Source organism: Alosa pseudoharengus, unplaced genomic scaffold (assembly GCF_046254945.1).
Source record: "Alosa pseudoharengus isolate Yale_2024_CS ecotype anadromous, Long Island Sound unplaced genomic scaffold, YU_APseudo_1.1 YU_APseudo_1.1_scf_14, whole genome shotgun sequence".
NCBI lineage: Eukaryota > Metazoa > Chordata > Actinopteri > Clupeiformes > Clupeidae > Alosa > Alosa pseudoharengus.
In genome coordinates, this window is record NW_027468609.1 from 8,576,597 (window position 1) to 8,719,092 (window position 142,496).

At 42.1% G+C, this 142,496-nt stretch overlaps 11 protein-coding genes and 1 pseudogene across 18 annotated transcripts in view; 9 read left to right on the plus strand and 3 right to left on the minus strand.

Annotated features, from left to right (window-relative positions):
• The window catches only part of tek (TEK tyrosine kinase, endothelial), a 19,930-nt gene extending 14,288 nt beyond the window's left edge, over positions 1-5,642 (minus strand). The window contains exon 1 of the mRNA XM_076283718.1: positions 5,406-5,642. Coding sequence (XP_076139833.1) covers positions 5,406-5,517 — 112 coding nt within the window. The 5' untranslated portion in view covers positions 5,518-5,642. The remainder of the gene's footprint in view (positions 1-5,405) is intronic.
• A 4,927-nt stretch (positions 5,643-10,569) lies between these two features.
• ift74 (intraflagellar transport 74) lies at positions 10,570-29,035 on the minus strand. 2 transcript variants are annotated; one of them, XM_076283179.1, is made up of 20 exons: positions 28,935-29,035; positions 28,228-28,373; positions 27,917-28,052; positions 27,749-27,797; positions 27,541-27,639; positions 27,259-27,319; positions 27,065-27,124; positions 26,889-26,950; positions 22,175-22,313; positions 21,810-21,872; positions 21,313-21,456; positions 20,543-20,583; positions 20,330-20,409; positions 19,284-19,337; positions 19,082-19,179; positions 18,410-18,536; positions 14,138-14,301; positions 12,261-12,386; positions 11,265-11,325; positions 10,570-11,021 (listed from the first exon to the last, which is right to left on the minus strand). In XM_076283179.1, exons 2-20 carry the CDS (start codon positions 28,345-28,347, stop codon positions 10,906-10,908), a joined length of 1,800 nt encoding a protein of 599 aa, XP_076139294.1. In that variant the 5' UTR covers positions 28,348-28,373; positions 28,935-29,035; the 3' UTR covers positions 10,570-10,905. The 2 variants fall into 2 exon arrangements, with proteins under 2 accessions (XP_076139294.1, XP_076139295.1); XM_076283180.1 differs by having other exon boundaries at positions 28,228-28,349; positions 28,935-29,031.
• Positions 23,859-26,153, plus strand: LOC143123480 (leucine-rich repeat-containing protein 19-like). The gene is made up of 4 exons (XM_076284935.1): positions 23,859-23,930; positions 24,708-25,221; positions 25,458-25,619; positions 25,774-26,153. The coding sequence occupies exons 1-4, from the start codon at positions 23,859-23,861 to the stop codon at positions 26,151-26,153; spliced, it is 1,128 nt and encodes a 375-aa protein (XP_076141050.1).
• A 651-nt stretch (positions 29,036-29,686) lies between the features above and the next one.
• fsd1l (fibronectin type III and SPRY domain containing 1-like) lies at positions 29,687-54,431 on the plus strand. Of its 2 annotated transcripts, XM_076283720.1 has the most exons (14): positions 29,687-29,772; positions 36,561-36,656; positions 37,366-37,497; positions 39,542-39,643; positions 41,203-41,225; positions 41,902-42,023; positions 46,385-46,594; positions 46,763-46,861; positions 47,221-47,350; positions 48,026-48,058; positions 49,921-50,018; positions 50,181-50,432; positions 52,560-52,648; positions 53,277-54,431. In XM_076283720.1, exons 1-14 carry the CDS (start codon positions 29,758-29,760, stop codon positions 53,397-53,399), a joined length of 1,524 nt encoding a protein of 507 aa, XP_076139835.1. In that variant the 5' UTR covers positions 29,687-29,757; the 3' UTR covers positions 53,400-54,431. The 2 variants fall into 2 exon arrangements, with proteins under 2 accessions (XP_076139835.1, XP_076139836.1); XM_076283721.1 differs by lacking the exon at positions 48,026-48,058.
• A 748-nt stretch (positions 54,432-55,179) lies between these two features.
• fktn (fukutin) lies at positions 55,180-61,273 on the plus strand. 4 transcript variants are annotated; one of them, XM_076283724.1, is made up of 10 exons: positions 55,180-55,219; positions 55,699-55,870; positions 55,997-56,053; positions 56,249-56,449; positions 57,500-57,777; positions 57,908-58,040; positions 58,669-58,798; positions 58,996-59,129; positions 59,249-59,373; positions 60,018-61,273. In XM_076283724.1, the coding sequence occupies exons 2-10, from the start codon at positions 55,769-55,771 to the stop codon at positions 60,229-60,231; spliced, it is 1,374 nt and encodes a 457-aa protein (XP_076139839.1). In that variant the 5' UTR covers positions 55,180-55,219; positions 55,699-55,768; the 3' UTR covers positions 60,232-61,273. The 4 variants fall into 4 exon arrangements, with proteins under 4 accessions (XP_076139839.1, XP_076139840.1, XP_076139841.1 ...); XM_076283725.1 differs by having other exon boundaries at positions 55,207-55,224; XM_076283726.1 differs by having other exon boundaries at positions 55,219-55,347.
• A 1,943-nt stretch (positions 61,274-63,216) lies between these two features.
• On the plus strand, positions 63,217-67,588 carry LOC143122821 (UDP-glucuronosyltransferase 2C1-like). Its single transcript, XM_076283722.1, has 6 exons — positions 63,217-63,998; positions 64,850-64,998; positions 65,226-65,357; positions 65,574-65,661; positions 65,746-65,965; positions 66,967-67,588. The coding sequence occupies exons 1-6, from the start codon at positions 63,290-63,292 to the stop codon at positions 67,247-67,249; spliced, it is 1,581 nt and encodes a 526-aa protein (XP_076139837.1). The 5' UTR covers positions 63,217-63,289; the 3' UTR covers positions 67,250-67,588.
• A 2,372-nt stretch (positions 67,589-69,960) lies between these two features.
• LOC143122824 (UDP-glucuronosyltransferase 2B15-like) lies at positions 69,961-74,382 on the plus strand (annotated as a pseudogene).
• A 4,130-nt stretch (positions 74,383-78,512) lies between these two features.
• LOC143122825 (UDP-glucuronosyltransferase 2A1-like) lies at positions 78,513-84,235 on the plus strand. Its single transcript, XM_076283728.1, has 6 exons — positions 78,513-79,437; positions 81,040-81,185; positions 82,084-82,215; positions 82,494-82,581; positions 82,674-82,893; positions 83,911-84,235. Exons 1-6 carry the CDS (start codon positions 78,702-78,704, stop codon positions 84,191-84,193), a joined length of 1,605 nt encoding a protein of 534 aa, XP_076139843.1. The 5' UTR covers positions 78,513-78,701; the 3' UTR covers positions 84,194-84,235.
• A 547-nt stretch (positions 84,236-84,782) lies between these two features.
• tex26 (testis expressed 26) lies at positions 84,783-88,354 on the plus strand. The gene is made up of 7 exons (XM_076283730.1): positions 84,783-85,041; positions 85,202-85,283; positions 85,381-85,543; positions 85,635-85,785; positions 86,894-87,067; positions 87,338-87,499; positions 87,707-88,354. Exons 1-7 carry the CDS (start codon positions 85,029-85,031, stop codon positions 87,829-87,831), a joined length of 870 nt encoding a protein of 289 aa, XP_076139845.1. The 5' UTR covers positions 84,783-85,028; the 3' UTR covers positions 87,832-88,354.
• Positions 88,355-89,565: 1,211 nt separating this feature from the next.
• On the minus strand, positions 89,566-110,292 carry capn12 (calpain 12). The gene is made up of 21 exons (XM_076283729.1): positions 110,008-110,292; positions 109,598-109,667; positions 108,830-108,948; positions 107,887-108,020; positions 107,481-107,652; positions 98,954-99,037; positions 97,398-97,483; positions 97,159-97,236; positions 96,742-96,908; positions 96,521-96,616; positions 94,461-94,663; positions 93,409-93,617; positions 92,923-92,959; positions 92,680-92,754; positions 92,131-92,176; positions 91,769-91,830; positions 91,612-91,680; positions 91,020-91,098; positions 90,705-90,821; positions 90,521-90,570; positions 89,566-89,683 (listed from the first exon to the last, which is right to left on the minus strand). Exons 1-21 carry the CDS (start codon positions 110,194-110,196, stop codon positions 89,657-89,659), a joined length of 2,169 nt encoding a protein of 722 aa, XP_076139844.1. The 5' UTR covers positions 110,197-110,292; the 3' UTR covers positions 89,566-89,656.
• An 11,699-nt stretch (positions 110,293-121,991) lies between these two features.
• On the plus strand, positions 121,992-132,188 carry ythdc1 (YTH N6-methyladenosine RNA binding protein C1). Of its 3 annotated transcripts, none has more exons than XM_076283732.1 (17): positions 121,992-122,239; positions 123,181-123,282; positions 123,646-123,944; positions 124,101-124,494; positions 124,916-125,005; positions 125,849-125,902; positions 126,032-126,126; positions 126,218-126,326; positions 126,420-126,537; positions 126,631-126,715; positions 126,879-127,048; positions 129,525-129,604; positions 130,053-130,089; positions 130,203-130,242; positions 130,473-130,538; positions 130,659-130,817; positions 131,244-132,188. In XM_076283732.1, the coding sequence occupies exons 1-17, from the start codon at positions 122,212-122,214 to the stop codon at positions 131,463-131,465; spliced, it is 2,148 nt and encodes a 715-aa protein (XP_076139847.1). In that variant the 5' UTR covers positions 121,992-122,211; the 3' UTR covers positions 131,466-132,188. The 3 variants fall into 3 exon arrangements, with proteins under 3 accessions (XP_076139847.1, XP_076139846.1, XP_076139848.1); XM_076283731.1 differs by having other exon boundaries at positions 121,993-122,239; positions 124,098-124,494; XM_076283733.1 differs by lacking the exon at positions 124,916-125,005 and having other exon boundaries at positions 121,994-122,239; positions 124,098-124,494.
• Positions 132,189-139,102: 6,914 nt separating this feature from the next.
• The window catches only part of dnajc25 (DnaJ (Hsp40) homolog, subfamily C, member 25), a 3,674-nt gene continuing 280 nt past the window's right edge, over positions 139,103-142,496 (plus strand). The window contains exons 1-4 of the mRNA XM_076283734.1: positions 139,103-139,418; positions 139,710-139,862; positions 140,044-140,514; positions 141,050-142,496. The exon at positions 141,050-142,496 is cut by the window's right edge and continues 280 nt beyond it. Coding sequence (XP_076139849.1) covers positions 139,110-139,418; positions 139,710-139,862; positions 140,044-140,514; positions 141,050-141,172 — 1,056 coding nt within the window. The 5' untranslated portion in view covers positions 139,103-139,109 and the 3' untranslated portion in view covers positions 141,173-142,496. The remainder of the gene's footprint in view (positions 139,419-139,709; positions 139,863-140,043; positions 140,515-141,049) is intronic.

Sequence of the window (142,496 nt, forward strand, 5' to 3'; positions counted from 1 at the left end):
TTTTCAAGTGCAAAACCAATAGCACATGCACCGGTGCGTCCGACTCCTTGTGCAACATATTGATTCGCTCAGAGAGGGCAGCTTGTGGGGCGTTTGGCAACATGACAGCAATTGAGTGCAGGTGTGCATGAGTTCCACGGGATAAATTGAAGTTTGATAAGTTCCATGCTCCTTTGGGGAAAGGGGTGGGGGTGGGGGCTTACAATCTGGGCTATTGGGGCCGGCAGAGTCAAAAGGGCACCAGCGTTTTTCTGTCAAAGGTTTGCGACACAATAAGGGCTGCTGCCATTTTACCCAGATAAAACGGGTAATAAAATGAGTTAGTTCTATGTCTGGACATACAAACAGGACTGCTCCTGCAGTGGAAGCAACAGCCAGTTTACTTAAGCACACTCCATGAAAACCTCCCTAGCCAAGGTGATGGCGAGCCAGCCAGTAGATTGTCAGTGCCCAAAGGGATAGACCCTTGGCCAACACTTGTCAAAAAACAAATAAATTCTAATTAGGTGGGTTCCGGGGCTTGCATATACTGTGAAAACACTTTCTTCACTTTTCAGTCTTCCTCTCATATTTCTGCTTCCAGCCGTCTTCTTTCTCAATTCTCTGGTTTTTGGGCAAAAACAAATATTTCATCCTACCAATTTTCTCAAAATTAGTTATGTCAAACTGATAAATGTGTCTCCAGTTGTTAACTGATTCAAGACTCTCTGAACAATTTCTGCTCTTTGAACAACTTAGTACTACAGCATATGCATCTAGCTCTTTCTGTTGTAACAGTACATCAAACTGCAATTACTATTTGTGCTTTTTTTTTATCATGCACAATGAGTACCCTGATGGCAATAGGTGATTAGTGTTAAAAAAGGCCAAGGGGAAACCTCACCCACTTATTGTTGTAATAAGAATAGTCCACAACGAGGAGCAATGAGGGGTGTAGATCTACGAAATGAACGCCAAAAAATTGCACAATAAGAACACAGTAAATATTGAAAACAATTTAGAGTGCTATTTATGGTCTAGATGCCAGATTATATTTGTCGATTATTTATGCCAATATTTTGAAAGAAAGTTCAGTGGTACAGTATGACTGGAGTAGGTCAGCAACATGTGCGCTCTCTGTGTCCTTTGAGTTGCTCTTTCAGCTAAAGAGATGGAGTTTATTTCACATTTGACGTGAACTAAGGCTGAATAAACAAAGTGAGATACACAACATCAAAAAAAAAAAGCAAGCCATAACACTTCTGGCTTGTGCAGCGATTTATGTGAGTGCGACCCAGGGAATTTCTCAATTTACAAATGTGAACATTTAACTTGCTTTCACATTTTGATCCAAGAGATGTCAAAAGCGTAGAGAGGCAGATGTTTGAGGGTGATACAAATTCAACATTCCTGCAGGAGTTTACAGAGTAACGCTGAATTGCCTTGGTCTAGTGCTTGGATGCAGACTAATTGTGTCGTGCAGTTTTATGGCTGCCAAATAAAAAAAGCCATCTTAAATAAACACATTGAGTGTGCGCATAGAAGGACTTTGAAACTGATTTCACGGTCGAGGACCAAACAGTTTTCTGCCTGCTTAGACAAATATCTCCTAGAAAATAAAATAACTACAGCACTTTGTGTCAGACCGTGCTTACTAAGCCTAAGAGCATACACACATAAATCTTGATTGGGAGCCGAGATGTAACGGATTTTAAAAGCAAACAAAAAATCATTCAGAATATGACCCCTGTAGACGTGTATAAACACAGTCGGCTGTTCTCTCAGTTTACACACAACGATTCTATTTCCTGACTGCGCTCGAATATGAGATATTCCTAGACTGTAACGCACTCTTGTCCAGACCAATGTTGGCCAACATTTGTCAGCCACAGGTGGTCCAGCTCTATATCTCTCTCTCTGCAGATGCTCAAAAGCCTTTAGCCCAGAGGCATATTTCATTCTCAACAGACGGCACACCCTCGCACGGGCGACACGAGTCAAGCTTATCTGGAAGAAAAAGCAACGAGGAAAAATACGAAGGCATTTCCTATACTCCCTTTCACTGTTGGCTCGGCTGTAGATGGCTGATGTGAACTCAGTGGGCCTAGTGGGTCATAAATAAGATTGGGGTTAATTGAGTCGGGTGGCGGGTCTGGACTCTGGGTCCGATCCAACCCTCCTCCAAAGCCGGGCGGAACAGCAACGTCAACATGACAAATCGTTCCTTACTCTTATCAGCGAAAGTTAGTAGTTAAGCCCCAGGCTGTAGTAGATATAGTGTTGCCACAACAGGGGGCTGTTAAGTTACTGTTGTGGCTAACTGCAAGCACAGTGGATTGTTTGGTGTGTCCAGGCAGGACTGTAGGCCCACAGCACTGCAAGTTTGCATTGGTTTTCACGGGTTTACTGGACCAAAGGTGACGGGAGAGACTCAGAAAGGCCAAGAGATTAAACTCATCCATTAACATGACGGAGAGAATGTGTTGACCTCACCAAATCTCCTTGATGGGAGGAATGTACTAGACCTCATCAGAAAAGCCATCAACAACAATGTGCAGAAATGTATTGACTCCAACATCCAAAGGGCTCGTAAAAATAGGACAATAAGCCATAGTGTGATGACCTCTGACACATGACGCAATCAGAAAATTATGACTTTGCAAAGGAGATGACTGCATTTGATATAGAAGTCATTCACAATTTAGCAACCAGCTAAGGATACACAAACCTATCAAACATTCACGGTCCAATCACTTATTCTAATTAGCAGGCTTACTACTGGGATTAATCATTAAATCAGAACCATTTAACTAGGGTTGAAGCACAGCCAGGAGCCCCATCTGCACACATACACACCCTTAATTACACTGTTATTACAATGGTCAATGCTATCAGAGCCAATCTGTTGATAAACAGAGATAGGTTAATGAGCCTTTATATGCTGACAAATAGGGTTGTCTGGTAATCTACCGGCCATCTTAAACAGGCCCAAGTCGCTCATTTCTTCCAGTAAACCAGGGCATCCTCTGCATTGTTTTCACGAGTTGATTAAGAGGCGACAGAGCATAGCTATGTTTTATTTTCATTCAGGGAGTTCAGAGTTGGCAGCCCAAGAACAAGGGGTGTGGGTCCATGAGAGAGAGTGAGAGAGAGAGAGAGAAACAGAGAGAGAGAGAGAGAAACACAGAGATAGAGTGAGGGTGTGTGTGTTTAGGTGGAGAGGAAACCATTTGGCGTTCCAGTGCTTGCTTGACAGGATTATTTCATTAATTCCACCGTGTTAAGTAACAGGAGCCACTGGTACATTAAGCTCCAGCAGCCCTCTCCATTTCCAGGCACTGGCCATATGGTTTTCATATTAATGCCGATGCTTTATTCGCTCCATGTTTTTTCTCTCCCCTCAACATATTTCTCTCCTCCTCCTTTAGCCTTGATAGACACATCAGACTTCATCAGTGCAGTGTAGCCGAGGTTCATAAACGAGTGCTTAAGAGCCAGGGGGGAGAATTCTAGAGGCATTCTAGGGAGCCACAGACTTGATTAATGAACACCGAGATGGGAGTTTAAAGACCTCACAAATGACAAGAGCACGTATAAAATCGTTCCCTCATTTGCAGGAATTTTTATAGCGCCTGGGTTTATGCTCTGAACACACTTCACACTCAGAGACCCATAACCACGATGCTGGAAATCTAAGGAAGCTAACTTGAGGCATGACTGCATCCAGGCTGCAAGCATTTACACACTGGCCTACAAATCAAAACGCTTAAAAACACTAGTGGTACATCATCATTATAGGAACAGGTAAAATTACAGATAAAAGGAACAATCATGTGCAAACCATCAAGGCCGTGGAGCTCTTTGCCCATGGCTCCTCATACATTCCACAAGCTCAGATGTTCAATCCATCCCCAACATCACAGCCCACATATACTCCCATTTTTCACCTGGTACATAACTGTGGATTACATCAATGCCTCCTCTCCTTCTCCTGGGGTAGTTATAAGCACTTTGGTTTCTAGCACTCTGGAAAACATCACAGCAAAGCCCAAGGGGGGGCACAAAATCCTCCCTCCTACATATGTAGACATCCCCAGCTTTGGGTGCCAGCTAGAGCTCAACCTAATACAGTGTGAGCGATCTCGCCAGAGTCTGCCAAATAAGGAGATTTCACACGCGTGTCTCAATGAAAAGGGTTTGGAAGACAGTGTATCTGGAAATGCCATACACGCTGCACTGACTGACTGACTGACTGACTGGCGCAGAAGGCTGGGGCTGTAACCTGGTGTTGCTGATTCCTCTGACTTGAGTAACACGCACACTGAGTGTTTTGTGAGTGCTGGCTGTCATAGTGATGTCCTGTTTTGCCTGCGGCACCAAGAGAACAAGCTTTCTTCGTTACTTGGGCGCGCCTGTTTTGGAGAGGTTTTGAGAGTTTCCTTCAAAGCACATCAACCCAACACAATACCAGTGCCAAGATGGCTGAGATGTCTGTAATTCACTCTCAATGTCATCGGGTAATAATATTAATATTAATGCCAATGGCACACACCAATGTTGCTTAAACCAATGACTCAGCCATTACATATTCCAGAGTATGCACTAAGAGTAATTAATTAACACTGAACAATTGAAAACTACTTTTCCAAAACAACATACAGGATTACATTTTGTGCACTACAATAAATCCAGTTGCCTAAAAATTATACATTGGGTATTCAACTGGGGACAGAATTAATCCAAAAGAACATATCTTTTGGCAGAGAAGGCAGTCCAAGAACAAAGAGAAAGAATTTTAAATATGTTAGTGGTTAGTGTTACCGGGGCCAAAAGGATGCTAAAACATTCAACGGAACTATTTCCCAACTGAACTCGGCATGATGCAAATCTGACATTTGGAAGGCATCAGAGTTTAAGGCAGCTCTCTGTACCTCACGCAGCAAATCTGTGCAGTCCATTCTCCTCAAATAAACTGACAAACACAGTAAAGCCTCCCAAAACCACACAAAACACCATTGCATCATCCATATATCTCAAAATGGACAAACTATAAATTTAGAGAGATAAAGAATGACATGCTTTTGAGACATTTTAAATAAACATTCTCCTGAAATAAACTGACAACATTTTGGCAAAGGCAGATTATACAGACAATTCCAGTCCTCATAAACAGAATGACTCCCACCAGTACACATCTTATACATACATCCATACACACGTGCATACACACAAAGTTAAGACATAAATTGTGTCAAATATGTTTGGAGTCTCTCACTCCAATTACTTATGACTCACTAATTCAGAGGTTATTGAGGTAGTATCAAAACCAAAATCCAATAACAAACATTAGTGGTTAGTTATAATCAATGACTTCATAACGGACCATCATGAGTCCACGCGACGTAGACAAAGGCCGGCAAACTCACCTGAGTAGATCCAGCAGAGCAGACACAGGGCGAGGGAGGAGAGCTGACGCATGTTCCTCCAGCCACAGGCCTGGGTCTGGGCACGGGAGAGGAGGCAAAGCTGGCGGTACATCCACAGCGAGGGTTTACACACTGGGCTACGGCTCGAGTCAGGGACCAAACCCCCAGAAGGGTGTCAGAAAAGCCCCTCCACACACATCTCGGCACTCAGTCTGAAGCTCGAAATTCTCTCCCTCCCTTCCCTTTCTCTCTCTCTCTCCCTTTCCCTCTCTCTCTCTCTCTCTCTCTCTCTCTCTCTCTGCCGTCCCCTCCCTCTCCCTGTATTCCCTGACTGACCCCCCCGCGCCTCTCCTCTGTCCAGGCGCTGGGAGTTGAAGTTCCTTTTTCCTGTTTCCTTTTCATGTGAGGATGGGAAAGGCCTCGTCTGAACAATTGCTTGACATTAATTGCGGCTCCTGCGCAGCCCTGTAGGGCGTCTCCTCACTGGAACCCTGCAGAAGGACCCTCATTGCTCAGGGAGGGGCCGCAGAACAGAGACACTGGGGGGAGGACACTTGCCGTGTACCCACAACAAACACTGCAATCATTTCATGGTCACTGTTAATCTCTGTGTAAATTAGTACTTTTGTGTCACAAAGAAGAGAGAGCATACTGAAAGGTTGTTTTTTGTGGAGAAATAGTTTATCCAGACTACAAAACACTGTCAAATAGTCACAAGCTGCTATCAAAATGTACCACTTTTTTTCTGAGGAAGAATTACGCATGAAACTACCTTGGCACTCAATATTTCATGCAGATACACATTCCAGGTAAAGAGACAAATAAGACCTTCTCTTCAGAGACCCAATAAATCTGAAGACAAACCTGACTACACTGATCAACAACAACATACTTTCTCTGACTTTGCTATACAATCTTTCTATATGTAGACTACAGACAAAACCTAAACATCATCAAATCAATCATCAAATCATCATCAACAAATATTAAACAATGTCAACACTATAATAATGAATTATGTCACAACTGCAGGCTATGAAATGATCCATATTATATCATTTTGAAACCCATGACATTATGTTATTTACATTTTGCACTTTCTTCCCTTGTTCACACCAGCTCAGCTGTCACCATAGGCCTACAATAACTATACTTTTAATAGCGTTATTACGTTTCTTCTGGAATGCTCTCTCCATGTTTCCATGTTTTTTCCACTGCTGGTGTGAAAGTGCGTCTCTAAATAGTTTAATTTACGTTTTAGTCTCCCCGTGGACCCTTCTCCCCACTTATGTCCTCCAAATGCTCGTGTTTGTGAAAGTTTGAATTATTCACTCCGTTGCCAGAGGCATGGATATTCTCCTGACAGTTTGATGTGTAACCTAGGTTACGGGTTATTTGACTTGCATTACAAGACGCCCGTGTTTCTTCAAGCAGCGAGCTGCCAATCTGGCGCTCTGTTTTACGTTTCGGAGCGCCTCCCCCCGGTGGGAGGGAGACCTGGTAGGGAGGCCTCTGAGCCTCGGCCCCTCTGGTCACTCGCCCGCCCTTCCATCTCACGTTGGACCCACCACGTGCCAGAAGCTACCCGCAAATGAGGAGGGAGTGCTGGGTGGTGGTGCTCTGCTAAACAGCTACAGACGCCTCGCGGAATAAAGAAGAAAGAAATGTGAAGAGTGCACTCCCCAAAAACTTCATCCAGAGTCTCCTCCTTGGACTCCAGAGTAGATGAGAGACCATATGGAAAAGATGTGGGTTTTCTGAAAGCCCAGGGGCAATAAATCACACACACATTTTCCCCCGTTAAACAGGTGTGAGAGGGGGAGAAGAGGGGGGAGTGTCAAGAGAGTGTGTGTTCGATGGAGGTTGTTACAAAGGAGGAGTTTGCGCTGTGCGTGAATTACACTCCCCTGTCTGACCTCCATCTTGCACAAGCCCGTGCTCTGGGGTGGCCGGACGGCTGAAGGTTGGACCCAGGGGTCGGAGGAGTGATGTAACGTGAGGAGACACACAGAAACTGGGTCAGGAAATGCTTGTACCCTTTAGCAAGTCAAGGGGGAGGTTGGTGGGAAGCTGGGGGGGTCTTATCAGCTAGTGCAGGGACCCTCAGCTGGTGCTAACACAGGTGCTGCCACACCATGATCTTTTTGCCCAGGCTTCCATCATGGTCAGAGGAAAAGAGATCCTGTCCAGAGTTAAGACAAAGCAGCCTGGACCTCTGCACTGTTCCTGGTCTGTTTTACTTTTTCCCCTCCAGTCCGTTTCCTCTAAAATGGCCAAGATAACCGAAGCACACACACACACACACACACACACTGCAGATTAACATGCGTGGGACAAACATTCCTTCCCAGCAGGGACTCTCATTCCACGCCACCCGTGGCTCGGTGAGAACGGCCATTTATATCGATGACTGGCCCCAGGCACAGTTTGGGAGCATTCACAATTGCAGCGTAGGAAAAATATTCTCATGGCCCTCTTGACTCGGGCGAGAGGAACAGGTTTGAGGACTTTTGTTTTGACAGAGGCCTGTGTTTCTTCCTCTGCTCGCACAGGGCGAAGGAAGGCAGCAGCTGTGGAAACAGTGAGGCGGCGCAGCCATTCATTCACCCCGATACCCAACACCCTGACAGGACGGCGGCCATCTTTTCCCGCCACGCTCACATCCCTATAGCGGAGGGGGTTAACAACAGTGAGCCACTCCCGCACTACTGTCGAGGCATGATGTTGTGAAACTTCAGGCAGGCTGATAGAGGGCCTCTTTTGTAGCTGGTGGTGGCTCTTGCGAAAGAGGCTTAGGAGAGAAGGAGAGAGAAAAAGAAAAAAAAGTGAGAGAGTGTGGGAGGGAGAGTGAAAGGGTAGATGCCACAGTGAAGGGGAAAAGATAGAGATCATCCCATTCACTGGGCTCAGTGAAGGGGTCACGGCCCTCTCTATCTCTCTCCCTCTCCCTCTCTCCCTCCACCTCTCTCTTCTCTTTCGTTCTCCCCCGAAGTGCACAGGGAGCTGTAACTCTTTCACTGGCCTTGTGGAGAAGTTGGGTAGAGTTCCTCCTTTCCTGGACTCCCACCCTGAAGTGGTTCACAGCCAGAGAGAGAGAGAGAGAGAGAAAGGGGATGGCTGGCGTATGCCAAGTGTGAGTGCCCAGAGCGTGAGTCCGTTTGTGAGGGAGCCGTTGTGGGATGATGTCCATAAACTCTGCATGGGTGTGAGACTATTGTTCTTAAAGGGGTGTGGACTTGCTGACCAGTAGCTAAGTGGGACCGAGAGAAGGAAGGGAGTGTGGAGGGGAGGGGTGGGGGGCAAGAGGAAAAAGACAAACTCTGTAAGTGTGTGTGTGTGCAGAAGCTCTGTCTACTACACACACTTCTCATCGACTCACCCCCGTTCCAGCGCAGTGGGGTGCGGCGGTGGGCCAGTGAGGCGGCCAGAGGGTGTTACGGCAGCGTTAGGGTCACCGGGGAGCCCTAAACCTCCTGGCATCGGCCGCAGAGCACTCGCTCTCTCCGCACTAATTGATGCGGGCTGTCAAGCAAGAGGCTTAGTCCCTGCTGAAGTCCTGTGGTTTAGCCCGGGGAAAGGGGTGGGTTCGTGGGCTGAAGTCTGGAGCCTGGAGGTTGGAACTGGGGGTTATGCCTCCTTTCCCAGAGCACTTACTCCAGAGCGCAGCTGGTCAATATTCGGCTAGATACACAATGGGGCCAATTAGTCGGGTTTCTCCGCAGAACAAACACGCTGGGACTATGCTGTGACTTGACTTGGGTTCACTCACACACGCAGTTTAAGTTCTATGTGTTATTTTGACCTCCCAGGACAGAAGAATGCGCCCCCTCTGCGACAAAAGCGATGATCTCATTACTTTAATAAATCCGAGCGGTTTGTTATTCCTGCTCTGGTTCCGGGTTAGCACAAGTCATCGCACACTTTGAGGGGGCATTGTTAGATGCGAGACAAAACACTGGCTTGTGTACGAGGGGGAAAATTGAGGAACAATTGGTTTATTTTCTCTGCTTCTGAGTAATTTAAGGACAGTTGTAGAGGAAGCCAGTGTGTGGGCTACTGGGGGTTTGCCAGTTGTCTGTTGGGCCGGTCGGCCCCGATTGCACGGGGCCTATTATCCTGTGGTGGAATTCCCCCCCCCCCACCTCATCCCGACTCAGGACAAACACACAAGGCACCCAACCCCCATCTCCTCGTGGACAATTGTTCTTTATCTTTACTTTTCCTTTTCTCATACGTCCACAAACAAAGTTTTCCACACTGACTCACTCACTGAGCGCCCCTCTGTCCCTTCCTCCATCTCATTCACATTTTACTCGTCTCCTCCTCCTGGGTTCTCCTTTCTCTTCATCCGCCCATACTCCCGGAATCACGCTCCAAAGGACAGTCATGCACTGGGTGTCACATACCGGGCCGTGTTGTTGCCATTAACAGCCCTCGGAGTGAGAATGGCAACTTGTCTCAGCAATGGGTTTTGAACGATGACAAATAACCTCTAATTGTGCATAACATTCAATGATTTTCAATGGCAATTTCACATGCATTTAATTCAGAAGGTTGCCCAACACCAGAACACACACACACACACGCACACACACACACGCACACACACACGTTAACTTACCAGAGTTGGGCAGGGCACGAGGCCGCACTGGTTGGGAAACACCGGGCCTCCTACTGTGATAGTGCTCGGCGGAAACCAATTGCATTAAAACAATAGTGTTATCAGCAGGCCCAGTTCCTGGCTACCATTAACCCCTGCTACCATTCCGGATCACACTGCTTAACAGCAGTATGCCCCACACACATTGGGCACACACATACACACACACAAACACACACACACACACACAAACACACACACAGTGACAGAGAGAGCAAAAGAAAGAGAGAGAGTGAGAGACAACAAAATATGACTGATTGACTCCAACTGCATTTCTTGCAGACCACATTTCCCATAGCACACTTAATCCCTTAAATGTTGCGGAGCCAGAGATGAAGCAAGACCTGGATCCTGTTCTTCCCCATCTCTGTGCAGTATCACTAAAGCCTAAAGTCTTTATCATCACCATATCCTTCCCATGATCACATCCATCACATCAAATATAACGGTCATAAAATCACAGGCATTCTCTCAGGAAAATGTTTATTAAATCAATAATCTCATATAAATATAAAATTCTACAATATGACATTCATATATTTACACTTTTTGGATATATAAAATGAAACGTCATACTTTATAGTAATGTTTTTTTTTTTGTATAATAGTTTGACAAGTTATGACACCAGTGACACCATAGTGTATGGACTATGCGCTACGCATGCATGTAGAAGACCTCTGATGCAGCTTCACGTGGCGGATTATTCTAAATGTGGAGCAGAATGGTAATTAAGTGCCGGCCTCGTCTCTCACAGGAAGTGTCCGGGGGACAGACTGGCGGAGCCGTAATGGCTGCTGTCAGAGACAGGAAGTAGGGGGGGGGGGGGGGGGGTTCTCGGCTCAGCTGCGGCTGCCCTGCAGGGCCTCGACGAGGATCCTGTTGTAGTCACTCAGCTGCTTGGTGACTGTCTTCACCACAGGACGGTAGTCACTCTCCAGGCCTTTGGAAGCAATGACTGGAGGCAGGAGGTGAGTTAAGGCAGATTGAGTTCTGAATCATGACACAGATTACCACTGTTCCTCAGAGACATGTGCATGCACAGGGAAGCCCTAGTCTACACTCTACCGTCTTCAACAGAGTTACTGACACTACATTGAGACTCACTTTGCACAGCTGCTACTTTCAAGGTCCACGTGTGTGTTCTAGTGTTTGGTTTTGTGCTTTTGTGATGCTATCTTGAATGTTGAAAAAAGGATACACTCTTTCATGACAAAGTTGTTCTGTTCATGGTGTTGCCATTTCCTCTCCAGGTTAGTGAGCTGCAACGAAAGAAGCACACAGTACAGTAGAAATGAGATCAATTCCAAATGCGCACGCCTGAAAAAGCAACTACGGCCCCTAAACAACTCCATCATCATCGCTCATCACCAAACGCAGGTCATCTGGGATTGCCGCTGGAGACAGTGGGCGTCTCAGTCACGTCAGATGACCCTGTGACCCCTGCGGGGGTTATCTGGGGTCAGCTCCATCCAGTCTCTGTCTCAGCACGGAGAGAATCTGCTGTCCTGCACAGAAATGGCTTCCTTTGGCTGATAGAGGCTTCTGTTCTTGCCAAGATCGTCAGCGCGATCCCCCTTTAGCTCACATGAACCCACACCCTCTACTGAAGCTTCTGAAAGATGAATCCCTTCAGGACGACACAAGACCCCGCCGATGTGGCGTCAGGGTCCTGTTTGTCCAGTCAAGAACTAAACTTTTTAACCTCCATGTACAGAGAGATTTGTTGTATTCAACTCCCCGTGATAAGTTATGCGGTGTTATGCACTCACAGGACGCTTGTGAGGACACCAGTAGAGGGAGCGTGAATTGGAGCAGAGGGAATGTGGAACTGTGGGGGGTGGAACTGTGGGGACGCATGTGGAACTGTGGGGGTGAGGGTGATACTGTGGGGACGCATGTGGAACTGTGGGGGTGAGGGTGATACTGTGGGGACGCATGTGGAACTGTGGGGGTGAGGGTGATACTGTGGGGACGCATGTGGAACTGTGGGGAACTGTGGGGGTGAGAGTGGAACTGTGGGGACGCATGTGGAACTGTGGGGGTGAGGGTGGAACTGTGGGGACGCATGTGGAACTGTGGGGGTGAGGGTGGAACTGTGGGGACGCATGTGGAACCGTGGGGGTGAGGGTGGAACTGTGGGGGTGTGTGGGTGAGTGTGGAATTGTGTGGGTGAATGATGGGCGCTGGGGGTCACCTGAGAATGAGTCTCGTTCTCTTGAAGCTGGGTCTTCAGAGTCTCGTACTCCTGGTTCATCTTTGCCATATCCTTTTTGAAGGCGTCCTTACGCGTGGAGAGGGAAACTTTCTCCTCCTGCAGCCTCTGAGAGATGGAAACAGAGAAAGAGATTTTCAGAGATTTTTTGTATCTGTTGATGTATACATATATGATGTATGTGTATGTTATACAGTATATGGTCTGATTTCTTATCCTGTACGTAATGACTGCTTTGGCAATACAATTCCATGTTATATCAGCAAAGCATTTTGAGTAGATTATTTTATTTTACAGGGGTGTGGGAAGTGGGTGGGAAGGCCAAGTACGCAGATCGGATGACATTTGTCATATTCTCGATAAACAAACAATTCATGTTCAATCTCTTCACATTCCATTGTTTTGCCGTAATCTTTTTATTCACTTTCTAATCATAAGACTTCCCTCATTGTTTATCCCACCCCTACAACAAAGAAATTATGCATGACACTGATAAATTTAAGCCGGTAGGAGACGACTGTTTCCTGCAAGTGCATCTGCACGGCCACACGTGTGTGTGTGTGTGTGTGTGTGTGTGTGTGTGTGTGTGTGTGTGTGTTTGTGTGTGTGTGTGAGTGTGTGTGTTAAGACTCATAAGATCCAGAGTGGCCCTAGGAGCAGCCCACTCCCCTGGGGGGGTAAGTCAGAAGCTCCTCAGTGGAAGAAACATGTCTTCCTGGTGTCAAACACTGCAGAGAAACCTGCATCCTGTTGTAGAAAAAAGGCCCCTGAAACCCACTCACCCCCAGTCCCATTTCTAGACCCCCCTACAAGTAATTTTTCTGGTAAAGTGAAGGGATGCTTTTATGTCCTCTTCCTCCTGGCCACTCTCACACACACACACACACACACACACACACAAAAGCATAAACACACTAACACGCATAAACACACGCATGCACAACCAAACCAACACACCCACACACATATATATAACACACACACACACACACACACACACACACACACAAGCATAAACACACTAACACACATAAACAGGCACAAACAAACCCACGCACATATATTCCATATACACACACACACACACACACACACCAGTTCCTATGGAAACGTTGCCGTGGGCTGCCTCGGCCTATCGTTGTTTACACTCCGCCGCAGTCTGCTGCTGGAGAGGCAGCCTGGGAAGCGGGAACACGTCGGATACGTCTGTCAGGGCGCCTGTCCCGCAAGACAGAGGAAAACGGAGGCTGACAAATGAATATTCTTCCTGTGGCCGCACATGGAACGGGAGCTCCAGAGCAGCGGAGTGGGAGCTTTTATCTGGTGGCCGTCTTCCACTGGCCCCAAATCTCCCGGAGTGGGAGTTTTTATCTGGTGGCCGTCTTCGACTGGCCCCAAATCTCCCGGAGCAGATGGTGCCACAGGCTTTCCGGACGCAGCCAAAGGTTTTTTTTTTTTTTGAGAGGTGTGAAAATGTGAAAGCCTTGATGTTATCTTCATATCTGTGATGTGTTTACGTGTGTGTGCGTGTGTGTGTGTGTGTGTGTGTGTGTGTGTGTGTGTGTGTGCAAAAACGTGGATGAGTGCACGGCTACAAGCGCTAATGAGCCCGTGTTGTTCTACGCAAACTCGATGAAACTTGCCTGCCCACAGATGAAAGCGCCAGGCGGGCGGACCAAGTCTTGTCCATCCACACCTCAACAACTCAACAAACACATACACAAATAACTACAGTGCTCAGATGTGGACAGAGTGTTTAGACTGACTAAATAGCCCACAACAACTCCCTGGCCTGGACCATCAGCCCCTAACCCCCAGAACGAGAGACCGAGGACAGCTGGACGCTGCCGGAGCCTCACCTTCTTCTTGTCCTCTCCGGCGGCCTTAAGGGCGTCCAGGTTGCTGTAGGTCTGCAGGCCCTCGGTCATGTGCTGGATGCGCTCCCTCAGGCTCTCCATCTCCGACAAGATCTTCCCCTCCAGCTGCTCCACCTTCTGCAGGTCCTGCTGAAGATGCTGGTTCTCTGTGGAGAAGCACACACCCACACATACATATATATGCACACACACACGAAAATGTAAAAAGAAACACACACACACACACACATATATGCACACACACACACACGTATGCACACACACACACACACACACATACACATCAACCCCCCCCCCACACACACACACACACACACACGCACACACACACACAGATGGGCACAGCAGCACATATACAGTATGTTAACACCCCCTTGGATAGCGTGCAGGGAAATCATCATAATCACACACCTAGTTAACATACACACTCCGGGGCACATTCAAACTCATTACACACGTGAGAAAAACTGCTGCTTTTCAGCACCTCTGCTCCATTGACCCCTGGGCCCATTCCCCACATTATTGTGCCATCAATCTCAGACCCGTGGGGGAAGGCATGGGTTCAGGGAGACGCACCAGACAGTGCTGAGAGGTCCAACTCAAGCCGCAGGACCAAAGCTCTCTTCACCTGAGCCACCTCGGTCCTAAACTTCAACAAGGCTGGAGACTTGTTTTTCGCAGCCTTTCAAATAAAAAAACAGGCCGTTTGGTTTTGCCATTTCAAATAAAAATTTTGCTGACAGGGAATGACCTAGGTGGGCTACTATTTGCTTTTTCGACATTCGATTCGGTAGGGGCCGAGACTTCGTTTCTCCGAGACGTTGGAGCTTAATAGACCTTGGAGGACGTCTGCATTTTTGTGCAAATAAGGAGAAGAGGAGACAAAGCCCAGCAGAGACGCGAGTCAAGCGCCTGGACGGTGGCCACGTTATTAACGTATGGTGAGAGACCCGACACCCAACCCACCTCTGTGACCAGAACCTCAACCCTCCGGACCAGAACACGAGACCCACATGGGCGTCTCCGGACTCATCATTCCGTGGCCCTCGCCGAGCACCAGGGACGGATCCAACGCAGAGCCGGTAACAGCTGGAAGAGCCCCAGCGGTGAGGATACGGGATTCAGCGTTCCATCGGATACTTCAGTTTTCATTTAGTTACACTTCATAATCGTAATTCTTTTTATGGCTGTATTCTTTTTGGTGCGTTGCACAAACCGTATTAAACTGATCCTCCAGCGCCCGTCTCAGCCAAGTCTATGGAGGTCTCATTCAATCCTTTCTGGCAAATATCAACACAATCGATGGTTAAATACTGGGCGGTCAGCCTCCCATAAGAGGAATGCAAAAACTGGCGGATCAGGAGAAGACAGGCCCACTGTGAGGCTGGTTTCCTCTGTTTATTCTCAATGACCGCAAGACCTGCTGCAATCCCCTCTCAACTGGTAACAGACCCCACGCAGAACTGATGGAGAAACCCTCAAGCCCCTTTACCCAACCCCCACCCAAGTGTGCTGATTGCAAAACCAAAGCTTCTCTCGTCCCTATGCTCTGTGGCAATGGCATCTTAACACATCCTTACAGTCCGTCTGTCTCAGGTTATTAATCTATTGAGTCCCCCCTACCCAACCTCTCCACCCAAAAAATAACACACACTCACACTCTCTCACACACAGACACACACACACACACACACTCCACCCCCCTCTGAGGCCGAGTTCTGTTGCCCCTGCTACTCTTGGGGCAGGAAGAGGAAGTGGGCCGGTTCCTCCTGATACGCGGCCGGCCGGCCACACTGTTTGGAGAGGCCGCTGCACTCGGAGCGGCGAAAGACTCACAAAGTGCCCCATCAGCACTTCTGTGCATTCTCTGCCGCTTCCTCCTGGGGTTAGCCTTTCTCGCCAGCCGCAGAACTCCCCCCCCGCCACCCTCACACACACATGTACATGTACAGCCCTTGTCTATAATCCCTCAACCACACACACACACACACACACACACAACTCCCTCCACTTCACTCCCAAAACCAGACACACACACACCACACACACATCCACCCCTTGCTGTAATCCTTCAATAACACATACACACACACCCACCACTGCTAGCACTCCCAAAACCAGCATACACACCCACACACACACCCACATCCTCAAGTACACACAAACTGCTACAGCCCCCACAAACACACCCCACCCCACCCCAAGGATTTCTACAGCCTTCCAACCCCTTGGGGATGAATGTCTTGGCTTTGGTTCCTAATAATATTTATACAGGGACGTTGTGGAGGCCCAATTGTGTAGAGCAGATAATCGTCTGTTTATTAATACTGTGTACTTCACCTCGGTGTACCTCTCCACTGCTCCCTGGTGCTAAAACTTCCTCTAACATACCTCGCACCCACACAGAGGCTGAAAGACCTCTCGGTCACACATAGAGGCCTTCAAAGCAAACCCCACCACTGGGCATCGATTTGCTTCTCTTGATTTTTTGTTACGGTGCTGTGAAAAGGTCCGCTGCTGCTAATACAAATAAATAAGTGAAACCGAACAATGCCGACCCCCAGCTCAGAATAGTCGGACGGCGGAAGGCTGGCTTTCGGCTGTGGCCCTGATGAGATAAGAGATGGTTTTTCGGGGGGCCGGGGGGAGGGGAGAGGGGTCTGGGGGACGTGGGGGGGGGGGGGGGCCCAACACAAAGGAAGGAAGGCCTCTTGGCTCAGCTTCAGCAGCTCATTTGATAGCAGTGTGAGGGAATGGGGAGGGGGTCAGGAAATAGGGGCCGGGACAGAGTCGGACTGTAGAGTAGTAGAGCTCAACGGGGGGCTGGCCCAGGTATGCCACCACCTGAGGCTCGTCAAGCTCTGGTGATGAGGTGCCACTGGTCCTTTGTTTAGCAGTAACGGTAGCACAGGCAGTCACACGAGCCAAGACCATCAATCCGCAACACTTTTGTTACAATTACGTCTCTCATCTACATTAGTCTTCTCGGAAGGACACTTTAGGACCCTTTCCCGGAACAAAACTCTGACAAATAAGCTGTGTGATTGTCCATGAAATCGACACTACCAACATGGATAACTACAGTAATTGCAAGCTTTGGCTACCTTGCAGTCTTTGCTGGCAGCTGTTGTACAGTTCAATTCAGCATTATACAATGCTGCAATGCTGCAGTGGCCTGCAGGAAGCAATCTATCATTTGAGCGGTCAAATGGTCATGAAATGTGAGTTTTCTAAGTGTAATATATGGAAACAGACAGTTTCAGATGCGGGGTTCCATACACTTGTATGGACGAGGATCATTTTAGCTTATTAACTTTTTAGATCATTAACTTTTCAAATTATAACTGAATAATGTGGATGTGCCTGTAGAATGGTTCCAAGGGACCTGATCACTGAATGCCCATCACTCATTACTAAAGTGACTACAGTGACCACACTGCATTTCATCATCGAGGTGAGTTCCTCAAGCCTTCTGACTTCAGTCAAAAGTAGTGGGAGTGGGGAAATGGGGCTTTCCACAGAACAAAATTAAAGACTCCTCCACACAACTTCCTTTTTAGCTTTCTCAATCAGTCTTCCCATGTCAAATTGCCTGGCTGATTACAAAAGGTGATGAACAACATTCAGCCATCAAGCAGTAGACTAAACACTCCCACTAATTTGGATATGGAGTATAATCAGGTCCTATTGGCCCAGGACAGCCTCCAATTCTAAGTCTGTATCAGTGTTGTAAAGCTAATGGGGCTACTTCAGCTGCTATGACATTAGCTCTAAGTTACTCTAAGTGGCAGTGCTGTTGTAACTGAAATGGAACGTCTGCTGCTGTGTGCCGAGCACAGCCAGTAGTCTTGTATAATCAGAAATAAATTCCCTTTGTGAGTCCCAGTGAAAACTGATCAAGGAGCAGTACTCCAGCAGAGCCAAACAACATGGTGTTTGAGCAATTGACAGTGCAATTGACAGTGCTTTGGCAACATACTGCCTACCACTACTGTCACACCCCACTCAGTATAGTACACATCAACCTACATACTGTACACATGCGTAAGCACACCATTAGACTAGTTTACTTTACTTTTTTAAAAATGCAAAAAAATATGGGTCATCAAACATAATAGTGATAGCCAAAGAATATAGGCAATAGAATATAAACTGACACAGTTGCACTGTACTGTTATTACGGCATGCGACTATTTACGGCTATGACACTGCGCAGTGCAATGTGCAGAGTATGTGAGGTTGTGTGAGTCTCACCTGAGGACAGGCCTTTGGCCGTGCTCTCGGACTTGTGCATCTCGGTCTCCTTGAAGCTGAGGTCCTCCTGCATGGAGCGCAGCTCGTGAGCAGTCACAGAGGAGATCTGCCGCAGGCGCGTCATGTTCTGCAACAGAGAGAGAGAGACAGAGACAGAGAGAGAGAGACAGAGAGAGAGAGAGACAGAGACAGAGACACAGAGAGAGCGAGAGAGAGCGAGAGAGAGAGAGAGAGAGAGAGAGAGAGAGAGGCTCATCCAGGGGCTTTTCAGCCATAACATGACTGACTTCTTATCATGACATGGCTTTTAGCATGTACTTTGGGGTTTGGCTGAGTCCATCATGGGAAACCGTAGGAAGTGTATATTGTGAAACACTGACTAATAAGAGATCATTTTAACCAGCATTATCAATCAGCGTAAACCTATAATCCCTTGTCCCCATCCATTTAGTTCACATTTGAGAAACACAAATTAGGGTAGGCAGTTGCCAAAACCAACTACAGCCAAAAACGACAGCCTCAAGTAGTTGTTTTGGGAGCTTGATTGAAACTAAAACTCATCAGAAATGCCAAGACTATAAACATGTCAACGTGCAACATGCTCAGCTAAGAAAATATATAAACTGGTCTTGAGTTCTGTGGTATCGTAGAGTTTCTGTTGTTATTACTCACTCTGCTAGAATGTTCTAGAAGAGCTGTGATGCTGGCCTGGGTCTGCTGATGGCGCTCCAGCTCCTGGGCTTTGACTTCGTCGTACGTCTCCAGGAAACCTGAGACACAGCCAGAGCCGTTAGCGCCGTTAGCGCACTGGCAGGGCGTGCGACTCATCACACACTAGTCTAACACATGCAGAAAATGAAGGTAGTCCACTGACTGTTCATGGTCTCCTCTTTCTTCTTCAGCTCCTTGTACTTCTGGCTTCGCTCCCCTGTCAGAACAAAGCCGGTTTATGGAGGTGGACAGGTTGCATTCGCTCCTTCTCTGCCTGCTATGGCTTTGCTAAACCAAAGAAGAGTTACTGTATCTACTAGACCATCACTATGCAATGGTATGATACAACAACTATATCAACTATCACTGCGCTTAGGCCACAGATCTTAAACACTTTCTAATGTCATACACTTTCTAATTACATACAGCACATTCTTGACACACTGAAGGTTACAGACAAGGGGGTAGTAAGGGAGTATACTGGATGATAGAGGTGATCCAAGCCCTACTGCTGTGTCTTACCATCTGCCCATGAAGTACGAGAGGATGGCAAAGCAAAAGAGATACAGGGGTGATGAGAGAACACACAGAACACCTTGAGAATCAGCCCTCTCTGCTTAGAAGTCCAGCACTCCCACAGCTCGTCGTGTATGCTTTTCACTACACCGCGGGCTGACTGTGTTATTGTACTCGTCTTATCATAGAACCTACGCTGTTTTAATGTCACCTGAGCCAAACTTTCCCCTCAGGCCCTCCACCCGCCCTGGTGAGGCCCTCCCTGTCAACTCTATTGTTCCTCAGCGGTGTGCGTGCCGCACTTCCAGCGTCCCCGGCCAGGAGTGGCCACTCAAAGAGCCGCTTCCAGGCAGGAGCCCCCCAGACCCCAGGGAGGACGTGAAGGCCAGCGGGAGGAACTTCTTTCTGGACACCGTCCAAACTCGCTTGGATTTATGGCCTGCTAGTCGCAGTAAAAAAAAAATTATTTTCTAAAAAGGTACAGCTTCAACCCTCTGAAAGCACCCCCCACCCTAGTCTTACGTGGGGGAAGATGCCTGACCGCAGCCAATTCCCGACCCCCACCTCTCCCTGCACCTCCACCACTACTCCTCCTAATCTCTGACGTCCCATGTGACACCTCCGCCCGATAAACCGGGGGGGCCTCCTCCCATTCCGCCGCTTAGGACAAGCCGTGTTCTACCTCTGCCTCACCTTGGCTCTCCTCCAAGTCGTTGTCCAGCTGACGCATCTCCTCGGTGACCTGGCTGATCTTCTCCCGCATTTCTGTCAACCTGAGGAAAGGTTACGCTCACTGATGCGGGCTGAACAAGGGCTTTGCCATTTCTCTATTCTACACGTGCATTTGAGTGAACGCCATGACTTTACAACCCAGAATGTAAGGCTTGCATATCACGTCATACTTACTGTCGCTCCATACTTGCTATTTCCTGATTATCTTCTTTCACCTGTGGAGGAACACGCCCAAGTCAAAAGGACAATACTCATATGAAGTTTCTCCACACACACACACACACAGAGACACAAAATGAGTCTTCAGAGGTTAATATTGCCGTATGGTTTTTCTGAGGCCGGCCATGAATAGAGCCTTTATCTCTGGTCCTGTGACAGATAACTGCTGGCAGCCAACAGCAGAGTCATGACTGCGGAAAATAATAAAACCACTGCGGTTCCCTGTTAGCACCCGTGTGGGTACAGCCTTCCCATTGGCAAAAGGGCAAATGAAATAATAAAATATACCCTGAAATAAGCCCTGAAATAACCACAGCCAGAGGTCACGGCCAGAATGTTTTCATCACCACTGGTCCGCACCGACTGGACAAGGCCTGAACTCAGGCAGGTGGGAACAGAACAGATTCCTCGAGGAGTCTCGAGTATTGGAGAGGAGTCTACAGTCTGCATTGCAGCTTGAATGTTATTCCTCATTTTTGAAGGTCGCTTTGGTTAAAGGCATCTGCTAAATGAAAAAAATGTAAATGTAGAATCTAAATGCTGCCTTTTTGTGTGCGTCCTCTATTCTCTCGTATCATTTTCTCACCAGCATCGGGCTCAGTGAGAGACATGGGAAATGCTTTGGGAAGGCTGCAGACACGTTGCAGACCTCGTCTTTCTAGGCCACGACACGTTGGCTCCAGAGGGCCCAATAGTGACGGAGACCCCCTCAGGGCATGGGTCACCTGCTTGAGCAGCCTCTCGCGCTCCTCCTGCGGGGAGCCCACGCTCTTGTCCTCGGCCAGCATGGCGTCGCGCCGCAGCTCCAGCTCCTGCAGACGCTCGTACAGCAGCACAGCCTCCTGCTTCACCTGGGAGTGCGCCATCTCCTGTGGAGAGAGGACCACATCAAACAGACAGACAGACAGGCAGTCAGTTAGACAGGACAGGAAACATACCAGGAGGGCAATCATTGGAACAGACAGACAAAAGGCAAAGAAGTGAGTGGGTGGGGTGAGAGATAAATAAATAAACTGTTCAGAGAGAGCAACACAACAGTTTTCTTTGTACTTTGGGCCATGAAGGGAGAAGGTCTGTGACAGTGCATTCAATGGGTTTTAGGTGAAATAGGCCTTTGATTTCAGACTGCATAGGCTTTCAGGGTGCACCGCCTGTGGTAGTGTTGGTGGGGAAGGTCACAGGGTTCGGGGTCAGTGATAAGAAATCTGGGCTCTGGACTCACGGCTTCAAACATCTCCTTCCGTGTGATGAGGGCATCCAGCTCCTCCTGACGAGCGTCAAGTTCCTGAGAAAACACATCAAAGAGAGTCCAGTAAAGGAGTTTAAGGCTGTCATGCAACCTGTCAGCATGTCCTCTATGCCTGCTGAGGCCAATGATTGTCTATCTCCATCATAAATCAGTAGCTACGTGTGAGGTGACAGAAGTGACCTGCTGGCATTCAGCTGGCTGTATGTGTTCCTGAGGACACTCACGGGTCAAAGACAGCAAGAACATTTCCCCATAGGACAGAGCGATAGTGGGACTACTTTTCGTCATCCAGGATCGTTCACCTCATCTTTATCAGATGAATATATGAAGCCGCTCACCTGCAGCAGTTCTTCGTTGTTGGCTTTCATCTCGGCATACTTGGCTTGCTTTTCGGGCGACATCTTTTTGATGATGTCCTCGGCGGCCTGTTTCGCCCTCTCAATCTCCTCCTCCACTGCTCGGATCATGTCCTCCTTCCTAGAACCCAACAACATTTTTCCTTCATTTGTTTAGCCGTGTAGGTATTTAGGACTCCCTCAGCAGACCAGTTCTTTTTTAAGGGAAGGATTAAAAACAGACATTCAGGAATATCTGGGACACATCCCAACACCAAATAAAGCAAAAAAAAAACTTTAAAACTAACAAATATGATAACGCTAAATACTAATACGTCCTTGAATCTTTTCTGAGCCACTGACCAAACAGTCGTAAATTAACAATGAATGTCTGAAATATGTACACACATGGATCCACTGATAAAAACAAGTTTCAAGTTACATTCTCTAGAAATGAATAATACAGTATCTTGTCCTGCATTTTTTTTACAATTCACCTAGTAAGCAGTCGTTGCATGGTCAATGTTTAGCTAGAACATCATGGTTTTCTTTTTATTACTGAGACCAAAGGTGCTTAACAGGCCCCATTCCAGTCACACATTCCTGAGCAAGGCAAATACTCTTCCTCAAGGTAAGGCACATGTATGTTTAAACATTTAGTAGTTTAAATCTAATCACAGTTTTGTGAAGAGTACGAGTTTGCTATTAAGACATTAGCCAATCTGTATTCATTAACAGAGCGTAGTATGAAGAGATGTGATTCAGGAGTGTAACGACACAGTTTAACAGTGCCATGGCATGTTCACAAGGGGACTGGCAATAAGAGCAGCATACTACTCGAGTATACTCTCTTACAGGAGAGGGCTCTGGAGCGCCTCATTATGCTACAGCCGTTTCTGCTACAGCCACTGTCAAGTGCTAAATGAGAGCAGGCATACTGTTTGGGTTTACAGATTCAGTGTCCTGAGCTTTGCCCTGTTCCTTTTCTTTGCTTCTAATTTCATAATGTCTCTGTAAATGATGTTTCCTTTTGTTCCGTAACTTTTTCTGTGCGAGAGCAGCTGTGCTGCTATAGATAGAGTTGTACCTACCAAAATGAAATCACGAGCCAGACACTGTTTGGCATTTTGGTCCGTGAAATCCCATGCTGATATCTTTAGCAGCAATGATGGTTAATTCAATTTAGGTAAATACTCTGAATAGATCTTATCTCATTTAACAAGATTATTCACAAAATGCTCAGTCGGCAACAGACAACATGATTATAAGGTTTCCAAGAACTTTAGGATAAAATTTACTGCAGTGGATTCCCTTGACACTGTACAGTACAGATTCCACAGCTATTTCACATTCACAGAGGTGACTTAGGGCGACACACTTCCTATCTCACTCGTCATAATCAAGAGGAGTATTGATTCACTCCTTCAGTGGTCACACGCAAGGTGGGATTCCAGCAAACATGTGACACCGATTCTGTAAGCCGCGACGCCCTTGTGCATACTGACAGCAAGCTGTATGGCAATCGCTCCCTGTTTACTCCATAGAGATCAAACAGACGTCTGTCCTCGACTCTAGCAGTCCGCTAATCCGGCAGACTGAAAAACATCTCTCCTGTGAGGATGAGGGGGAGAGGAGGGGTGAGGGGGGGACAGTGGCACTTTGTGCTCCTTGCCAGTTTGCGGAGACCATGGGTGTCTTTGTGACCGGGTCAGAGATAACAACAACAAGCCACACAAATATAGCGGAGAGGAGAAGGCATGTAAGCACAGCAGTGGTGGAGGACAGCGAGCAAGCCTCATAAACCAGCGGTCTCCCACACAAAGACACTCTTTGTGCGGTTCTTTAAAAGACTGTGCTTTTACTGCAGGGGTTATGCATTATCCTACAAGGGCGGAGCGGGTGGGGTGGAGGGGGGTTCTCTCTTAATTCTGGCCGGCAAAAAACAACTCTGTGGAGTGTGGATCCGCTGACAACGCCTTCCAAAGTGTACAGAGAGTCGAGCGCACTCTAACCTTTCCAGAGCGATCAAGATTGCCATCCATCTAGCTCAGTGCCACACACCTTCTCCGTGGCTTGACGGGGATGTTACTGTGCACTTGGGCTCTGATGCAGTTGTGATGTGGCCGAGTGCTGAAGTTTGTTTCCTTTCTGTGACAGGACCATGGCTTTGTGCATACTGCTACTACTGTGTATGGGAGGAGTAGCAACGTTTACCGTTGAAACAGAGGTAAGTGTCGTTGGACATACAGTATTTCAGCACCCCCCCCCCCCCCCCCCCCCCAATTATTCTTTGCAAAAATCGTTTCTACATCCCTTGTGATGATTAGACTGGGGCATTCATAACAGGTAAGGGCATTTCTAACAATAGCGTGACTAAAATTATGAAATATCGGAGGCATATTTAAAAAATATTCGTTTGATAACCCAATGCTATTTGGTCTACACTGTTGAGGGGACTTTTCCAACATCTGCTCTAGTATATGGATTACCTTAAATGTTTAGTCCTTTAAACAGTGAAAACTAATTGCCTTCTCAGGTCGTAGGTGATTTCACCAACAAAACATTGAAAAACATCGCCGAGGAATACATCCCTCTAAATGTCACCAAGTTAATAATCAGTCATTTAGGCTTCATAAGCCTGTCCATTTCAGACGTGGAATTTCTGAGTAAGTACAAGAACCTGACAGAACTCGATCTCAGCAGCAATGTCATCAGTGTCCTGCCTGATACCCTGCTGCCCAGCCTCCCTGCACTGAGGGCCCTCAACCTCTCCCACAACAACCTCAGTGCACTGGAGCACACCGCCCTTTCCGGCTCGCTGACTGAGCTGGATCTTTCACACAACCACATAGTGTCCCTGCCTCTGTTTGTGAAGTTGCCCAGCCTGGAGAGACTTCACCTGCAGGGCAACAGACTCAACACTCTGACAAAGGAAACTTTCCCAGCACTAGAAAAATTACAGCTGTTGGCTTTGGAGGACAATCCTTGGAACTGCTCTTGCGAGTTTGTGGACCTTGTAAAATGGATCAACAGCACTGGTTTACTAACAAGTAAGTGTGGATGAAGTGTATGATCACATGACTCAGTCCTACCCACAGGCTACACTATGTAGCAGACAGCTACAAGTGCTGGATAACAGCAGGATGCTGACATCTACTGACATAAAAGTGTAGTGCAAGAACCTACTATCTGCACACTGCATGTCTATACACCGTTTGGTATTGTTTTGTTGTCATGCAGTTGATTTTTGATTTTCAAATTCTTTTTGAATACGTATTTTGAACAGGTACTCAAGCAACATGTGCAACACCACCAGGCAAAAGCATCCTCGACGACAGCCTGTGTGTTACTGAATCATCAAAAACATCTTCTCCCATAGTCACCATTCTGGCAAGCACACAGAGCAGTATACCACCAAAAAGCAGCAACGACAGTCTCTCAAGTAAAGGTAAAGAATAAAGATAAAGAAGTGCCATCATCAGTGTGTATGTAAATTATGCAAAAATCCAATCTCAAAGTGGTCAGTAGCAAAAAGCTGTGTAGAACTCTAGCATCAGCTCTTACACTGTAATAACTAAACTAGTTTCTTGTCTCCTCTCTAGACTCTAATGTAGGTGAGGGCACCAACAGTAGTGGAGGACTCCCGGTGGTTGGGAACACCTGGAAGTTCCTCGTTGGGGTAGTGGTCATTGCCCTCATCACGTCAGTGGTCATCGTTTGTGCTGTGAAGTCACCCTCCTGGTACAAGCTGATCTTCAACTACCGGCACCAGCGCCTGCGTGAGGAGGAGGGGTCCCACGTATCGGTCACGGGCCGCTACTCCAACTTCAGCCTGGAGACGGAGCAGACCGAGACCAGCGCCCACGAGCTGGACGAGGGACTGGACTGCGAGATGCCGGATGAGGAGATGGAGGACGAGGACGGCTTCATAGAGGACCGCTACATTGAGCCGGGGGACTACAAAGACCAAAACGAATCCTGAGGAACTGTGATGGATGTATCTCATTTGGACGTGCGAAATGAGACAGCAGGAGGCTCCCACCAGGAAGAAGTGAGACATCGCATGAGTATGTAGGACTGTGATTGGGATGGGCTCTCATTCCAGGAGGATGTATTTGTGTTTATGATTTGAAGCCTCTGTGAACACATCCAGGTGCCCTATGACCTGATAGAACAATAAGCCATGTGGAGACCTCTGTGCTATGTTTCACAACCACTCATCCTGCAGTGTAACTAAACTAAAACCATAACTGCAACCATTCATGCTTATTACATATGTAAACAAGAGGTATCTATCTTGGTGTGTTGTTGAGGGATTGTTGTAGTGTACTGTTCTGTGCCAGTTAAAATCAACATCTAACAACGGTTATGATGATGAACACCTAAATGTGAAAGATCATTTTCTGGTGTTTGAAGGTTTTCAAAGTATGATGAACTCACTGAATTTAATCCTTGGTAAAGTCTGACACATGGAAAAGCTGATGTTCAATGATCAACATGAATGATTACTGTTGTAAAGCAACCCTGCCTGCTTGTCACAGCTGCAGTGGACACACTGTGAGTGTACTGTACAGTACATTTGCTATCTGATTGAGCACTTTTAACAGAAAATTCACCTACATTTGGCTGACTATTATAAGCCACCAGTCTTTTCACTGAAGAGAAATAAAAAAAGAATATTGAGGCAACTCATTTAAAAGACATTCAAAATACTTACTCTCTTCTCTCAGTAAATATGACATCCATGCTTTTGGCCTCTCTGTCATTCTGGGCTCTCAACTGAAAAAGAAAATGACAATCAGTACTACTACTGGACACATCTGTGTCTACACACTAGCATGGATTACATATTTATGTTCATGCCAACAAAATACACACACTAAAAAAACGTACCATGTTGCAGTCATTCACAACTTCTTCCATCTCTGTATTGGTGTTCAGTTTGTCAACAAGCTGGAATTCCCAAAACACAATATGTTCCAAGTTGTAGACGCAATGAATACAGCACTCAGACTTAGTTGAAGATCAACTCTCAATAAATCTGAGCAGTCACAATTTCCATCTCTAAAGGTCAAACACAAAATTACCATATTGTAATCTGCCAGTTGTCCCTGAAGATCTTTTAGCTCTCCCACAAGCCCTTCAGCTCTAAAAACAAAGATGGCAAAATATATTGCTGTAGAAAGCCCCATAGCCCAATGGCATGTCCACTGCTACTTTGAAAATGGTTTGTAGATAGAAAAAACATCATTCCAACCAAGAATTGTATCAATAAATATGAACATAACACTAACACTTGTTTTGACATAGGATTTACTGTAGGCTGTTTAATTCAAGAGATACTTCTAAATAATCAATAAAACACTTACCTTTTCTCATATGAAAGGTAAACAGAGTTCTCCTGGTTGAAAGTGTCAATCTCTTTTTGCAATTTGCTGCACTCTGTAGTGAGTTCATTGATTTTACTCCTGATGGATTTCAATTTGTTACAGATATATTATAAATACATTAATAACAACTCTAGATTCATAAAGTTATCCGTGAAAAAGTAACAAAGAGTAGCACCGTTCCACTAACCTAAGTAACCCAAGGTAGTATGATTTATCCAGAATTTGTCTCTGTGGACCTGGTGAACATCAACAATTTCAGATACAAACATATGCCCTGAGATTTTACATTACACACTGCAATTGTATAGCAGAACACCAGGAATGAATAGAAAACAGTGACTTATCAGAAACTGACCTTTCATTCCAGTCTTCATCCCACTGAGCCCCTGTTGTGTCACGGGCCGATCCGCCACCTTTATTTGGGCTGATAGGACACCTGGGGTGGCTATAGGACCTCCTCGTGTCCCCGGACGACCGGTCCCTGGAACCATCTGTCAGAACATCACCATTATAATGATGAATCCTATCCTCATCACACTGACACGTCAGCCTACACCTCACGGAGAAGATAGGGGAGATGTATGGAAGGTAGTGGAAATGTTTGGAAGGTAGGGGAGGGTGGCTGTTTTCACGATATGTTCATACAAATGTATGACGCTTACTTACCCCTGTGCCAACTCGGACGGCTGTCTGTGGTGGTCTGATGGCTGTTGGTGGTCTTCCTGCCCCTGGTACAAGAGACCCACGACTCATCGGTCTACTGGATGGAGGTCGTTGGCTAGCCATTCCTAGATCACGTAGGCTAATGTTAGCTAGAAATGGCAATGGCATTGATTGATTATTAGACTGTAGAAACGTCTTCACTTCAATCGTCAATATTAACAGACACAATGCGTAGTAGTAACAGCTGTCTTTTTGCTAGTTATAACGTTACATCCACAGACCAAATCAGCTAGCTAAGTTAGTGATAGCATTTGTTATCACTAAAGTTAACGTTATTCTGTTAACTAAGTTAACGTTAAACAAAATAACAACACACTAACGTTATCGTTTGTCAATCAAACACACATTAACAGTTAATGTATGTCTCTAAACGATGGTTTAGTAAGAATGTCAACGAACGTAAGTTTAAATGTAACAACAGTAATGTTAACTAATGTTAGCTAAAAATTATAGACATCCAAATGACCATAAATTACAGGAACGTTTAGTTAGCAGGAGGGCTGGCTGCTGGCTAACAAAAGGCTAGCTCTAGCTTGCCATTTCACTTAATAAGCACGTTTAGGCATGTCTCTCTCTCCCATGAGAACAAATATGGACGACACCACAAAGGAACAAATGTAAAAGTGAATATTTTCTCTCTTTTGCATTACCTATATTATGCGGCGTACTCCTACGTTAGCTGAGAGCTCTCCCAATGTTTTGCTAACGCTAGTTTGCTTGCTTCTTGCGTTGCGTCCTGTCCTCGTTTCGTTGCTCAGCAACCTTTTGAGGGTTTACCGCAATCTCGTGCCCCCTCGTGGAACTAGCAGATGGAGCACACGAGTTTATTTCATACACAACTGCAAATATTTCATTGACTTTTCCCATAAGGTTCAACGAAGTAACGGCGTTTGTTTATGCACGCATGCACATGTTGAATTTAAAGAAAACACATTTCTGTGTTTGCACTATATAGTTTTGAATATGGGAATTCACAATTTCATTTATCTGGAAACAGAAGGGGGCGCTACAGGTTTAGCCAGGACTTCTTTAATGCAGTGCAGTCTTCAAAAAACAGCTGCTGGGAATTTAAGAGTTTGGCCAAACCATATTTTAAAATCTAACCATCATTTGTGAACATAATTACTTTAGGTAAAGAAGATGGTCTGAGCCATCTAATATGTGAATTACCCTAAGCCTATGTCCACATAAAATATTGTCAACAAACTCTGAAAGTTAAAAGATGAGCCTAAAATGTCCAAACACCCACTTTTCTCCCCCAAGTCTTTAGATATCTATGGCCTTGTTAACTGACCGCTCTTGTCACACTGTACAAGCCTCTATTTACCACTTGCCTCATTTGAGTGGGGGATTTGAAATCTAATGCGCATGTTCAGTGCTCCGCCTTGTTCCACCGGGATAATCGTCTTCCTCGCGGAGAAACTTGGCCCGTCCATGAATTATATCTGATCTTATTTGTTTTTGGTCCTCGGTATGGACTCTCAAAAAGTAAGTAGATCTGATGTATGTGTATTGCACAGCTGATACTGGTGTATTCCGTGGCAAGTATTTTGTGTTCTTCTGAATGATCATTGTTACATTATATCGTAAAGCTGAGAGGCTGCACCGCTAGTTGGTAGGTAGGTTAGTGTGTAGCAGCTATCCTACAGTGGAACTCTTGTCATGCACCCAGTTACATTTGATCTTGTCAGGTCGTTACATATGCTACTCCATGCAGGAATATAAACGAATAGATGCTACACATTGTCATTTTGTTTGACCTCAAGCTGCGGCTGGCTAGCAGCCATCAGATGCGTTTGTTTGCTCTGAAATCGTCGGCAGGTTATTCCCATAAGATTAAAATGACAGTAAAGTGTTGTAGTGGCTATCTGTGTTGCATCTCGAGGCTATAGCATCATTCGAGGGCATTTACATTGATGTTAACATTACATTCTTGCCTAATGTTGATTTTAGCATGGCATTGAATAGTGTAGTCTACACACTGCATGGGAACGCTGGTTGGTTTATGTATGATTCCCACTCTGGCTTATGCCAAAATGGGATTTAGTCTGGTTTGCGTTGAGAGATTTCATAAAGTTACATAATAGGTTTCAGAAAGAAAACATCAAACTACAATTGTTTCTTTATGGGGGGAACAGGTGTCGCATTTCAAATAGCTCTCACTGGCTTGTCATTTGGCTGGGGAATTGCAGTCCTTCTGCCCTTCCGTTACGTAGCAGGTGCATCAAGGAAATGAGGATTGGTGTCTTGAAATAGATTCAGTTTTCCCTTTGGTATTCCGAGTACCTGTAGTTTGAAAAGTGATCAGTCATTTTAATATTCGTACTCTTGGTCTTTTTCTTTAGTATTGTCACATTCACCTGTAGGGTGATTACCTATTGGCAGAAGTAAAAAAAAATACCTGTGTGGATCTGAAAGGTCAACGAATCTTACATGATGTTCAGATAGATATGGATAGTGCACCATAACCACCATAACCATATGAATGTCAGTGGTCTTCATGTGCTTTCAGCCTAAAACATTTTACTTGCTAAATAGAATTAACTAATAATAGAGGCTTTTGCCTAACAGTGGCATAACATGGTCACTGTCTGAAATAATGGCATCACCTATGGAGGGTCTAGCTCTGAGAAAGGCAGATGGCAGACATCCTTACTAACACAACAATCCTGTATGAGCCTAAAACAGCAGCATGCACACAAACATGATTGAACTGGGATTATTCAAACGGATGTAGCCTATGCTGTTGTGGGTATGACTTAGTAGTACTTAGTAGACTTAGTAAAGGTGTAGGCTATGTAGATTTTCACTGTTCCTGAGTGGTATTGCTGTGTCAAAACAGATGGACTTGTTCTGTAAAAACTGTTGACTTGATCAAGAGTTATTGACACATAGCCTAGCTAGTAGGCTACACAGTACATCTGTGTACATCTGTGTGTCCTGGGTTTTGATACCCTTGTGTGTGTGACGTGTGTACACTCTCTTACTCACTATCAGTATCTTGTCACATTGACAGTCACACATTGTCCTGCACCAGGGTAGACTGGATGTTGATCAAATATATGTAAACATATTTTTTACTCATTTACATAGTGACGTGTTCCGTGGTACATGAATACCACTAAGCTGCAACTCTAATCTAGTCATTTTTGTGTTAGTGTTGCTATCATGAAGGAAGCCTATAGATTTGAAACTTGGTTCTTGTCCTGTTCTCTGTGTTATTAGCTCCTTTCCATGGTAATAATCATGCTATTTTATTACACAGTGCTTATGCCCGCATTTTCCATTATGTTTACATAGCAGACATGGTATTTACCTCATAAGTTTACAGTAGCGCATCAATTTGACTTAATGTTTACATATTACATTTAAAGGCTCTAATCCGTAAAAAAAGTCATTTGAACACTGTCTTTGAACACTAAGTTCTCTGTAGACCAGAAGAACATTTTACATATTTCATGTACTCATGTAATTGGCTTTGATGTCAACCATTCACATGTCGAAGCGTTTTGTCTTGTATACCACTGATCATGTTGACTGTGTGTGGAGGTCCAGGTTAGTCAAAGGAGGCATAAATAGCAGACGACCCAGGCCCAGGGCCAGAGGGTGGTGTTTGTACTAGCCAGGATATGCGTCTGTGTGTGTGTTTGTTGCCTGGGCTACTGTGCTGTGGTTACAGTTGAGACTCGAGGATTCATTTTTCTGCCAAGTATATTTTGTTCCCCTGTGTTAGATACCAATAAACTTTCCTGCTGACTAAGACTGATTGAGGGTGTTGTAATTACTTTATGAACTTTATGAAACAGCACAATTGGCATGGGTGGCAATGGCATAACTCAATGTAATGATTCTTTCTCTCTCAGCTTTGGCTCTGATGTATAGGTTGCTGTTATTCCACTTCAAAATGTGAATGAAATAATCACTTGATGCCGGGGGAGCTGCTGGATGTTAGTGTAGGCCTACAGTATACTGATCCTAAATGCTCCAGAATGCTGCATGTTAGTGTAGGCCTACAGTATACTGATCCTAAATGCTCCAGAATGCTGCATGTTAGTGTAGGCCTACAGTATACTGATCCTAAATGCTCCAGAATGTCAATGAGAATGTGCAGAATACAGAGGATGTCAGAGTGTAGAACCTACAGTAGCATTGACACATTATTAGCAAACATAGCAATCAACATCTAGCAGAGGTGTTATGGATCTCAACAATCTAGGCCTGAAGGTCTGAAGAAGGCTGTTTTGCATGTATATCTGGGGAAAGTACTGTTTGGTCTGGTCTTGAGGATTTGCCCCTGATTCAGCACGCTCAGAATAGAGCATGTTAGCACCGCCCTTTGTGCTGTAACATGTTTCTGAGCATCAGCACCACACCATGTGTATTATGTAACCTCGTTAGTGAGATCGCAAGCTAATGTCAAACAACAGGTATGATAGCCTTTACGGGCCATTGTGGCTTTTGCTGTTTCAATTTTTGTTTCAAAGACTTTAAGACTTAATGATATAGCTGTAATGATATCCATTTTTATTGCTATACTATATAAATGAGGTATATTTAGTTTATTTAATATATATATATATATATATATATATATATATATATATATATATATATATATATACATGATCTTTAATTCTCCCACTAATTATTGTTTAGAAGGTTTTTTTTTCCAGCTATAGGTTACTATATATGGATTCTCTGTGTTACCTGCACCGCACAACATTTCTGCATGCAATTCTACTGTTAATGTCCTAAACCTGGTGTCGCCTTGCAGCTATAGATAGCAGAGAGGGCTAATCCCTAAATCTATCTAATCATGCCGTGCTACATGGATGGACTCTCGTTCAGTGCTACCAAGGGAAAGCCACACACACAGCAACACGTTACATCTCAGGGGTGTATTGGGTTCCCCTACTACACAGAGGGGTGAATTGGAGAAAGACCTCTAACCCCCCCCCCCACACACACACACACACACACACACACAAATACACGCACACACACAGAGAGAGAGAACACAATCATTCACTCTAACATGAAACACATGAATTATTAATCTCTACTGTAACACAGATGGACCTAATAGGGTGGACATAAGCAGTGCAAATAAGACAACCACACCTTTCTTTGTGTCCAGGGAGTCGGCTCTTTTCCACTGTTATCTGATATGGCTTTGTGCCCATAACTGGGCATGTACGCGAGCCTTCACTTTTGATGTGGTCAAAAGCACCTCCATCACTCCGTTTCCTGCTGTTGCTGACCTATTGACTTTCTAGTACAGTTGTTAGGTATTGGATTCTCATTAAGGTCTATAGCAGTTCGTGCTGTTAATCAATATGTTGCTGGAGCTCTGGTAACATGATATTTGGTTCAAATACACCACAAGAGAAAATGAAGGGTTCAGATGCAAAAGCCTCTAAATGCCACCTATGTCAAAAATGAGATAAAGATGGTGAGGGGATGCTCTCCACACATAGTATACGCTAATCAAGTAATTTAACTTCTACTAAATACCACTCTCTTCCTGGTCTGAAATATCGATTTATAGGCAAAAACCTATAGGAGCCTGAATTTAAATGCTCATTTAAAAGAAAAGTAGTCAGACGGATTTAGAGGGTTTTGCATCTGAACTCTTCAAATATACAATTGCAGTTTTGTGCAATATTGACAGAATACTTTTAACGATTTTTAAGGTTTTTACACTCTAAAGTCTTTTTTGAGTTTATTTTCATATTTCTTACCATGTATAAAACACACAAAATCAATATCGTATGCGATTATTCAACTTGTGTCGAAAAGTCAAGTCAGGTCATTTTATGAATTTTAAATATTCATATATTCAATCAATATATTCAAATATTCATCAATATAAAACCTTCAAATGTATCAGCATATGAAGAAACATCCCAAAGATACTTTATTACATGAATACAACTCCTAGGAAAGATTTACGTGCTGTCTTATCCCTTTGCTCCTGCAACTCAGTAAACAACCATAGGAGTTCCGATACTTTTGCACGACAAGTGAACCTAATCCCCCTGTTTAGGGTTTCATGTCCGTGAAAGAGGAAACGGCCCATACCATTACACATACTATAGAGGCAGCGTCTTGGAGTAGTGGGAGACGTGACTATCTCCTCACTTCCAGCCAGCGTGTCTCTCTCCATGGCTTCTGTAGGAATGTTGGTTGACGCAACACCATATTTATAGACCTCAAGATTGCTGATGTAGGCTTGTTTTGATATTACCTCTGGTAGTAAACCTTTGTGCTCTGTTAAATGAAGACTAGTTTGCTATGGTTGAGGATATATTCATGCAGTTTTTTTTTCTAAACCATTTATCTGCATTTTGAAATGATCTTCTCAGACACTTATGCATAAGCTCTATCTTAGCCTGTCTTACACACACACACCTATTCAGTCACTCACTCATTCGCTCACTCACTCACTCACTCACTCAGACACACACACACACACACACACTCACTCACAACCACAACACCTACTTTCACTCACTCTTTTACACACTCTCACTTTTTGTCCGCACAGAGTCCTGTGTTTCTGATGCTGTTCTTTTTCATCCCTTCTCCAGTTTTGCCCTCCTCTCACTGTCTCCACTGGGGAAAGGGTGTTCGTCAGCATTAGTCACTGGCATCTTGTCACACTGAGGAACTCCACTGCTGCAGTCAGTGGCCAAATTAAATTTTAAAAAAAATCCAAGAAGACAATAAAACCCAATGGATGGTTGCTTTATGACACTGCTCTTCCCCCCTTATCTGTCTAAGGTACAATGAAGCAAACCAAGCCCTCGTCAGCAGCTGTTAAGTACGGTTAAACTGTAACACACACAGAGTGGTATCTGTCTGTTGTTGGGGTGTTGACATGGACACCTGATGAACTCTTGCGGGGTGGTGTCGTGCCAGTTGACAGGCGCGGGCGTATGGCGGCGGCGGGCAGTCTTTTTCACGAGTCCAAAAGGACAGGCGGCAGGCCCGTCCAGGCATGGCTGCTCGTGCACGCGTGGTACGGCTGCGCTGTTAACGCCTGATTTGCTATATGGGCCAGCACAAACGAGCCTTTAAAGGCGATGTCCGCCATGGCCGTCTGAAAATGAATGTGAAAATCAAGCGACGCTGCCGTCGCTACGAATTGGGTCATGATGCTACAGAGGCATTCTTGTATGTGTGACCGAGTGTGTACATGCATGGGTGAACTATGCAGAGATTTAGCTGCACGCTTCACAACAGAATGTGCAGATGACCGTTATACTTCAATATGTTTGCCTGTAACTGACCAGCCCCTGTAGAACTAAGGTGGGGGGGGGGGGTCTCACAGGTGGGCTACAGTGATCACTCTGTTCCCTCCACTCTGCAACCTGGCAGTATAATCAGAGTAATCGCCTGTTATCACTGTAAATGCCTGACTCTGAACAATACCTGGCTTCCAGCAACCACTTCACCAAGCAACCAGCTAACAAGCACTTCAAGGATCTTAGAGAGGTATCTTGTCTTTCTCTGTGATGACTGAGACACTGCAGGAAGTGTTCTGTTATCCCCCATGCTTGCATATTGCAACCCCCCCCCCCCTTCCAATAACTGAGTTTGAGTCACAGAACAGGGGCTGATGCCAAGCTGATGGGGAGCAGTAGGCAGATAGTATCTCAGTCCCGATGGAAACGCTAGAGGCTGCACCACTCGGTGGAGTCAGCGCCAACAATGCAGGTCTCCAGCAACACTTCGGACTCCCTGCCCCATGCCTGTCTTCCTTAAAGTCACTCTTGAGACTCTTGCTAGATATGTCAAAGATGGGTACTGCGGTCTTTCACACAAACCGTCTGTGCTCGGGTGCACATGTAACATCTGTCACATGCAAATCAATCATTTGTGCTTTGGATAACCTGTGGTTTCAGTCTGAGGATACTGTACTTCCTGCGTTGACCCTGTGCCTCACTGCCACCGATATCCTCTGCAGAGTCAGTATTTCTGGAAATATCCAGGGATGTGTGTGCGTGCCAGACCCAATTCCTGTGTGAGAAGGTCACCTGAGGTTCTAAAGTTAGTGGGAGTATATAAGTGGAGTGTGAGCTTAAATAGTAGTCCTGTGTTGGCAGACGCTTTTAACCGTGTTCACATGATTGAACTGCCAAGCATCCCTATCAGTGTAACATGGCACATCACATTACCATGTTGCTAACTTACACTGGTTTTACACCTTGGCCTTAAATTAACTGGCCATTCATATTAAGTTGCTTGGTTTTTTTCTCTCTCTCTTCTTCCAGGAGGCCCTACAAAGGATAATTACCACATTGGCGAACAAAAATGAGGAGCTGCACAATTTCATTGATACACTTAGTCACTCCTTGGCGGGAGTTCAGGTGAGAAACTCCTTACGTGGCAGAATGTGTAATATTGGATAGTTGTGTCCCAGGCCAAGGCTTTCACCTTGCTTCCAAAGAGCTGGAGTCACTGAATCCAGCCACACTATGCAACTGTTATGGCTTTTACCCATGGATCTGCGTCAAATCAGATAAGGTTGTCACTGTCTCAGATGAATGGGTCCAAAAATACCTTTGAAGATATTAATGCCCAAACATGGCAAACATGGTTCAAGTGCAAAATATATGTAAACATTGGAATTGTTAGTTTTGGGACCTTAACATTGTGTAGACAAACTCTGAGATGGTGCGGCAACCATTTTCCTGGATTCTGTCTGATTTGATACAGAATGACCCCCATATGAGATACATTGCAATTGATTTGTAACTTTAGTCCCCACAAGGGATCAGAGTGCTCATAAATCTGGCTAAATATACATAAACTTGCTGCACTGATATTTGACCTGTGATGGATTTTTTATCTATTCAACCATCTTTTTCAGTTATTCATTAATAATGAAAGTAGCTGCTTCTCTCAGGAGCAGAAAGTGAGATCTTTCATGACAAAAACAATACATTGTAACAGGGATAGATTGAAACAGGAAGTGTTTCATCCTTATAGTTTGATCTGCTCTCCATTCTCAGGCAGTCTTCTCAGGCAGTCTTTCTGATGCATGTTGTTACTCTGTGTTTGAATGGTGCTGTGCAGGTGAATACCTCACAAGTAGTCTCAGACCTGGAGGAGGAGTTTGACACATTATTCTCCATCCTGGACGAGATGAAGGAGAGTATGACCAACACCATCAAGCAGGAACAGGCCAGGAAGTCCCATGAGCTCCAGGTAAACCAGAGCTTCCTATTAGAAACTCTGTTACGGTCTGCTATTACAAACCCTGCATATTCCCTGGGGTTGTAGATTGGGTACAAAATACGCTCTGTAGGAGTAATTCAGACAAAAGAATATGTGTTTGTGTGTGTGTTTGTGTGTTTGTTATTGACATAACCATGAGTGTCTATTGTGCAGGACACTGGATGACTGTGTATAATTGGAGAGTGTAAGAATGTGTGAATTGTTTGTGTCTGGGCTAGTGCACATCCGGATGGGTGCATGTTTGTTTCTTTGTGTGTTTGTCTTAAACATGAACAGAAGGTGGGGTACTGGGGGGGGCAATACTATACAGTATATGTTTGTGAGGGGGTCATGACCAAGCAAATGTGAGAGATTCAGTGTGTGTGTGCGTGTGTGTGTGTGTGTGTGCGTGTGTGTATGCGCGCGGCGCGCGCATGTGTTGTTTGGGTTTTGGCCGGCCTGTTGAGCCCTGCGCGGCTGGGCCCGGTGATGTCATCGTGCTGCTATGGCAGTTCTCTGGCCAGCCCTCTGAGGCCGCTGAGCAGGAACAATAAAAGTGTGTGAAATTAGCCCAGATAAGAGCTTAGCCATCAGAGAGGCCTGCCCTCTCCAGCTCCCATCACGTCAAGTTCAGCACACACCCTTGCAGCCGGGCTACACTGAACGCACAGCTGAAGTGTTCACATAGTGTAAAAGTAGTTTAGAAATAATCAAACTTTTTCGTATGTGAGCACTGCTCTTGCATCTGGTGTAGCCAGCATCCATTGATCATAGTGAAAGTTAATTGTTGCACAGTACGCTCTGCGAACAAAACGCTTTATTTGCGTGCCCGGTGTTGCCCAGCTGTTTACCACGTATCATGTAAAGGACAACAACCATTACTCTGTATGCATGTGTCATGTGGGCTATATAAAATGACCAAAACATGCCCTTGGTAAAGCGTCTGTGTGTTTTTGACCTTTGGTTGTCCACGGACATGTTGACGTTTCCACTTCATTTGCGCCCCTGGACTTCTGTGTTGCTAGTATAATCATGAGTCATTGGCCGTTACTCTGAGTCAGTCCTCCTTGTGTGTGTGTGTGTGTGTGTGTGTGTGTGTGTGTGTGTGTGTGTGTGTGTGTGTGTGTGTGTGTGTGTGTGTGTGTGTGTGTGTGTGTGTGTGTGTGTGTGTGTGTGTGTGTGTGTGTGGGTGAGGGTGAACCCTGAACACAAAAGCATCCACACAGCCTGGGCAGCTGCAGGTCTGAGAGGACAATATCTGACCGCTCTCTGGCCAAGGGAACCTGAGACCAGATTCACAGCTACCTAATCTCTCAGGCATCAGCAAGGGCAAGATGCAAGAGGGCATTGACACAAGCAAGTAAAAAGGAAACAGATGGACAGAGAGAGAGAGAGAGAGAGCTGGATACATAAGAATGATCAGAAAGAGAGAAGAGTAGAGCAGGCTTCTTGTGTTCGTCCCTGAGGGAGGACAACGCTAATGCTGAAATAAACCCAATCTGTTGTGGTATGACTCGGCTCTTTGAGGCCGCTCACGAGCTGGACCCCACTCTCAATTAATGAGCAACGGCTAAGTAACGGCTGAGAGAAGGTGACACTCCCCCCGGTCACCTTCAGCGCTCCGTTTACTCCCCTGATGCTGTTAAAGCCCTAAATGCCTGGCCTGCGTATGTGTTGACAAAGCAAGAGGAGTCCAGCCACCTGGCCGAGGCTCAGGAAGCCCATGCAGCATCTGGAGCCCTCAGTCCTCCGTCCCCACAAATGTCACCGGAATGTTTTTGCCTCCCTGCCCGTCCCGACATGTAGTCAACTTTATGTAATGCCCTTACATAAGCCCTTTTTTAACCAGAGAGGGCGGAGACTCGTCGAGATGTGTGCATTCAAGCTTAATCCTCTCAAAACAAATATTTATTTGGATTTTTGTTGCTAATGGAGCCTGCAGTCGTGGTAGAGGGGTTGGTGTTGCCATGACGTTCAATTAATGTTCCTCTTTTGGTGCTTAAAATCCCACTTCCCTGTGTTTTTACTCTGGCAGAACCAGCTAACGCAAAGCACCAATGCCTTGGAGAGTGCAGAGGAGCTTCTGGAGTTCGCGAACAACGCTCTGCACATCAAAGATGAAGACGAGTTCGCAAAGGTAGAAAAATGCCCCTCCACCATGTCTAAGGAGACACACACACACACACACACACACACACACACTCCAGTGCCACTCATGTATGTTAGCACGAAGGTCGAGAGATTGCCAGGGGCCCATTTATAAGCAGCTGTTCATCTGTCAGTTGGCTTCAGCTCTGTTGTGAAACATGATTCAGATTAAAAAGAGCCACTGCTCATGCCAACAGACTCAGTTATGTATCATTTCCTTTTGTCGTTTCCTTCATTAAGATAAAGGTAACATCAACTGTGCTATTTCAGAAAACGTCTTTTTAATACTTTACAAACATATCCTAAACATTTAAGGATTTAAGGTCGCCATTGGATATATGTGCTGACTGTGACAGATAGTAAGAGGGTCAAAAAACAAACACACTAACTAAGCCAGAAATCTGTCTTATCATTGGTCCCACCATACATACATGTATGACAATGAAGAAGACACTAATCCTGTTGGGGGGGGGGGGGTCTTTTGTTGTTGTGTTTGAACATGACTTATTTATCAAAGCAAATAATCTCGTTTCACAAAAAAACTGGTCTTAAATAATTCCTTGAAATGATACAGCTGAATTTTCCCCTCACATGTTGAGTTCTGTGGTCTGTGCTTTCTGTATTGTCTGCCTAACAATATATGTTTGTGTGTGTGTGTGTGTATGAGGGTGTGGTGTGGTGTGGTGAAAAATAGACCAGCTGTGCTATTCTCATTTGAATATCATGAGTGTGTTTGTGTGTGTGTGAGTGGGAAAGAGAGAAGGAGTGAATGAGCAATTGAGAGAGAGAGAGAGATCACGTGGGTAATGCGTGTGTGTGGATAGTGTGAGAGGTGTGTGTGTGGATAGAGTGTGAGATGTGTGTGTGTGTGTGTGTGGATAGAGTGTGAGAGGTGTGTGTGTGGATAGAGTGTGAGATGTGTGTGTGTGTGTGTGTATGTGTGTGTGTGTGGATAGAGTGTGTGTGTGTGTGTGTGTGTGTGGATAGAGTGTAGAGTGTGTGTGTTTGTGTGTGTGTGTGGATAGAGTGTGAGGTGTGTGTGTGTGTGTGCGTGTGTATGGATAGAGTGTAGAGTGAGTGTGTGTATGTGTGGATAGAGTGTAGAGTGTGTGTGTGTGTGTGTGTGTGTGGATAGAGTGTAGAGTGTGTGTATGTGTGTGTGTGCGTGTGTGTGTGTGTGTGGATAGAGTGTAGAGTGTGTGTGTGTGTGTGTGTGTGGATAGAGTGTTGAGTGCGTGTGTGTGTGCGTGCGTGCGTGCGTGCGTGCGTGCGTGTGTGTGTGTGCGTGTGTGTGTGTGCATGTGTGTGTGTGTGCGCGCGTGTGTGTGTGTGTTTATGTGTCCGGATAGACGTGTTCTCTACTCCAGAGCAGCTCTGGGCTGACTGATGCGCATGCTCACCTCTCCACCTGCATGGCTCCACTAACGACACCTCCTTCTTCTCTCCCTCTCAACCCGTTTCCATCTACCCCCCCCCCAACCTTACCCCACCACCCACCCCCCTCCTCTCCTCCTCTCCTCTCCTCTCCTCCTCTCCTCCTCTCCAAAGGCTGCCAAACAGATCAAAGATAGGTACGGTATCGCTTTCACTTCTCTCTGCTTGAGCCTGGTGTCCTGTGTGTTGTCTTAATGCAAGCATCAAATGCACTCAAACTTCAATGCATGCGATGCCCTCACATAAACACTTGGGTGGTTTTCCTTTTAATCCTTGTAAAAAGACTGTGTTTCAATGGATTGTAAATAATGTAAAAATATTGAAAGAGATGTTTTAATGTGAATCTGGCCACAGATGTATTTGTGAAATGGGCCATGTTTGTGTGTGTGTGTGTGTGTGTGTTTTGTCGTGTTGTTGAGGGTGACCTAAAGGTGACCTTTAGTTTGGAGTGTTCTAGTTTAGTGGCACCCTTAGGGTTGCTGTCACTAGAGCTTAACATGAGTCAGGCGTTGCAAGACCCTTGTGTTTTGTTTTTTATAATAGTTAGATGACCATAAGGTCAGACTTCACTAAAATGATTTTGGATCATTGTAATTTTAAAGCTGTTTGGACAGGGGACAAAGCTTCACTCATGTTGGATAAAGCTTCACTCATGTTTTGGTCTAAAACATGGATATGAGTTTTTCTTTCTGCATGATAAGTAGATTAAAAAAAATAATTGATGCTTGCATGTGAATTGGAACCTATTGTAATATTTTGTTTGTAATTGGAGAAGAATCGGTTCTGAAATGCTGTTCTGCTGACCACTCTCAGGGTAACGATGGCTCCGGCCTTCCGCCTGACCATGAAGCCCAAGGCCACGGATAGCATGACGCATCTCATGGTGGATTTCTCCCAGGAGCGACAGCTGCTCCAGAACCTCAACTTCCTCCCTGGTGAGTTCCTTAAATCCACACCAAAACAGTGTGGGAGGGGGCAGCATAAAAATCTGCAGTTTCTAATCTATAGATAGATAGATAGATAGATAGATAGGGATACTTTATTTATCCAGAAGGAAATTAAGGTGTCCAATAGCTTATGCACATCACACATACATCCACACACACATACATACTACAAAAAAACAAAGGAAGATATCAATAGTGTGCCCTTACAGTAAAGTTAGATCTTAAAGTCATGTATGGAGTATGTGAATCCATGAAGCAAGATTAGTGAGATATCCTTCACATTTCAGAGTAAATTGCATTTTGAACAAAGTTCAAGTTAGACAAGCTCAGGTTTAAGATATGTCATTAATAATCTCACTATATAAATGAAATATCTTGGGTTGAACAACACTATAAAAAACACATCACAGGAAGTATTACAGCAACTGAATGAGGCCACTAATATTGGCCTTCTTGAACATTCTGACGTTATTAGTCCATCCTTATACTCTTTAAATAATATTTACTGTCAAAAAACACTTTATAATGTAAGGGTACGAGATATTGTAATCAAGATGGTGATCTTTTTTTCTGGCTGGAAACAGCTTTGGCCTGTTCATTTTCTCATCCATCTTTTTAGTTCTGGTTAACCAACCACAGGCTCGTTTTTAAATAGGTGCACTGATGTGGTTTTTTCCTTGTCTCAGTGGGCAGAATGCAGATTTTCTGTTTCCCTCATTGTGAGCACATTTGTTGTCTGCTCATGCAGAAGAGGTTTTCTCTCCTGAGGTCATTGTGTGTGTGTGTGTGTGTGTGTGTGTGTGTGTGTGTGTGGGTGGGGGTGTGTGTGTGTTGGTGTGTGTGTGTGTGTTGGTGTGTGTGTGTGTGTGTGTGTGTGTGTGTGTACATGTGTGTCTTGGGGAGTGTCAGAAGGAATAAACCCCCCTAGTCAAGCAGCACCATGTGAGTGGGTGTAGGACTCACCAAGCTTAGTCCCTCAGTAGATCGTGGTCTTTCGCAGCTGATGTAAGGTCAGTTGTTACAATGCATATAAGGGTAACTGGAACTAGCCCTGACAGCACACACTGACAGTGGGTCAGTTATGATGTAAAGAGGTAGTAGCTTTGACAGACTTGCCCATCAATCACAGGGACATATGAAGAGGCATGATAACGGCAGCCCACAACAGATCTGGCTTCCTAACAACAGAAAGACTGAATGCTTATGTTGCATTCACAATCTGCATGAGAACCAAAGTCTTTAAGTATATACAGTATATACTCTTTTTGATCCTGTGAGGGAAATTTCCAAAGTCTTCCAAAGTCTCCGTCTACCAGATTTCTTGAACGTAAAGAACAGGAAGCTAAAGGCCCCTGGTGCTATCAGGTTGAGGAGAGGAGTGCAGTGACTTGTGATGGGATGGCCAGTGACTTGTGCATGGAGTGGAGGAGGGGAGGCTGAGACTGAGCACCCAGAGTCCTGCCTGCCTGCCTGCCTGCCTGCCTGCCTGCCTGAGTAGGGGGGAGGAGAGCAGAGGGGATGGGTGCGGAGCGCCGGTCTCCCAGGGGGCATCTCAGTGAAGCAGGAGTGAACATGCCCCACACCAACGCACTCCAAAGGGGCTAAAAATACCACAGAGACAGAACATGGGCTCCTAAAATCTGAATCCGATACTAGAGGGAGACTTTAACAAACCAAAATGAGGAAGAGAGTCCCTCAGGTAAAAGAGGCTCTCTGGGCAGGCGGAGAGAGATGTGCAGCACAACTTGGGATCTCTCATTGTGCTCTTAGACAGCCTAGTGTAGTCTAGGTAGCTGTAGTGGGTGTACTGATGTAGTAGTTAGCTATAGTGGGTATACTGTGATCAACCCCAAATGTTAATAGGCTACATATGGGGCAGCCGTGGCCCACTGGTTAGCACTCTGGACTTGTAACCGGAGGGTTGCCGGTTCAAGCCCCGACCAGTGGGCCACGGCTGAAGTGCCCTTGAGCAATACCCCTCACTGCTCCCTGAGCGCCGATGTTAAAGCAGGCAGCTCACTGCGCCGGTATTAGTGTGTGCTTCACCTCACTGTGTGTTCACTGTGTGCTGTGTGTGTTTCACTAATTCACAGATTGGGATAAATACAGAGACCAAATTTCCCTCACGGGATCAAAAGAGTATATATACTTAATATATACTTATATATATATCCTTGCCTATTTAAGTGGGTATACTGAGATGGTGATGCTTTTTAAGTGGGTATACTGCGTAGTCCTGTGTATCACGTAGACTACACCGCTGCTCTTAGACATTCAATGTGTCTGTGTGTCTATGATGATGGACTAAGGCACCATGTGCTCTTTTCCTTTCGCTCCATACTTGATGTTGATCCTTATTGAAAGTTCAGTGACGTCCCACACTAGTAAAGACAGTTGATAAGAGGGTTGTTGAGGACATGGGTAGCTCTCTGTTTCCTTAGCGAAGCTGTGTATGCGTTGCATAGGTGTGTGTGTGTGTGTGTGTGTGTGTGTGTGTGAGAGAGACTGTGTATCTTTGCTCCACATATCCAGCCAGACTGCAGCTCTCTGCTCCTCTGCGCTCCTCTTGCTGTGAGCCACTGGATATGCTCGCTGGACCGTTCACGCATCCCGGTTGTCCCGGCTGAGTGCAGAAAGAGAGAGAGCGAGAGCCGCTCCCAAAAGTCACAAAGCCAGCCAGTCTCTTTAGCTAATGCCTCGGCCTCGGCCCCCCTGCTACCTCCGTGACTTCAGCACAACTCCTGTGTCTGACACTAATCAGCCTGGCAGCAGTGGTCTGTCTGGCCAGCATGTTGAGTGCTGGGCAAATTTAGCAGTGCAAAAAAATGTAACCCCTACCCCCAGCTGGGCTCAATTAGGCTGACGATGGGTTCACGTTACTGGGGGAAAGCGGATGTGCTGGTAAGGGAAGCCTGGAAAAGTAGAAAAGGCATTTGATGGCTTGAAAGTGATGGCACACGTGAGAATCAGTTGTGTTTTGTTTTATCTTGGTGTGTGTGTTTGTGTGTGTGTGTGTGTGTGTGTGTGTGTGTGTGTGTGTGTGTGTGTGTGTGTGTGTGTGTGTGTGTGTGTGTGTGGTTGGGGGAGTGTACAGCTGGTGTGGTGCTTTTAGTGTTTTCGTTCTTAGGATCTTCGAGATAAGGATAAGTAACCCCAGTCAGATGGCACCAGGGATCTGTCATCTTTTTATAAATTCCAAATCTCAGATTACACTTTGTTTGGCATTTTCCTCATGACTCTTGCCTCAAAACATGTTGTTTGTTACAGACACTTGTTGTCTGTAGCACAACCTGTAATGGCACAGTATCTGAACTGGACGCTATCCAACCCTATTATGTAGGAATTTAAATTACAGTAGCAGTCATGTCATATTTGTATGTATATACACACCAAGCGTCTAAGTATCAACTATTGGACTAGATTAGATTAGACAAGATATCAAGAAATTGACAGAGCTACATAAACGCCTGTGAGTGTGATGGCTTGAGTCCTGTGGCTGAAGAGGTGTATCTCAGGAGCAGAGGCCTCCACCACCGGCGATCCCCCCTGCCACCTCCCTCCCAGCCCTGACCGCTTAGGGCAGTAGGAGACAATAGGGGCCGCTTGGGGTCTGAAAGGTGGGGTCACTCTGCTGCCCAGCTCTCTTTTCAAACACGCCGAGAATCAGAATGGCGTTGCGTCTCCATGGAAACCGTCACACCCCCCTATGGGCCCTTGAGAGCTGGTCAGCGATGCGGTTTGTTTTGATTGACAAATGAATGAAACTTCCCTCTGTTGAATAGGGCAGGGCAATTCTTCATGGTGCTTTTTATCCACTTCTAGATGTAAAATCGTTTATTTGATCAGACACTCGCTCTGCATACGCCTCAGGTGTTAGGAGAGGGTTACAGTGAAACAGCCAGAGCGTAGCAGGGGTTATGAAGGCCCAGCTGTGGGATTCATTGTTTTTTTTTAATGGAGACTCAAGGGTACTCCCAATTACAGGCAACTAAGCCACCTGCTCTGGCCAGTGATGGACACTGTGATGGTAATAAGACATCTGTCACCCAGCCCAGCCGGTCCTCCTCTACTTTTGTGTGCATTCAGATCAGAGGATTAAATTAGGATGCTGAAAAACTTTCATTATCTAGATCAGATAGCACAGGGTTTAAATATTTACAGCGTAAAGTACAATTGTCTAGTTGCACATCAATCATGCTTCTTTTATTGCACAAAATATCTTAAAATTTCCTGCTGCTTCAGGTATATTTAAATGCACAATCTGAACAAATGCTAACTGAGAAACAATTTTCATGAACAGAATGAGTTGATGGATGGTTGATTATTTCTCTCTTTTTTTTTTTTTTTAGTTCCTCGAGCGCCTGAGATTGAGGCGCAGGACTGCCTTGTGGTGGACAACACGGTGACCGTAGTCTGGCGGATGCCGGTGGAGGACAACAAGATTGACCACTACATCCTGGAGTACAGAAAGACCAACCACGAGGGCCTCCCCCGTGTCAAGGACGAGCGCTGCTGGGAGGTGGTGGACAACATCAAGACCACAGAACACACACTTACAGGTACAAACACACCCTTATAGACACTCTTACACACACCTTTGCACACTCTCACTCACAATAGTTACTCATTCACAAACACAATACTACATTCCTGTTACGTTGCAAAAATGATATGGTTGTGTTTGTTTGAGTGGTGTTTTTATTTCCATTGGTCTGAACGCCCAACAGGCCTGAAGTTTGACTCCAGATACATGAACCTCCGGGTCCGAGCGTGTAACAAAGCGGCCGCAGGGGACTACTCGGATCCAGTCACGCTGGAGACCAAGGGTGAGGTCCAGTTCCAAAACAGGCAGTGGGCATTTTATTTTTCTGACAAAGGAGTACGGGAGGCCATTTATTATTTACAATAATATTATTTACATTTATTATTTACAATAATATTATTTACATTTATTATTTACAATGATATTATTTACATTTATAATTTACAATGATATTATTTACATTTATAATTTACAATGATATTATTTACATTTATAATTTACAATGATATTATTTACATTTATTATTTACAATGATATCCTGGTAAGACACCTGAAGGGGGAGAGGGCCAGAAGTCATCTTGAATTGCTCCCCCTTTTCTAGTCATTATTCAACTCATTCATTGTTACTTGTTTTCTCTCCAGCGTTCAACTTCAGCTTTGAGTCGACCTCCTCCCATCTGAACCTGAAGGTGGAGGACGGCAGTGTGGAGTGGGACCCTCAGGGGGGCAAGGGCCTGGAGAGCAAAATCAAGGGCAAGGAGAACAAGGGCAGGTGAGCCCCGGGGTCAGCAACTGACCCTTTTCTAGTCCCGATGTCCCAGTACAAGACCTTGCACATGTTCAAGTCTGTTTGTGTAACATACAGGTATTTCATGTGCTATCTAAAGGATCAGGTCCATGGATATTTTTGGATTAAAGATCAGTGTAGAATGCTGGAAGAATGCTCAGATTTGAAATTAGCGGTATTTAGATTTTTCTTTAGTTCTTTTGCTTCCAGAAGTTACATTTTAAGTCCCATTCTGACATCCTAGATATTTATTTTACCTAACACCCACCACATAGGTGTTCAGAATTCAGTTTAGCTCTAATGATTGACTTCCTAACATCCTTGAATCCATAAAGAAAGTTATCTCCCGGTAATCTAATATTTCATTGTACAGATTAGCACTGAAAGAATGTTTGGGTTCCAGTGAGCAAGAGGGAAAGACCCATCACCTTTGTCACCTTGAGTGGCTCTTTAACCCCTACACAACTTTGTTCTGTCAGCAGAAATGTAATCATATGCTAGATTATTTACAAGACCCCATAAGCATTCATTTAGCTTTAAGCAACAACACTGTTCTCTCAGGACCACTTAGCTTCACCCATAACCCCCCTCTCTCCACTCTACATCTTTTTTTTAACCCTTTTGCTTTTATTTGTCTCCTTATGTTCATTTTGCCCACAGCGCACACCTTGCAAATCTGAAGAACATGTCAAGGTGACCTCATGGCTCTTAGCTTTAGGATTTAGCTTAGCGGGTGGCATTAGCTTCAGACGGCTGCCTGGGGGCCGTCAGGCCAAACAAACACTGGCTTAGGCGTAGTGCTCTTATCCAGTGCCTCCCCAGGGCAGTGTGCTTACTGGGCCACAGGCCTCTGACGCAGTAAAGCCCACCGCGTTGCTGACCTGGGGTCTGTGGTCTCACTATTCACAAGCACAAATGTGGAGGCGCTGGATAAAGATGAGATAGGCGTGTGTGCCGTGTGTAGTGTGTGCCGTGTGTGTGTTTATTCTGACTGCCGGGCAGAGATCAGTCACGTACAGATGGATGGCTTCATAATCATACTCTCAGCAGATCTCAAGTCTGTACTGAAATGGCCAAGGAGAGTGAAATTGTGAACAGTGCATTTTTGTCCACCGACTGAGCCCATCTGTGTGTGACTGTGTCCCCTAACTTCTTTTCTTTGTGGGTCTCGTTTGGGTTTGTTTGCTCTTCTTCCTCCTCTTGAAAGAAATGGTGACAAAGCCTAATTCAGATCCTAGCCTTACTTACATCTTTAATCAATGAAAATAACAAGTAAGTAAGTAGTAATTTTCGTATACTAATTTTTTTTCACGCTTGCATCTTATGACTTGGTGAGTAAGATTCCCTGTAATATAGTTTGTGTAGTCCATCTATGTTCATCAACATCAAGTTTCTCCATCAACATCAGCAGACAGTCCAGTGAAACTATGTGCACACATGTCTTCAACTTAATTTGCATACTAACGTCAATGGTTAAGCTAAGTCAATCACATGCATTAAGCGCACCTTTCGATCCAAAGTAGAAGAGCAAATTTAACGACATTCGAATCTACAGTCCATCATGTTGCTAAACCAGAACCATACTGACTGAGCTGTCACTGAAAAACCAATAGTGTGGATAGTTTTTTTCAGGTGTCACAGCAATGTCCAGAGGAGGGTTGGACTCTTGTGTACTCCTCAGTGCTGCCACAAGTGACCACTTAGCGCCTGTTGATTGGTCTGCACACATTATGTGGCCTGTCACTCAGTGGCCAGTTGTTCCTGGAGTTCCTCTCCAATGTGCGGCATGTGCCATATGGGCAGGGCGGGCAGGCCCGTCGCCTTGGATACGCGCTGCGCCTTTCAGCAGCTGCCAGTCCACAGTGACTGATGATCAACCCCAGACATGTGTGCACTTTGTCCAACGTTAGGCATGTCTCAGAGAGTGGCGCCATCCTCCATCCCAGTTCCGCTTTCTCTAGTCATGCGCTGCTGATGGATCATGCAATTGTTAATTTGATTAAACACCAAACACACAGCTTGCCTGGTCCTAATTGTAGAGTGTAAGAGCGCTAATTTGATTGTGCTTCCCTGGATTACCCATGAGGCCGAGAGGGGACATGTAATCACAATGCACTGGGTGACTAGAGCACAGATGATATGTCATTGCATCTGCCTCCCTAGTCTTACACCATGCCATTATTACTCTAGTGTCACTGATGTCCTTATGTGCCCTGTGCATTTTTGTATTTCCCAAACCTGTACAGTAGCTACTAAAACGTGTGATACAAGTCACTCCAGTAGTGTGTAGATTTGTTTCACTTTTGTTGCCATTTCTTCATTTTTCTGACTGTGGTGTCGTTCCATGTCAACCTCTTCTTCTCATTTGTCTGACTCACTGGTGCTCCCTTCTGTTTGATTTTCGTGTTTTGTTCCGATCCTGTGTCACTTGTTTGTTTTCCTACTGAACTAATCCCCGATGATGACTACTATGTGATATCATTTTGGTGCCTAGTGTGTCCAGTGTCATCATTCTGCAGTAAACTGAATGCTGTGTTTTGCTGGGGCCTTTTCAGAAGTGGAACGCCGTCTCCCAAGAGAGCGTCGACTGCACGGTCGCCGGCAGTAAGAGGAAGCAGGGATCGCTTTACAGGAGAGTCCTACACAGTGCTGGGTATGGCAGTCATGGGCTACTACACTATTATACACGGGATTGACGCACTTACTCCGTGTATAATAATAATAATCAGCAGAACAATTATTCTCTAGATTTTCTTATATTTTGTGTGTGTGTGTGTGCGTGTGTGTGCGCGTGCATGCTCCTGCCCTCCCTCAGGTGACACGAGTATGGACTGTGGTCAGCACTACTGGGAGGTCAAGGCCTTGAAGGACTGCAAGTCCTACAGCATCGGTGTGGCCTACAGGAACCTTGGCAAGTTCGACCAGCTAGGCAAAACCAACACGTCCTGGTGCATCCACATCAACAACTGGCTGCAGACCTCCTTCGCCGCCAAGCACAACAACAAGGCAAAGAGTCTAGACGTGGCGTTCCCCGAGTGTATAGGAGTGTACTGTGACCTGGATGGAGGTAAGGGTCAGCAGCAGATCTCCTTCAGTGAAAGCAGCAGTGACCCAATGAATGATTATGGGGGAAATGTAATCTTTAACACGTTACACCATTTGAAGGATTACTATCAGCCAACGTGTTTTTCAATTTCATCCCTCCTTGTTGTACAACCCCAAATCAGAAAAAGTTGGGATGTTGTGTAAAATACAAATAAAAACAGAATGTGATAAAATACAAGTCTTGTAAACCCATATTTAGCAGCAAAAAGGACATAGACAACATATCAAATGTTGAAAATTAACATTTTGACTATTTCATGGAAAATATTTGATCATTTTGAATTTCATGTCAGTACCATGTTTCAAAAAAAGTTGGGACAGGGAATGTTTACCACTGTGCTGCTTCACGTCTTCATTTAACAAAACGATGTAAACGTTTAGGAACTGAGAAGACCAATTGCTAGAGTTTTGAGAATGAAATGTTGTCCCATTCCTGCCCGATATAGGATTTCAGTTGCTCAACAGTATGAGGTATTCTTTTTCATTCCATGATGCACCTAATTTGACAGGTCTGCAGACAGGCCATTTTAGCACGTGGACTCTTCCTCTATGGAGAAATACTGTTTAAATATGTGCAGAATTCATTTTGCCATTGTTTTCCTGAAATATTCAAGGTAGTATATGTTGCACAAAACCTGTATTCATCATTCTGAATTGATTGTGCCTTGCCAGATGTGCAAGATTCCCATGCTGTAGACACTAATGCACCTCCACACCTTCATAGATGTTGGGTTTCGAATTGAGGACCAAAACAAGTTGGAAAGGTTGGGTGCTTGGGTAGGCCCTCTTCTCTTTAGCCCAGATGAGTCCATGATTTCCAAAAAAAATAGCAAATTTTGATTGGTCTAACCACAGGACCTTTTTTCACGTTACCTCAGTCCATTTTAAACAAGCTCAGGCCCAGATAAGACGGTGGTATTTCTGTATCATGTCTAAATACAATTTTGGCTGTTGCATGGTAAAGTTTACTCTAGCATTTCTGAATTAAGTATCAAACTGTTCTCATAGACAATGGTTATCATTGTTTTTCCTGAGCCCATACAATGATTTTCTTTACAGAAACAGGTCTGATTTTAATGCAGTGCCATTTGTTCTCTAAATATTTTAATGATATTATGTACTGTAGATGATGACCTCCCCAAATACTTCACAATTTCATGTTAAAAAGCATTAAAATGACATTGTTTCATCATTTGTCCACACAGGTTTACACAGAGTGATGAATACCCCTACATCTTTACTTATAAGAGACTCTGGGTATGAAAAAGAGCATCCCAGAGAGGCAATCATGTTGCCAGTTACCCTAATTAGTTGTGAAACATTCCTCTTTTGGTTTTCTTTATCATTGCACAACTTTTCCAGCATTTTGTCACCCCCTTCACCCCCTATTTCATATTTTCCATGAAATAGTCTTTTTTTAACATTTGATAGGTTGTCTGTGTCCTTTTGGTTACTAAATCTTAGTTTTGCAGATTTGCAGATTATTGCATTCTGTTTTTATTTGCATTTACACAACATTCTGATTTGGGGTTGTACGGTAGAATTAATTTATTTCCAACGTGATCACCCTGAGTACTACTTTCTAAATGGAACGCCCTGAAAGGAGGCCTTAATGAGTTCATATTAACATGTGTCTAAGGTGTACATGTCATTATAAACGGTGTGATATACCAAGATGTGGGTAGACTGTGGGACTACTATAAGTCAATTGATTACTAACAATAAAAGAGTTCTCAGATGGTAAGTCTCCTCTGTGACCTACATTTGGTCTCTCGGTAGTATCCTGTAGACCGGTCTTTCAGGTAGTGTCCGTTACAGGGAACAGTATAGGCCACAGGCGACTCCAGCCCCATGAATCCTGCAGGGCCATTGGATACCTCTGTATTGTGTGACACTCATTTCCATTCTCCTGCAGGGATGCGACTGTGCAACAGATGAATGTACTCCAAGGCCTTTTCAGTTTCTCAGCGTTGGAAATGGCTGTCCTTTTATGTCTTGCTTTGCCTGGATATGTGTGAAGAGTGGTTTTGTGCTGTATGTCTCTGACTGAATTGTTTAATCTCCAGTTGTTTCATCTGATTTTTTTCAGGTCAACTCTCCTTCTACAATGCAGAAAGCAAACAGTTGCTCCACACATTCAAGACGAAATTCAGCCAACCTGTAGTACCAGCTTTCATGGTAAAATAGTTCACTCACTCACACATACACACATACAAAGAACCCCCCATACACACACACACACCACATTTGTTTGTGCTAACAGAAATACACAACATGTGTGTGTTTATCTCTTGGATGCAATCCTGCTGACCTCTAATATCAGTGGTGCTATCAGGGAACACAAAGGACAGCAAAAGGCCACATCTGTACGTGGTCAGGTTATATGTGGCTCTGCGTCAAATAGAATCTGCCCTACTTGTCTGTATGCCAATGCATCTCACAGTACAGTCCGATAGTTATTCAGGGCACAGCTACATTTAGCTGTAGGCCGTGGCTTCTTGTACGGAAGTGTGAGATTGATTCGCTTGTAGTATCTCTCTAGTATGTGAATCTGAATGAACCCTAGTGTGTCAGAGTTCACTTGTTTAAAACGAGTCGGTAATTACGACTCGTAATCTCTCTACCTCAAACGACTTTTAAGTTGAAATGCAGCTTTGTGTGTCTCTCACAAAAGGTTAAAGCTTAACTTAGGCAGTGAACCATGAACCATTGTATAAAATATCGAAACTGCGTAGGTTCCTTATGCAAGTTATACATGGAATCGATCTGCATTGTTGAGACGAGCTGTCTCCTCTACGTTTTGTAGGTGTGGTGTGGTGGGCTGTCCCTGTCCACAGGACTTCAGGTCCCAAGTGCAGTACGAAGTTTCCAGAAGACGGAGAACGGCATTGGTGGCTCCAACAGTAGTCTCAACAGCATGGCGCAGTAGCCTACGCTTGTCCAAGAACTCACCTCCTCCCCTTTTCTGCTTCCTGTGCAAGCCACTCCCCATATCCTGTGCACTTCCTGAAGAGAGCTGCATCCATGAACTTACCCTGAAGAGACCCTGTGAAGCATTATGGGAAACTGAGTCATTTTTTGTGGCACTCTAGCAACTCGCCTCGCCTTTACTCTGACTTTACTGGAGATTCTTCCCTTCTGTTTGAGAGACATCTCTCTCTCATCCTCAATATTTTGAGAGACTCTGGCTTTCTTTTGGGGACATTTGCATCAGGAATGCTAGCTGCTTAATCAGGGAATAGATGAGAGTGCACTTTTCCTCCTTTACTTTGTTCTAGGTTGAATGCTATTTTTTTTTTAGATTTTATTTCTGAAGTGAGTGTGTTCAGGCATGATAACAGTGTCCTTTACCTGCTGATTTACCTGTTTTATTCTACTAATATACTTAAAGACGTCAGTCTATTGTTTGTGTTTGTGTGTGTGTGTGTGTGTGTGTGTGTGTGTGTGTGTGTGTGTGTGTGTGTGTGTGTGTGTGTGTGTGTGTGCGTGCATGCGTGTGTGTATGTGTGATTATGAGTGTATGTATGTGTAGAGGTAACTGGGAATATAACTGGCTGTAACCATCTATGTAATTCAAGGCATTTTTCCTTGAATCTCCATTGCCAGTTCTCAACTGAGCAGAGTAACCTTGTCTTCAAACAAACAAATGTTTACGCTATGTACAGAATCTGATGTGGGGAGACTTTTTGCACAGTGTATAATATGTAGTGCTGCTTTTTACAAACCCTCTGTTATTGCTGATCCATTTCTGTCACAATTCTACCTTCAACTGAGATTGGGACTGGACATGCACCTGTGAACCTGGACTTCAACTAGTTTTGTATGCACTGTTGTCAGAGAAATTGTGCTCTTTTGTCATGGTCGACCCTGTAAACCATGTAGTCCTGCTCCCTTAAAAAGAAATATTAATGATTTCTGGAAGTGTTTGTCCTACCATGAAATAAATTATTTAATCAATGTTTTCACAGTTCAGTATAAATGTTTCTTCTATCAAAATAATGCTTAAATTGGAGATATTCATAAGCTTTTTATTTTACAATGGGTGACAGGAGACACTGCCCACACCAAAGATATGTTAGCATACAGTATAAGATAATTTGACAATAATAATAAAAAAAAGGTTTGCTTGTGTTGCCATCTGGTGTTCAGATACCGTAACAGCAATACGACTGAGGGAAAACAGACCAAAATGCAGGCCAAAATCCCTCTCACCATCCACTTGATTTGAGATGACGAATTAAGCACTTTTAGGCTATTTTAATATTATATGCAACTTCCTTGAATTTCACCTCCACGACAGTTGGTGTTTTATCATCCAGCAAGCCTTGTAGGCTTATAATCCTACCCTAATCGTTTTGGTTGCTGTCGAGGGAGAGGATGGCGTGTGATATGAATAAGATTTATACAAATACGTAGTTTGTTGGTCGTAAGTGTGGTTCCTGTTCTTCAATGAGCAAATAAATAATTTTCTTGCCTCAGAATTGGGTCTTTATTTATTGGTGAATTAGGACTAGTTTAAAAACAACTGGTGTGTAATTTCGAAACAAGCTTCTGTGGACATGATAAAAAAAAAAAAAAAGCTCCACAATCATAGTAATTGCAATTAAACAAGGAAAACCGTTTCCCATTCCCTTATTAATAGATCAGGTCTGCATCAAACGGATAGGCTACGTCGCTATTTTCAAAACGCCTAACTTTTGTCTAAAGTGGCTTGCCGTACCCTGTATTTGAGTCTCTGAGAGCGTCTAGGTAAGGTAACAATAAACAATGTCAAATTTGATAATGTATTTTTAGAAAACGTTATACCAAGCTATCAGATGGTGTTATTTTTCAATACAGATTAGACATCGTAGTGCGGAAGAAATGTGTTGAATAGCGTGAGTAGGCTATGACTTCACAGACGAATGCTTGCTAGTTAACGTTAGCTGCACGCAAACTGCATCCATTCAGAATAGTTAAAAACGCTCGACAATGCTCGATAATGACTATTTGTTTACAGATTCTGGACAAGTGACCTTTCAGAGCTGCTGTTGCTAGCCATCTAATTATATTTCAAATATGCATAGCAAGCCTGATGTGAGGAGGCTAAATGTGTTAATTCATATGGTAGCCAGCCTATATTTTTGCGATTATTTCTTTGTATAGTCCTCTTATCTTGGCTTTCTGTCATGACTGCTCTAGCTGATGTGCATGTTGTTTTCCTCATAATTGAATGTACATGCTGCCAGATGCAAGCGATGATGAACATGGTTGGAAAGCTTTCTCAGTTCCAAGCCTGCATCTCATCTTCAAGGACCAATGCCTAGAATCAACAAGACCGTGGTTCTTGCCCTACTCATTGCAACAAGCTCGATATTTCTGCTATTCCAGTTGTATTATTACCGACAATACATATCAAAGGTTTGTACGTGAGGTCGACAAGGAGCTAGGCTTCTACTTGACATTTTTTATGTAATGTTTAGTATGGTCATATCATAAGCCCTCACCATCAGTAAATCTGACGCTGGTTTTTCACCTTCCACCTAGAATGGACTACATGTTTTCGGTGGTAAAGGGTCCTTGACAGGCACTGATGCACAAAGGGTAAATATAACACTGATTTAAGAAGGCATCTACCTGGTGACCATACCATATTTGTACATGCTCTCTCTTTCTCTCTCTCTCTCTTTCTCTATCCCTCCGACTCTGCCTGACTACTATGTGACATGGTGCAAAGAATCAATTGAATATACATGTGTTTTTCCAATTGTGAAACTCACCATGCAATGTGTCTGACAGCACCTGATAGTGAAGTTCCTTGGCTTGGTGCACAAGTATAGCCTGCCTGTCTTCATGGTGGACACTGCCTCACTGGACCTGCTCTCTCACGATGCTCTTCTGCTGAAGGAGAGCAAGTTGAAAGAACCCCACTGCATGTTCCTGTGTACCCACAGAGAGTTCACATCCTTTGCCCTGCTGGGAAACCTCTGGAAGTACGATGTAAGTACTTTATCCTTGTGATAGCTGCTCCCCTACATCTTGTGTTTTCCAATCAGGAGGTATTGGAAATGCTAATACCATAGCAGTTGCAAAGTGCAATGAGTGCATGTTGTTGTATTATCATATCACTATATACAGGGTTCCTACGCAGTATGGAAAACCTGAAAAAGTATGGAATTTGATTTTAGTAATTTCCAGGTCTGGATAAGTATGGAAAAAAGAAACAAGGGTATGGAGAAATATTTGTGTTTCCAGACTATTGCATCTACAGTACTAATCACTTCACTCAGGTCATAATAAACCATTCCTACTGTTGTGTAGCTTAAGATGTCAGTCCACATCATCAAGATACAATTGAATTGGGGTCCTAAGAAAAAAAATCTCTCCCACAAGGGGACCCATTGTCATTGTCGAAAACCCCAGTTCTATGCACGTGCCCTATACCTAGCTCTGCTATTTTCGGCTAAAACACTGGTAGACTTTTTTGATTTTGTAAAAGTTACCAAGACATGGATACTGCATTATCTGATAAACTGTTATTGCAAACAAATAATACTGTTTACGGTGATTTCTGAGGCCTCTGCCAGCAGTGCACTAGTCTCCAACATGTAGTATGCTGTATCAAATGTTAGTGCACCTTCCAACACAGCACTTCCCCATTGAAAAGTATCCAACAATGGGCAAGTGTTTTCTGAGGGCTAACAAGTTAATAATAAACATTATTATACAGCTCTTCACAATGCTAGTAGAACACTCCATTGACAACGTCTAGAATATGGTCAGAAAAATCTACCGAGAAGTTTGAACATTTGAGTATGGAAAAAGTATGGAATTTTGAAATGGAAAATGTGTAGGAACCCTGTATATAGACCCTTTCAACAATAAAAACAAAAACAATGCCTGAACGTTCTATTTGGTTTCCAATCTACTTCCTCTGCATTAAGATAACATATGGAATGTTAAAACGGAAGCCTTGTGGGGCCAACTATGATGCTGATAATGGAACTCTCTTGAAAGGTTCTATAATCTGATTCTTTGTGTGGATGTTAGGTTGGTCTGATTGAAGCAGCTGAGGAACGGGGTATGGAGGTCCTCGAGATACGAGGGAAGGACCCCCGACTCGTCAGCATGGACGACCTGGCAGGAAATGACATCCCCCTCCACTTCCTGTTCAAGATGAATGGCCGGCTGGTGCATCTGGTGGTCCTGTACGAGCGCAGCGGAAACTATCTATGGCACGGCCCCCTCAGACTAAAACCTAGCATGGACAGAAGGTTTGCCCCCTTTAAGAAGCTGGATTTTGGCCGCTACGCTGGGGCGTACAATAGGTAAGGGTTTGATTGTGTGCATATGCTTCACAAACACTAAATGGCAGTTGAATGGTTGCTTAAATCACCCACGGTTACTAAGATGAGTTGATTTTCAACAAACATATTGTGCACATTGTTCTCTTTTCAGGCCTGAATTGGTCCTGACAACGTTGGATGGGCTGGACGTGCGAATCCCACGAAACTTCTCATATTTCCTGAAAGAACATTCCGAGGCACGTTTCCTCGAGTGCCCCTTTAGAGAGGCCCGTGCATTCTACCAGGTACCTGCCGCCCGCCACCCGTGCAAATATACTCATCAAATACCTGCTGCCACCCGTGCACACATGCTCATCAAATACCTGCTGCCACCCGTGCACACATGCTCATCAAATACCTGCTGCCACCCGTGCACACATGCTCATCAAATACCTGCTGCCACCCGTGCACACATGCTCATCAAATACCTGCTGCCACCCGTGCACACATGCTCATCAAATACCTGCTGCCACCCGTGTACACATACTCATGTCACACCTACCAACACATAAGTGCCTTTCACAAAAATTTTGCCACTGCATCATCTCCACTTTATTTCTCCGCTTCTGTAACATTCAGACTCGCTTTCCTGGAAAATGCTGACTCAACTCTGTATTAAGCTTAGCATTTGAAGCATTCCAATACAGAATGCTACTTTGAACTTGGAACCAGTTTTTATCTGTTTGCTCAGTCAAGCATACATTTTCTGTCCTTGGCTTCAACTGTTCCTTGGTTGTTCATAGGACAAGGTGATAACAGTAAGACTGGTTCTCCTTGAGAATGAATAGGTCTTAGCTATTGTCAAGAAGTTTCAGTTTCCATTTTCCCTTTTCCCTTTGCATTCTCAGTGTTGCTTCCTCTTGTTTCCTCAAGCTGTATCCAGATGACCTGTCACCAGAGGCCATGGACTTCAGGATGAAGGCCAAGAGTCTGCTGCACCTGGCCGCTAGAACGCTGTACGAGCTTGGAGTTCCCTTTTGGCTCAGTAGTGGAACCTGTTTAGGTGACAAATGCGCACACACACACACACACACACACACACACACACACACACACACACACATAATAGATAACTAGATACTTCACATACTTCTGATCACACACATAAAGATGTGCACATAAATGCAGACAGTCATGTCCACTCTAAACATACCCAAGACATCCTCAGACTTGACGTGGTCTCCTCATTCTCTCCTGCAGGCTGGTTCAGGCAGTGCAGTATAATACCCTACAGTAAAGATGTAGACCTGGGGATCTGGATCAAGAACTACAGACACGACATCACACACGCATTTCAGAAAGCAGGGCTCCCACTCAAACACAAGTTTGGAAAGGTCTGGTAATATCTGGACGCGTTGAGAACTTTCATCTTCAGTTTTCAGTCAGACATGATGGTTATGACTCTTCAAGTGTTTGTTAAACGCATAGCCTCTGTGTATGTGTCCATCCTCAGGTCGAGGACAGTCTGGAGCTGTCCTTCCAAGGCTTAGATGTGAAGCTGGACATCTTCTTTTTCTATGATGAAGGAGAGACCGTGTGGAATGGAGGCACGCAGGCGAAAAGTGGCAAGAAATTCAAGTGTGTTGTCATTTTGCATACGCTGACAGATACTTGAATGCGTATACTTTTTGTTGACACCTCACACACAGTATATACTGTATAGTATACAAGGAATGCTTCAGTATGATCCATGTGATTTCTGAATGCATAATGGCATATAGCCTATGATAGTGTTGCATTCATAATTTATGGTTTCTCTATGACTATGTTTACATGCGCTTCAGTAGCCCATATTCAGGATATGGTGTTTATATGAACACAGAGAAACCCGGTTATTAATACCCCTGTATGCATGATGAATTCTAGTATCCCGGTTACCAACAGTAAAGTTCTATTAGCACACTTTATCGCGCGTTTGCATGAGAAATCAGGATAAGGTGTATGGAACAGGATCCCGGTTTCTTTCGGGAGTACTCCACCTAGCATAACCAGGATACTCAAAACTGGGGTAAGGGCTGAAATACGGATATGATATTATGATGAGTAAATATCATATATGATTATATATGATATTTACATGCGCAAATACAAAGCGAGGATACATCAAAATCCTGATCATAACCGGGATACTAACGTGCATGTAAAAGCAGTCTATATTAATGTTGTCAGCTCTCTTGGCCGTCTAACTCTTATGACTATATGTTTTTTTTCTCCCCGGACAGATACGTGTTCCCCAGATTTCAGCTGTGCTGGACAGAGCTACTGGAGCTGAAGGTGCGGGTGCCGTGTCAGACTCTGGACTACGTGCAGGCCAACTACGGCTCTGACTGGAATGTTCCGGTAAAGGCCTGGGACTGGAAGAGCTCTCCACCCAACGTGCAGGAGAACGGTGTGTGGCCTGTGCGTGAGTGGGACGAGGTCATCCAGGTCTACTGAGAACTGAGAATGTTCTATTGCTGGCAATAGATGTGGTACAAAAACAGCATCATGGCTGCTGCGGTAATGATAGACACTACATTTCTGCAAAAAAGCTTCTCCATTTATGAACTGTGACTCGAATCTGCGTGTTCAAGCCCTGTCAGAGTCCTCATTAGTTCAAACAATGTTCAAATGCCTTAACATAAGGCAGTGATACACCTGCTATTCACTCCCTCCCTCTTGCACATTACTTAGTAGTACCTCAAACAGGAGGGGGACAAACGTGCACTGCACTAAGATATCAATTAAATGGCTATAATTTATTTGACTGAAAACAGTGAATTTCCTAACTTTTTTCTTTATATGTATATATATGTATGTCTTAACACTGTATTTGTGTAATTTTGAACATAAATATGGATAGATGGTGGTATAATGTTGATTATGTAAATGATAAGAAGCTCTGGAAATAATGAATAACTGCAGTATTTGATGGATTTGGTGATCCATGCTACGTGTTTGGATGTGAGGGTCCCAGCACAGACTGTAATCTGAAGAGGCCCTAGAGATGATCTGCAGTGTTCAAAAAGGACATGTAGATTACAACTAAATATGACACTAGCAAAACCTGATTCTGTATCATTCTGTATTTCTTCTCTGCAACATGTACAGTAACAGGAATAGGCATATCTGTTTCAGTGGGCTCCTGTTGCATGCTAACTAACCCATTTAAATGTGTTCTAAGTAATGATGTGTATTATTTGTCATAATGTTCCCTTTTGACAAAATTTGACTTCCACATCATCATGACCCATGTTCAGACCACTACAGCACTAAAAAAATATATCACCTGTCGTGTTTCATTTGGAAGAGAAAAGCCTGCCTTTGTTTGAATACTGTGTTGTGGGCGTATTCACCTTTGGCCATCTTTCTGAAAGTCTACCTGCTCTCAGATATTTAAATGTTGAATGGAATAGAAAGTCATTGTTGTGTGTGCTGGCCGGGAAGGAAAATTAACATAAAAACTAGATGTACCGTCAGGCTTGGAATTTCACCATTCTGGGGGCAAGGCCACTTGGCCCTCAGTTGGGCATATTTGGTGGGGGGCACAAAGGCCAAAGTTAACTATACAGTAGTAGGCTATAAAAATGATCAAAGTTGTATTTAGCCTATTCACTGCAGTAGACCTGCATCACTGTATGAAACATTACAAAAACATGAAACATGACATAACATAGAACTGTAAATCATCTGATCATCTAATATTTACAGATATCTAGGCTATATATAACATTTATTTTATATTTGGCCTGTTATGAAATCATGTATTGAACAATTTAAGCACAGCTCAGCTTTAAGAAACTCAAATAGCCTAGATGCATGCTTAGCTTTTTGTGATTATTAAGGCTACTTTCACAAACTCTTAGTCAGCTGTCCTCTGATTTACCAATATCTAGGCGATATTTGTAACATTTATTTTGTATTTGGCCCGTTATGAAATCATGTGGAACAATTTAAACACATTGTAAAACTTAAAGCCAAAATTTGGAGACATCCATGTATGTCGAACTTTACTGCAATTTCAAAACTGGATTACTCTGGAACGGCTAACTGTACAGGGGACTGCTTTACACCTTTGTGTTCGGTAAGGTCTCCTGTTTATTCTGATATATGGTTTGTCATGTGTTAAAAGAAGGGTTCGTAAAGTATTCCACCGAGATGAATGGGTAGGGAGATCATGGGACGCAACCTTCAGTAGAATGTATGATTAAATTGAATTATATTATTTACTTTTCTCGCGAACCGTTCAACACAGCAATTATCGGCTAACATCGTTTAAAAGCTGAGAAAAGGCTTTCATGTGATACTTGTGATGTCTGTGTGATGAATAGGCTACTTCGCGAGTAGTTCAATTGAGAATGGGTGAATTTGGACGCACTTTCTTTCTTGCGCTGTCACTTTCTCCACTGCGTAAAAGACTAAATTAATTTTATTTAGCACAGGCTAAATAAAAATCGCTATTAGTAGGACGCAAAGCAGAATATTGAAAAAAGGGGGCACCAAGGCCACCGTGGCCTGTAAACCTCTGATTTTCAAAGGGGCCTCACGGCCAACGCAAGGGGCTACGACGGTCATGGCCGTCGTGGCCGCCGTGAAATTCCTACCCTGTGTACCGTGTAGTGGTACATCACATGCCCACCAAGTTTCATGTGACCCTGTGTTTCAGTGTCCCAGGAGTCGTCAAGCAAAAATCTGGTTTGATAAGAGCAGTTGATAGCTGTTTGAAATATCAGCACACAAATTTGTTCTTACATTTACAATAGAAAATATTTTTCAATAAATTTTACCACAAAAGAGATATAAATATAAGTGTTCTTTAGTATTTAATGAGGATTTCATTCTCATCAAAGTTGTCACCAAATAATTAATTTAACTTAATTTACCAACAGATAAACAATAAAACTAGACAATTCTCACATCATTTACATTGTGCCACAGGTGTTCAATCACATTACAGATCAGTTCTTTGGGTTTATAACTGCTGGTTCAAAGTTCAGTGTGTTAAAGGGCATTCAGAAATGACCCAAATTATTCCATGAAACATTAGCTTCATGGAAGCGCTAATTGTTGTGAGGGTAAATAACGCAGGAAATATGAAAAGTTTAGTCTAATTTCAAAGATGTAAGCTCTACTCAAAACATGCCTCGACAAGACAGGCAATGTGCAGCTTAATGCAATACCTTCTTCCCCTTTATATTTTAGCCACAGCTGACTGACATCCTCAGAACTTCTTTCATAATTTTGTTTTGTTTTACTTTTTACTGTTTCGTAGTTAATATCTCACTTATCTAACTTAAAAGCCCACAAGTGTTTGTTAAATGACAGGAAATGGAGTTGGCTGACATGCATTTCACCGTGGAACGCTCGCTTGTGGAGTTGCGTAATTTTGGGAGTGGCTTCCTAGTTGGCAGCTCATATTTTCTCCCACTCTAGATCACATGTATTCTCACTGACTGGAGCTTACCTCCGGTTTCTTGAGCTCCTTTCCAGTTGTAGTAGCTGCCGGTGAACCACTATGCGTGTGCTGCCATTGCTGGTTTCACTGCTGTGTCTAGCTGCATGTAGTGATGGAGGGAAGGTGCTGGTGTGGCCAGGTGAGTTCAGCCACTGGCTCAACATGAAAACTATCCTGGACAGCCTGGTGGACAGAGGCCATTCTGTCACCATTATCACTCACTCCGCCACGCCATCTGTTGTGACCAAGTCCTCCAGGTTCAACGTTGAGATTTTGCAAGTTCCGTTTACTAAAGATGACATCACAAAACATTTGGAAGAGATGCTGAGTTACTGGGTGTATGACATGCCTAATGACAGCTTCCTGAGGGCATCGCTGAAGGTCAAAGAGATGATTGACAGAGGAGTGGAGCAGAACCATGCACTGTGCAGGGCCCTGTACTCGAACAAGGGCCTGATTGAGAAGCTGCGGCAGGAGCACTATGAGGTCATGCTTCTTGACCCCATGGCCATGTGTGGCGACCTGCTGGCCCAGACACTGGACGTGCCCTTCGTGGTAACACTGCGCTTCAGCTTTGGAAGTGCCATAGAGAGACAGTGTGGGCAGCTGCCCACTCCCCCCTCTTATGTGCCAGGAGTTGGTTTTCAGTACACAGATCAGATGGATTTTGCTCAGAGGATGAAAATGTTTCTTTTTTATTTATCTCAAGATATTTTTCTCCATGTTGTGACATATTTCAAGTGGGACCCAATATATACTGAACTGGCAGGTGAGTTCCAGAACACAGACAATATTAGGAAATTCTGGACAAACATCCATGAAAAAAATACTATACCGAGAAAGCTTTTTCGGTCATCTCTGATCCCACTGACTATTCTATAGTCTGCTCTCGCTGCTCAAGCACTCTAAACTCTAACTAGGCTATCTATCTATATGGTATAGCCTATCTGTCCCTCATAATGCGCTCTCTTTACTCTTTTGTGCTTTCTCTTTTCCTTTTCTTTCCCCACATAAACAGATAAGTCTGAACTTGAGGTGAGATAAAAAAAAACTGTCAGCAACTAACCTGTTATTAGTTCAATGATAAATATAATCCTAAAGTAGCCGGTGTCATGACGATATAGTAGCCTACGCTCTGGCTCTGTGGGTTACCTAATCACAATAACAGCCGTCATCTTTGACCATACATGCAGTTGTAGAAGACTTTGGCCACGCCTCTGTACGCAATATACGCATACCTCGGTACTATTATTTACAAGCGTAAATTTCATAGAACATTGACTTTCCGTGGCTTTGGATTAATTACCGTCGTTGCGCTTTATTTCCAGCTGGGCACAATGTTTATATCAGCAAAAGCGCATAACTGCGTCATGATTTCTACTATCACATTACTTCTACTCTGAGTTGGTGACTTGTTTTGTCTGGGTGACAGGTTGACTTGTTCTTGATCTTACTTTGGGAATTGAGTTTCCTCAAATTGATCTGTTGAAGTGTCATTTTGTCCTTATAATCCATAATAGGCTGACTTCTAGCTGTATCTGATCTTTTCAATTTACAATTGCTGTGTTGATTTGGGGTTATAACAAATTAGCTATCACAGCCTATTCCTGTCTTTTTTAGGTAAACCTACAGAATTATGTGATGTCCTTAGTAAAGCTGATATTTGGTTGATCAGGACCTACTGGGATTTTGAGTACCCACGACCTCTTCTCCCCAATTTCAAATTCGTTGGAGGCCTGCACTGCAAGCCATCAAAGCCTCTTCCAGAGGTGAGATCAGCTACTTTTCACATTTTAATTTGTTATTTATTCATTTCATTTATTATAAAATGACAATGTTCCTCCTCAAGAAGAAGGCAGAGTGACATAAAAAAAATAATATCCCTGTTTCAATATGGAAAAATGTGCACTACAGTGTTAGATTTTGCAGCTCCTTGCTCCCATTCATTTATTACCTGTAAGTGTTTTAATGTTGTTTTTATGGTATGGTTTCTTAGGACATGGAGGCGTTTGTGCAAAGTTCAGGGGATGATGGTATTGTAGTGTTCTCACTGGGATCTATGATCAACAACCTCACGGTGGAGAGAGCAAACACAATAGCCTCTGCACTTGGAGAAATACCTCAAAAGGTTGATGGACATTTTTTACATTTTACTTTCCACCAGTCTTTGTAACTGAAACTTAAGATATTCAAATTCAAATGTCTTTTCAATATCTTGGGTTATGATTTTTAAGGCACCCCAGTTATAAGATGTAACCTTGTAAATCTGTGTCACGGGGAGGATATTACAGACCATGTGAAGTTACTCATGTCATGTGTTTAACATTTCGTGTGCCTTCCTTAGGTATTATGGAGGTACAGTGGTTTAAAACCAGAGACACTGGCACCCAATACAAGACTTTATGACTGGCTTCCTCAAAATGACCTTCTAGGTAAAGTCTTAGGTTTACATCCCTATGAAGACAAATTGTGTTGATGAGAGATGTGTCTTATGTCCATGTTTTTATACTACAAAGGCCATCCCAAGACCAAAGCCTTCATAACCCATGGTGGCACCAATGGGCTCTATGAGGCTATCTATCATGGAGTGCCCATGGTGGGCATCCCCCTGTTCGCTGACCAGCCTGATAATCTGCACCACATGAAGGTGAAAGGGGCAGCTGTCAGTCTGGATTTCAACAAACTGGAAAGTAAAGATTTGGTGGATGCTCTCAACACAGTGATAAATGATCCCTCGTAAGTCACTCTCTGTCTGCATTGGTTTATGAAAACATTGCAGGAGGTTTCTTACTATGAGACAGAGTACAAGTAATTTTGGTTTAGTTGAGTTTAATAATAGTTGTTCTACATAATACATACAGTGCATATGGAAAGTATTCACAGCACTTCACTTTTTCCACATTTTGTTATGTTTCAGACTCATCTTAAAATCGATTCAATTAATGTTTTTTATCATCAATCTACACACATTACTCCAACACTCCACAAAAACAGGTGTTTGGAGTGTTTTGTAAATTTATAAAAAAAATAAAAGACTGAAATATTCCATTTACATAAGTATTCAGACCCTTTGTTATGACGCTTGTAATTGAGCTCTGGTGCATCCTACTTCTATCAATGGTCCTTGAGATGCTTCTACAACTTGATTGGAGTCCACCTGTGCCTAAATTAATTAACTGGACATTATTAGGAAAGGCACACATCTCTTTATGTAAGAATGAAAACCAACCCTGCCCTGTGAATACTTTCCGTATGCACTGTATGTGTTTAGTTGAGATGGTGACAGTTTGGGTCCTAAATTTGAATGATTGGCAAAGTGTAAAGTCTTAAGTCTAGCTCAAGTTCATTTTAATAACTAGTCAAAACCAGTTTGCTAGTTTAACATCATGGGCAAGACATTGAACCTCAAACATTGATGAGTCAGCTCAGTGCTCCCATATGCCACATAATAGCTGCATTTCATGCACAAGAACTTGATCGCTGACAGGCTTTGCACTTTGCCCACCTAATAAATTAAGACCCTTGAACTTCAAGGATTCCCTTTCTTGTTTTTGCAGCCAGGCTGCATTATTTTAAATGAATGACTACATGAAATATGTACATGAATTACCAGCATGAGCCCAAAGTTTGGACATTTTAAACACAGGGTGGATATAATGTGTTGGATGGAGGCTGTGGTATGATGTAATTTTGTTGATGCCCATTGGTTGCTGACAATTGCCATTCTGTTTGACTAGATATAAGGAAAGCATCATGAGGCTCTCCAGGATTCACCATGACCAGCCAATGAAACCTTTGGATGAGGCCGTGTTCTGGATTGAGTTTGTCATGCGCAATAAAGGAGCGAAGCACCTGCGTGTCCAGGCCCACAACCTCAGCTGGTATCAGTACCACAGTCTGGATGTTATTTTATTCCTGCTTGCAATAGTGGGACTGTTCATTTTTATTGTGGTAAAATCATGTTGCTTCTGCTTCAGGAGGTGCTTTGGGAAAAGTCTCCTAAAAAAGAAAAAAGAGTGAATTTAAAAAATCTATATTCATTAAAGTTTTTTATCATGGGAAAATATGCACTATATGAATACCTCTATGTTGAATTGTAATCCAACACTGCAAGTACACATGCAAGTAATCGAGTGGAAAGGGTGTATTTGCATGAAATCAATGCTTCATTTAAATATCATGACCTTTTGATATGCAAATGAATGTCAATATGAACGTAGGACTCTTTATGGAATATCCTACAAACCTGTTGATGAACACTAACCAGTAGTCAGTGACTGATCGCTGAATTACAGTATATTTGTACACAAAAATCATATGGTGCCTCTAAAAAGAAATAAACGAACAGGTGAAACACCATCATCAAAATATTGTGTGTATATTGTGAGTGCTTCCTGAGACTTTCTAATGAGGAGACACAGCACTCAAAAAATCCTCCATAGAAATGCATGGGGCTAGTTTGTAACGCCATATTCGTTGTCTACACATATTCCACCCCTTCCTCGGCAAAACATGTGAATACATTGAGCCAATCATGTGGTGTGATGTGAATACTTGAGCCAATCATATGGTGTGTTGTGAGTCCCGCCTCCTAACTTCCGTATCCATCCAACCTTCGGTCGTCAAATAATTTGTCTGGCCTTAGTAGACAGGCCAGGGTAGTCAGACTGCATACACTCTCTACACAGGCATGACAATGATAAAAAAAATAATGGCAAGATACTTGTAATTGAAAATGAAATGGTTAATCAGTCATGGTTTTGGGTGTAACATCATTTAAACTAATGAGAATGACATCTGACAGCGAGCAGTGCATGACATCTTAACAGTGAGCAGCGTTGTCTATTGACTGACAATGGGGTTACCATCAAAAACATAGCCTGGAAAAAGACAGTTTATTCTGCAGAGGAGTTGCTTAAATCTCGTGACAGTGCGTCTTCAGCTCTGCTTCATATTTGCCTCTTGCCTCTCACCTAATCACTTTTATCCGTCATTACTTACAAATGACAGCGGATGTTACTCCTTACATAAATCCTCATGTCAAATCCAAGTTTTAATACTGTCCTATAGTAAGAATGAACGTCAGCTATTAGGTACTCAAGGTCATGGGGTCAAAGGCCGTGGTCCTAATATTCTCCCTCAGTATCTTATCTGTATCGTCTTCAAATTTTAGTCTTGTAGCACTTAACACACCTGACAATTCAAGCTCCTAGTTACTTTTTTTATTTCTTTCAACTTCCTGACATGTTCTAAGGGGTTCTAAGGGGCTTTAAGTTGTCTACAGGGTGACAAAAATTGACATAAACAAACAAATTCGGTTTACACCCCATGTTGTCCTTACAGAAGGGTGATAAAGTTGACCATTTTGGCTCCCACAGTTGACTTTTCTTTTCATTTTTTTCAACTTTACACATGTTCAGAGGGGATCGTAATAGAAGAAAGTTGGATCTAACACTTTTAAGTTGGTCACAATGTGGCATTCCACAGTAAGAAAAATGGAAAATGGGTAAACATTTCATGCTTTTCTTCCAAAAAGGTAATGAAATGTTTAGGTCAACTTTACAGTTGAATATAGGGAATTGCCCAAAGGATATCTCCAGGCACCCAGCCTATTCTTAAAACCAGATTCACCAAGATTCTGGCCTTTGGCTTTATGATTAGCATTGCCTATTGCCATGGTTATAGTGGGTAGTATTTAATTGAGTGATGACATTTTGGCTTATTTAAGAAGTATTTAAATAGTTGAAATACTCAAATACAATCCCTCAAAGTATTTTGTTACAAACTACATTTGAGTTTTTCCAATCCTGCAAAATACAAATTACAAAATACGCTAAAGTAATTAAATACATATTTTAAGTACACATAATTGAAATACTGCCCATGTCTGGGTAGCGTAAATAGGGCCCAAAAACTAGATGTACCGTGTAGTGGTACCTAATATGACAACATGCCGACCACGTTTCATGTGACCATGAAATGTGGGGGAAAAAACTGCTAGTGGCGGCTATAATAATTATAGATCATATAAGAGCAGTTGATAGCTGTTTGAAATATCAGGAGCACACAAATTTGTTCACACATTTAAAATGGCATGATGATACATGTTTTTTTTTAACTTCACTCCATTCGCCAACTTAAAAATATTTCTCAATAAATGTTACCACGAAAGAGATAGAGAATTATAAATCATTATGAGGATTTCATTCTAATCAAAATTGTCACCAAATAATTTACAACCATACTACAATAAAACTAGACAATTCTCAAATCCTTTACATTCGGTCACGTGTGTTATTTTAATCAGTTCTTTGGGTTTATAACTGCCAGTTCAAAGTCCAGTGTGTTAAAGTGTATTCAGAGATATCAGTAACCTATCAGTTTGAATCATTAGCCTAATGGAAGCGGTTATTGTTGTGAGAATGGATAAATAACATAAAATATGAAAGGTTTAGTCTAATTTCAAAGATGTAAGCTCTACTCAAAACATGCCTCGACAAGACAGGCAATGTGCAGCTTAATGCAATACCTTCTTCCCCTTCATCTCAAAACACCCTCAGAACTTCTTTTATGATTTTGTTTTCTTTTACTTTTTGACTGTTCATAGAGTTAATATCTCACTTCACCATTGAACGCTCACTTGTGGAGTTACGTAATTCTGGGAGTGGCTTCCTAGTTGGCAGCTCATATTTTCTCCCACTCTAGATCACATGTATTCTCACTGACTGGAGCTTACCTCCGGTTTCTTGAGCTCCTTTCCAGTTGTAGTAGCTGCCGGTGATCCACTATGCGTGTGCTGCCATTGCTGGTTTCACTGCTGTGTCTAGCTGCATGTAGTGATGGAGGGAAGGTGCTGGTGTGGCCACTGGCTCAACATGAAAACTATCCTGGACAGCCTGGTGGACAGAGGCCATTCTGTCACCATTATCACTCACTCCACCACGCCATCTGTTGTGACCAAGTCCTCCAGGTTCAACGTTGAGATTTTGCAAGTTCCGTATACTAAAGAGGACATCACAAAACATGCTGAAGAGATACTGAGGTACTGGATATATGACTTGCCTAATGACAGCTTCCTGAGGGCATCGCTGAAGGTCAAAGAGATGATTGACAGAGGAGTGGAGCAGAACCATGCACTGCAGGGCCCTGTACTCGAACAAGGGCCTGATTGAGAAGCTGCGGCAGGAACACTATGAGGTCATGCTCCTTGACCCCATTTCCATGTGTGGCGACCTGCTGGCCCAGACACTGGACGTGCCCTTGGTGCTAACACTGCGCTTCAGCTTTGGAAGTGCCATAGAGAGACAGTGTGGGCAGCTGCCCACTCCCCCCTCTTATGTGCCAGGAGTTGGCTTTGAGTACACAGATCAGATGGATTTTGCTCAGAGGATGAAAATGTTTATCTCAAGATATTTTGCTCCATGTTTTGACATATTTCAAGTGGGACCCAATATATACTGAACTGGCAGGTGAGTTCCAGAACACAGACAATATTTGGAGATGTTGAACAAAAATCCATGATAAAAAAAAAAACTGAAACTGACGCTGACAAAATCCATGACAAAAAAACTGCAACTGTCTGACACATCTTATTGTGCTTTCTCTTCTCTGCTGTCACCTCATTGCCTTTGCCCACACAAACACGTAAGTCTGAACTTGAAAAATAAAGAAAACAAAAACAACCTGTTGAGTTCAATGAGTTATATAGGAATTGCAAAGTATAGCTGGTGGCATGATGATATAGTTCGTACTGGCTCTGTGGGCTAACTAAGTCTAACTAAGTGGGCTAATCTCAATTCCATGTTATTTGGCCACACATTGTAGTAGACTTTGGCCACGCCTCTGTACACATACCCCAGTACAAGTATTTACCAACGAAAGTTACACAGAGGACTGACTTTCCGTGGCTTGTTCTGTTTTAATCACCGTCGTAAATGCGCTTTATTTCCAGCGGAGCACAATGTTTATATCACCAAAAGCGCATAACTGCGTCATGACTTCTACCATTGCACCTCTTCTAGGCTTACTTGTAGTTGGTGTTTGCGTTGAAAGCGGCAATGTTTTGATTTTACCTGGGGAGTATAGCCACTGGCACAATATGCGTATGATTGTGGAAGAGCTTGCAGAACGGAACCACAGCATTACAGTATTGGTAAACTCAGCCTCCCCATCTGTGAAATCATTTCAGGACGAGCGTGTAAATTTCAAAATTTTCCAGGTTCCTTTGGAGAAACACGAAGTGCACGCCATGTGGAATGAGTTTGTTGAAGTGTGGATGTACCAGTCTAAAACTGCGTCTATGCCACAAATGTTTTTCAAAATGATAGCCGTGATGAATCGCATCACTGCTCATAACTATGTCATGTGTGATGGCATTTTACGCAACCCAATGTTAATTGATACATTGAAACTGGCCAAATTCGAAGTTATACTGTTTGATCCTATGATGCCCTGCGGTGATGTTTTGGCGGAAACTTTGGACATACCGTTTATTCTATCCTTGAGACTCACATTTGGCTATGTATTTGAGAGACAATGCGGCCAATTGCCAACACCTCCGTCATATGTACCTGCTGTACCAGCACAGTTCACAGACCATATGGAATTTATGGAAAGGCTGCAAAATGTTTTGATGTATGGAGTCCATACTGCCATATTTTACCTGCACACCAAGCTGTCTACGAATAATTATTTAAGTGAAATCAGAGGTAGGGGGCGCATATAAGGGTGATATTTGCAGTAGTATACTGTTTTGATTCCACGTTTGATTAGTCTGATAAGGTTGGCTTGTCCTTGATCTTACTTTGGGAATTTAATTTCCTGAAATTGATCTGTTGAAGTGTCATTTTGTGTTTATAATCCATAATAGGCCAACTAGCTATCTGATCTATTCAATTTACAATTGCTGTGTTTAGAAATTAGGAGAAACCATCACAGATTTTTTTGTCTTTTTTTAGGTAAACCAACAGAAGTATGTGATGTCCTTGGTAAAGCTGATATTTGGTTGATCAGGACCTACTGGGATTTTGAGTACCCCCGACCTCTTCTCCCCAATTTCAAATTTGTTGGAGGCCTGCACTGCAAGCCAGCAAAGCCTCTTTCAGAGGTGAGATCAGCTTTTATTTTTTTATTTGTTGATTTTTACAATTGGAAAATGTCATTGTTTCTCCTCAAGAAAAAAGAAGTGACATAAAAAAAAAATAATATAGAAAATTGAACACCCCCATTTCAATATGGAAAAATGTGTACCATATGTGTGAATTGTGTTGAATTGTGAAGCTCCTTGCTCCCATTCATTTATTACCTGTACTTGTTTTTATGTTTTTATGGTATGGTTTCTTAGGACATGGAGGAGTTTGTGCAAAGTTCTGGGGATGATGGTATTGTAGTGTTCTCACTGGGATCCATGATCAACAACCTCACGATGGAGAGAGCAAACACATTAGCCTCTGCACTTGGAGAAATACCTCAAAAGGTTGATGGACATGGAACAGATATTTTGCACTTTTCACATTTTACTTTCCACCAGTCTTTGTAACTGAAACTTAAGATATTCAAATGTCTTCATGCTGTCTTTTGAATATCTTGGGTTGTGATTTTTAAGGCACCCCAGTTATTAGATGTAATCTTGGAAATCTGTGTCACAGGGATGATATTACTGTGCCTTCCTTAGGTATTATGGAGGTACAGTGGTGTAAAACCAGAGACACTGGCACCCAATACAAGACTTTATGACTGGCTTCCTCAAAATGACCTTCTAGGTAAATCCTTAGGTTACACCTCTTATGAAGACAAATTTTGTTGATCGGAGATTGTTGTAATAATCTGTCCACTATGTTGTTATCTTGGAAAGGCCATCCCAAGACCAAAGCCTTCATAACCCATGGTGGCACCAATGGGCTCTATGAGGCTATCTATCATGGAGTGCCCATGGTGGGCATCCCCCTGTTCGCTGACCAGCCTGATAATCTGCACCACATGAAGGTGAAAGGGGCAGCTGTCATTCTGGATTTCAACAAACTGGAAAGGAAAGATCTTGTGGATGCCCTCAACACAGTGATAAATGATCCCTCGTAAGTCACTCTCTGTCTACATTGGTTTATGAAAACATTGCATGCAGGATGTTATAGTCTAGATAATGTATCTTGTACTCTGAGACAGAGTACAGGTAATTTTGCTTTAGTTGAGTTGTTTTACATAATTCATATGTGTAGTGTTTAGTTGAGATGGTAACATTTTGGGTCCTAATTTGAATGATTGGCAAAGTGTAAAGTCTTAAATCTAACTAGTTAGTTTAATAACTAGACAAAACCAGTTTGCTAGTTTAACATCATGGGCAAGACATTGAACATTAATGAGTCAGCTCAGTGCTCCAATATGGCGCATGATAGCTGTAGTTCATGCAAAAGAACTTGATCGCTGACAGGCTTTTCACTTTGCCCACCTAATAAATTAAGACCCTTGAACTTCAAGGATTCCCTTTCTTGTTTTGCAACATGGCTGCATTATTTTAAGCGAATGACTAAGCTACCTGAATTTTAAGCATGAACCCTCATGGTGGACATTACTACAGTAAATGTGTTTTTGTAGTTTAGGAACACCATGGAGACTGTGGTATGATGTAATTTTGTTGATGCCCATTGGTTGCTGACAATTGCCATTCTGTTTGACGCTAGATATAAGGAAAGCATCATGAGGCTCTCCAGGATTCACCATGACCAGCCAATGAAACCTTTGGATGAGGCCGTGTTCTGGATTGAGTTTGTCATGCGCAATAAAGGAGCGAAGCACCTGCGTGTCCAGGCCCACAACCTCAGCTGGTACCAGTACCACAGTCTGGATGTTATTTTATTCCTGCTTGCAATAGTGGGACTGTTCATTTTTATTGTGGTAAAATCATGTTGCTTCTGCTTCAGGAGGTGCTTTGGGAAAAGTCTCCTAAAAAAGGAAACAGAGTAACGTTTTAAAAAATATGGATTAAAGTTTTTACCATGGAAAAAAATAATATGCACTGTACTGTATATGAATACCTCTATGTTGGATTATATCCAACACTGCAAGTACACATGCAAGTAATCGAGTGGAAGGGGTGTATGAATTTGTATTTGTATGAAATCAATGCTTAATTAAAAAATCATGACCTTTTTAGATGATATTTATATGCAAGTGAAAGTCTATATGTATAGGACACTTTTCATAGAATATCCTACACATTTGTTTAAAAAAAAAAAATGAACAGGTGAAACACAACAAGAAAGTTTACATACTTGCTTTGAACAAATAAAAAGAACAGGTGAAACACCATCATCAAAAAATTGTGTGTATATCGTGAATGCTACTTCCTGCCTGTTGTGTGTACAACATACAAGAGATAACAGTAGCAAGATCTTCATCTTCATCTTCACAAGTGGTCTTCATCCACTCGTGGAGCGCATTTCTGGCCATGTCACTGTCTGATTAGAGTGAGACAGAATCAAACGAGTAAGAGAATCCAATCCTGCTGAGTCACACTCCCGGTGCAGCAGAGGAGAGAGCCCCGTCACAGGGGATGAGACTGCAGTTTGGTCTCAAGAGCTGCCTCAAAGCTCAAAGGGGACATCGATTTTTTTGTCCAATTTTGGATGTTGCTGGTAGTTACGTATTCATGCTCATAGTGTTAAATTGGTGCCTAACACTTCCTGTTTCAGTTAACCTACAGAGAGTTTATCGCCTTTCCTCTGCTTGGAAACCTCTGGACCAAGTCCCTGTTTGAGCTTGTTGCCTACATCCCAGCAATCTTTACAGGCTGTAACAAAATGAGATTAGTTATGAATTATCTTAATGAGACAGCTTTCTCCAGTGAATTACGTTTCCCAACCTGTATATGTCTAGACATGTTAATAATACCATGATCCAGGTGCAAAGCTAAATAAGTGACATTGTTATTGCATGGCGGTAACTATATAATATAACTCCTGTTTTGGATTGTGGGCTGGTCTGCTTGGAAGGAAGTCCCTTTTCTCTCCGTATACAGTGTGCAAAGAACTGGTGTTCATACACAGTCCTAGCACTGTATAGGAAACAAAGAAAATGGAGGGGAGATGTATTTTGATTGGTTGTCAAGCCCAAATATCAACAACATTTCACCCGAAACATTTCACTGCAAGCTGTTCCTTTAAGCTGGTGGACAGAGGTCACTCAACTACCATCATCACACACACAAAAGATCTATTTGCAAATGTAATACCATGACCTAAGCACAAACAGCAATAGGTCAGTTAAAAGATGTCTAATTCCACATAAATAGACTGACTTTGCATTTTGCGCAGTATCTAAATTTGGGGCCGTAAGTAAGTATAAGTAAGTATAAGTATAAGTATATATACTCTTTTGATCCCGTGAGGGAAATTTGGTCTCTGCATTTATCCCAATCCGTGAATTAGTGAAACACACTGCACACAGTGAATACACAGTGAGGTGAAGCACACACTAATCCCGGCGCAGTGAGCTGCCTGCAACAACAGCGGCGCTCGGGGAGCAGTGAGGGGTTAGGTGCCTTGCTCAAGGGCAATAATTGATTACAAGTAATCTGGATTACGTAATCAAATTACTAAAGACAAAAACCTATAATCAGACCAGATTACATTAAAAGAAATGTGAAATCAGATATAGTCTAAGATTACTTGATTACATTTTGATGTAAATGTAAATCAGTAAATGTAAATCAGGTTTATACAAGGAATTTGGTCTCTGCATTTATCCCATCTGTGAATTAGTGAACACACAGTGAGGTGAAGTACACACTAACCTGGAGCAATGAGCTGCCTTGCTACAGTGGCGCCCGGGGAGCAGTAAGGGGTTAGGGCACTTCAGCCGTGGATGTGGGCATGGGACAGCAGTGCTCAACCACTTCCGCCACCCACATTTTTCCTACTGGTCAGGGATTGAACTGGCAACCCTTCAGTTTCAAGCCCGAAGCCCTAACCAGTAGGCCACGGCTGCCCCTGATTATGTCTTTCAATACATAACTTTATATCATGCAGTCAATATACAGTGTAGTTAATAGTCGGAAAATTACGATAGACCCAATTTGGAGTGAACGGACACGGAATGTGACACAATGCCAGTATTTTACCTATCAAGTAGGCCATCTTGCAGACATGCCAGATATGCTCCATACATGCTATTCATACATAAGTCAGTGTAGCATTTAAATGAACTTGACGCCATTATTTTAAGGTAAAAAATAACTATAATGTGTTTCTTTAAAGTGAAAAAGAAAAGGAATATTGGTGGAACATTTTTAGCCAGTGTTTTTCTTATTTAATGTATTTAAATTTTGAGTATTTTATTTTGAAATAATCCAAAAGTATTTACATTATGTTACATTATTTTTGTAATTCAATGGATTATGTTACTGATTACAGAAATTGGCGTGTAGTCTGTACTCAGGAATGGATTGCATTTCAATGATTCAATGACGATAGATACTTTATTGATTCCCAAGGGGAAATTCAAGATTGGTGAATTGCTAAGGTGAAGAAGTATGTTTTAAGCCTAGATTTAAAACTATCGATGGAGGGAGCATTTCTAATGGAAGGTGGCAGCTGATTCCAGAGGCGTGGCGCAGCCACCGCAAAAGCTCTATCATCTCTTAGCTTAACCTTCTAACACTGTTCCGGTCAAAAATGACCGATTTACACATTCCCTGTACCATAAATGTGGCATTTTTCATCAGATTGCCTCAAGATCTTATGATATCCTTCACAAAAGGCTTTTGAACACATAGAATTTATTTTGACTACTTTCTTTGAATTTTGAGTGATTTATTCAACGTAGAAACACTTTTTTTGTTTACGGTCAAAAATGACCGCCATAATGGGAAAGAGTATAATTTTCATCCAGGAGATAAAAGACATCTCCTTACACACACTCCTACAACTTACCACCAATGTTCCCACACACATGCATGCATGCACACACACCCACACACACAAACAGACACACATACAGTACACACACGTACACCCACTCACAGTACATGTTGTCAGTTCATGTTGTCATGTTGCCACTTGTACGTGTGAACCACCAATGTTCGCACACATAGGCATTCACACACATACAGAAACACACCCACCCACACACACACAAACAGACACACACACACACATGTACACCCACTCACTCACACACACACACACACACATACACAAACACACAGTTCATGTTGTCAGTTCATGTTGTCATGTTGCCACCTGTGCATGTGAACCACCAATGTTCGCACACACAGGCATGCACGCACACACAGAAACACCCCCCCCCCCCCCAACACACACACACACACAAACAGACACATACACACACACACAGTTCCTGTTGTCAGTTCATGTTGTCATGTTGCCACATGTGCAGGAAAACAATGTTTGCACACACATGCATGTACACACACGGAAACACTCACACCCACCCACACATACACACACACAAACACACACACACACACACACACACATTTACACACACTCTCTCACTCTCACACACACACACACACACAGTTCATGTTGTCAGTTCATGTTGTCATGCACTGTGCATGTGAACCACCAGTGTTCGCACACATTCACGCACACACCCACACACAAACACACATGATGTAGATGTTAATGTTCTCATAAGGGTCTGTTTACAATAATGTTCTATTAAATAATACTTTTTGTCATGGTATTGGTATTTAAGAGCAGTTAAAACTGTCCGGTCAAATTTGACCGCCAACAGTACATTAAGGGGGGTAGCAACGAACAGTGTTTAAAGGTTAAGCCTGGTCCGTGGAATGTGTAGAAGACCCATATTATTGCAGGATCTAAGGGACCTGTGGGCAGTGTGGTGGTGAATGAGATCAGTGATGTAGGCTGGTGCCAGGCCATTCAGGGCTTTAAAAACATCACTACAATCTTAAAAATTATCCTGTGCTGGATGGGCAACCAGTGGAGGGAGGCTAGGATGGCTAATATGATCCCAATTTACGATATTTGCGATTAAGCTATGTGAATAGCCAGTACACCCCTTACAAAACAGTAGGCCAGTACAATGCAGTTTCATGTCCTAAATACTGCCGTCCAAATACATTTCTGTAGTAGAGTGCAGTGCAATGCAATTTTCCATGTTTTGCATGAATGCATATGAACTGCAGGAAATTCGCTCTTTTGACATTTTAAAAGTGCAGTTGGTAGCCTACAGGGTCTTTTACGTTTTGCCATTTGTAGACGGTCCCTGCACACTCGCATATCAAGGCTATTCATCTCTGAGAATCACTTGTGTTGATGTTTGCTCGTCTTGTTTGCGTCTTCTTATCTGAACTTCGTATTTGAATTTGAGTAGCCTTTGTCTGTAATTCTACCGCTGTCTGTGACTAGATGTTAGGCTATTTGGCTACTTTGCCCAATAGTTGATTGAATGGACTTCCTGGCTGTGGCTTTAGACAAAATCACCGTTTAAAATGGTAACACCAGCAAAACTTCACCACTGCGCAATTATTTCTTCGATTGTGTCTCTTTTGCTCACAGTTCCTGTTTGCGTTGAGAGTGGCAAAGCTTTGATATTGCCATGGGAGTATAGCCATTGGCACCACATGCGCATTATTGTGGAGGAGCTTGCTGAACGGAACCACAGCGTTACAGTATTGGTCCATTCAGCCTCGCCTTCTGTGAAATCATTTCAGGACGAGCGTATAAACTTCACAATTTTCCAAGTCCCTCTGGAGAAACACGAAGTGCATGCCATGTGGATTGAATTTGTTGAAATACAGATGTATCCATCTGCTTCAAAACTCCAGATTATTTTGGACATGTTAGCAATGATGGACCGTCTCAGTTCTCATAACAACATAATCTGTGATGGCATTCTACGTAATGAGGCGCTTATGGATACTCTAAGACAGTCGAACTTCGAGGTGATTCTGTCCGACCCTATCATGCCCTGTGGTGAAATCTTGGCAGATATACTGGGCGTGCCATTCGTTCTGTCACTGAGACTTACTTTTGGGTATGTGGCTGAAAGGGAGTGTGGTCAATTGCCAACACCCCCATCTTATGTACCTGCTCTCCCTGGGCAGTTGACAGATCGCATGGACTTCATGGAAAGGTTGCAGAATTTTTTAATGTATGGCTTTCACACTGCATCTTTCTATCTATACATCAAGCTGACTAGAAATAAATATCTAAGTGAAATCAGAGGTAAGTACCATATGGAAATACATTTTCAATAGATTTAATTGAATAATTTCATAATTTCTTGCCCACTCTGTAAAACTCACTGAATGTTTTTGATGTGACTGTGGGACTTGAGTTTCTGATCTGATGTGTCATTAATGTAATTAATGTGCTTAATTCATAGGCCTACTGCTGTTGCTGGTTTTGTTGGGATAATTATCTTATCTATTCTGACTATTTGTGTACTGATTTGGGTAATTGTTCAGGTATACACGACAGGTGTTACATTCCTTATAGCCTACTGTATAGGCCAATCAATGACCAAGCCTATTTAAGATTACACAACATGATGCAGGGGACACCAACAATGCACAGTTGGCAACTTGGCTGACGGCAAACACACATGTTGTACCCAGGATTCATAATGGTCTTCTTTCATGGGACCACATGGAGGCACCAGGGAATGCCAACCAGTTCTTCAGTCATTCCTCTTTGTTGCTGTGGCTGTTTATGATCAGCAACATTTATCAGCCTAAACGCAAACCCTTGATGCAGGCACCAACTGCCACTCCAGAAATCCACGACAACATTTCAAAATCTCAGCGTCAATTCAGGTTACAACATGACATTACTCCTTTACAACTCCTTTCAGTGACCATCCTCATAAACCAACATCCCACAAAAGTGTGGTGGCTGACTTTGTGACAAAGTCTTTAACATCTCTCCACTGGTCTTGTGTGTGCTTGCCAACCTGTTCACTTATACTTTGACTTCCTCTTTTCAAAGGCATCCTCTTCAAAGGGAATAGTTAGCTCAATAAAGTCTGACAATGCACTCATACTCCATTTTGCAGGCCATGATCCATAGCTTACAGCTTATGCCTGCACCAACCCATGACTGAGGTTCTGTGGATTTTGAAGAACATCATAAGTGACTTCCAAAGGAATTAAATGCCTTAAAGCCTTCACATCCACAACTGAACACAACTGAATGTCCTCCAAATATGCCCCAACACTAACACCGAAATCTTCACAGAGACCGTTTAGAATAATTGAATGCCTTCCACAAGGCACAGATCCAATTTGCAAGATTCATAAAGACCACTTGGATATCTCTGCTTTGTGTCCTTGTCATCTGAATCTGATGCCAAATCATGCTACTGTGTTCCAAATATCCAGAACATTCTGGCATCCTTTGCCTGGTTTCACCAGATACACTCACTTTGTAGAGTCAGTCTGGGTAGTCTCCACTGAGAAATGTTTCCAACCCTAGCATGGTAATAGGTGTAGACTCTGCATCAACTTTGTCCAGCCAAACCAATCAGGGATTTCTAATTCATTTTTCGGTGGAAATTTACACATTCTATTTACACTTTTCACACGATTTACTCCTCAAGGTCACTTCTTTCAACTCTCAAACCTCCTGTTTTCTCCTTAGTAAATGCTGACTTCTCAGACTTAAATTCTTGGGATCCTTGTTGAAGGCATAGCTTGCTCTTTCTTCTTCTATTGCCACCGTCTTGTCTTCACCACTGCTTGCATTACTACTAGACCTTCTCTCTGTTCTTCACTTGCCCTTTCCAAAAAAAGTCATTTTCAATCAATTTATTTTGATATCTTCTCTTAGGTAAGCCAACTGAATTTTGTGATGTTGCTAAAGCTGATATTTGGTTGATCCGGACCTACTGGGATTTTGAGTACCCACGACCTCTTCTCCCCAATTTCAAATTTATTGGAGGGTATCACTGCAAGCCAGCTAAGCCTCTACCAGAGGTGAGGTCAGATTCTTTTTTTTATTTATATTGATTATTTTTTTATATTATAATTTATATATCTTTTAGAGATGAAGCAATGTGTTTATATAATGTGTGTTTATATATATATTAGGGCTGTCAATCAATTAAAAAAAATAATCTAATTAATTACAAACTCTGTGATTAATTAATCTAAATTAATCGCATATATGATTTTTGCTGTGAAAGTATTTTAAATATTTAAATTCAAATGAATCATTGAATAATCAGCATTAGTGACATAAAAAGTTCAAAAACTCTTTTATTATTATTTTAATAATGGCCATAATAATCTATGATGTGACCTAATATGCTGAGGAAATAAATTCAAAAGTGCTTCGGGAAGAATTTTTTTTATCACATACATTGCAAAGGACTTTATTTTTATCAACACCATCAAGCCGTTTTTGAAAAGTAAATGTTCCAATCAATTATCTAGGCAGCACATTTTCTTCTCTCTCCTTCATTTTACATTAAATTTAATAGTTATTTTATCTCAAATTAATTAATCGAAAGTAATCAGTTATTTTATAATATAATATATATATTAGGGCTGTCAAAATAACTGATTAATTTCGATTAATTTAATTTGAGAAAAAATAACTGATTAAAAGAAATAACGCAGATTAATCGATTCTGTATGACCTTTGACCCCGAGCCGTTGTAGTCAGTAAATTCAGTATATATTATATATATATATATGAACATATTGCTTCATCCCTAAAAGAGGCAAGGTCACATTTTTATTTGTAAATAACCTAAAAGAAAGCAGAGTGATACATTTGTAAATTAATCTGTTTTATCTGTAAAAATATCTGATTCTGCAGTTCTTTCATTTTATGAAGTATGGCGAATACTTAATATCTATGGTATCTTAGGATATGGAGGACTTTGTTCAAAGTTCCGGGGATGACGGTATTGTGGTTTTCTCACTGGGATCCATTGTCAAGAATATTACGATGGACAAAGCGAACATAATAGCCTTTGCACTTGGACAGATACCTCAAAAGGTTAATGGATATTTTTATTTGTATAATACTATAATAATTGTTAGTCGCTTTGGTTAAAAATGCGTCAGCCAAATGTAATGTAATGTAATGTAATGTTGTATGCACCTTTCACATGTTACTTTCTACTGTAGTTCTATATCTTGATATATTCAAATATGCTTCATTATGCACTATAGTTATTACATAACCTTGAAAATCTGAATCACATTAGACCATGTGGAGTCACTGTGTGTGTGCGTGTGCGTGTGTGTGTGTGTGTGCATATTACACTTTATTAGGTATTATGGAGGTACAGTGGGACTAAACCAGAGACACTGGCACCCAATACAAGACTTTATGACTGGCTTCCCCAAAATGACCTTCTAGGTAAATCCTTAGGTTACACCTCTTATGAAGACAAATTTTGTTGATCGGAGATTGTTGTAATAATCTGTCCACTATGTTGTTATCTTGGAAAGGCCATCCCAAGACCAAAGCCTTCATAACCCATGGTGGCACCAATGGGCTCTATGAGGCTATCTATCATGGAGTGCCCATGGTGGGCATCCCCCTGTTCGCTGACCAGCCTGATAATCTGCACCACATGAAGGTGAAAGGGGCAGCTGTCATTCTGGATTTCAACAAACTGGAAAGTAAAGATCTTGTGGATGCCCTCAACACAGTGATAAATGACCCATCGTAAGCTAGGCCTACTTACTCTCTGCTTGTAGTTGTTTATATTTATTATCTAATTGACTTAGATAAACAGGAAATATCATTTGACAGTTCTGCTTAGTCATATGACAATTAGCCTGGCTAACGTCAGACCTCATCTCATTGAGATGGGGTCTGGGAACTAGACATTCATTTTCTCGTATATGAGACGTGGTTTAAGAATGCCCAGAGCCATTGATACGAATGTCTATCAAATGTGTCTGTACGTAGCTCATAACGGTTTCGGTGTGTCGTCATCGTCTTGCTGCCCTCCTTCCGTTCTGTGATTGGTTCGTTGAGGTGAAAACGAAGTCCATAGAATCCAGGCTGCCTAGCAGCGTGAATAAACTTGCGCGCGTAAGGCAGCATGGGAAAACCCAGGCTATATGACAATAATAAAATGAACTGAATCAAGTGTGTTGTGTAGATATGATTGCATTATGTAGTGGTGTTATAGGCCTAACAATTACTTTCATGTTCAATGTGAGTATTGACCACGAAATGAGCTAACACGCATTGAATTTGATTGCAAATGAAGTGCAGTTCAAGCAATCCTGCTTAAAAGTTGATGTTAGTTCAACAGTCTGGGCCCTAATTTGAATGATGGGCAAAGTGGAAAGTCTGAAGTCTAGAGCTAATTTAATGACTAGGCTAAATCAATTTGCCAATTTAACATCATGGATAACTTTGATGAGTCAGCTTAATGCTCCCACATGCCACACAATGCTATAGTTAAAAAAAAAAGTCATTTTGATATACTTTGTATTTTGCCCGTTTTTTTTTTTTTTTCAATTATTATGATCAATTATGTTTTACATAATTACGTTGAATAAATCTGTATTGCCATATGTTGGCATTATAAACTTGAAGCGTTGAGCATTAAACTCATTCAAGGTTTCCCTGATTTCACAAGTTGTGCAGCATTGCTGTTACTTAAAATGTATGCCTAAGCTTATGACTCTTCCTAACATACCATGTATTGCGTATTCTGTTTTACCCTAGATATAAGCAAAGCATCATGAGGCTCTCCAGGATACACCATGACCAGCCAATGAAACCATTGGATGAGGCCGTGTTCTGGATTGAGTTTGTCATGCGCAATAAAGGAGCGAAGCACCTGCGTGTCCAGGCCCACAACCTCAGCTGGTATCAGTACCACTGTCTGGATGTTATTTTATTCCTGCTTGCAATAGTGGGACTGTTCATTTTTATTGTGGTAAAGTCATGTTGCTTCTGCTTCAGGAGGTGCTTTATGAAAAGTGTAGTAAAAAAGAAAACAGAGTGAGCTTATAAAAATAATGTATTAAACTCTTCATTGCGAAAAAATATGCACTGTAACTTTGTTTATTTCACATCATCCAACTAATGTGGGATATGGATTGTATTTGTGGTTCATTTTAAAATCATAAAAATGTTTTTCTTATGTATGTATGATAGCCTATAAAATGGATGACAGTTAATGTGCATGTGAAACATAGCTTATTGGATCTGTTCAGAATATAATAGCCAGCGCCATTGAGCTCACTCACGGATTTTGCCTATGTAGGCCTAAGCCTTTGCATCTGTCAACTGTGCATCTGAAAGTTTCAACCTACACATTTTAAATATATTTCTGTTCCTTTTGTTGTCTTTAGGCCTTTTTTTAGTTTACAATAATTCAAGCATTCAATTAAATTAAGTAGGCCTAGGCAACATTCAGCTAAAATATAATGTAGTCTACGGCTTAAGACAATATAGGGTAATATAGCCTATTCGAAACTTAAAATGTGTGTATGTGTCAAAAGCAAATAAAGGTTTGTAAAGCAAAATGACCTATTTATTTTCTATCCTCCCGCCCCCCAGCTATCAATCAACACAAAGCCTGTGTTGTTGTAGCCTAGTCTCCTAACAACCGGTGCTTGAAAGTTCCTAGGCAAAGATTCTGGAATACTAATAGCCCCTGTAGACTTCACCGAGTGTGTCATAGTAGAGTGGAGCGCACCCGTCGCGTCATAATTAGCACTGTGTTTGAGCCGAACCTTTTTCCGAACGTCTTGGGAGGACATGGTAGAGGACACACAGCAGTAGAGGAGGACGAAATGTAGGTTAGTCCCAGGAGTTTCCCCTGACCCTAAGTAACCATGGACCATTCAGGTAGGTTGAAAGGACAGCACCAACTGTACGCCTCTAGAAGTCGGCGACTAAATGTTTTTTTCTTTTTATGTAAGGTAGCATTTGTCGGTTCTTATGTGTCATCATTATCTAGCCTAATATTAAACTCAGACATAACTAGGCTGCTATATTTTTTTTAAAGATGCAAAGCAGTGGGATCCATACCAGACATCTCACAGACGTGACTTTGTTTACCGACCCAACTCTTCAGAGCCCGTTTACGGGTAGGCACATGTGAAGGCTATGCAAAACATTTAGAATTCTTAAATTCGAATTATGCCTCCCATCTCTCGGTTGTTGTTTTTTTCTCCAACATATTAGCACTTCAACTTCAAAGGTTCACAGAAATCCATATACACTTGATAAGCCTGTGGATACAAAAACTGTGTACAATGAGGAGTTCAGTTGGAAACCAACGTCCAAACCTGCTTGCATAACTGGAACAGTTTCTGGCAACAGAAGAAACAATCCCCACCCGAGTGAGGTGTGTAGCCTTTACCAGCCTGGTAGCCTATAGCAATACATGTGCATGGATGCCTCTGCAGTAACTCTAGCATTCTGATGCTATTTCCTAGTCTTTCATGGTATGGCGGCTGCCCAGAGGGCTAAGGTCTGCTTATGATGGAAAGCCTGGGACAAGCCTCCCCTCTGAGCAGCAGATAACTGATGCTCTTTCTGCCCAGTATCGCTCTACGTACCGCACTGACTACTTGGGCATCCCTCAAGGTATGATTTGTATACTATATTATATATATATATATATATATATATCTCAGAATATAGAGTGATACTGCCCAGTGATACTGACCCTTGAATTTCCCCTTGGGGATCAATAAAGTATCTATCTCTATCTATCTATCTATCTACTGTATTTCAAATGAAGGCCTGATAGGAAGACCTTAGTAAGCTTATGTTTTTAATTGCTTACAATTCTCCATGACATCACAATTTGCCTACACACAGAATATACTTCATAGAATAAAAATGTAAAAAAGGTTGTTGCTGCATCTTCTCAGATGTTGTTCAAACCATGTCTATATCATGAAAGGGTCCCAAAACCAAGGCTTGTAAAATGTTTCTGTTCAAATCTATTCTATTTTTCAGCCCTTGATATTACTTCAGCCTAACAGCTTGAAAAACATTGAGCAATGTTTTGGCATCAATATCTTGAAAAGTGTTATTCATAGCCAGCCCAAACTGTGGGATGGAAGACTAACATGTTCTCAGTATGACTGAAACGTTAAATTTAGGCTATGGCATGCTCATCGATTTTGTACAAGGCCTTAGATTTGGAGAAAATAAAATGCAAAGAGAGTGACATTAAGGGTATCATAAACATGTTTTTTGTATGCATGGTATTAATCATTATGTTTTCAGGTATATAATCGGCCTGAAGATATTAAGGAAGGGAAAGTTGTTTTTTCAGTAATTTTCAAAAGAAAATTATATGTGGGATAGCTAGAAGGAACTTGAAAATCTATGTGGAAGTAGCTCAATGTATGGACATTTACAAAGTGTCACAATTACCACAGATAATTAGATAGAGTTCCTCAGAAACAAGATAGATAGAGTTCTCAGGAGTTACAATTAAGAAGCAGATATATCAATGTGATTAAATAAATGTATTTTTAAAGAAAACATGGTACAACATTGAGGCTTTGTACACTAAATTGTTAAACATTGAACTATTTTCTTTTTATTCTCCTTTCTGATTACCTGGTTAAAAACAAAAAAGAGTGAAGCCTGCTCCTACCAATTCACAATTAACACTTAAAGATAACATGAAGCGAATAGTTGTATGTAAAGTAGATTTACATTAGTGTTTTAATTGCAGGTGTCCAGAAACCCACTAAACTGAAACCTCTGAGCTTAGAGAAAATGGTCTCTTACACCATTGACACAGAGATGCGCCACAATTACTGCAAGCCGTCAAACAAGCCTGACCTCCAAGGCAATACGACTCGTTATGGATGCAATGCACTCCATGGAGTTGCCCCAAAAGGAATAGGTAAGGCAGAGACAGTCGTTCTCATGGTTAATGGAGGCATTTCAGCAGTAGCCACTATGGCTATGTGTTTGTGTTGTATGTATGCTGCTGAGACCTTGAATTTCCCCTGGGGATCAATAAAGTTCTATCTATCTATCTATCTATGGGTTTGTGTTGTATGTATGCTGCTGAGACCTTGAATTTCCCCTGGGGATCAATAAAGTTCTATCTATCTATCTATCTATGGGTTTGTGTGTCAGCTGAACACAGCAGCATTCCGTCCTCTTTCAGTCCCCACGGTGGTTCACAGTCACATTAGGAACCAGGAGACCAGGAAGCAGCTGACAAGTTATGACATGCACTTTGGGGGAAAGACCACTGACATTTCAGAAGTACTCAGATCCCTTCAGCCACAGGAGTTGAAGCAGCTCTATCAACATCTTCCTCAAAAAGGTGAGGTTTGTGTAATACAAAAATGCAAAATAAATAATTCCTATTTTCTTTACCGTCATAGAGAATAGGTAATAAAGGCCATTTCGGAGATTTAATAATGTAACAATTTGAATGTGTATAATTAGTACTCTATTTTTAGATTTATATTTCAGATGAATGACTGAATGTTTGTCTGAGACGTTTTCATTCTGTTTCTGTTTCACACAGATAAGGATGCTGTTGATGCTTTTCTGCTCATGACCTCTCGTCGTTCTCAGGTAAAGAAAGGGAGCCGTTCCCCACACTGTCCTTGTAAGCCAGACTGGTTGTCAGCTTGGGCAGGGCCCCTGTGAATGTTGCATGACCTCCTCATCTTAAAGTGACCCACATGGACAATGTCTGTGTGCTCGTTTATGAGCATACATACACAAACTAGCATTTGTGGTCTTCATCCATGAGAAAATAAAGTAATAAGACCAGTTAAATTACTGAGTTCTCTCGCTCTCTACGTCTGTGTAATCTCATATTTGAGCCGAACACCAAACAAAACACACCGGACAACGAGTAAGCAACCTCACACGTTTTGGAATGGTTTGGGGGACCGGATTACTAAATCCTGTTTGTTTACAGTTCAGGGAACCAGGGGGGTATTCCATCAAGCAAGCTGAATGCAAATCCTGACTTATTTAGATAAATCTCGATCATTTAAGTGAGAGTTCCGTTCCATTCCTCAAGGGAATCCCAGCTTGGTAACCGTGGTGATTTATGCCACGGAGCAGGTTAACTTTCATCTCAAAGGGGAATTCAGAGCACAACTTACTTGGCTAACTGCATGATAACTAGTGTTCAAAATGGATCACCTGCTGCATTGGACCTCATTATTATTATTATTACTTTCAAAGGCACCTTATTGTCTGAGTACAGTTTGAAGGCTATGGAATGATTCACTCATGTCGACAGGATGCAAGTGCAATTTATTCCACAAAGCTTGCAAGTTACAAAAATTAACTCACGAGGAGTAGGCACAACCAAAAACAACAAAAAGCTGAAGAGATGAAATGTACCTCACAGTGAGGAATAATAACAGCAGCACATAACCCAACAATGTTAAAGTACTGTCTGGAACTGAGAGAAGATAAAGCACAACTAATTGGTCTTGTTAATGGAGGGAGGATGGGTGTGCCCTTGGATTGGGAGCTATGGGAGTTGCTGGAGTAGGCATGACATCTAGATTGCTATTGAGATTCAGCCAGCATGCCCACAGTGTTAAAAAAGCACTAGAAATTGTATAATTTTGCATAATTGATTATGAATTGTATTAGTTTCAGAGGACAGCAAAATATTCATTGGAATGTGAAGGGATATGATCACTGTGAAGTGGCAGATTTATATGGCAGGCTATTCCCAACTATGTTCTTGTATTTTCTCTTGGGCGAACTTGCATAAACACAAAAACTAGCCAACATTACACACCCAGGGGTGTTACAATTGTTCCATTGTAATTTGTTACAATGTAACAATGTAATTTGTTACAACATTTAAACACCTCTCCAATAATCAGCCTTCATAATTTGTCTTTTTAAGTTGACGGCACAAGTGTTCTAAGAGTTGCTTTGTTTTCTACATTTATTTTGAGCCCGATTAAATCTATGTAAATGTAGGTTTCATCTTCCTTTCAACCTTTCATTCTTATCTTTCATCGGTAAATGACTGTAGGTGGATATGCCGTGCTCACTGCCTTTTTCATGCTGCTGGTTTTGTATACACATGGATGCTGATAGGATAGTGTCTCTGACACACCCACCGAACAAGAGAAAAATGCCTCAAAAGTCTGTTGCACATCGTTGCACCCATTGTGACCAAACATGTTGTTCAAACCAGAAATCTTAGCAAAACAGAGCAGAATGTTTTGCTTTTGAACATGCCTTTGCTAAACAGGAGCAGATAATCATTCCTCATACGCTGTTTGGCTGGTCACAGCTACGTTAAACAAGTGTTTATGGCTTAGACATAGGCTACTGTAGATTAGAAAAGTTCAAACTGACCCTTCAAATGCATGGCCCTAAATGTTTTTTGAGGGGGTCTCATGGCTGGTAGGAAGAACAAAGAAAGGCATGCGTTAAAGCACTGTAGATTCCCTCGTATCATAGGCTGAAATATCCTGGATCTGGAGTATCCTCATAAAGCCAGCAGTCTCAGCAGCCACTGCAGAGAGAAAAGATAGAGGTTATTTTGATTGACAGGCAGCGTCCAGTAACAACTCTGGGAAGCAAGATTTTAACTTGTCACGCCCGGCTTTGCCCTGCTGGGTGTGCTCACTCCACCTTTGATAAAATATGTTTGGGCGGTCTCTCTCCCCCCAGTCTGAAGGGGGAGCTGTCTGTTTTCAGTCCATCTGGTCTAGACAGCAGCTGATTGGCGGGACTGTTTAAAAACATCTCCTGCCAGTTGTCCACTCTCTGCCATACACAGCTCTGCTTGGTTCTGCTCTGCGCAGTGCGTTTGCTCTGCTCGGCTGGGCTTTGCTCTGGCCTCCATGCTGGTGGCAGCACCATCCTTTTTGCCTTTTTGCATTACACACAGCCTACACTTTACTGATCTGCACTACACTTTTGATTACATTTCCCTTGCTTCTCATTTACTGACTTGTTACACTTATTTATTCAAATTATGTTTTCATCAAGTTAATGTTTTAATAAATTCTTTTGGATTTAACCTAACAAATGGTGTGGTCTCCCCTATGTCATTACTACTGTGAGCCAGGTAGTCGTGACAAACTTTCTAAATTAATAATAACAGAATGGTCTTAGAGATAACAGTCATGTATCAGCATCTTTAGTGTTTGTCTCCTATTGAGAATTAGATTCACCTTAGTGCCCTGCTTGTAAATAATGACATACTAGTTTACTATCATTATATTATCACTGATGTATCACAGCATGCTTCACCACATCTAATCACTGTCCACATTAAGATGAGAAGAAGAGCGATAAAAAGAGATCAGATTAGAGATGAACTGAGTCAGAATGAAGATATACTCACAGTGTTCAGCCCTGACTTCTTCTTCTCAAGATTCTCCGACTCATACAGTTCTGAGAAGAGGGAACAACACAGTCCATCACAAGCCATTGGCAAAAGCCTTACTCTGTGTCAGGTAGAGAAAGGTAATAAAACAATGATCAAATAAGTCCAGGCTGGTTGTGTGTGGAAGGCTGGGCTGGCTCACCATGGAGTGCTCTCAGCCTGGTGACACAGGAGACAAAGCCATGGAAGGGCAGATGGATCTCCCCAGACCCAAAGCGTTCCCAAACCACCTTCACGACCTCACTGTCACACTTCAAACCTAAGGAGGAGAGCGAAAGAGGTCTGGATTTATAGGAAAGGAGTGATACCAATGCAATTACATGGGTGGAGGAAAGCAAATACTGTATTTGATGTTCTGACTTCGACATACAAAAATACAGACAGGGGTCTCATTCCTCTGTCCTCTGGAACATAAATGAGCACCCTCAATTTCCAGATGTTACTTATGTATGCATACCTGATGCATTCAGGGCTTCAGTGAGCTCAAAGGGACTCATAGTTCCGGATGAGTCCTCATCATGTTGGAAAAAGGTTGACTTTGAGAGTGGAAAAAGGTAAAGAGAAAACCAATTATATGTTTATGTTTTCTTAGCGGACGCTTTTATCCAAAGCGACTTACAACAATGACAGTAAACATTACAGTACATTAACATTAGAAATAATAACTGAAAGTGAAGTCAAATAATGGATTAACAATACTGGTAATAACAATAATTATGACAATAATATGTACCTCCTGTCTATACTTTGTATATCACATTGCACTTTTCTGCTTTTTTGCACTTTTGGTTAGACGCAAACTGCATTTCGTTGTCTTTTTACCTGACCTCTGCACAATGACAATAAAGTTGAATCTAATTTAATCCAATAGCAAGTCTTCATAATAACAATAAACATAAACATGTACAAACATGTAAAAAAATAATGAATTGATTAGATACTTAACATACTGACTTAAAGAAGCCAATCTGCCACCTATTGTATCATCCCCAATATGTCTCCCTTACAATGACTGATACAAAATATTAGAAAATCAATGAACAACTGACTTGTAGGTTTCGCAGTGATGTCACCAGCTTGAGAGCCTGTGTGCGGTCCAGCCTGGCCTTTCCTCTGGTCTGTGGGGCATTATTAAGGATCAACCATGCACACTCAGATACGCAGAAGACAGAACAAGAGCTAGTGCAAGACATGTGGGAAGGATACATCTTCTCCTAAAACAAGCTGTCGGCACGTCTCCAGAGGAAGATGATAGTCCTTCTCCAAAACTGGGAGAGAAACTTTCTGTCAGTTGAATCAACCTTCAGATACTATGCATCATTGTAAGTATTAACCTTGTGCATTATTCTGCTGAAAAGCCTCCTCAAGAATGTGGAAATGTAAGTGGAAATGTGAAACCACTAGATGAGGTTGAAGATGGATGTCTTCATTCCAATGACACACAATCACAGCATACAGTTTTGCTGACAACTGACAGGGCTCAGAAGGATAGTTCTCGCCCTTGTGGTCAAACAAGATAACAGGACACCAATTACAAAATCAAACACGAGATGAATGTGAGTTGAAACCTGAGTTCACAAGCCTCATGAACGCTGCAGCATCGAGTCTGTCGTCCTAAAAAAAGAGCAGACCATTAGATTGCTTGCTGTGCTTTATTCACCCTAGTAATAAGACAATCTAATGAAGGGCTGCAGAAACTAATGCTGATCAAAACATGAAAATGCCCTACTGATAGGGTTGACATTGTTCATTCTCAGACATGCAGTGGTCATGTGGTAGAAAAAGGTGGGTAAACATGGAGAGAGATACACCCCTGTATGTATAGCTGTAGTTCAGAATACATGTTATGGTCATACGACTAATGCTGTAGATTAGATTTAGAGATTAGATGTGTCAGTGTAGTAGCACTTATTTGCAGTACCTGTGCAGGATGCTATTATTTTGCACCTCTGGATTGATGCTAACGGCATTTCAATGGCTAGGTACCTGGTCTCTGTACATGACAAAAGGTTGAATCTAATCTAATCTTTAGATTTAGAGTTCAAATATGCCACCTTGAGTCTCATATTAACTGCTGTTTTACACCATTGTTAATGAAAGTGGAGGGCAGGACTTACAGAGACATCCTCCTGATCGAACCAGTTATTCACTCTCATTTGGTCCTCAGGCAGAGGTGGGTTTGACATCACAGTCTTTGAAGCAAAGATACACACACACACACACACAGAGAGAGAGAGAGAGAGAGAGAGACTGTGAGCTAAAAGGTATTATATATAACTCGTTGTATTTGTATTAATATTGAAAGTAATATGCTTTACATGTGGCACAAAAACACGCTTCATGAAGACTGGTGGACTCACCATGAAGAATTTTGTGGAGCATGTGAACTTTTCACGTCTGTAACACAAGAAGCAATTCGCTTATTAAGTGATGATGCAATAATGGGATAATACCTTTCTTTCTGGGTCCAACAGCTTTCAGAGCCACTTGTTTTTCTCCATAGACAGCAAAAATAAAATAAAAATTCCACTATTCAGCCTTTAAGAAAATTGTCATCATACTACTCACTTGTTGGCTAAACTTAACAACCGAATAACTCTTTGGAATTCATATTACATTTTTAAAGTTTTTGCTAAATACTTATATAGCATCCTCACATTTATCCGATAAGGGCACAATTAGGCCAAAATACAGGTATTTTTTTATAAACAACTAATATGTATCCAGTCTTCGAAGTGATTTTTCTCTCTCTCTCACACACATACATACACACACACACTCACTCGCTCTCTCTCACACACACAGACATTCTCCAAACATTGTCCAGCTCATTTTTTACCACTCACCCCAGTGTATTGCCAGTCTTGGCATAGATCCGGAGGAAGAAGTCCCCTGGCTGGTTGGGTCTGTAGGTGGACGGTATGATGACATAATTGCCTGGCTCCAGCAGTACTCTGTTATACACCCCCCGCACGGCCTGGTACTTGCCCGAGCGCCCCGCGGGTTTATTGGATGAGAAGAATGCCTCATCCAGCTTACCCACTTGGTTCTCCACCTGCAACCAAATATATACAGAAGAACAAAAGAGAAAGACACACACACGTCCTATTAGAACTTCCTATGAATATCATTATAACAATGATATTCAGATTATTTTACATTTCATAATCCTTAAAAACAGTGTCTCCGTATGAGGAATCTATGGGAAAGCAATGGAGAAAGAGACAAAAAAGGGATACAGGATTGTACGAATAAAAGAAAACATTTTTGACAATTGCATTGTAAATGTGTGCACCAAAAAATGATACACTCTTCAGAGATGCTTAGAAACTCTACCATAGGCCCCAGCAGTGGCGCGACTGGCTGGGGCACCTGCACCGTATGCCGGCGACCCGGATTCGATTCCCGCCCCGTGGGACTTTCCGGATCCCACCCCTGCTCTCTCTCCCACTCACTTCCTGTCAACCTCCACTATCCTATCTAATTAAAGGCATAAAAAGCCCCCCCCCCCCCCCAAAAAAAAAAGAAACTCTACCATATAATCAAAGCCTTCATCTGTAACAACATTTTATAAGTATATGTGCTCCTAGGAGCTTGGGACAATGGAGCATCGACAGTATCGACATAAGAGTGACATGACACTGTCATGAATGTGTCATAAACAAGTCATAAACATTTATTACATAAGACTTCTGTTATTAAGTGACATTCGGTTTTTGTCATAACAAGTTAGGGTTAGGTTTAGGGTTCATGTGTCATGACAGTTTCATGTGTTCATGACCGTGTCATGTCACTCTTATGTCGATACAAAATTTCTCACATTTTGATCTGCATATACCACCATTTTCCATGTTCCCCGCTCATCACTACCAACTCATCTCTGCCACTCCTCTCTCACCTTGTAGATGTGGAAGGCGATCTGGAGGAACTGGACTTTGTTCTTGCTCCTGCGGTCTCTCTGCAGCAACTCCACCAGCAGCGTGCACTTCTTCCCTTTCTGATTCTGATTCTGTGCAGCAGCATTTGCATCATCTTCATCGTCATCATCCTGTCCATCGACATCTGCTGCTGTCATTGATAGCTGAAAGTTTGGGTTTGACCCTGCAAGATCACAGACATGCAAAACACATTTAAATACCGGTATTATGGTTCCAAAACACTCATTTCCATATATAACACACATTTGAATGAACGAGCTCGTGTGCACACACACACACTAACATCTACAGTGGGTACCAGTTAAGTTTGGACGGGTTCCTTCATGAATCACTCACCCCGGCAGAAATGGCACAAACTGCAATTGACACAAACAACCACAAGGTGTCACTTGGGAGTTCTGCCACTACTATTTTTGATGTGATTTACTTACTGCTTCCATAATGCAGTTTCCAAGTCAGTAGAACAATCAGAGACAGTTGAGCCATTACCAAACATATATGATAATACAATAGCGTGAGTTTATGTATCTTATACCCTATTTGTCACGGTCACTTATAGATTTGATAGTGTAACGATAAGCGCATGAGACTTTCAGCGGGGGCACGGGAACTTAAATTGATCACGGTTTAGTTAAATCCAGTTTTCTATCATATCTCCATAATATGCTTATATAAAGATGAAGTCGGGAAAGTGCTTCAGAGAAAACTTATTTATTGAAATAACGAACAGTCTACATTCTACATTCTAGCCTAGGCTACTGTCTACATTTAAAGCACGTTGAATCCCTGGGAAGATCTGTGTGTTGTGCGGAGGAATTCGTTGATCTTTCTGATGCAGTCCTTTAGGTCACTCCTCCCCATAGCAAGAAACTTTCGTTGCAGTGTTGAGACCACAAAGTTTTTCACATTCTGCGGCAGTCAGGGACTGATCATGGCTTGTGCCAAGTGTGCACATGCACAGGGGCCCTCAGCCAATGGGGGCCCTCGGATTTAAAATAAAAATGCCATGAATTTAGGCTAGATTATGCCCGGTGCAGGTAGTGTCAAGCAGCAGTGAAGTGAAAACCTTATCATGCAGGTAGCCAATGTTCACATCACCTGAGTCAGACAGAAAACGGGCCCTGCTTGCTCTGTTAAAGTTTGTATGCCCCTTCCAAACTGCGTTAAAAGGGTATATTTAACAGCCAGAATTTCGAAATTTTCCCGGGGAGACACCCCCGAACCCCCCGTAATATGATCAGCACCACCTCTCACAAAATACTATCAACGTCCCTGCTACCGGTCCGTCAGATATGACAACTGTGTCCGGTCCGTTTGAAAAATGTTGCTGCGACTGTTTGGACAGCAAAGGGAGATTACAGCCTAATAGTAAAAACATTCATTTCTGTGTGGGCCTGAGTTATAATATATGACATAATGTACTACATTTTCATTGTGTGCAATTGTGCACCAGCCTGCACAGCGACAGCAAAGAGAGAAGCGCTGGCTGCACGCGCTCGTCACTTGCACGCGCATGCGCAAACGCGCCCACACGCGTCGTGGTCAGGGGGAGGGGGGGCCTTTTTTGATATTGTGCACAGGGGCCCATATTTGTTTAATCTGTCCCTGCTAGTATCCTTGTAGCAAGCGAACTTCTCATGACTGCCGACAAAGTAGCTTACTGCCAGCTGACGAAGCTCTCATTTTAAAACATTACTGAGAGACAGGCACTGTACAATCAAGAAATCTTGCCACTGAATCCAAAACTATGTTTAACATTATGTACAAAGCTTATAGGCTACAGTGGACTAGCATGTTGCAGTGGCTGCTAAAAACACAGAGAAACAACACACTGAAAACTCAGCTAATCACAGCCCTTGCTGTCGAACGCTTCGTCCGGTTCGACCACGGAACACCACAGCGGACTTATGCTGCCCCCAAGCGGCTGCAGTTGTACTTACATTTCACCCAGCTGCGTGAATCACCTTGATCGTATATGAAGTGATCGTGAATGAAGTGTCAATTTTTAACCAGTACCCACTGTTTGCATCATCTTCATCGTCATCATCATCATCCTGTCCCTCGACATCTGCTGCTGTCAGTGATAGCTTAAAGTTTGGGTTTTTCCAAAATGACCCTGCAAGATCACAGACATGCAAAACACATTTAAATATTATGGTTCCATTTCCATACTCATTTCCATATATAACACATATTTGCATGAACGAGCTCGCGGGCACACACACACACACACACACTAACGTCTATATCTGCGGCTGCCTCCTGCAGAGCAGCCCGGGATCCACGAGCCTTCGTACTCAGTGAGAAACCAGGAGGAGGCGGAGTCACTGTCGCTGCTCAGGGAGTCTGGCTTCACACTGCACAGCTCCACCATGTTAAAGAGGCTACAGAACGCCTCCACTGCAATCCTGCAAATCACACACACACACACACACACACACACACACATTGTAAGTAATGTTTAAATAACACAGATTAATGGATAATAATGATTCCGTTTCCGACAACTCTTCAAATATGCACACAGACACACACAAATCCACACAGAGGTATGCCCATGGAGCAAACACAAAAGTCAAACCCAGTAGTCTGTCAGGTTGAGGTATGTTCGAAAAAATTCATGATATTGTTGTGCTTGTGCTATAGTCAAGGACTCACCAGAATTCCCCATCCTCCAAATTTTGAAGCTGGAGTTTTTTAATTTCAGCCTTGTCAACCTTCTTCCAGTTCTTACACCTGAGCATTTCAGAAACAGATACACATTAAACAGAGGTGTTCATTTGGTGTTTGGAAGTCATCATCATAATAATAATAAGAAGAAGATGATTTAAAAAAAAAAAAAAAAACATCCTTACTTGTCATTGTAATAATAAAATAAAATAAAAAGCCATCCTTACTTGTCACTCCAGGGTCCACAATATTCCACAAAACCCCATGGATTACGCAATTTCACCAGCAGGACCTCAGTTGAGTCTATTTGTATCTGTAGACACACGCATGTTAAAGACATGTTAAGGATTTTTCAATACGGCTGCCAGTGACAACAGTTTTCAGATACATTTTCTTACCAGAGTTGGATATATGATACTGATGATAGTCAACTAAATATACATATTTCCTGGAAGTACATTGGATAATACATAGGCCTATAAGGCCCATAGGCCCAACGATGGTTATGAAAATGATAATTGCAATGAAGTTAGACTTATCTGATATGATTGATCTCTGTCAATTCTATGATGCAGAATTCAAATTTGGAATGTTAGAATTGCTTAGAAGATTACTTCTATCAATTCAAGATGCTAACAGTAACTCTCCAAACATCTCTTATCAGTATTCCCCTCGTGGCAGTGCAGTTAAGGCTGCGTTTTTGCATTTGCACTGCTTAATTAACATAACTCTTCTTACATTTGCAGGAGACATGCAGCTGGAATGGCCTGCATCTGGTAGGGAATTCCAAAATGGTTCATAATAACCCCTCAGATGTCGTTGACCAGTCCCATTTGCAAAGCAGAGGTTCTGTTGTGGACACCAACATCTGACCCCACACATGGCCTGCCCTCTTGACGTGCTACTTTAGGGCAGCCTTTATTGGAGGGATTGACAGCATATTGTGCTTTCTAACTGCTTTAGCCTTGCCTATTTCTATGCACGTGCTCGTTGTCTTCTATCCCTGAGCATGACTGTCCTATACTAGTCCTTGGTGACATGATCATCCACTTAAAGACAATGTTGTCCTTGACATACTCTTTTGACCACCATTGGTCTTGTTCTGCCATGTAACTTCCAAAACCTGTCTTCCATCTCATATTCCTCAAGTGTCATCTCCTGCTCTAACCCTTCATGGCACATTCTCCCTCCAACAAGCTTTTTGCCCGCAGGTTTCTCTGCAGAGCTCCCCCTACAGCTTCAGAGTATATGATTTACGACACTCCTCAATCGGTCAGTCTGCCGTTTTCCTCTTTCCATGTTCCCCCGACAACGGTTCACTCGCATTCTGCTTCTGTTCGCTGGCTCTGTCATGACGAATGTCTGAGAAACTCCATCGCTACCTTGTTCTAGCCGGTGCCTGGCGTGTATGTGTGTAGTGCAGTAAAGCAATGTGTTACATCGCAAGGCTGCGAGACGTTGTCACTGAGGCCGTCGACCTGTCGGCCCAAAGTTGCAAGGGTGGTTTTCCGCTCACAGGCACTCGAGGGAAACGAGACGGCCACCATTCAACCCAAAAAAAGTCATATAACCATTCCAATTACCTTTAAGCTGTTCAGTTAAGAAAAATTAAGCTAAAACCTGCATAGTTCCCCTTTAACAGATCATATAACATATTTAACATATTAGATAATTTAACAGATCATATATATCATATTTAACAGATACAAAAACACCTAATGGACTGAATAAAAAACTTGATTGGTTTGTGAATTATTGTCTGGTCCACAGAGGCTGAACAAACCTTGTTTGTGTCAGTGATGGCATAGGCGTGACCTCTCACCAGTCCCTCTGAAGTGATGGTCCCAATCTCATGGCAGGTCTTGGCCTGTAGACAGCATAAAGAAAACGAGGGGAATCAAGGTCATTTGAAACAGAATAATCATTCCAAATGTGTTAACAGATTTATTTTCCATATATAATTTTCCATATATCAAGGTCATTTGAACAGAGAATAATCATTCCAAATGTGTTAACAGATTTATTTTCCATATATAAAAATAAATCTTGTACCACAAATAAGATCATTGATTAAACACATTTGTACACTTCAACTGCATTCTGGTGTAATGCTGTTAGTGTCAGTGAAGGCTCACTGAAAATATAAAGACCCCTTTCAGAATGAACAGAAACATTGGATGGTTTGTGTTATTATCACAGATAATATACTTCAGATGTGTATTTTTTACTGTGACTCTACTGTGAGATCTGAAGATGTTTGAGCAACATCTGTGTCCAATTGTCAATAATACAGTTTTTGCCTATTGCTTGCACAACTTGCAAACACATTTTGCAAAACTTTGTTTCGTGTCAACTCAGCCGGTAAGTCAGTTATAGATTATGACGCCAATCACACAAGGTTCATATAAAAGCTTAAAACGCTTCCACTGTAACGTTATTTGATGTCAAAGTGGCGCCAAATTGAATGGGGTCCAATGAAATGGCTAGATGGAACTGGTCTCCTAATTAGCCCTGAGATCCGCCCATAGTGTCTAGGCTCTCCGAACGTTCGCCTGCCCCCTTGGCTATGTCCAATGTCGAAACTCTGCTACCATTCACATCTATTCGAATTGAAACTCTGCAAAACCTTAGGTTTTAATAGCAGAGTTTCAATTCAACATAGATGTGAATGGTTTATTTCTCAGTGTTGTGTCGTGTTTGCTTGTGTGTAAAGTACTGATACAACTAGAAAAGGTAATTTCGAGGAAATTACCAGTGCATGAAAATATAAACATACTGTATATTAACATAAAATGCAAAACAAACTTTTATTTGGAAACAGTTGGCAGGAGTCATAGTTGATAACAACTGACAGTTGAAATGACTGAACAGTTAAATAGTTGAGTAGTTTAAATAGTTTAATAGTGAACTAGATGTACCGCAGAGCGGTACAAAATATGACCGCCGCCCAGTCCAGCACATTTTTTCCACAAAAATAAATCACGCTGAAAGGCCTATATGATTCTAACTGTCTCACTAAATTGCATTAGCCACACTCAATTCTCATTGGTATCTGCTAGACAACAAGTACCAAAACATGATTAGTTCATAGATTTCACATATAAAATTCATTTTATACAACCCCACCCCCATCTTGCCTGTTCATAAATCTGAGAAATTCTTGAGTTGTGTGCATGTGTGCATGTACACGTTTATGTTTATGTGTGTGGGTGTGTGTGTGTGTGTGCATGCATGCTTTTGTGTTTGCCTGCGTATGTGTGTTTGTGCATGTGCATGCATGCGTACATATGTCTACTGTGTGAGTATGTGTCATACGTATGATTACTGTGAATGTATGTGTGCGCGTGTGTATCTGTTTATGCACATGTGTGCACATGAAATGGGTTACAACATACAAAAAAAAGGTGGACCTCCTAGGCCCTACGGTTCTCGAGATATTCACAGAAAACTGTCTCCGGCCACCTACAGGCCAGTTGGTGGATAGTAACATAAATTAATTTATTGTGTGGCCCCCCATGAACGGAATTCCACGAAACTTGACGTGCATTCAGAGGGTGTCATAATGATCCTACACTTCCAATTTCGTGCAGTTTTGACTATGTTAGGTCACATATACCTGCGATTACAACACCTCATTTTTACTTTTTTGTGTTTAACTAGGTGGCGCTATACATGAAATGAGTGGTTATGGAATGGGTTGACATGGCCCCTTGAGATCAACATACAAAAAAAAAACGGTCCTCCTAAACCTTACGGTTCTCGAGATATTCACAGAAAACTGTGTCTGCCCTACCCTCCTTTCGGGGGGTGCAGTCCAGCGGGGGGGCTACAGATCAAAACGAAAAACGATGGTTCCATGCTATCCATATGGGGTTACATGTCCACCAAGTTTCGTCTACCCCGGTCTTTCAGTGTCCCGGGAATCATTGACGGAAATTTGGACATGCGAAAAAGAAAAAAAAAGAAAAAAAAAATCTCACTAAACCTATATGACCGCCGCTTCGCTGCGCGGCGGTCATAATTATACTGCCCTACTAAGGCAAAAGACCTTAACTCACCAGAGTGTGAAACTGAGAAAAATGCCTTTAAAGTTATCTTAATGTCCTGACAATTGAGTAAAAGGTATAATATTGTAATTTTCACATTTTGTAGTGTATACCTGTATTAATCTATCTACAAAAAAAATGAACTCAAATTTGACCTTTGACCCTTTTTTGGAAGTTACTGTATTCTGCCTTAGTATTGCCCACTAAATGACAATCGGTCATACTAAGGCAAAATACCTTAACTTCTATTTTATAGCACAATGTTATGATAACAATGATAACTTTCACTTAAAATGTAAGCAATATTAACCCTATTGGACTCACTATGATAAAATGATAAAATGTGGCTTCACATTTATCAACATCATATGAAAATGATAGTTTTTTTCATAGTTTTTTTCTGTATTTCATACTCATACTAGTACCACACAGACAGTCACTTCTGACCGATGTCAGAATTAAGAATGAGAGTGTTTTGATGTTTTAATATATATAAAGCATATTTCTGTTTGGATATGAGGCACTAATTTCTAGACTAATTGGCTTGTTTATTTCTATAACCAGCCTAGAACAGCATACATATTTCAGAATCATCCCATTGTAGCATCTTAATGTCTGCTGAAAAGTTTCAGTGAAAACATAGGAATTAATATTTCTTGGGATTTTACTTGCAGTCGGCTATTTGCATTATTATCATGAAATCAGGAATACATTTTGATGATGTGTGTAGGTCTTTGATTAAGTTATGATTGTAGGCCTATACATTTTCCTGGATAGAATGGAAACTTAACCAAATGCAGATGATAAAACAAAGTTCTCCCACACAAATTAGGTAGATTAGGATGAGATTGGTTGCCTTTATTTGGTCATTTTATATTACTGCAATTTAAAGCTGCCTGCTTTGCGACTAGCTTTAATTTCCCCACCAACCCGCAGCTACACTAAACTTTAGGATGCGTTGATAGAATTGACAGCCTGTAAAAACTTGGGAGTTTTGACTAGCCGGCAGCAAGTTTTAAAAACTCGTGGCAGATTTAATGGATTCGCTTTCTCGTCGGTTGTTTGGTATGGATTTTAACCAGGTTTCAACAAAAGGTAGGCTCTAAATTACTACATTCCTGCTGCTGGTGTATGTGTGGAAGGTGTGTCGTTGCGGCTCCAACAAACTCGCGTCGTTTTCAGTCAATCACTTATCATTTGCAGGCGAGAGCTAGCATACAGTATGAGAAACATTTCCCAGTTGACATGTAGCCTTGTATTACGGGCTGTGGTGTGAATTAAGATATCCTAGGCTACAAGCCATGCTCTAATGCGATTGTTACTGAATATATTGTTGAGTTTAGGCTTTTAAGTTAGGCTAATCTTGATAGCCTAGCTAGCCTATCTTTAACGCACCAGCATATCCTTGATCGTGGCATTTAGGCTAGGTAACGTTTCAAAGCCATCAATCTAACAAAAATCAAGCACTGCAAAACATGTAGGCTACTGTAGCCTATACACTTTATTGAAGTTAGTGTGTGTCTGAGGTGATTTAATTGAATAATGCATAGCCTAGACATAACTCCAGCCGGCAATACAACTTCACGTTGATGGTCGGTCAGAAGGCAGCTTGCCATAACTTCGCATCGTAACTTCAATCGAGTGTTCAGTAGCAGCATGAAAGGAAGGCATAAAGCCGTATCTGATGTTATGGGCTTCTGCCACAGTTTCCCCTCGGCTTTTTGAAGTTACGGCAAAAACATCATCTTATTTCTCCCAAAAAACAACCGAATTGAAACTTGATGTTTGTCTACATGATAAAACGTATGTTTATTGTCCTAATAATGACAAAAACTCATTTTCGCCAAAATCGAAGTTACGACCTTCTGCCTTAGTGCGGCAGTATTGTAGTGACGACATTTATTTTGAAACAGTTGTGGGCAGCGGAAATAGTTGAACAGAATCTGTAGTCTTAAGAGAGCCAGATTGTATGCTTAAAGCCTGAGACAGAGTATATAGTTATGACCGCCGCTTCGCTGCGCGGCGGTCATATAGGTTTAGTTAGATTTGTTTTTTTTTTTTTTTGTTTTTTTTTGCATGCCCAAATTTCCGTCAATGATTCCCGGGACACTGAAAGACCGGGGTACACGAAACTTGGTGGGCATGTAACCCCACATGGATAGCATGGAACCATCGTTTTGATCTGTAGCCCCCCCGCTGGACTGGACCCCCCGAAAGGAGGGTAGGGCAGACACAGTTTTCTGTGAATATCTCGAAAACCGTAGGGTTTAGGAGGACCATTTTTTTTTGTATGTTGATCTCAAGAGGCCATGTCAACCCATTCCATAACCACTCATTTCATGTATAGCGCCACCTAGTTAAACACAAAAAAGTAAAAATGAGGTGTTGTAATCACAGGTATCTGTGACCTAACATAGTCAAAACTGCACGAAATTGGAAGTGTAGGATCATTATGACACCCTCTGAATGCACGCCAAGTTTCTTGGAATTCCGTTCATGGGGGGCCACACAATAAATTAATTTATGTTACTATACACCAACTGGCCTGTAGGTGGCCGGAGACAGTTTTCTGTGAATATCTCGAGAACCGTAGGGCCTAGGAGGTCCACCTTTTTTATGTATGTTGGTCTTAAGGGGGCATGTCAACCCATCCCATTACCACTTATTTCATGTATAGTGCCACCTAGTTAAAAATTAAAAAGCAAAAAATGAGGAGTTTTCATCACAATATCTCTGGCTGACAAGGTCAAAACTACACGAAATTAAAAGTGTAGGATCATTATGACACCCTCCGAATGCATGCCAAGTTTTGTGTACTTTCGTTTATGGGGGGGCCTTACAATAAAATCATTTATGTGTACATTTAGTGACATACACCAACAAGGATTCCCGGGACACTGAAAGACCGGGGTACACGAAACTTGGTGGGCATGTACCCCCACATGAATAGCATGGAACCGTCATTTTTCGTTTTGATCTGTAGCCCCCCCGCTGGACTGGACCCCCCGAAAGGAGGGTAGGGCAGACACAGTTCTCTGTGAATATCTTGAGAACTGTAGGGCCTAAGATAACCATTTTTTTCCGATGTTTGCCTCCAGGGGTCATGTTAACCCATTTCATGTGCACACATGTGCACAAACAGATACACACACACACACATACATTCACAGTAATCATACGTATGACACATACTCACACAGTAGACATATGTACGCGTGCATGCACAGGCACATACGCAGGCACACACACACACACACACACACACACACACTCACACACACATACACCCACACACATAACATAAACATAACACAAACAATCAAGAATTTCTCAGAATTATGAACAGGCAAGATGGAGGTGGGGTTGTATAAAATGACTTTTACATGTGAAATCTATGAACTAATCATGTTTTGGTACTTGTTGTCTAGCAGATACCAGTGAGAATTGAGTGTGGATAATGCAATTTAGTGAGACAGTTAGAATCATATAGGCCTTTCAGCGTGATTTCTTTTTGTGGAAAAAATGTGCTGGACTGGGCGGCGGTCATATTTTGTACCGCTCTGCGGTACATCTAGTTTAGAAGTTGAATTTAGATAGTGTAATGCAGCGGTTCCCAAACTTTTCCCCCCGCATACCACCGCCTACATTCCGACTCGGCTCGCGTACCCCCACCATCCGACACATAAAAACGTAACGCATTCTATAACCCCCCACCCCCGCGTTGACAATATTTGTCAGTTTCCCGGTTTTAGGTGCGTGCATTTGGTCAGTTAAAAAGTTATGAAAAGTAGCCTGCATAGTAGCCTAACTACATCCACATACAATATCTTATAATAGGCCTACAACAACACCTGACAAGGATGTATTCGTTTGGACAACATTAGGCTATAGTGGCGGCTGGTGGTTAAAAAAATAACGGAGGAAGGAATGTCTGCTTGATTGGCGTTAGTGGCAAATGTGAGGTTGTGATGGTGTTTGGTGGCATATGTGAACAATAGAGTATGTAGGCCGCCTACCCAGACACATTTATAGCAGCAGTATGTACTATGCCAGTTAAAATGCTACAATGTTGTGCAATAAATGCTGTTCTGACATTGACAATTTAAATTTAGGTCTGGGAAGTCAGGGAAGATATGTAGGTCTAGTTATGAAATACTGTTTTCCAGATGTGCAAAATTACGGAAAGTCTGGAGGTTTTGCTCAGTGTAATACATTGGCAGAAAAGTCTATAATAATAAAAATAGACACTTGTTTTATAAAACCATGTAACTATTTACCATTAAAAATAGACCTTAAATGTGGTTATTTGTAACATGCTATTGTTTTTAAAGCCAAATCGCTATAATTTAAAGACAGGTTGTAGTAGCTAAGTGGGAATTTATGAAAGCATACTCGAAAGGCAAATGTTATTGAAGACGTCATTAAAGGAATGCATCATGGTCTGAAACATTCATTAACAATGTTACCATCCAAAGATACATTTAGAACGGTGAAAACAAGAACATAACAACAAGAACCTTATTTAACAATTGTTTAGTTAAGGCATAACTTGGATGATTATAACAACGCATAAATATCCAAAACTGTTTTATCACCAAGTGAACTGTCCACGTATGTGACAGGCCAGCAGTAGGCTATGGCTGATTGTTTTCTGTGCTAACGTTACCAGTTAGCCATGAGTAGCCTATTTGTCTGACTAGCATTCAGTAGCCTACACTTACCATCTTGTTTTGGAATATGAATGTTTGCTTCCTTTTGTCTTCCTGCTTTGATAAACATTATCAGTGTATTTGAATGTATAAAAGATTTGAGATTGTCCTCTGATTCCATTGTACTGTTTATTTCACGAGCAAAAAACAAGCTTTCCGTTCAACATAAGATTCGTAGTTTGACTGCAGATAACCTTCTTGAACCGTTGCCGCTAAAAACAGCACCCCCTATCGCAATTGAAAATTACTGTACGGAGGAGCTTCCTCCCTTGGCCATTGAAAACGACGTGATTCACGAGCCGCTGGGGTCCGAGGCGTTTATAATGGACTTCAATGAGGGGCTTGAGGAGGAAGCTCCTCCATACAGTAATTTTCAATTGCGATAGGGGGTGCTGTTGGCATTTTGACCTAGGGGAACGATTTTGTTCATTCAAAGTGTTAAAAATAGTAATATTAACAGTAATTTATCAGATTAGTAATTCACTTTATATATTTTTTATTTTTCTCTGAAATTTTAGGGAGGGTGTTCCTCCCTTTCCTCAATGAAGGAGCCTCCTCTGGGCTATACAGCCTAGAAAGGCTAAACTTAGGCTACCTTTAGTTTGTTAAATGTAAAGCCTAGTTTAATGTTACCTTTCTTGCCCATCTGAAATAACTCCTAGCTTTGCTCCTTCCCTAGGCTACTTTCTGGTGGGAAGAAGAAGAAGAAGAAGAAGAAGAAGAAGAAGAAGACTTCGGATAACAGAACAGTGCATTTTCATGCACTGTAATAAGAAGAACAGTGATAATAGTCCATTGCATTTACATGCAATGCAATAAGAAGAAGAAGAAGAAGAAGAAGAAGAAGAAGAAGAAGAAAAGACGTTGGATAACAGAACAAAGCATTATCATGCACGGTAATGAGCCAAAGTTTTGCAAAAAGTGCAAGCAATGGGCAAAAACTGTAAATCTTAAGTCTATGTTCTCTTTGTTCTTTGTGTTCCATAATGTTGTTCTCCACACTGTTTTTTAGTGTGAGAGCTCATAGACCAGTTGCACATTTCGATTTTGTTATTTGTTATGTAGGGCGGCTAATTCCGTAAACATGATGCTTGCAAAGTTCTCAAAATGGATCAACTGAGGCCTATTTGTGGCTGGCTGATTGGTGTTCAGTTTTGTAAGTAAGTATTTTCAGGTGTTGGGTGATTGAAAACACTTGTTTCAAGTGTTTTCAATCATCCATGTGTTTTGTATTTTGAATAGATGTGTTGTCCCAATGGTACCCATGATATTTAATTTAGAAACGAAGAGTCTTATGAAATAGTGTGTAGTGTGCAGGAGCTAGTGTGTTGCAGAAAGGATCAAGTGTGTTGCAGAATTGTGTGTTGCAGACATGTGTAGTGTTCAAGCAATGGGCAAAAACTGAAAAATAAATCAGCTGTCCTGCATTATTTACGTTAATTTCTGTTCCCCAGGCCCAGAGTGCCAATATCAGCATTAAACTGGTTTGGACCTGGCAATGAAGAATATGATATGAAGGTGTGTGTGTGCGTGTGTGTGTGTCTGGCTGTAGTACCTGTATAAAGCAGCTCAGCAAGGTCCCTCTAGACAGTGATGCATTCAGTTGTCTCCAGAGCACAGGGGGCTTGTAGGCAGACACAAGCTGTGAGTATGCAATGCCTCCAGTGAAGTCCTCCATCCCCTCTGAGATATTACCACCTTTCAGACTGCTGTAGGATCCCATCAACCTCCACAAAACACATTTATAAGCACATAAACACCGTATCCCAGCATACCGAGTGGCAGTACTCATAAGCATACTGAGTGGCATGTAAGAACAAGTGTTATAGGAGCGGAGACAGATATGTAAACATCACATGAAGACACAATGAATTCAGCACAGTTATTAATCTGACGCATCTAACACACACACAAACATATTCACGTACACACACGTCAAAGTACTTAAAGCCTGCACTCACTTGGCATAGGCTTTCTCCACCAGGGCACTCCAGAACTCATTTTTGCTGCGGGAGTAACTGAAGAGCAGACGACCGCTGCGCACTGGCAGCCGATCGTCCACCACCACCTCAACCCACTCCCCATACTGCCAGAACTGGGAGAGGGATGACACACAAGAAAAGAACAGAACAGAGAAACACAATCAGATAGATAAATGAAGAAGGAGAGATGAAGATATGTGAAATGAATTTTCATACTATGTATTGTACTATATGACAACTGTTGTTTAAACTGTAACTCAGGTTTTAACACATTTTGTTCATATATACAGTTTGCAAGTGGAGTGTTTGCCTGTCTGACTTGCGAAGTTCCATTTGGGAGCCGTAATTAAATGATTGATCAAATATGCTGTTCTGCATCTGTTTTACTCCCAATGTTTACTCCCACTTATATACCCCATACCAGTTTTGACTTTCATCCAGGTGCAAATTGTTTTTTTCCTGTTGACTGAAAACACGTCCACACCAGCCCACAGCTGGTCTGTTTCTGGGAGTGTTGCTAAGTTGGTAGTAAAACAGCTGGAGTAAAACCCCTGGAGCACTCACTTCTCTCGTCTCAACTCGTATCCTTGTCTCTTGTTTGTCATTTCCAATATCTTCTTTCCCCTTGACTGATCCCTTACCTTTTACTCTCTCTCTCTCAAGTCAGGTCATGCTTGCTGCAAAATAATTATGTTTATGTATAAAGGGTCTGGAAACTTCTTCTTTATTCAAACCTTAATTAAGTTTTAATTACGACCTAACCTTCAAGGCACTCCATAAAAGAAACCACATTTAATTTAATCTTATCAGTGATTGTATATTGATATATGTATGGTGACACACAGTTTTATATGCCTCATATGCTAAAGTCTCCTGTTGCATGTCAGAGCAGGATAAGTTAAGTGCATTTGACAGCTCTTACATGGAAATAAAAGATCCCAGCATATCCCTCCGCAAAGCTCTGCTCAGATGAAACCACCTTTACAAAAAGCTCAGGATGCATGGTGAGACAGGACAGTGCTGCCAAGAGCCAGCAGTCACCTGAATGAGGAAAATCACAATAATATTTGCACACACACACATACACACACACGCACACAAGCGCGCACACACACACACACACAGACACTGTTGCAAGGGCAAATAGCCTGTGTGGGCGCATCATTTCTCAGAAATTCCTAAAACTCAACCCTCACTATGCCAAATATGTTTTCCAAAACACTAAGAGATTGTTGAATTCCTGTGTTAATGTTACTCATCTGTATTCCAAGGACAAAATTTGCTGTAGGGGCTAGAGCATATTTGTAAAAAAATTCAAAATACACACAAACATCTCTGAGACCGCCCCCCCCCCCCCCACACACACACACACACACACACTTTTACATGGACATGCACATACTAAAACAGTAAGCATAGCTAACTGAATTAGAAAGGAGAGAACAAATTATGAAGACATTAATCCTTCCCCCCTGCAAGTCCAGTCAAGTTAGTCCATTGCCTGCTGTAGAACAGACCCAGAGGGAGGGGTGGCAGGACAGAGAGATAAGGGAGAGAGGAAGAAAGGAAATCTATCCAGATGCTCATAACCATCTCTCAGGGGAGTCCTTAGACATACTATAATAGGTATAGAGAAGCTGAACAGATATACAGAGTAGATAAATGGTGGATAGATAGAGTGCACACTCACCCAGCTGGCCCTGGCAGATATCTGTGGTGCCAATAGTGCCCTCCACAAATACAGCATCGTCACAGATCTCCTGCAGGAACATGGTAACAGGAGTTCATATTGAAGAGTGGAAACATCATAAAACACACAAAATGTATACTCACTAACCTGCAGGCAGCTACCTGAATAACGTTTAGGCAGTAACTGCTATTCATTTATTTTATGTTGAAATGTTAGCATTTGTAAATTCAGATATAACTTTTGCCTGCTTAAGCCCAGATATATCCATCTTCTATTCCATACCTATTCCTTGTTCATATTCATTTTGACTAGAGGAAATTTAGTTACATGAACACTCAGATGATTTTAAAGAGCTTTGAAGGAGCTGACTATTGATACAACATATAATGGAGACGGATTATTTAACCTACCTTGGGTCGTAACCATGTCACCTTGTCAGGGTTGGGATCCACGGGCATTCCAATGGAGCTCTGGTCAGCAAGAAATGTAGTGTCGCAGAAGAGAGAACCAGACTTTAAACAGGCATCTCTCAGGGATTTGTAATCCTGATCTTTAAATTTCATGGGGCTCTCAATGGAGCGAAATTTGCTGCTAGCCATTTTTCCCAACAAATATGAAAGAAAAAATAAAGGGTATAACTTCACAGTATGCACTGACTGAGATGTCCCGCTAGGCTGACAACGTATCAACAGGCTGTTTAAATGCCCTCTTAAATAGTTGCCTACATCTCCTCCCCTTTCGAGTGGAGACATCAGGACGCCAGTTGGCAAGTCAGCGAGGTCTAATAACAAGCAGGGGCGTTTCAAGGAATTTGGGGGCCCCAAGCAAAATGGACATGGAGGCCCCCCCCCCACACACACACACCGCACGCAAAGCCTACAGGAACCACAGCATAGCCATACAGTTCACCCACACTTTATATAAATAAAAAATGTTGACAGTGCAAATGCTGCTGTTGCATATATACTGTGCATTAGCTTTGAACATTTTGAACATTTGTAAAAACACCACCATACCATAAAATCCAATATAAGTTTTGGGGCAGCCGTGGCCCACTGGTTAGCACTCTGGACTTGTAACCGGAGGGACCACGGCTGAAGTGCCCTTGAGCAAGGCACCTAACCCCTCACTGCTCCCCGAGCGCTGCCATTGTAGCAGGCAGCTCACTGCGCCGGGATTAGTGTGTGCTTCACCTCACTGTGTATTCACTGTGTGCTGTTTGTGTTTCACTAATTCACTGACTGGGTTAAATGCAGAGACCAAATTTCCATCACGTGATCAAAAAAGTATATATACTTATACTATACTTAAAAAAGTGCACAACAACTAAATTAAACATACATACACACACTCACATTAACATTTTTCAGTTAAACTCTGCCTGCACACCCTCTGGACACCCTCTAAATGCACCCAGAACCAGATGTCCCACTGCTTTAGAAGTCAAAAGTGGAGTGGTTTTAAAATGTGGAAATGTATAAATTTAGTTAAAATTCAGAAGAGTTTCAGAAGAGTACACAAGTGTTACTTTCTTTCTACACAAAATACTCCAAAATAAGAGACGGAAATATCCTATTTAATAATAATAATAATAATAATAATAATCTTTATTTATATAGCACTTTTCAAAACAAAGTTACAAAGTGCTGTACAATATCAACATAAATGAAAATGCAAATAAGACATAATAATATAACAATCAAATAATATATACTAATTCAATTAGAACTTAACATAAATTTGAAAAAGGAAAATAAACTTACACTGAAATAAAACTTACTGAAATAAAACTTGACACTGAAATAAAACTTAGGATACTGAAATAAAACTTAATACTGAAATTAAACTTACTGAAATAAAACTTGACACTGAAATAAAACTTAACACTGAAATAAAACTTAATAAACTTAACACAAAATGGAGTATATTACTTAAACAAAACTAAGGAAGGCTTGCTTGTAAAGATGAGTTTTAAGGAGGGATTTAAAAGAGCATACTGACTTGGCTGACCTGATTTCATCAGGCAGGTCATTCCAGAGCCTAGGTGCCCTGACACTAAATGCTCTCTCCCGTTTAGTTTTGAGATTGACCTTAGGAATAGTTAGGAAACCACTAGCAGATGATCTTAAAGTACGCACAGGTGTATAAGGTACTAGGAGGTCAGATATGTAGTTGGGAGACAGGCCATGTAGAGCTTTAAAAATCAGAAGAATCTTAAAATCAATTCTAAAGCTTATGGGAGCCAGTGCAGTGAGGCTAAAACAGGAGTAATGTGTTTACAGTACTTTGTCTTAGTAAGAAGCCGGGCAGCTGAATTCTGAACAGTTTGAAGTCTTTATAGATTTTTGGTTCAGACAAGAAAAAAGACTATTGCAGTAATCCAGGCGTGAAGAAATAAATGCATGTATAATGGTCTCAGTGTCTTTAAAAGTTAAGTTGGAACTAATCTTGGAAATATTTCTGAGGTGATAGACTTATATATTTAGATATATTTAAGACCCTATGACGCTTGCAATTGAGCTCTAGTGCATCCTACCTCTGTAAATGGTCCTTGAGATGCTTCTAGAACTTAATTGGAGTCCACCTGTGCCTAAATGAATTCATTGGACATTTAGGAGAGACACACATCTGGTTTCACAGTTGATGGTCAGAGTGAAATTAAGCCATGAAGTCGAGAAATTGATTTTTTTTTTGTGTACGGAGAGAACATGCGCACGAAATAGTGTGCTCATTTTGCTCTGTGCACAAGTTTGTATGTGCACTTGTTTTACTACCTAGTGCACACGTTTTACTAAATTGTCCACTCCAGTAAATAGTGCTAGTTTGAGTACAATTTCACTAAACTGTGTGCTCATTGTACAAAAAATAGAATTAGCAAACAAGCCCATAATTTTGTCCCCATCACCATAGTCCATGGGCCAGAGCAGAATTTGGTATCACCAAAGGTGGCAAAATCTAGCAATGATTTTCGTAATCCTATGTCTGAGAGATATGTTTTCTAAGTGGTAGCTTAGTTGTATTTTCATACCCATACCCAGTACAATTCACAATACATGCCTATGTGTAGGTATAGGTGTATGCAAGTGTGTGGGATGATGCGATATGTCTTAATCTATGTTATATCATATGTAGATGCCATAGGCTTTTAGAAAATATACAGTTTAGATGGATAATTTAGCTTTCCATGAATTACATAGGCTAAAATGTATCCGTCATACACTTTTCACCTATAATATAGGATAAGATAGAGGCAAAACACTAAAAGTGGGTGGGTCAAATCCAAACTCTTGCTATATCACATCTAGAGAGTATAGGCTTTTAGAAAATATATGGGCTGAATACACTTTACACAGCTATTTTAGACCCATAACTAATAGCTGTCCATTGAAAATCAATGCATGTAATCAATGTAATGCAAAATACATTACAGAACTAAGGTATAGTGGTATGGAGGAAGTTGGGAGATGTCTCAATGCACATTATATCACATCTAGAATATATAGACTTCTCAGAAAAATATATTTTAGGGTAATTCATCTGTTTTCCTTAATGATACCAAAACTATAATGATCGGACATGCCATGATATTTCAATTCTAAAGAGAATGCATGTTGATCCTGCATAACTATTAGGCCTAAAATCTGTTTTTTCAATTTGTCTGGAACTAGATTTCTTTTCTGAACATTCTACAGTACAAATATAAACTGCCAACTTTAGAGTGTGGTGTTGGTGTTCTCTGGGCCACAGGGCCAGTATGTGGATGGAAGCAGTTTAGCTAGGCTACAGAACAACAATGGCTGTTGTAGTGTCAAAAACAGATTACAAGGTGAGTCATTTTTGTGTTATGATTCAGATGTGTGAGAATGAGTAAGGATATGACCAATGACTAGGCTACTTGTGAAAGACTAGATATAATAACCCAACCGGCCCAAGTAAGGTACTAACATCATTATCAAGCAATGATGTCTGCTGTAAACCGTAGACTTCCCCAATTTGTGTGTGGACAAAAGAAAGGACAACAATTAGCCGCAGTAGCCGTGGCCTACTGGTTAGCGCTTCGGACTTATAACCGAAGGGTTCGAACCCTGACCAGTAGGCGCGGCTAAAGTGCTCTTGAGCAAGGCACCTAACCCCTCACTACTCCCCGAGCGCCGCTATTGTTGCAGGCAGCTCACTGCGCCGGGATTAGTGCGCTTCACTTCACTGTGTGCTGAGTGTGTTTCACTAATTCAATTAGTGAATCCATAATTCATGGATTGGGATAAATGCAGAGACCAAATTTCCCTCATGGGATCAAAAGAGTATATATACTTACTTATACTTAATTAAATAATATACAGAGATGTAGCCTATGTGTGAGAGAGCAGTTTCAGTTGGTAGGCTAGAATACTGATGAGAGTGGCAGAATACTGATGATGCACAGTCAAGCCACAGCTCAAGCCACTACACTCTCTCTCTCTTTCTCTTCCTCACATACACACACACACACTTCACATACACAAACATGTTCTCTCCCTCACATACACACACACTCCCTCACACTCTCTTACACTCTCTCTCACTCACACACACACACACACACACACACACTTCATATATTCCCTCTGTCTCTCCCTCTCACACACACACACAGTCACACACACTGTTGCTGAGTAGGAAAATGCCCAGCACATGATATTCCTGATATATCTCTGTTGCTTTCAAATTGTTGTACATCCCAGAATAGAGAAGCATGGCAGAAGGAAGTAGTGGTATTCAGGCGGAGTGTTTAATACATTGTTCAGATGATAAACCTTGTGGCACCTACTGTATGAACATAAAGTCATGGAACACATAGAGCAGCTGAAATAAGAGCCTATCGCCCCATCCTTGATCTTGCTAAAGGTCTCCCTGAGGGTAGAATCCCATCCATATTGTATCACAGAAAATGCCGTAGCATCTTTACGATGAAGAAACTGCTTGACAAGACCCTTGCAAAAGACATATCTGCAGAACCGTCTGTCACAGAGGACCTAAGAAAATCCGAAAGGGAAGGTCCAACGACTTTAAGAGTTTATGAGGCCAAATGTATACAGGTGCTGGTCATATAATTATAATATCATCAAAAAGTTCAATCATGTCAGTAATTCCATTCAAAAAATTAAACTTGTATGTCATTCATTACACACAGACTGATATTTCAAATGTTTAATTATTTTCATTTTGATGATTATAACTGACAACTAATGAAAATCCCAAATTCAGTATCTCAGAAAATTAGAATATTACTTAAGACCAATACATTTTTTTAGAAATGTTGGCCAACTGAAAAATATGAACATTGAGAAAAAGTGGAATAGAACATTATGTCCAATATTCCAATATGTGGTTTAATATTCTGCATTTCTCATTAGTGGGTCACTTTGATACTAAAAGTATGATTCTATGTAATGACTGTAGGATATCTGTACTGTCCCTTTGTATATCTGTGTGTGACTGTATTTAGAGATAAGCAGGAATATTATGACTTTGCAGTGTTTCACTGATCTGCATGGCTGCGTCAGTTAGCTATCTGCTCCGGATTGCCAGGTTGTCACTAATCAGAGTCTGATTCAGTGTAGTCCACGTGAGATGGGATGACCAACGCCATCTCCCGTCAGCCTGGAAGGATACTTAAACCCTAACTATTTCTTTGTCTAGTTAGAGCAGCTGATGGATCTTTAGGTGTATATTATTGGTCTGACTGGGTCTCTATTAAATCTATGGTATCAAAATTACCAACAGTTTATGGAGGTTCTGCCGAGATTGATAAGGATTATATTGATCTATTGAATTAAGGATTGTTCTTTTTACCAAACTTACTGTGTGTGATCCCTCTCGGTAGCGCTCTCGGTAAGTAGTACGTTTTGTTCCTTTAAAGTGCTATAGTCCTTAGCTGGACAACAAGGGAGATTCAGTTGAGCAAGATTGAGCAAGATAAGATGCATTTTGCCCCGAAACAAGGAACAGATTGTGTGCGCACACAAAACCGGTCTAAGTCAACGAATCTCCTGAGTGTTACGGATGATTGACGCTGGGTCTGGGTGGGGGATCACCATCACTGGGTTTGCTAAATTGGACAATCTGTCAAATTTTGAGACCAGTCACTTTACAGTAACCAATCAGGAACATGAGTCTATGAGTTTGTGTCTCAACATGTATGTCTATGTTTCTGACCTATGGGTTATGTGTATGTGTGCTTGGCAATTGTCTGCTAAAGGAACTCTCTGATACTAACATGTCTGAGTGTCCATCTGCCCTGCTTGAACTACTAATTGGCATAGTTTGTTCGGAGCTGCAAAGCTATTTGAATCTAAGAAAACATCCGCCTCATCTGCGCTGTTAAGGGAAAGTTAATTTACTTGGCAGCTTTGTCTGTCTGTGGCAGCCACACATGGTCAGCAGCATTAGTTGGGCCAAACTAAGATAAAGGCGGGGACGCCTATTCAAAACATCCCAGTGCTGCTAACATTGTGTGTCAGCCAATCAAATATACCACAAAATAATTAGGAGAAAGAATGTGTCTAAAACTATAGGCTACATGTTATGTGTTGTATGTATTGCAACTAAAAAGTGAGTCCGTTTTGTCTTTGTCTTCCCTCCTGTCAGTCGACATGAGGCCTGAGTGAGAGTGTGTGTGTGTGTCTTGGCCAGCTGATATGCATGAAGGTCACATACTGTATCTAAGAACACATAAGAAAGAAGCATCTGACTGTTAACTGTATTGATTTTTTGCTTCCTCTCAATAAGAGAATTATTTTGGGTTTTTGCTTGGCAGACATGGGGGACTCGAATCACATGACTTGACTCGAGTCAGACTCGAGTCACATTTTTCAGGACTTGAGACTTGCTTGATCAACATGTATATGTATATTAAGGAGTTAACTTTACGAGCGAAGTGAGCGAACCTGTCACGGTACCGATCCACTTGCACGACACAACATATGGGGTCACACTGCCTCCCCTCGTTCAGTCGTGTGTGGGCGTTTTATTGAAAATGTCAGTTACCAGCTCATATTCAGTTCGTTTTAATTGCATAAAGATGGGCATCGCCCAGCTTTTTGATGCGCGATTTTCAAATGCAGCGCTGCCTTCCCGGAATGCTTTGCGGGCGTGTTAAAGTCGCTTGACGTCACCCATAGGACTAGAGTGGAATGCGACACGACAAAATGTAGTGAAGTGCTAGTGGATCTGTACTGTTACGGCAAGATCACTAGACAACCTTGTTCACAACAAGTAACAAACCACCAACATTTGATTAAGTGACTACCCATTGGGAGTAGTCACGCTTAAACCATATGACTATGGCAGTGTTGTAGTCAAGTCACTATGCCTCGAGTCCGAGTCCAGGTTCGAGTCCCCGGTGTTCAAGTCCGAGTCAAGTCCAAGTCATTAACCCACTGCCTGCTGCTCCCGCTGCCTTCCCGGAATGCTTTGCAGGCGTGTTAAAGTCGCTTGACGTCACCCATAGGACTAGAGTAGAATGCGACACACAAAATGTAGTGAAGTGATAGTGGATCTGTACTGTTACGGCAAGATCACTGCATATTGTGTGTGTGTGTGTGTGTGTGTGCGTGCGTGTATATATATATATATATGTATAATATGTATATGTGTGTATATATATATATACACACACACACACACACACACACACACAATATGCACACTAACTCTCACAACTACATGCAGACACACGCACGCACAGACATACACATTCAGGGTTCTATTTTAACGAGCCGAAGCTCCTGGTAAATAAACAACACACAGACACAAACACACACACAGACATACACACTCACACACACACAGATATACACACTCACACACACAGATATACACACTCAGACACACACACAGACATACACACTCACACATGCACACACACACATATGTGTGTGTGTGTATGTGTGAGTGTATGTATGTGTGTGTGTATCTGTGTGTGTGAGTGTGTATATTTGTGTGTGAGTGTGTGTGTATTTCTGTGTGTGTGAATATGTGTATGTGTGTGTATGTGTGTGTGAGAATATGTGAATATATGTATGTGTGTGAGTGTATGTCTGTGTGTGTGTGTGTGTGTGTATATCTGTGTGTGTGAGTATGTATGTGTGTGTGTATCTGTGTGTGAGTGTGTGTATGTGTGTGTGTATGTCTCTGTATGTGTGTATGTATGAGTATGTGTATGTGTGTGTGTTTGTAAGTGTAGAAGTATGTGTGCTAGATATAACATTCTAGATACAACATTCTATCCCACCGGTCACTATTGTGACCGTTAACATGTTTACTCATTCTGCAAACACACCAAAGACATTTGAATAATTATAAATGTATATATCATAACTAGACACCTTAAAGACCATGTGTACAAAAAATATTTGTCCTATGTTTATTTTAACATACTTTAAAAACCTTTTATTTGGGAGCTGTTAGGCCGTCATCCTCTTCTCAAGGTGCAACCAGTAACAGCTCTGGTCATGTGACAATTTACTCAAAACATTTGACACGGCACACATTTCATTGAAACACTATTGTTTCAATATTTACTGAAAGAGTATTGGGATATTCCTCAGTTACAGTTTTAGAGGCTTATAAGTACATTTTTTTTTTCGGTCTCAATTGTGACCGATGGGGTGAAATGGGTTAACAAAAAAATTCCAAGTCAAGTCCGAGTCGAGTCCACTACTCATCCGAGTCAAGTCCGAGTCGAGTCACTATTGATCCACGTCGAGTCCGAGTCAAGTCCAAGTCATTAAAAAAAAATTCCAAGTCAAGTCCGAGTCGAGTCCACTACTCATCCGAGTCAAGTCCGAGTCGAGTCACTATTGATCCACGTCGAGTCCGAGTCGAGTCCCTATTGATCAAGTCGAGTCCGAGTCCAGCACTAAAGTAAGCATAGCCTACATGTCGTTCCATTTTTTTCCATTGCAGATGAAATCCTTAAAGCAAAACGGACAATCTGTCTCCAAGCAGGGGTGCCATCACTTGTGTGAAAGTAGTATTGCCAAATTTCTTGTCAAACCCAATGTGTTGTATTTATTATATCGGAGAGAATACTAGGGGTGTAAAGATTAACCGATACGTATCGGTATCCGTTTTTAACGTGTAAGATACGGCTACATCGATATGTGAAGCCCCGTATCGGAATAAAACTGAAATGAACCGGTCGTTATATCGATTTACTTGTTACAAATCGGTTCATAACCTTTTCTGCTCGCTCAGACTCTGATTTACGTTGCAAGCAGCGCGTTCATCCCACTTCCTGTTTTGAAACTACACGTGGCACGGATTTGTGGGTAATGAAGTTCGTTTTGGGCTATACTCATTGCCCAAAGTAGACAAAGGACTTCATTACCCATACATCTACTGCAACTTAAGCACGTGACAACTCGCACTCTGTCGTTGTTTGACAGATTTTACTCTTTTGTTTGTCAAAATCCAGCGCGAAATTAAACACTTACTATAGCATTCCTAAACGGCAACGATAGTCTGTAGAGTAGCCTTACGTTTGATGAAGGGATTTCCTTAATGTTAAAGAATAATTTGGCCCTTGCTGCTAAAACGATGTACAAATTATTATTATTTTGTTCATATTCACTCAGACTTGGAACAAAATAGGCCCAGTTCATTGATATGTAGGCCTATGTTGTTCTAGCTATGAGAAAAGGCCAAGATTGTCTTAAGCACCGTTTTATTTTATTTCGGTATTGTCTTACCTCAACAATAGGCTACAGCTCCTTGAAAACAATCAGATATAACTCTATAAAATCTATAAAGTCTATAAAAATTTATTTTTATGTTGTATCTGGCTGCTTTGTTTGGCTGAAATGTAGACTATTCTTTTTTCATTTCAATACAATATATGATACAAACCTCAGTTTAGATAATCATATTCACACATTTGTTTTTGCCTAATGATAATTTATAATATAAAATTTATTTGCACCTTAAGCAAATGATAAAAAAATCTTTCAGAATGCTTTCCATTCTTCAACTGCATCGAACTGCATCGAATCGCATCGAATCGTACTGAATCGTTTTTTATGAACATGTATCTTTTCTTGTATCGAATCGTGCCCATGTATCTAGATGTGAATCGTATCGTCTTTTACATGAGAGATTCACACCCCTAGAGAATACCATACCATAGCCACACCATAGCCTATAGGCCTACTCAGAGCCATATAAAGGTAGAGTTGCGACAACTCCATTGACGCTAATGTTCCATTTTTTTCCAACAATGGCAGCTAATGGAAGCCTCAAATAGTTTAAGTATATACTTCAAAGAAGTATATAGCAGCAGTGCTGTTACAGCAGTTAGGCCTATAGACTGTTTGTAGCCAACATTTCAGACTCAGATGTACATTCCTTTGCCTCATCCGAATAATAATAACAGTTTGTTGTTATCATTGTTGGTAACTGTCAGGGAATTTAACCCCAACATATAAGAACCACAACACGTAGTATGGCTTTGCCCAAAAACTCTGGTACCAAGGAGAACCTGCTAATGACAGGGTGCAGTTCCTGTCTGTCTGGATGCACACTTCTTAGAACTCAGCACAACAACATTTAACTTGAACTCTCTGTTCTTAGAACCAGGGCTTAATTTGAGCCGGAACACGCATGTTCCGGCATGCTCCGGCACCTCCGACGTTGGATCCGTCAACTCACGTCAATATCAAAAAATAAATCGCCTAAACGAAAAATAAATAAATTACTGTTTGTGTAGTGTTCAATGTTGATATCTTTCTTATTAGTCTTTAGAAATAGGGGAAAGACCAAACATACAACAAGCTAATCGAGGATTTGAAAGTGCTTTATCCACTATTGGCCACAGGAGGGTGACGCGCTGTTCGGGGAGAGAGAAGTTGAGACGCTCTGCCAGCAGTTTTGCATCGATAGCCCGCGGAATGTCATTAGGGCTTTCAGGGAATATGCTACCACCTCTACCATCTCCTCCCTACTTTTCATTTGCCTTGTCGGCCCGCCGCTTGCCCGGTTCAACCCCTTTCCTTACGTGAGGTCATGGATTTCTAAAGGACATAGGTGTAGAGAAAGAAGCAGGGTAATGGAGACCGGGGGTCTGGATGCTGTATGGGCCATTTTGGACAAGTAGGCCTAGGCTACGGTAGGAAGAAATCACGCTTCCACGCTGTATCTAGTTGATCATTGATTACTGGGTGTGGGTGGTCATTGCAATATATAACATAGGCTACTTTAGCGCCAAGGCTATTAGCCCCTTGTTGGACTGTTTTGTTGGTTCCCCTGTCGGTGTATCACCGAGGTGAAGTTAGTTTGATATTTGATATTCGGATATTGGACAGATATTAATTTTTTTCTAACACAAGGTTACAAACGTGTAGCAATCAGATGGAGGAAGAAGAGGATGAGGAGAACATAAATGCCAGTCTGGATGAATATGATGATAGTGATGATTAAACATATATTTTTGAGTCCTCATTAATCTTGTCTTTAAACGTTTGAGCACATCCACCTGTACATTCCACTGTAGCCTAAAGTTGAGCCATTTTTGCAGCCAAGACATTATGGTCTCTATCAAAGCCAAACATGCCTATTCAGCCATTTAATCCATATATTTTATAAAAGCCCATACTCTCTAGATATCACAAAACATGAGTTTGGACTTGATCCACCCTTTTCCATCCTTTTGCATACTGTATTAATGTATTATATAGGCGAAAATGTGTACATTTTATTTAATTTAGCCTGCATCATTAATGAAAAACTAAATCATCCATCTAATTTTTATATTTTCTACAAGCCTATGTCATCTAGATGGGATATAACATGGATTAAGACATGTCCCACCTTCCTCAAGACTTTGATCTGTACACAGGCTTGTATTGTATAATTTACTGTGTGCAGGTATAAAAGCTAGGGAAAATACAACTTAGCTACCACTTAGAGAGGGTTATTATACCAAATAATGTCCCTTAGGCATGGAGGATTACAAAAATCATTGGTAGATTTTGCCACCTCAGGTGATACCGATATGTGATTTTTTAGGTCCTGGCCCATGGCCTAGAAATCAAGACGCACCCTAGCGGTAGCAAATTACATTTTAATGTGGGTCTGGCTCGTCAGTCTTTTTCTATGGCTCTGCCATGGACTACCACCACTATCCCACTCCTCCAGGGGGAAATCTCCAAGCTAAACTCAAAACTTGAGAATCCTGAATTTATTTCAGGCTATATATAGACTGCTTCACTTAACTTTGCTTTGTGTGGAGTAATAGGCTATGAAACCCATAGACATAATAGAGATGTCTATGATGAAATCTGTAAACAACAGCATGCGAAGATCAAGAAAATGTGTCAATGTTCTACGTCATTCAGGTCAAAGCCAATAGAATTCCAGTATTCCTGCACGTTGTGTGGCCTGTATGTCTGCAGGTTATACACGCAGACTGGTGGTGGCTGCGCAACTTCTTAAGCCACCAAAGACATTGTTATTCCGTTTATCAAATGTAGTGTTCAAGACGAAACGGCTTAGTATTTTCATTTTCCCTTTATTGTTTTGAACAAAACCGAGGAAAAGGGGGGTTCTGAAAAAGTATCCGAAGAAGAGAACGGCGGAAAATGGCGGTCGACAGACGAGACGAAAAAGGTATCTAGATCTCGATGCTAGTGACGTTAGACATTTGCCTGTTACGGTTATGAGGCAATCTGTCGTTTTCTGATTTAAATAAGGTCTTATGATAAAGACGGCAAGATACGCAGAGTGATGGTGTATATATAGTTGATTAATTGAGGGCAATTTGCGAGTCACAACAACGTTGTTGCTAGCTGTTAGCACACAAATTAGCTAGGTCTCTGACTAAGGGAATGGCATGCTAACGTTACCTAGCTAGAACTAGTTCGGTACGGGTGCTAGTTCTTGCTAGCCGACAGATTATGATGTCTTGTGGAGATAAATTAACGGATTTACTACCTTATATGTGACACAGGACCGTCAGAGTTATTAAGACTGCAGTGAGTGGTCCAGTTAGATAAAGAGTGTGGCCATTTATCATAAATGCCTCATCAACTGGTTTTATTTTCAGATACGCAATGTAACTAGCTGCTATCTTAGTTTTGAATGAGGCCAGCTAAATAGCTTGCTGGATTATTTTGCCTCCTTTGTTGGTTGCAGTCGCACGTTAGCCGTTCTTCGTTAACTTTAGCGTACCATTACCGGCTAACGTTACTTCTATTTATAACGTTACTTCCTCCAATAATGTTATGCAGTTACCAGTTGACAACAATTCGTCAAATAACGTTAAATGATCCAAATATAGGCTAGCTATCCATAGCTAGTTAGCGGTAGGTAACGTTACAACAATACTTTAAAATGGCATAACGTTAACTCTGCGCTAACGTTATTAGCTGACCAGCTAGCATGTGTAAACAAAGGCTCGCCGACAACCAGACTTGACCTAAAGGTCTTTGTTGGCTCACTGTATGATATGGGGTTGTACATTCATCGGAATGTCTGCATATTCCCTTAGACGCTGTGCAGTTGTAGATAATCTTTTGAACGTAACACGTATTTTCCTCATCGATATTTAGATGGAGAACTTAATGTTCTGGAGGATATTCTTACTGAAGCGCCTGACCAAGACGACGAACTCTACAATCCAGAGAGTGAACATGACATCTGCGACAAAAAAGGTACGTCCGTACGTATTCCGCCGTGGATTTAAAACGACTTGTAATCTTGCACTATATAATCTCAACGATGAATGGACGTTCAGCAACGTCATTAAAGGTTGGATGCAGTGCAATTTGCTCAGAGGAGCAATGATTTATTTTTTATTTGATTAGCTCTAATCCTATATTTTTTTCATAGGCTACTTGATTTTTCTGACATACTTTCTCCTCCCAATTTTTTCCTGGAATATATTTCCTTGTGGTAGATTTTTGTTTTATATATATATATATATCAATAAATAAATATATATATATATATATATATATATATATATATATATGTATAAATAAATATAATAACTGATGATTATTTGTCCACTCAAGGATCCAAAAGGAAGAATACCAGAGGAGATGGACAGGAATCTAAGCGTTTGAGATCCTCAGGACACTCAACTAGGCAGCTCATGAAAAGGGGAGGTCCGCCTACTGGGGCCAATGGGAAGAAACTAACAAACCCTAGGGGCCGACACCTCCCTGAGGAGTTCTACGATGACCGGAAGAACCACGGAGCGAGGGGCAGCACCTCCAGGGGAGACCCCCTAAAAGGACACAGTGACAAACCGCTCACCCGCAGCAGAGACGCACAGAGGAGGATAAAGCCCCTTATGCCCGAGTTGTCCGAGGTAAGGGTCGAGGACGAATACAGGCATCCAGTCTTGCACTGAGTTGTGTTAGCATTTATGGTGCTGGAGAATGCCTTGAGCAACAGCGTAAAGCATGTACTAGATATGTTAAGCTGGTAGTGTGGACACTAAGCATGCTTGTTTTGCATTTAGAAGTTACGGCGTACGAGTGAGGAGAGCACAGGACAGGCTAGCCGGTCCTCCAAGGACGACGCCCAGTCAGAGGAGTACGCCTCCGACCAGGAGACGGGCAGCTCAGCCGTGTCCTCCGAGGGCCAGCGCTCAGACCTGGAAGAGGAGGTGGAGGAGGAAGAGGAGGTGATGGAAGATGAGGAGGAAGAAGATGGAGAGAAGGATGGCGAGGAAGAAGAGGATGAGGAAGAGGTTGATGAGGAGGAAGGGTACGAGATCGAGGAGGATGGCGATCAACGGGAGGAGGCGGAGCAAAACGACTACGACACACGTAGCGAGGCTAGCGACTCCCGGTCTGAGTCGGTCTCCTTCTCAGATGGCGAGTCCGTACGCTCCGGATCAGGCTCTGAAGCCTCAGGTAAAACAAAAAAAGGGAGGAGGGAAAAAAACTAAAAAAACAAGCTGAGTTAGTGGTACAAGACGGAGGGAAAAGCTTAAGCGTCCAATACAATTTGACACATTGTATAACCATTGAAATTTGTAAACATAGTTTGATGGTCTCTAGCAAGTTAATGCCTTTTCTTAAAAAATGTGTTCTTGCCATATGTAAGTATGCTTATAACCTGTCAAATACAGTAGTATGGTCATCAACAATCTTAAGCAGGTCGTTGAAGGATTATTCGTGGCCTAAATCATAACTGGTTGAGTTCAAGGCTACAGAGGTAGAGGCAGTTGTAGGTCTCTCAGGTGTAGTGGAAGAGTGTACTCAAGCAGTCTTTTGTACACAATTTAAGATCTTAATCTAATGTAAGGGACATGTTTTCCCATTCACTGTTCAGATGAGGAAAGAAAGCAGAAGAAGCACGCTAGAGGGATATCTCCAATCGTTTTTGATAGAAGTGGAAGCTCAGCTTCAGAATCATATGCAGGTATTAAAAATACTCCCCCCGCCCCCCCTCTACAGTCTGAATCTGTACGCCATTTTTATCTGAGATTAGGTGATGGTCATTAATTTAATCAATTATCAACTGCTATTAGATGCCGTAAACTAACCTGCTTTTGCCCTCTCTGATGTTTCTCTGGAGGAAAATCTATAATCTCAACCAGTGGATAATTGTGGCCTCAATAAGAGCCTTCAACTTATTCAGTGTCCACTGTAAATAGATGCACAGCTACAGAGAAGCTGTGACCTTATCAATATACTCAGCGGCCCATGATGAGCAGCAGTCGCTGAGGGAATAAATCAGAAAGTCGTGGTTTTGTCAAGGTCATAAGCGCGCATCAGTGGCAAAGCAGGTCAGGTCACTTTGCTGATTCCCCCGCCCAGGCAGCATGTGAGACCTGCGGTCGGCAGCCACACAGAAACCATCTCCAGAGGGCACCTGACTGCTGAACTGGACCTGAGCCACATCCGGGTCAGATCTGGCCCAGTGTCAGCTGCTGTCTGGCGTCTCTGTGCTGCTGATCAGCATTTCAGACTGACACTGACACTGTGGACCAGAGGGCAGGGGTAACCTCTCAGTGGCTCAACCACAAACACGGGAAAGGATGCATTCACATACTCTTGGGTCAAATACCATAGAATTCCGGTCTAGTCACCTTCTCAGTCAGTGATGTTCTGGAATTCTGATCGAGACTCATGCTAATTTTGAGTTGCCACATTAATTAAAGTGTTGAGTGATTGTGCTTTATGAACCCCGTTTTTACTTTCTAGCCAGTTCATTTGTAATATTTGGCCAATGAAATTTTACTTCTCTATGTTTGATCTGTAGGTTCAGAGAAGAAGCGAGAAAAACTTCCATCTTCTGTCCGAGCTGTTCGGAAAGGTAATCTGGCTGCAAGATAGCCATTTATAAAGAGCAGAGATGTGTACAAGATCAAGCTGTGTTTTTGTTTTCCTGAAAGGATATCTGTGCACCTTTTCATGACTCCCCCTTTCTTTTGCATATTTTTAGATCAGACCAGCAAGCTTAAATACGTTATTCGAGAAGCCAGATTCTTCCTCATCAAAAGCAACAACCATGAGAATGTTTCTCTGGCCAAAGCGAAGGTTCGTCATGACGTCTTTTGTCCAGTTATACATTGAGGATTGTGAAACTATACAGTTTTTGTGACTGATTGTTGTGTATTTTGACTGCTAGGGGGTTTGGTCCACGCTACCTGTCAACGAGAAAAAGCTGAATGCTGCCTTCCGAGCCGCAAGGAGTGTCATCCTTGTCTTCTCCGTTCGGGAGAGTGGGAAATTTCAAGGTACAGAATTCTTCCCACCTCACAAACTTCCAAGCACAGCACGTCCACAGCGTGGGCGGTTCTGCTAACACCTGTATGTGTCCTTGAATGCAGGTTTTGCCCGTCTCTGCTCTGAGTCGCATCACGGAGGTTCCCCCATTCACTGGGTGCTGCCAGCGGGCATGAACGCCAAGATGCTTGGCGGAGTCTTCAAGATCGACTGGATCTGCAGGTGCAGTGCTTGATGGCAAAGCATTCTCTCTGAAGCTGTAGTTTTGTTGTTGTTATTGCTATGTTATATACTGATCTGAGGGCTTTGTTGCAGGCGTGAGCTGCCATTCACCAAAACTGCCCACCTATCCAACCCATGGAACGAGCACAAGCCTGTTAAGATCGGACGTGATGGACAGGTGTGTAATCGCTATTCTGTGTATTATATGATTTATTGACATGTGACTTCATGACAAAATTGTAATGCTTTTTCTCAAATCTCTGAAGCTGTCCTTTTTTTTTTTTTTGGCATATACACTGGCAGTTGTTTGACCTTTTTTATTCTTTCTTCTCCCTGTATAGGAGATTGAGCCAGACTGTGGAACCCAGCTGTGCATGCTGTTTCCTCCAGACGAGAGCATTGACTTGTATCAAGTTATTCGCAAATTGCGCCACAAGAGGAGGATGCACTCGGAGTCCCGCTCCCGGGGCCGACCGGCCCACCGCGAGCCCGCCCCGCGCGACCTGGGAAGGTTAGAAATGTTCTTTGGACCACTAGTGCTCTTGCGCGTCGCCGTGACGTGACGTGACGGGTGACGTGACGGCGGGCAGGAGCCGCTTGAGCTTCTCGCGTTCTTCATCTTCACTCTCCTCATCCTCACGCCGTCGGCGAAGAGGCGCAAAAAAAAAAAAAAACCCTCTGTCTCTCTCGCTCTCTCTCTCTCCCACCCCCGTGCGCCTGACATCCTCAGAGGGGAGGGGCGAGCCGCACGGACTCACGGTCCCCCCTCGCCCTCAGGAGATGGTCATGGCGGAGGCGTGCGGCTCTGAGCTTTAAGTACTCTCAGCTGCCAGTGGTGGTGATTCTGTGTGATTCTGAAAAGAGTTTTTTGCAGATGCCTGAATTGTGTTGTAGATACATGACATTGATAGCCATACAGTAATGCAGTAATTGTCAAACCTGTAAACAAAGCCAAGTCAGGACGAACTTTAAAATGTAAGTGTCTAGCTTAAGCTGAGTAATTCACCTTTCTAGATAAGTACTCTTTTTATTTTGCCTTAAATTTGTTCCCAAAGCACTTTTTCTTTCAGGAATGTCCATGGGGGATAAACCTAAGCATAGATGGGACTTTTTAAAGGAGCCATACTATTATAAGCAGAAGATGGCCTATTCCATTGAGGGGCAGGAAGCTTGATGTGTTATAAATGGAGAAAAATGCTTGCAAGAGGAGCATTTTGGCTGGACTTTTCTTAACCAAAAAAAAAAAAAATTTGGTTTTTGGTCAAGTACCATTAGATGCATTTGCAACGTAACACATTCACAGTATAGCAGCAGATAAAAGATAAAGAAAGCAAAAGAGTCAGGAGGAGAGAGCGTTCCTCTGCAATGCTGGAGAGCGCTAGGCAAGTTTGGAGAAGGGAGCCGGTAGAGGGAGCCATGCAGCGGTAGCTGTGTTCTTTGTACCACTTCCTGTTGTCTTCTGTTCCACTTCCTGTCATGCGGTGCCTATGGACTCAGCTGATGTCAGGGACTGGTCCCTGTAGAGCACCTCAATGTATGAACTCTGTTACATCACGGTGGTCAGAGGAAAAAGAGATGGGTTTTTTTTCTGAAAGTTTCCTGGAGCAGCTGTGGGTGTGATAGAATGAAAAGAGAGGAAAAAAAGAGTCCATCTGACGGAGATCTCTTGAACTGAAAAAAAAAAAATCTGTTGGTCTTTTCAAACACCTTCTCTGTCCCACATTCAAGAAAAAAAAGGGATAAGGATTTGGGTTGGTTGGCAGTTGATGTGCCCTTGTGGTCACCACCCCCCCACCACACACAAAATGGCCCCCCTTTCAAAAAAGATGGACCGAGGATATCATGTCGTGAGATCCCTTTCCCTCTTATCCTGCACCCTTTCATTTAAGTGTCGTCCCCCCCCCCCCCCCCCCCCCCTGCCCCCCTTCCTGACCCAGCCTCATCCACCCTGGTAGGTAGCCAAAGGAGTGTGTTCCTGTTCTCCTGGTAAAGGACTGAGTTGAAGTCAGGTAGACCTGGTCACGTACAAGCCATTTTCTTCTGTGTCTCGGTTTGATGCCCCTCAAGGACTGCAAAAGCCATGAGCACATGGGGGAGGCTTTGGTGGGCAGATTACCTGTTTGTTTATTCCCGTGGAGCTCTTCATGTCTGGTTGATTGCCAAAACAAAAATGGACTGCACCATTTCCCCTTCTTCTACCTTACCAGGCCATCCTTGTAAATGTGTTTGTGGCTGTAGACCACTTAAGAATAAGATGGACTGTATTATGAACATTTTCTATCATAAATATTTGCCAACGTTTACGGTCACAAAAAAAATCTACAAGAAAGCGGTATGTTAAAATTTTAACCAGCTTTTCTCATTTTCTGTAGATATTGTTTTTGTTCTCTAAGCTTTTTGGTTGGCTTTGTCGTATTTGTCCTAGGGGCTAATAACCACTGCATAGATCTGAGATTTCCCCAGGTATTTAGGCCCAAGTGCCATGAAGTAAGGGTATGTGAGTGTCCTCAGCCTAGAAATAGTTGAGGATCAGTTTAGCATCTTGTAGAACCTTCCATTTGTCCCTTAGATATTCTTTAATTGCCTAACATTTGCACAATATCAATCTGAGCCCTTTGCCATGTGAACATGTTATTTCCCATCAATTGGAAGATAGATGTAGGGCCTACAATATCCACTTGCTTTTTTATCCACCAAAAGCATATTCAACTGTAAATTGCTTGACCAAACGTAATGAAAAAGAGGTGAGGCTTGAGCGTATTCATTAAGCATATATTTGCCTGAAAGTACTTTTTGAAAGTGGTTGCCCCAAAGGAGCTATGCCAGAATCTAAGGCAAGATTTTAAAGTTTATTTGTCCTTTAATGACCATCTGTAAAAAGTTGTATGTGTATATTGAACAACTGATCAGTAACCTGTGTGTGATGTGAAATGTAATCTGTATGTGAGTGGAGTTTTGTCTCTTAACTGTTCACCTGATTCGTGTAGGCGTCGTCCAGAGGAATATGACATGCACAACCGGAAACGGCCCAGGATTGACTATCCTCCAGAGTTCCCTCAGAGACCAGGTTATTATTTCAAGTCCATGCTTGAGAATACAGACCTCACTTTCAATAAAGAAGAGGTTTCGGTGATGGTGGCTGTCAGTGCCATTGGATCAATGTGATGTTACAACTGTATACTAAATGTGTGTGTGTGTGTTGTGGTTTCATGCAATATGGAAATGTATAAGGAGGTATCACAGAGAAAGTGAAATTGTTTTATATTATGTTGTATTTTTGTAATGATTACATTTTGTAAAACACTGATGAGTTGATATTATATGTCATGCATAGAAAGTGTGTAGTCAAGAGTATTTGAGTTGAGTACTTCTGGTAACCTACTCTGTTGTCCATGGTTACGGTTCTCTGTTTTGGTTTGGTTGGTGTTTTCTGTTAACCACTTCCCTTTTTTTTTTTCTCACATTTTTTTCACATTGGTAAATTGTGCAAACTGCTTCTCTTGTATATTATACAGGCTTCATGCAAGATCCACGCAATCCACCTGTGGACAGGTATAAGCCTTGGACTTCTTGTAATTGTTGCATTTACTGTGAATTTCTCTTTACTTAGCTATTTTATCTGAGCTGATGTTACTTTTTTGCATTTTTCCCCCCCCCTTCTACAGACGTTTTTCTGGAGTCAGACGGGATGTGTTAATCAATGGGGTCAGTTACTTCCTTAAAGCTTTTTCTGATGTTTTCAGCGGCTCTCTGTCTAGCCAAAGTTCCTCAAAATGGTTATTTGGTTGAGTTAAAGATGAAGGTTTTTTAACACTCTGGTTATATGCAGTGTCAGTCTGCAAAAGCAAACTCTGTCGCCCGTTGTCGTTTCCCACGGTTGTGTTGTACATAAACTGACAAGCCTCACACTCAAGTTTGTTCACTCTTTTCTCCAGTCTTACAATGATTACATGAGGGAGTTCCACCACAGCATTGGGCCGCCACCTCCATGGCAAGGAATGGTACGCACCACTGAAATGTCTCCATAATCTGGATATAGGCACAGCCATGTGGTCTAGCTTGCCTTTTCTAACTGCCCCTACATCTTGGTAATTGTGGTGGCATTCGTTGTTCTCTCACAGGCACCATACCCTGGCATGGAGCAACCGCCACACCACCCGTACTACCAGCACCATGCACCCCCACCCCAGGCCCACCCACCCTACTCTGGGCACCATCCCATACCTCATGATGCCCGCTTCCGGGAGAAAAGGGTGGTGCGGTCCTCCTTCCCTAGCCTGGTAATGACTTCTCTTAGCGGCCTGAAATATTACTAGTGTTATGGATGTGGATGGTCAGTAGAGTTATCATTTATTAGCTCATCACAGTATGTTAAGTTTTTCTGTGGTCTGGTTGGTCTTGGGGTCACATCTTAAAGGGGCCTGCAACAACCCCTCACATGTTTGATTTGATAAGGCCACAGATAGCAACTCAAATTTACATGAAGAATTGCTGCTTCATCAGGGTCTGCTTCATCAGGGTTTGCTTAATAGCGCGTCATGCTCAGTAAAAGTGTTTTGATTATATTTATTTGTGTGTTTATGTATTGATTGGTTGATTGATAATTGGTTGATTGATAATGAGGGCTCTGAAAACATACTTTCTAAATAACTTACCACTTTTATGCTATATAGTTAATTTGAAATGTAACGGTCTTTCCTTTGCAGCATGACTACGATATGCGCGTGGATGACTTCTTAAGGCGTACCCAGGCAGGTGTGAGCAGCAGGCGGAGTCGCCCTCGTGAACGCGATCGGCAGCGGGAGCGAGAGAGGCCAAGGGACGCACGTCGGGACCGGGAGAGGGAGCGCGGGCGGGAGCGTGACCGAGAGAGGGAGCGCATGAGAGACCGGGAGAGAGAGAAGGAACGGGGGCGGTACCGCAGATGAAGAGGCCGAATCGACGGCAATTCCGTTTAAAACATCCTTTGTCCTCTTTTTTTTTTTTTCAGCACTAGGTATTCTTTGTTGTGTTGAAAGCCAAGTGAAATGCATAACTGTACTTTATTCCAATCAGAAATCATTTTAAAATTTTATTTTCAGTTTAGTGTTCATGTGAATCATGCATGCATTGTATAAAACCAGACCCTTATTATTTTGAATTTTACCCTTTTTTATTGATGAAAGGCTCATCGTGTTTTTGGCCTATGAGCTAGGAGATCAGCCTGTTTGTCCTGTACATTTTTTACTTGTGTATATGTACATATTATCTCCCCTGGACACATCAGCCTGTCCCTTGCCTTTGCTTTTCTGTATGGGTCGCGTATGAAGTTTGGTAACCCGCACTTGCCAAAGTGTCTTTGTTATCTGTAGTTGTACATGGTGTAAGCTGAAGACATAACTACTAAAAGGAGTATTGTACTGTACCAGTGGAGATGAAGGTGTTGTAGTTACCTCTTTTTAGCTTTTTTCCCCCTTTATGTTGATTAGTGGAAACCCCCAAAGTTGGCATCATCAACCCACCTCTGTTCTAAGTTACCTGTCAGTACAGTTATTTTGTCTTGAAGAGAGTGTGGGCTGCAGTTGTGCTGTCAAGACTTCTGTGGTGAATACAAGGTTGTATCTTTTACTGATGCTTTTTGTAAAAAAAACAAATAAAACGAAAGGCATTTACATTGCATTGTATTTCTTCCAATATTACCTAATCCTTGATCAAATTAGTATTAGGAGGTTGAGGGGAATGTTACATGGCTAGGGTAGTGGACACCAAATTCTCTCATGCAAATATGTCAGAACAAATGAAATGATCTCTCAGCTTGGTCTGATTCCCAGGCTGCATGGAGACCGGCCCAGAAAAACCAAACAGGCTTGTGTAGCTAGACATGGCTCCAATACCATCATAAAATTTGCTGACTTCACCAGCATTATGGTCCTGATCACCAACATTTGGACGGCCTACAGAGAGGAGGTTTAGGCAGGGTTGCGCCAGACCAACCGTCTGATGCGGGGTTCACATTGAACACGCAAACGGCAGTGCTGCGCAATGAAACATTATTTTCAATGGCTTGCAAGAACTGGTCTGCCACTGCACAGAGCAAAGCACAGCACATGCAGCATTTTGCCGCTTTTCCGCTCCTGCACGTGTAAATCATAGGTCTTTTGAGTTGACCCAGGCGGCAACCACAACAAAATTCTTTGGGACATTGAAATCCTTGGGGTCACGTTAAGCATCTGAGGAAAGCCAGAATGCCCACTAGACTCAACAGGTTGTACAGGTGTCCATTTTCACAGGGTGTATTGCATCCTTGTATGGCTTCTGCACAGTACGGGACAAGAAGGTCTTCCAAAGGATAGCTAAGAGGGCACAAAGAATCATCAGCACCCATTTTCCTGTAATCCAGGACATTTACACCACACACTGGCTCAGCAAAACAAGACGCATCATGAAAGTCTGCACTGTATACCTACCTTTTCTCCATTCTGCTTCAAGGCAAACAGCTCAGGGCTATCCACACGATTTCTCTCGATGAAGACTATTCAACACTCTCAAGACTGCTTGACACACTCAATACACTTGTTATGGCTATTTTCTGTTATATTTTTTATTGCAATGTGGTACTTTTCATGTTATTCATGCAAACTAATTCAAGAATTTAAGAAAGTGTTCATTGTTCATACACTGTACTGTTTCCATAAGTCAATGACTTATTGAATAGACAAAACTTATTGACCGGTAAGTTAAAAGGTCAAAGATTATTGTCAAATCTGAAATGTACAGAGGTGGAAAGTAACAACATACAAAAATATAATATTGTTTTGTGTATTTTGTATTTTTTAAGTACAGTGCAACCGGAAAGTATTCAGACCCTTTTAAGTTTTCCACATTTTGTTATATTTCAGACTCATCTTTTTTTGTCACCAATCTTACACACAATTCTCCAACACTCCACAAAAAATCAGGTGTTTGGAGTGTTATGTAAATTTATAAAAAAGTCTGAAATATTCCATTTACATAAGTATTCAGACCCTTTGTTATGACACTTGCAATTGATTTTTGTCTTTCTTTATGCTTCTCTCATCTTCTCAAAGGAACTCTGAATCTTACCTGTCTGACCAAAGCCCTTTGTTGTCAGTTTGGCTGAGCGGCCAGATCTAGGAAGACTGTTAGTTGTTCCAAACTTTTCCAGTTGAGAATAATGGAGGCTACCGTGCTCTTGGGCACTTTCAATGCTGCAGAATTGTTTTTGTATCCTTCCCCAGATCTGTGTCTTCACACAACCCTGTCTCGCAGGTCTACGGACAATTATCTGGACCTTGTAGCTTGGTTTTCACTCTGACATACACCATCAACTGTGAGACCGTATATAAAGAGATGTCTACCTCTCCTAATAATGGGCAATGAATTAATTTAGGCACAGGTGGACTTTAATCAAGTTGTAGAAGCATCTCAAAGACCATTGATAGAAGTAGGATGCACCAGAGCTCAATTGCAAGTGTCATAACAAGGGGTCTGAATACTTATGTAAATTGAATATTTCAGACTTTTATTTTTTATAAATTTACAAAACACTCCAAACACTTGATTTTTTGTGGAGTGTTGGAGTAATGTGTGTAGATTTATGAAAGAAAAAATGAACTGAATCCATTTTAAGATGAGCCTGAAACATAACAAAATGTGGAAAACTTGAAAGGGTCTGAATACCTTCCGGTTGCACTGTACTTTTTAAAATGGGTATTTACACTCATTTTGAGTGAAGTATTTTAGGCTACTTCACTACATCACAAATCCCATACGTTACTTGAGTTAAAAAATTTTTTAAGACTAATGAAAACCAAAATGGAGAAAAAAACACCCGGAACCACTACAGTGACAACAATCAGCATGTACAATTAGGAACAAAGTGTATAGTATAAAGTATATATATACTCTTTTGATCCTGTGAGGGAAATTTGGTCTCTGCATTTATCCCAATCCGTGAATTAGTGAAACACACTCAGCACACAGTGAACACACAGTGAGGTGAAGCACACACTAATCCCGACGCAGTGAGCTGCCTGCTACAGCGGCGCTCGGGGAGCAGTGAGGGGTTAGGTGCCTTGCTCAAGGGCACTTCAGCCGTTCCTACTCCGGTTACAAGTCCGAAACCCTAACCAGTGGGCCACGGCTGCCCCGTGATTCATATCTCTAGCAAATATTGATTCAATGTTGATTTTCTCTTGACCAATATGTTTGTTTTGACTGAAAATGACACTGCCACATGGCTAAAGGTTGTAAGACAATGTGGTAGAAACATGGAATCAAAAAAGAAAAGTTTTCATCTTTTTTTAAAGAAAATTATTCATACCCTTTTTAAATAATCAATGGAAACATCTTTATTTGCATTCACTGCTCTCAAAATGGTTCTTATTATACCTAAGCCTCTCCATGTCTCCACAATGATTCTACACCGCACCTTTTTAGCAACCCAATCTGGGTTTTGAGGCAGGAACTATTCTTTGCCATCACTCTGGCCTTGTGCTCACTTTCTTTGACAGATTGACATCTGGACCCTGGCTGGGCACTCTAAAATGTTTATATTGTTCTTTGTTAACCATTTCTTGCCTTGTTTGGCTGTATGTTTTGGATCATTGTGTTAATGGTCCAATGCCGCCTATTGGGGCAGGTCTCTCGGCAGACTGCCTGATTTTTTCCTCCAAAAATCTTAAAATGTAGCCCCAATTGTTTTAGTGTAACCATTTACTTTGAGGTCACTAGGTCCTACTGGTTTCAAAAACATCCCAAAAATAATAATTTTGTCACCCCCATACTTGAAATGGACATGACGTCATTGGGATTTAATGCTTCTTTTTTTATGCCAATCTCATGTCCCTGGGTAAAAAAAAAAATCTGCGAAAGCTAAGTTCTTTGTCCAGGTGTGTCCTTATCAAGGTTAAGCTGAGTTGTGCATGTTTGGAGAAGAGTGATCCATGATCAGCATCTATGATGACCAAATGGTTCATTCCACCAAAACACCATACCCACAGAGGAATAGGTAGAAATGTATTAGTTTGGGGTGTAAAGAAGATCTAGGTGGGTGGGGGGTCAGAGAGGCGGTGGCCATTGTGAACCAAAACGTGGCTACAGGGTAGGCCTACACAAACCATAGGATTGTTGTGTTCTATGCATTCGCCAGTAGGTAGAAACTTGAACTGTCCATGGGTGGAACGGGTGGAATGTTGGGAACAAGGGTGAAGAAAATACCATTAGACTGTTATGGAAAATAAATTTCTAAAATGGGCGTGGCGGAATAAGGTGAATAGGCTGGGCTACTACAGAAGGCTACCTACAAATAACATAGTGTAGCAGGTGAGATGCTTGCCTTTTGGGTTTGATACTGCGTCCAGGCCAAGTTCGTAGAATGAAGATGACCAACTCTACTCAACTATGCTCACTTTTTTGCTTTTCCATAAGCAAGGCCTAGGCCTACCTGACTTTGGCTGAACCGTTCCTTTTTTTTTTAATTAGATCAATTAAGGTATACAAACAGTATACAAAGAGTATAATACAGTAAGCATTGTTGCAACTACGCCAGGGGGATGTACATTACACAAAAATAATAATAAAATAAAATAATAAAATAAAATAAAATAAAATAAAATAAAATATTAATGACATCATAAAAATACATTGTAAAGCACAAAAAGTGTTTGTGTTTTGACAGCCTTCTTATTATTATGCATTAGAGATGGCAGAAGAAAAAGGTCAGGGCCTCTGTATGTAAATAGATCTTTTAAAAGATTTGAAGAGCAGGCATTTTTACATGATCTACATGCCAGTGACCTTACTTTTTTAAATCTTATTCCAGATGCTGAACTTGCATTGGAATACTTCCAGATTATTTTTAACACCTTAGCAGATAAACATGCCCCTTTTAAGAGATTTAGGATAAAAAAAAATAGATGTAACCCTTGGTTCAGTCATGATCTAGGTGAGATGATTTCTCAAAGAAACAAAGCTTGGGCATTGGCAAGATTCAGTGATGGAGATTGGCAAACATCTTAGAAAAACATGCACTTACTTTGTGAAAAGGGCTAAATCTACCTATTATTTGAACAATATGTCTGACTGTGGTAGCAATCCAGCGAAATTCTGGAAGTCACTTAAAAGTGTTTCTTCAACCACTCTTCCTCAACAAATTATGTTGGATATGGCACCAGAGACACAAGTCCATTTCAGTGTCACTAGTCCTGAAGAAGAAAGGTTTTTATTTTCAAATAGGCCTAATAACCCTTCCTTCTCATTAATCCAGTAAACCAATCTAAGGTTCTCTATGAATTGTGTAATTCCAAGTGTATGAAAAGCTCTCTGGGTGCAGATCAGTTAGACCCATATCTCTTAAAGATTGCAGCCCCTGTCATTGATGAACCTTTGACACATTTTTAATTTAACATTCTGCTCTGGTTCAATCCCAGAAGTCTGGAAATCAGCCCTAGTGACTCCTTTACATAAAGGAGGAGACCCAAGTGATTTGAATAACTAGGCCAATCTCCAAGCTCCCTTGTTTAGCTAAGATGTTAGAATCCTTTGTAAATGAACAGCTTTGTTCCTTTTTGTCATCATATTCTATATTAAGTCCTTATCAATCTGGGTTCAGAGCTGGCCACAGCACAATTACAGCAGCAACTGCTGTATAAATTATATAGCTACTGTTGTTGACAGTAAGAAACCTTGTGCAGCTTTGTTTATTGACTTGTCAAAGGCTTTTGACACTGTTAATCACATGTTACTTCTTGAAAAACTAACCTCTTTTGGTCTAGATTAAGTTTCCTTTAAATGGTTTCAAAACTACCTCTCTAATAGAACACAGTGGGTAGATGTGACAGGATCAACCTCAGAGCCATTGAGACTAAATAATGGTGTTCCACAGGGCTCAATTTTGGGGCCACTGTTGTTTACATTGTATATCAATGATAACTGTGCTTCAATAGAAAAATGTTAAGTGCATTTCTATACAGATGACACAATCCTTTATGCCTATGCACCATCTGTAGAGCAAGCAGTGTCATATCTTCAATGTGCATTTGATTGTGTGCAGAAATCCTTGAATGATCTTAAACTGGTTCTAAATTAAGCAAAAACAAAATGTATGATCTTTACTAGATCGAGAAAGTGTGACCTTGATGCCTATAACATCTGTTCCCTAAATGGGACACAAATTGAGCAAGTTTCTCAATACAAATATCTAGGCATTTGGCTACAAACTATTATTTAGAACATGTGCTTGATCTCACAAAAAAGGTAAAAATTAAATTAGGTGCAGGATTAGGTCTTGCTTCTTTTTAGAAAGCAGAATGACCATTATTCAATCAAATAATGTCAGTCCTAGACTATGGTGATATTGTGTATATGCATGCCCTACCACTCTGAAATCACTTGATGCAGTTTACCACAGTTCACTACGTTTTATAACTGGAGATGGATTTAAAACTCATCACTGTAAATTATACCAAAATGTATGGTCTTCCCTAGGAGGGAAAGGCATTGTCTCCTTTTTGTTTATAAGTCATTACTGGGAAAGTTACCTTTTTACCTAACTTCTCTTCTGAACATGAAATCAATCTACAATACACGCTCACAGGGTTTTATATCTCTTCAAACTCCTCAAATTAAATCTGAATTTGGTAAATTAGCTTTTACATTTTTTGCATCTAATACATGGAACAAATTGCAAGAGTTATTGAAATTAGATAGGTTTGTGTTAGGCTACTAGACCAATTCAGGTATAGGATTGATGATATGGCTGTTGCACAATGTTCTTGCTTTGACTAATATTTAGTTTATTGTTATCATTATTATTATTTATATTAGTATCATTATTATTATTTATACATTCCCCTTCTTCTTTTCTTTCTATTTCTTATTATTAGTAGTATTATTATTATTTGATTTATTATTATTAGTATTATTATTATTATTAGTAGTAGTATTATCTTTTTATTGTTCTTGTTTTGTTATTTTGATTATTGTTGTTGTATGTTTTGTAACAGTGAGAGCGGGCGCGCTCAACTCCAAATCTCACAACAATTTCGGGTGCGAGCCAAAAGGTGACAACTTAGAATAGAAAAACCGCACTCTCAAGTACATTCTCTTTACTTATTTATTAATGCCATGTCCACAGACGCGTTTTGGCCTAAGCCATCGTCAGTATGTTTTGTAACTCAGGGCATTGCTGCAAAAGAGCTTGATGCTCAGTCAATTTTCCCTGAATAAAAAACGGTTGATGCTTGAAATTACTGCTAGAAATTGTTGTGCCTGTGCCGTTCCTTTTTTTTTATTTTTTATTTTTTTTTTTTATTATGAATAATCATTGATACATCAACAAACATATTACAAGTTAAAAATCACGATGGTACCATGAAAAATTCAACATTACATATAAAGAAAAAAAAACATGCATGCAATTCAGACGCTAGGGAAGGTTATAATAAGAGATCACAAAGCTTAACCAAAACAAAATGTACAGGCTACTACTGTAACAGTGCCTGTGCCGTTCCTACATCTCCCAATAACGGCTGTATGACGTCAGATTCAAGCGACAGTGCCGGAATGCTGACATGGCGGCTTCCATAGCGAATACGTTTCGACAAGGCAGCTGGATCAAATGTATTGTAGTTTTTTGTGTCCTTATTTCTTCTGTCGCCGGCCTGATTCCAGGATTGTACTGTGGGACAGAGAGCTGTTATGATGTCCTCGGAGTGTCAAGAGAAGCAGCAAAAGCTGAGATAGCGCGTGCTTATAGACAGCTGGCCAGAAAATATCATCCGGACAGGTATCGAGATGGGGACCCAGGACTCGCTGGAGAGACTAATGAAAGTGCCCAACAGAAATTTATGCTCGTCGCAACAGCCTATGAAACCCTTAAAGTATGTATAAAGTCAATATAGGTATATTTTAAGACTGTTTGAGGTACACAAATCGTCACGTTACGACTTGTCATGTACCAGCAGTATGAGTCTATACTACTTTTAGGCTACATTGACGCCAGACATGTGCCTACGTGGCAGTAGAAATCCATGATTAATACAAATAGTATTTTAAAAGTCGCTGTTGGGGGTATGTGGTGAATTAATCAGTGCATAGTTAAGCTTGAAGATGAAATAAAAAGAGACACTGACATCATTCTTCTTTGTACTATAAAAAATATATTTTATTAGGATGAAGAAACCAGGAAAGATTACAACAACATGCTGGATAACCCAGACCAGTACTACAGTCACGTTTATGCATACTACAGCAGAAGGCTGGCGCCTAAAGTGGATGTGAGGATAGTGATCCTAGTAACAGTCTGTGCCATTTCTGTGTTTCAGGTAGGTGACCATATGTTTTTATTCCTTTAAACTATAATCTTTTTACTCAAGAAGACCCCTCCTGAATCAAATCACAGTAACCATTTACGTTTTGTTATAAGATACCAGTGTAGTTTATAGCAAGGTAACACCTAAATACATAACTACAGTTTAAACATAACCTCTGTTTACATGTACATAGTATTACAGCTGGTGGAGTAGCTACACTGAAGCCATAAACTACCTGGCCTCTATGCCAAAGTACCGCATCCAGGCAACACAGCTTGCAAAGGAGCAGGGGCTACTGAACCGGACCAAGGAGAAAGGAAAGAACAGGCGCTCAAAGGAGGAGATTCGAGAAGAGGAAGAGGAGATCATCCGCGACATCATCAAGAACAAGATTGACATTAAGGGCGGTTATCAGAAGCCTAATGTGTCAGACATCCTGCTGTTCAAACTGGTGCTGTTTCCCTACCACCTCTGCGTGTATATAGCGTGGTACTGTTCCTGGATATACCGGTTCACCCTAAGAAAAGAGGAGTATGGCAAGGAGGAGAAGCTCTACCTTATCCGCAAACACATGAAGATGTCACAAGCGCAGTTCGACAGCCTGGAGGACCACCTGCACGACACATACTTGGAGAGGCAGCTTTGGATTAAGGAGAACTATGAGGTGAGCTGAGATGGGTTAGTCATGTGAGGATGATACTAAGTTGCGTTTGATAATTCTGATCCTTTTACTGAAATGCATTACATTTTGTCGTCAAACTTGTGAGGACAATGTGTACTGTAAGTTATGCTTTGCTACTGGTGTTGATTTATCAAGTGCTGTTTTGGGATGCCTAAACTTAGCTGTTTGGCCAGTAGGCCATAATGTGACGCCTTTTATGAAAATGGGACTTGTCTTGGTTTTGTAATTGTGCCTATCTGGCTGTATGTTTATCAGGAAATCACTAGAGAGACTGGCATCCCTACCGTCAAGTTTACAGCATATTGAGAGGACACTTCAGACTTTTGTAATAGCCAGATCTCTTCTGATGTCACTCATAGTGGCTAAACATTACTTTTTCATTTGCAAGTGCATAGAACCTACAGCCTCATCTACAGTATTACCTCAAGACATGTTCAGCGTAATATCCGGAAAATGAGTTTTCTGCTGACTGACCGCTGTGTGCCATGTTTTTGTTATGCTTGTTGTTGTGTGGTAGGTGTATAAACAAGAGCAGGAGGAGGAGATGAAGGTGAAAATGGCACAGGACTCCAGGTGGAAGCGCTACCGCAGATGGATGAAGAATGAAGGACCGGGTCGTCTCACTTTCATTGATGATTGATGATTAAAAAAAACATACAAAAATGAACAACCCCTACCCCCCACCCTACACAGAGACATATGTGCTCACATGCACATATCAAACATTTAAAACCAATATGCCAATACGCAGTATGTAATGCATCCCAAGCTTTGCGTATGTACGTGCATACACTCTTGTGTGAACCTCATACTGATTGCTTGGTCTCGTCATGTGTGTTTTTATACAAACATTTACAAATGTTGGTGACTGGTGTCTTATGAAGCATTAGGGAGGTACGTCTGAAAGGGGCTGTCTTGGTTTCTGGCTGTGGATCGAGCAATTCAATCTACAGCCAAATCTGCACATTTGTCAACCATTTTGCCATGATTTTTCTGCGGTGTCATTGATTTCATATTTTATAATATTATTAAAATGGTAATAGTAAAGCGTGGTATTTTTGTGTCCAATTACAGTGTTCCATTAACTGAAAATGTTATGTCTCACCCATCCAACTTTTTTTTTACATTTAGACAAACATGTTAAGAGGTGCATGATAATAGCACGTATGCCATTTGAAGCTGCATGCCAGACATGTTACATGTGATATCTACCATTACATGTGATATCTATGTTTACATTTTTTTTCGTGGTGTCTAAAGGGCATTTGGGGGGTAATTTAAGGAAGGTGTTAGCATGTTGCAATTGTAGTTGCTCTAGCTACAAATAGAAACAAGGAAATTAAAACAAAAACTTGAATGATTCAAATTAGAAAATCAAGTGATCCCTGCCATTCTTGCCCAAAGATTTTGATTCCATTACCTAAGTTTTTACGTATGTTTTTTTTTGTCTTGTCAGGCTAGCTTTATGAAATGTCCTAAAAGATGCTTAGATGTCTGAAGTACTTGCATTATAGCAATAGGCACTACACAATAGGTCTGTGACAGGGCTGTTTAACATTTTTTACACAGAATGGCTGCTAGTTAAACTGTTGAGGTTGACGTTGGACAAACTGGAAAATAAATGACCCCTTCTGCACCTTTAAACAGCAGTAGCATCACCTATGTTAATGTCCTAGACCTAGAGAACAGATACTGAATCAGAGAGATGTTAACATTCTGTTTTATGAAGCATTTATGGGGATGATTTCCTGTTACCTTTTTATTTTCTTTTTCATTGAAGCAGTGAAGACATTAGACAACACTGTAAAAAGTAAATCAGACAACATTTAGAGTGGAGGTCACAATTGCTGACCAAACAACTCCAGAGGACCTGGTCACCGGGGTCACATTCATTTGTTTAGAATTAGTCTTAGAAACAGTAATATTACCACTAATGCCTTAATCTTATTTATGTATGTATGTGT

Coding starts and splice junctions, on each gene's coding strand:
- LOC143123480 (XM_076284935.1), top strand. CDS start 23,859: ATGGGTGTCTTTGTGACCGGGTCAGAGATAACAACAACAAGCCACACA. Junction 25,222..25,457: donor CAGCACTGGTTTACTAACAA/GTAAGTGTGGAT, acceptor TATTTTGAACAG/GTACTCAAGCAACATGTGCA. Junction 25,620..25,773: donor CGACAGTCTCTCAAGTAAAG/GTAAAGAATAAA, acceptor TCTCCTCTCTAG/ACTCTAATGTAGGTGAGGGC.
- ift74 (XM_076283179.1), bottom strand. CDS start 28,347: ATGGCTAGCCAACGACCTCCATCCAGTAGACCGATGAGTCGTGGGTCT. Junction 21,457..21,809: donor GGAAGGAGATGTTTGAAGCC/GTGAGTCCAGAG, acceptor CTCTCTCCACAG/GAGATGGCGCACTCCCAGGT. Junction 18,537..19,081: donor TTCTAGAACATTCTAGCAGA/GTGAGTAATAAC, acceptor TCTCTGTTGCAG/AACATGACGCGCCTGCGGCA.
- fsd1l (XM_076283720.1), top strand. Junction 36,657..37,365: donor ACTCCTTGGCGGGAGTTCAG/GTGAGAAACTCC, acceptor GGTGCTGTGCAG/GTGAATACCTCACAAGTAGT. Junction 46,862..47,220: donor AGTCACGCTGGAGACCAAGG/GTGAGGTCCAGT, acceptor TTTTCTCTCCAG/CGTTCAACTTCAGCTTTGAG.
- fktn (XM_076283724.1), top strand. CDS start 55,769: ATGCCTAGAATCAACAAGACCGTGGTTCTTGCCCTACTCATTGCAACA. Junction 59,130..59,248: donor TCAAACACAAGTTTGGAAAG/GTCTGGTAATAT, acceptor GTCCATCCTCAG/GTCGAGGACAGTCTGGAGCT. Junction 59,374..60,017: donor AAAAGTGGCAAGAAATTCAA/GTGTGTTGTCAT, acceptor CTCCCCGGACAG/ATACGTGTTCCCCAGATTTC.
- LOC143122821 (XM_076283722.1), top strand. CDS start 63,290: ATGCGTGTGCTGCCATTGCTGGTTTCACTGCTGTGTCTAGCTGCATGT. Junction 65,358..65,573: donor TTGGAGAAATACCTCAAAAG/GTTGATGGACAT, acceptor TGCCTTCCTTAG/GTATTATGGAGGTACAGTGG. Junction 65,966..66,966: donor ACAGTGATAAATGATCCCTC/GTAAGTCACTCT, acceptor CTGTTTGACTAG/ATATAAGGAAAGCATCATGA.
- LOC143122825 (XM_076283728.1), top strand. CDS start 78,702: ATGGTAACACCAGCAAAACTTCACCACTGCGCAATTATTTCTTCGATT. Junction 79,438..81,039: donor ATATCTAAGTGAAATCAGAG/GTAAGTACCATA, acceptor ATCTTCTCTTAG/GTAAGCCAACTGAATTTTGT. Junction 82,216..82,493: donor TTGGACAGATACCTCAAAAG/GTTAATGGATAT, acceptor ACACTTTATTAG/GTATTATGGAGGTACAGTGG.
- tex26 (XM_076283730.1), top strand. Junction 85,284..85,380: donor TCTTCAGAGCCCGTTTACGG/GTAGGCACATGT, acceptor CCAACATATTAG/CACTTCAACTTCAAAGGTTC. Junction 85,786..86,893: donor CTACTTGGGCATCCCTCAAG/GTATGATTTGTA, acceptor TTTTAATTGCAG/GTGTCCAGAAACCCACTAAA.
- capn12 (XM_076283729.1), bottom strand. CDS start 110,196: ATGGCTAGCAGCAAATTTCGCTCCATTGAGAGCCCCATGAAATTTAAA. Junction 91,681..91,768: donor AGCTTGTTTTAGGAGAAGAT/GTATCCTTCCCA, acceptor AATGCCCCACAG/ACCAGAGGAAAGGCCAGGCT. Junction 90,822..91,019: donor TGAAGCCCTGAATGCATCAG/GTATGCATACAT, acceptor TCTCCTCCTTAG/GTTTGAAGTGTGACAGTGAG.
- ythdc1 (XM_076283731.1), top strand. CDS start 122,212: ATGGCGGTCGACAGACGAGACGAAAAAG. Junction 126,127..126,217: donor TTTCTCTGGCCAAAGCGAAG/GTTCGTCATGAC, acceptor TTTGACTGCTAG/GGGGTTTGGTCCACGCTACC. Junction 126,716..126,878: donor AGATCGGACGTGATGGACAG/GTGTGTAATCGC, acceptor CTCCCTGTATAG/GAGATTGAGCCAGACTGTGG.